Raw genomic sequence first — 144,179 nt, 5'->3', positions numbered from 1 at the left:
ATATTTTTGTGTCCCTCAGTTTGGTCTTCATTCCATATTTGGGCCTGGTAAGTGGTAAGTTAGGACCCCGTACAATTAAGTAATGGTAGAGTAGACTCATTGAATGCTTATGATCTTTCCTGAAATGAGGCTCGTCCATTTTATAGGCCTGCTCCAAAGTTCACTGAAGTAAACAGAAAAACTTCCATTGTCTTCAGTAAGCTTTGGAGCAGGTCTTATACACACTAGGTGCCAAATGAAGCTGCACTACTTCAGACGCAGCACTGATGCACCGTACCCCTTTAAAGGGTGCAGCCTCTTTGCCCTGTACTGTAGGCTTTATTTGCTGGTACATGCAGGGAGGAGGGAAGCATGAGTTCACTTTCTCCCTATCCCACCTCTGCTGAATTTTTCCCTGAGGTTTGTGGGGAAATCATCTTTGCATTAGCCCTTGCACTTCCCTCAGCATAGAGGCTGCCATTCTGTGTGGCCCTTTCCATGGCCATTTGAGAGTAGACAGGGTCTTACTGTCTCTTGCACGGCCTCATAAGAGGAGGGCAAAAACTAGCTTTAAACTAGATGCTGAATGGTTTCCAGAATGGGTTCCTTGTGAAAGGCACAATGTGAAGCCAAATCCCAGAAGGACTGCTAGTGGGTCCTTCTCCCCCAGCATTTCCACACAAAGTCCTAGGTGACAGCTGAAGAACTTGCTCCACAGCCCCCGGGGACAAAGTACATGTGGTCCTCTCGTTGACCAGGAGAGTGCATTCTCTGGCTGTGAAAACTGAAGAGGAAGGGCTCACCTCTGCACCACCAGGAGAGATCCACTTGTCTGGTTAGTACGCAGGCATGGACAGAGAGGCAGTTACATACAGGTGATTGTAAGACACTTCCTCCAACCTGTACCCCAGACCTGATGAGGACAGAGGCTGCTATTGGCTCTATTAGTGCTTCATTCTGGGCTGCCTGCCCTTACGCCTGCCTGTGTGCTCTGAATAGCTCTGAGGTGCTGTGGAGGACGGTTGCCAGTCTGCTACTTGAATGACCTGAGTTTCCATGTTAAAGGGGGAAAATTTGATTCCTGCAGTTGGGATTTGTGTAGTGATAGTTTAGGAAAGGAGTGGTAGTACTTTCTACCTGACCACGCCTTTTACACCTGTCAGGTTAGGTAGAAAAACCCTGGTGCAGGAACTTTACTTTAACACCTACGGTAGGCTCAAATGTCCCATATTTAAAGGCAGGCGCTGGCAATATTTGAAACAGAGGCTGAAGTACTGTTTAACTCAAGAGTCCTGTTTAAAGTGACTCATTTTCAGAACTTCCTCCATAGGCTGAAATGAAGAACTTATTCTGTTAATTTTTTTACTCACTTTTGCTTTTGTGCTCTCTAACTATTCTTAACCAAGTTTATTTCAGCAGAGGCAACCCCCACAAGATTTCCCATGCATTAACTTCACACTGGGTGCCACTTATTCATTACTCTGTTTGTTTTTCTAATCCTTATCACAGTATGCAAAATGTTTCTTTCTTTTTTTTAGGAGAAAATGTTTAGTTGGCTTATGGGTTTTTTGTTGTTTGTGATTATTGCATCTGTCACAAGCAGCTCAGTCAAATAAATGAGTTTGCATTTCTTGCTGCAAGTGGGGAGAAGTCTGTGATCAGACTTATTTCTTGCAAGAGTGAATTCCATAGGTTAACTTCAGCTTCTATGTAAACTGTCTCCCTTTGTTGCAAACATCTCCACTATTATAACCCCAGTGCATAGGATTCTTCCCTTTTTAACAGGTTTTTAAGCTTCCTTTTGGCTACGTCTACACTATTCGTTTTTTGCAGAAGTGGAAATGCAAATGAAGTGTGCATTAGCAAATCTTACGCTCTCATTTGCATATGCGGAAGAGGTTTTTATGGAAAAAATGCAGTGTAAATGGGGCCATTTTTTGGAAAAAAAAAAAACCTTTTGCGCAAGAACCCTTATTCCTATTCACTGTGGGGTTTTTTGTTTTTTTTTCAAAAACCTCTTCCACAAAAAGGATCGGAAGAGAATGTGCAAATGAGAGTGCAAGATTTACTAATGAGCACTTCACTTGCATTTCCTTTTCTGCAAAAAACGAACAGTGTAGAAGTAGCCTTTGGAAGCTCATGACTTTCAAGAACCCACATAGATTTTATGGAACTGAACAAAATCTATGTTTAAAATAAATGACGTGGGAGGGGTCATTTTTTCAGTATGGTGAATCTACCTAAGAAGTCTGAGCATGTGGTTAAATCATTGTTCCTGGCCTTCCGGGTTTGATGCCTGGGTTTGCTACAAAGTTCCTGTGTGACCTAGACTAAGTTACTTAAATGACTCTGCCTCAGTTCCTCATTTGTAAAATAGGGATCAGATTGCTTCTTTTCTCCCTCACTTCCGCTGATCTATTTAGATTGAAAGTTCCTCAGGCGAGGTGTAGTTTCCATACTTGCACAATTCCTATTTGAATGAGTCTCTGATCTTATCTGGGGTCTCTAGGCATTACTGGGATGCTGTTGTTAATAATAAAAGTTTTTCATGTCGGTTTTATGCCAATTATGAGTACATATATTATTTCCTAATTGCCATCCATACAAATTCTATCCTGGAATAGGAACTCAGGTTATGTTCTTTCTAGTTTGCTCATTGTCTCCAGTAATAAAGACTTTGCAGGTCTGATGATAACTCTGCTACACTTATTCAATACCATTGTTTTCAATATGTGTGTTCAGTTACACCCACAGAAGCTCATTGTCTTTATTGGAGCTGGGAAGGAAAAGCTAAGCACATGCACAGGAAACTTAATTAACTGCTCCATTAGAAGTGGATGAGCCAGGGCAGCCACATTAGACTCTCCCATATCTGCATTGGTTTTGCAGTGGTAACTGGTGTTAAAGATGGTAAAAATGTATTTTGGGAAGTAAGGAAGTGAATATTGCTTTGACTGGACAGATTGACAGAACAGATGAGTGTGGAGGCACTTTTAAATCGTTTGTCTACATTTAAACTATAGTGGCACCACTGCAGGAGACCCGTTGTAGCAGGTAAGTGTAGATACTACTTATGCCAACCAAAGGGATTACCGTGCCAAAGTAGGTGATCCGCCCTCCCATGAGGCAGCAGCTAGTTCTGTCACCTCACTCCACTCAGAAGTGTGGATTCTTCACACCTCTGTCTGAAGAAGTTAAACTGATCTAATATTCTAGTGTAAACCACCTCATAGTAATGTTGGGGGGAAAAAATTAACTTAACGCTGACTTTCACTGTACACCAAAGGATTCTCAGGGAGGGAAAGGACTGCTGCTTTCAGACAGCTGTCTTCTCAAACTCACATTCTTTCAGCAGATATGCCCATTTCTAGCTATCTAACAATTAGAAATACAGTAGAACCTCAGAGTTACAAACACCAGAATTACAAACTTACCAGTCAAACCCCAGACCTCATTTGGAACTGAAACTGACCAATCAGGCAGCAAAAGGGACAAAAAACTCCCCCAAAAAACCACCCCCCCCCCCCAAAAAAAATACAGTCTAGTGCCATGAAAAATGTTTAGGACTAAACAATAAAGGGGGAAAATTTAAGAAAATGAGAAGGCAAGGAAATTGTTTCTGTGCTTGTTCATGTGCATTAAGATGATTAAAAGCAGCATTTTTCTTCTGTCTAGTAAATTTTCAAAGTTACACTGGTCTGTGCTCAGTTGTACATTTTGGAAAGAACAACCATATTGTTTTGTTCAGTAGTACGAATATTTCAGTTATAATCTCCATTCCCAGACCCACAGAAAAGCCAGCTGGGAACTACACACAAGAGAGAAGCAGCAAAAAAAAAAAAAAAAAAAAAGGAAGATGGGAACCCTGAGCCTTGGGGCCAGATCAAGGCAAGACCCTGATCTACATGGACATCTAATCTCTTTATTTCATGGTGACAGACCCATACCAGCGTTATATAAGATTTTTTTTTCTGGAAAGCAATTTTTGTTGTATTAAATTTGATTTGGAAGCAGAAAGAATAGCCACACAAAAAAGGATTGGCAGGAATGGTAAAGAATCTATAATTCAATGTCTATTTGTCCACCAACCTAAGCTTAGACTGTTAGCTGTTTGGAGCAGGGATGATTCTTTCTTTTCTGCCTGGAAAGTACCTATTACATACTGGAATTTTTTAAAAATAGCTTTGTGCATCAAACAGCAAGTAACTGGCATATTTTAAAAGTTGCAAGCATTTTCTTAGTCTTTATAGGACAATGTAGCACTTTAAAGACTAACAAGATGGTTTATTAGATGATGAGCTTTCGTGGGCCAGACCCACTTCCTCAGATCAAATAATGGAAGAAAACAGTCACAACCATATATACCAAAGGATACAATTTAAGAAAATGAACACACATGAAAAGGACAAATCACATTACAGAACAGAAGGGGGATGTGGGGGGAGGGGGGGGAGAAGGAAGGTGAATGCCAGTGAGTTAATGATATTAGAGGTGGGGAAGGGGAAATGTCTGTGAGTTAATAGTATTAGAGGTGATAATTGGGGAAGCTATCTTTGTAATGTGTAAGATAGTTGGGGTCTTTGTTAAGTCCGGTGCGGAGGGTGTCGAATTTTAGCATGAATGCCAGTTCAGAGGATTCCCTTTCAAGTGCAGATTTGAATGCCAACTTAAACCTGTCCAACACATTATCAATAAACTACAGCCTATATTGGAACAGGATACCATACTCAAAGAGGCTCTGGGAGACAGACCCATAGTCTCCTATAGACAACCACCTAACCTCAAGATGATTCTTACCAACCACCACAGGACATACCACACTAATACCAACCCTGGTACCTTCCCTTGCAACAAACCCCGTTGCCAGCTTTGTCCACATATTCATTCTGCTGATACCATTATTGGACCTAACCAAGTGAGTTATAAGATCAAGAACACATATTCCTGCGCATCCAGAAATATAATCTATGCTATCATGTGCCGAAAGTGTCCGTCTGCTATGTACATTGGACAAACATCTCAGACACTTCGCCAAAGGATTAATGCCCACAAAACAGATATCAGACAAGATCACAAAGAGAAAACAGTTTCTTGTCATTTCAACCAGAAAGGACACAGTCTCAATGACCTGCTAACCTGCATCCTACTTCAGAAGACATTCAAATCTGCACTTGAAAGGGAATCCTCTGAACTGGCATTCATGCTAAAATTCGACACCCTCCGCACCGGACTTAACAAAGGCTTCTTTGTCGGCGCGGCGCGTCTAGACTGCCCCGATCTGCCGACAAACAGCTGATCGGCAGAGCGGGGCAGCCATTTAAATTTAAATGAAGCCGCGATTATTTTAATCGCGGCTTCATTTCCCTCTGCCGATCTGGCTAATCTACATGCCTCCGTCGACGGAGGCATGTAGTTTAGACGTACCCATAGAAGGCACCAGGTAAGGTAAGGCATGTTGCTATATGACACATTCTATTGAGCTTCTGCTCCTGTACTGTGTCTGTGAGGAAAATGAATGTTACAGTGAGGCCCATAATCAGGGACTCACCAAGTGGCAGCGAGTCCCGCTCGCCAGCTGTGCGGTTCGGCACACTGCGCATGTGCAGACCGCGCTGCGCGGCTGTGCTGGCTTGTAATCTACTCACCATGGGCCATCTTTATGTCATCTGTTGGTTCTGAAGATGATTCACCATTATTTTTCCCTGACCACAAACCAGGAATAACTGCACTTTAGTTATGTTTGGATCTCTGCATTAATGTTTAATACAGGAAGCAGGATATTCGCCGATCATCCCCAGCTTTTCCCCAGCCTTTGCAACATGGCCCATTTTGTTTCCCTGTGACTTCATTATTTGCATTCTTCCATAACTATTAGGGAACAAGCCCTGTTTGACTAGAAAGATCAATGAATGGCAAAATACCAGAGAAATTTCAATACTCAAGTTTTCCTATACATTAATTTTCCTTTACATTTGTAATGAATATATTTTTCATCACTGTGTGTATGGATGTAATCCATGACAGACTGTTACCTGATGTCACCAGGCTGTGTTCAGGCAATCCCTGAGTTATAAACATCTGACTTAAAAACATCCATCCATACAAACAAGAGCTCACTTGTAGCCTTGGAGAACAGGCAGAAAGACACTTATCTCACTTCTCTTTAAACTCTGTTCTAGTTCTAGCCTTCACAGCCTCCTGGAGCAAGGAGTTCCACAGGTTGACTCTGCTTTGTGAAGAACAACTTTGTGTTACTAGTTTGAAGCCTGCTACCCATTCCTTTCCTTTGGTGTCCTCTAGTCCTTCTAGTATGGGAACTAATGAAGAACTTTTCTGTATGCACCCTCTCCACCCCACTCCTGCTTTTAGAGACCTCTATCCTGTCCCCCCTCCTTCTCCTCTTTTCTAAGCTGAAAAGTCCCAGTCTCTTTAGCTTCTTTTCATATGGGACTTGTTCCAAACCCCTCATCATTGTAGTTGCCCTCCCCTCTCCCACCCTCTCTCTTCCCCTCTCCCACCTCCTTTTCCTGGTCTCCCCCACTTTTGTTCAATAAAGACAGATTCCATTTTGGAAGACACGTGTCCTTTATTTTGTACATCAAGAAGAGGGGCTAGGGAGGGGTAAGTGGAAGGAGGTGAGGGAGGAATGGGGCACGAGCCCCCGATGGGGAGGACTGGGCTGGCTCTGCGGGCTTCTGGGGGTAGAAGCTCTCCTGCAGCCCCCCAATTGCCCCCTCTCCCCAGATGGCAGCCTGCGGCAAGTGCAGCCGGTCTGATGGCCGAGTGCTGTGATGTGCCCAGTGTGGGTAGTCCACGCAATCCAAGCCAGGACTGCTCTGCAAGCGGGGCACTCCTGAGAACTGTCTGTCCGGGGTGAGGGTAGGGACCCTTTAAGCACAGCCCTCGGCTAGCCTGAGAAAGCATCTCCACACTCTAATTCCTCCTCTGATGCCCTGCCAGCACTGCTTCCGGCCATCCTTAAGCCCGGTTCAGGGTCCACTTAATGTGGACATGCTAGTTCAAATTAGCAAAATGCTAATTCGAACTAGTTTTTTAGTCTGGATCCGTTAGTTCGAATTAGCTTAGTTTGAATTAACGTTGTAGTGTAGACATACCCTAACAGATTAGTAAGACAGGATTTCCCTTTACAGAAGCCATGTTGACTTTTGTCCAACAAATTATGTTCTTCTACATGCTTCTCAATTTTATTCTTTACTATTGTTTCTACTAATTTGCCCGGTACTGAAGTTAGACTTACCGGTCTGTAATTGTCAGGATCGCCTCTAGAGCCCTTTTTAAATATTGGTGTCATGTTGGCTACCTTCCAGTCATTAGGTACGGAAGCCGATTTAAAGGATAGGTTACAAACCACAGATAATAGCTCAGCAATTTCCCATTTGAGTTCTTTTAGAACCCTTGGATGAATGGCATCCGGTCCCGGAGATTTGTTAACATTAAGTTTTTCTATTTGTTCCAAAACCTCCTCTAAAGACACTGCAATCCGGGACAGTTCCTCAGATTCATCACCCACAAAGGACAGTGCAGATTCAGGAATCTCCCCAACGTCCTCAGCTGTAAAGACTGAAGCAAAGAAATCATTTAGTTTCTTCGCAATGACTTTATCGTCCTTGATTGATCCTTTTCTAGCTCGATCATGTAGGGGACCCTCAGGTTTTTTAGCAGGCTTCCTGCTTCTAATGTACTTAAAAAACATTTTGTTATTTCTTTTTGAGTTTTTGGCTAGCTGTTCCTCAAAATCTTTTTTTGCTTTTCTTATTACATTTTTACACTTGATTTGACAGTGTTTATGTTCTCTTCTATTTATCTCACTAGGACTGGACTTCCACTTCTTAAAAGATACCTTTTTGTCCCTCACTGCTTCTTTTACATGGTGGTTAAGCCGCAGTGACTCTTTTTTAGGTCTCTTGCTATGTTTTTTAATTTGGGGTATACATTTAAGTTGGGCCTCTATTATGGTGTCTTTAAAAAGTTTCCATGCAGCTTTCAGGGATTTGGCTCTAGTCTCTGTGCCTTTTAATTTCTGTTTCACTAACCTCCTCATTTTTGTGTAATTCCCCTTTTTGAAATTAAATGCCAGGATGCTGGACTGCTGAGGTGTTCTTTCCACCACAGGAATGTTGAATGTTATTATATTATGGTCACTATTCCCAAGCGGTCCGGTAACGGTTATATCCTGGACCTGATCCTGCACTCCACTCAGGACTAAACTGAGAATTGCCTCTCCCCTTGTGTGTTCCTGCACCAGCTGCTCCAAGAAGCAGTCATTTAAGCCATTGAGAAATTTTATCTCCACCTCTCTTCCTGAGGTGACATGTATCCAGTCAATATGGGGGTAATTAAAATCCCCCATTATTATAGAGTTCTTTATTTTGGTAGCCTCTCTAATCTCCCTTAGCATTTCAATGTCAGTATCGCTGTCCTGGTCAGGTGGTCGGTAATATATCCCTACTGCTAATTTCTTATTATTGGAGCATGGAATTACTATCCATAGCGATTCTATTGAACATGTTGATTCACTTAATATTTTTATTTCGTTTGATTCTACATTATCTTTCACATACAGTACCACTCCGCCACCCACTCGGCCTGCTCTATCCTTTCTATCTATTTTATATCCCAGTATGATTGTGTCCCACAGATTTTCCTCATTCCACCAGGTTTCAGTGATGTCTATTATGTCCGTCTCCTCATTTAATACGAGATACTCTAGTTCACCCATCTTAGTAATCAGACTCCTAGCATTTGTGTACAAGCACTTTAAAAATTTGCCACTGCTTATTTGTCTGCCCTTCCCTGATGCATTGGATTCCTTTGTATGCGGTTGTTTGTCTGCTCTGGCCCATGGTTTGTCCTCTCCCCTCCTCTCTTTCTGACTACAGATTAGAGACTGTGTTTTAACAGTCTTGTGTTTTCTGAACTGAGTGATAACAATGACTTTGCAAAATGACCAGTGAAAGGGAAAATGACAGAAAGGGGATATTCTGGATTCTGGGCCTTGTGCTCCAGTTTTCAGTTCTCACCAGATGCATTTGATGATCTAATACAAGTTTCATTTTAGCAATCAACCTAAGGACCGGATGTCACAGCACTAACCAAATCTTTCATCCCTATCAAATGTATGGGCTTTTAGGGCCAGGAAAGAAAAAAATGCTTCCTAAAATAAAAAGAGGAAAGGCTGATTGCAGAAACTAACTTCTTGTAAGGGCTCTATCACAATATTTTGTATTTACATGTGCAGAGAGCTTGCAGAATGTTTGGCTTGCTGAAAACAGATAGATATTCTGTGTCTTTCTTTCTTTCTTATTGCCCATTAGAATTTTGGAGCTACATATTAGCATAGGCATAAGAAATTACGCAGACTTAATCTCCCTAGAGCTGAATTCAGTATTTCTCTTTCTTTAGTGAAGAATTATAGCAGTAGTCATGAAATGATGATCCATCAGCTACTGATTCTTTTGGCCTTTGCTGCCTCTAAGCTTAGAGTGTCAAGTTCAAGCTGTATTCCATTTGTCTGTATAATAGTGCCAGAGTTCCTACTTAGGATTTGGTCCCCATTGCACTAAGGGCTATATAAATATAGAGGGTGTGATTGTCTCCTCTGCCAATGAGTAAGAAAGGGGTGAGGATTCTCATAGACTCATAGACTTTAAGGTCAGAAGGGACCATTATGATCATCTAGTCTGACCCCCTGCACAGTGCAGGCCACAGAATCTCAACCACCCCTCTTAGAATAATCCTCTCACCTATATCAAAGATATTGAAGCATTCAAATACTTTGAAGGACCCAACATGCAGAGAGTCCTTCAGCTGTAATCTGTGCCCAATGCTACAGAGGAAGGCGAAAAACCTCCAGGGCCTCTGCCAATCTACCCTGGAGGAAAATTCCTTCCCGACCCCAAATATGGCGATCAGCTAAACCCTGAGCATGTGGGCAAGACTCACCAGCCAGACACCCAGAAAGTTCCCTAGAGCAACTCCTATCATCCCTCCATTGACCTATTTCCAACTGATAATGAATGGTCAATTAGTTACCAAGATCATGTTATTTCATCCAACCATCCCCTTATAGAATCCTAGAACTGGAAGAGACCCCAGAAGGTCGTCAAGTCCAGCCCCCCGCTGTAGGCAGGACCAATCCCATCTAAATCAACCCGGCCAGGGCTTTGTCAAGCCGAGACTTAAATACCTCTAGGGATGGAGACTCCACTACTTCCCTAGGTAACCCATTCCAATGCTTCACTACCCTTCTAGTAAAATAGTTTTTCCTAATATCCAATCTGGACCTCTCCCACCACAACTTGAGACCATTGCTCCTTGTTCTGCCATCTGTCACTACTGAGAACAGCCTCTCTCCAGCCTCTTTGGAACCTCCCTTCAGGAAGTTGAAGGCTGCTATCAAATCCCCCCTCACTCTTCGCTTCTGCAGACTAAACAGACCCAAGTCCCTCAGCATCTCCTCGGAGGTCATATGCTCCGGCCCCCTAATCATTTTGGTTGCCCTCCGCTGGACCCTCTCCAATGCTTCCGCATCCTTTTTGTAGTGGGGGGCCCAGAACTGGACACAATACTCCAGATGTGGCCTCACCAAAGCCGAATAAAGGGGAATAATGACATCTCTGGATCTGCTGGCAATGCTCCTCTTAATGCATCCTAATATGCCATTAGCCTTCTTGGCTACAAGGGCACACTGTTGACTCATATCTAGCTTCTCATCCACTGTAACCCCCAGGTCCTTTTCTGCAGAACTACAACTTAACTGGCTGGTCCCCAGCCTGTAACTATGCTTGGGATTCTTCCGTCCCAAGTGCAGGACTCTACATTTGTCTTTGTTGAATCTCATGAGATTTCTAGTGGCCCAATCCTCCAATTTGTCTAAGTCACTCTGGATCCTATCTCTGCCCTTAAGCGTATCTACCTCTCCCCCCAGCTTAGTGTCATCTGCAAACTTGCTGAGGGTGCAATCTATCCCCTCATCCAGGTCATTAATAAAGATATTGAACAAAACTGGTCCTAGAACCGAACCTTGGGGCACTCCACTAGAAACCGACCGCCATCCTGACATCGAACCGTTGATCACTACCCGCTGGGCCCGGCCTTCTAGCCATCTTTCTATCCATCTTACCGTCCATTTATCCAATCCACATTCTCTTAACTTGCTGGCAAGAATATTGTGGGAGACGGTATCAAAAGCCTTGCTAAAGTCAAGGTATATAACATCCACTGACTTTCCCATGTCCACCGAGCCAGTTACCTCATCATAGAAGCTAATCAGATTGGTCAGGCACGACTTGCCCTTTGTGAATCCATGCTGACTATTCCTGATCACTTTCCTCTCATCCAAGTGTCTCAAAATGGATTCCTTTAGGATCCCTTCCATGATTTTTCCGGGAACCGAGGTAAGACTGACCGGCCTATAGTTCCCTGGATCGTCCTTCTTCCCTTTTTTGAAGATGGGCACTACATTTGCCTTTTTCCAGTCATCTGGGATTTCTCCCGATCTCCACGACTTTTCAAAGATAATGGCCAAAGGCTCCTCAATGACATTTGCCAACTCCCTCAGTACCCTCGGGTGCATTAAGTCTGGACCCATGGATTTGTGTACGTTTTGCTTTTCTAAATAGTTCCTAACCTGTTCTTTACCCACCAAGGGCTGTCCATCTTCTTCCCATCTTGCGTCACTTAGCACAGAAGTCCAGGAGCCGACCTTGTCCGTGAATACAGAGGCAAAGAAAGAATTGAGTACTTCAGCTTTCCCCACATCCTCTGTCACTAGCTTACCTCCTTCATCCATTAGGGACTGCACACCCTCTCTGATCACCTTCTTCTTGTGATGGGAAGCACCAGGGAGCCAATTACTAAGGGCAGGCATGGGCCTTGATGTAACTTAGGGTATGGCTGCACTAGCCACCCTAGTTCGAACTAGGGTTGCTAATGTAGCCATACCCTTAGACAACGTCTCATGAAGCTTTAATTTATTCCTCTGATACGAGGGCCTTAATGGTCAGTTGAGGGTTGCTGTGATGAAGTAGAGCTCTGCCAATTCTGCCCCTAGAATGCCTCTCCTGGTATCTTCAGGCTAAAAAGCCCAGCGGCAATACCACTAGCTCATTTTCTTATTGAGTTGTGAAGAAGGATTTCACAGTAGTCAGTAGACATAACTCCCAGATGCATTTTCTTGATACTGCCACAATTTGTTCTGGTCCAATGGAAACAGTGGTCTGCCAGTCTGTTTGTTTGGTGTTGACTGGAACACACGCACAGCTCCTGAAAATGTAACATGCAACTACAGGTTGGACCTTCTTGGTCCGGCACTGTCAGGACCTGAGCAGTCCCAAACCAGGCGGCTTGCCAGACCAGGGGAGGTCAGTGTTCCCATGTTGGCTGTCCCACTCCCAAGCTTCCAAAACTGGGGCTCCTTCTTGCTGCTACCCGGAGTTCCCCAGGTTCTGCTGCCGGGGCCACCTACATACCACCAGCCTGTTCAGATGCCACAGCCTCGCTACCGTTTGGGATTCCCCAGGGCTCCCTGACCAAGGCTCACCTACTGCTGCCTGCCTCGCTGCTGCTGGGGGTTCTCTGGCCAGGGCTACCTGGCCACCCCAACCTCACTGCACTGGGAATTCCAGGGGTTCCCTGGCTGGGGCTCCCTGGCCACCTGCCCCTGACAACATCGGGGAGTTCTCTGGCTGGGGCCACCCAGCTGCCCAGCCAGCTGCCACTGGGTGTTTCCCGGGATTCCCTGGCTGGTGCTGCCTGGCTGCCACCAGCTCCGCTGCGGGGGCCAGTCCTGCTCCGACCTGGCTTCCCCAGGGCTGCCTGTGCTGCCGCCTGGCCCTGCTGCTGCAAGGGGTTCCCCAGGCGGGGCAGGGACTCCCTATTTGCTGCTTGGCCTGGCTGACACCAGGGGTTCCCTGCCCGGGGTGGGGGCTCCCTGTTCACCACATGGTCCTGCTGAGGCCGGGGGTTCTCTGGCCGGACCAGGGCTCCCCAGGCACCACCTGGCCCAGCCACTGCTGGCCCAGCCAGAGCTTCCCAGCCCTGCATTCTCCTGGCTGGCTTCAGCTCTTTGCCTCTGGGACTCTCTGGTCCAGCAACATCTGCGGCTCTGCCAGACCATGGATGTTGCCGGACCAGAGAGTCCCGATTTTGAAAGTGTAAAAACCTATTGGATGCGCTTTCATTGTTATTGTTATCTGTCTTAGTATAAATAATGTTTATCATGTTTTTAACTCTGCACTCTTGGTTTCATAATTTTTACATAATCAAATTTTTATTTGGAAATTACATTCTGAAGATAAGACATTTTAAATGTTTAGTTACTTTTATGGCTAGGTTTCTTCTATTGACAAGGGGTTGCTTATTCATTGGACCTTTATAATGGTTATTAAACACAAAACCTTCTGCTCTAAAATGTTGGCCGTTACCACTTAAGCTGATGGAGCAAGTACTTTGCCTAAGAGCAGTATCAGGCTATTCTCAATGTGAACCGGTCACTTGCTTGCATTACGTGTACTCTAACATTAAGCTGAACTTAATTGATATTTTGGCGTTGGAGCTTCCCTACTATATATGTGATATGTAGAAGGTCTTCAATTCATTTATGGATAGAAGAATAGTTTATTTTTCTCTGTGTGTTCAAGGAGGATTAACATTTACCATAAACAATGATGAAAATTAAGAATTTTTCTTAACTGGGAACTCAGTTCTTGCATTTTGCAGGTTTTTTTCAACAGAAAATTGGAGGATTTCAGAACATTTAAAAAGTAAATATGAAAAAGGCTAGTTAAAATTAATATCAAATATTGGGGGTTGAAATTAGTATGGCAATATAATAGTCCCATGCAACCCATCTACTGTAGTAGCTCTCTACAGAGCTAAGTAAATTCAAACCAGCTGAAGGTATCATCCAGTATTATTTAAAAAATACCCATTTGTTTATAGAGAATGACAATGGGTCTATTACTTACATGCCTTCCTCCCACGAATGTTCATGAGTGTTAGGACTGTTACATATGTGTGTGTATAATACTATCTACTCACTTCTGTTGCTGCATCTCTTTTGCCTCTAATCCCTGCAGACTCCTCACCCAGCGCTCTTTGAAAAGTCTTTTTCCATCTTTCTTTTTCCTCACTATAGCTTTGGGAGAAGAGACTATCAGTTTGGAATATCATATAATTAATAAAGACATTATCATGAATAGGCCTATGCCAAGGTCTCTATTTGTAACATAAAAATATCCTTGGAACAGTAATCATTCTTCAGCGTAGTTACTGATTGAAAACTAGCTGGTGTATTTTATGCAAAAACTAGAGTATGGGGGCATCCAAGGTGCACGGGGACAAAGGGGCTTGCTAACAGCCCTTTTCAAGGTGTTACTTACTGCCCTCCCAAACACACACACACTATAGCTAGCCAACTCCAGAGACTAGTTTAAGGGAAGATTTGGGGCTAAAACTTTGCCCAGTTCCTGCCATTTTCCAACTGAAGTATCTATTGGAAAACATCTGGAGTGCAATTCTTGAGCTTCCCTCAGCAGTTGGGACTAAGACCCTAGTAACTCTAACGCAGTGGATCTACTGGGCTCCACATGCAGCCCACAAACCTCCTGGCTGCCCCTCCCCCTCCCCCTCCCCCCCGCCCTTCTCTACACACCTCTGATGCACCAGGGCACCAGAGCCCTGCACTTCCTTCCCAGCACTTTTGGAGCATGTGAATCATCTGATTCATGTTCCATCCCCGCTCCTACCCCTCTCTCCCAGATATGGAATATCACGAATCAGCTGTTCACAGCATTCTAGTTCTGGTAAATGGGGGGGAGTAGGCGAGGGGATGAAGCACAAATCAGGCAGTTTGCATACTCCAAGGCTGCGTCTAGACTGGTATGATTTTGCACAATACTTTCAACAGAAAAGTTTTTCCATTAAAAGTATTTGTGCAAGAAAACATCTATACTGGCATGTGCCTTTGCGCAAAAGATTTGCTTTTGTGCAAAAGCATCTATGCCAGTGTAGACGCTCTCTTGCACAAGAAAGCTCAGATGGCCATTTTAGCCATCGGGCTTTCTTATGCAAGAAATGGATGTTACCTGTCTACACTGGCCCTCCTGTGCAAGAATACTTCCACAAGAGGGCTTATCCCTGAGTGGGAGCATCAGAGTATTTGCACAAGAACCACTGATTTTGTACATTACAAAGTCAGTGTTCTTGCGCAAATACTCGTGGCCAGTGTAGAGAGGCGGCAAGATTTTGTGCAAAATCATGCCAGTCTAGACACAGGCCAAAAGTGCTGGGAGGGATGGTGAGGAGCAGGTAAGTGCAGGGCTCTGGTACCCCAGTGTTTGAGAGAGGTGCATGGGGGGGGCGATGGACAAATACAGGGGGTCCACAGGGCCAGAGGTGGAGCCCCAGTGGGCCATAGGCTGCTGCAGACCACTGAGGTGAAGGAGGGCCACTCCTGTGACCCATCCCTCATTCCTGGTTGCCCATTCCTGTTCTAACACTTAGTGAGCGTGCAGAAATCTTTACCTTTCCCCTATGCAGCTGTGATGGAGTAGGTACAATCTTGCCCTGAGTGGTGAACTGGAATGCTGCTAATGTATCACAGTATGTAGATTGCAGTAAAACGTTCCATATAGTGCTGTGAGATGGACTGTGAAGAATAATTATACATATGAAACATTTGAACAAAGGCACACTAGAAAAAATAATAAGTAGGGCTAAGAAACTACTTGACCAAAAGGGGCTGAGAAGGCCTGTAAAAGGACCTCCTCAGGAGGAACTGATTAATACCACATTTTCTCCTATGGGTCAGAGTCAAATTTACACCTTCCTTTAGCTCAAGCTTTCTAGTAAGAACAAATTGAGAAGGACAACAAATATTCAGGGGAACACAGCCTTGCTGCTGAGCTAGCAGGTGTGTTTGAGGTCAACTGAAAATTGATTAGGATTGGTGGAAAAAATATGTCAGGAACAACTATCAGTGTCCTTCAGATCCATACTTTAGTCTCACAGCAATGAGGGGTAGTTAGGCTAGAAGTTTTTGGTGTCAATTTTGACCATTCTCAACCATGGCAACCAAAACACCAGTTATATGTCATTGCTTTTCACTTGCATGATTTTCCAATGCAGCATTTATTTAATCTATGGTTCATGACCTTGCAAAATAGACACGTACTTCTGGCTGCACAGTCTAATATCTTCACGTGGCTTTCAGATGAACAGCTTTGGTACATGCAGTTTGTTCAGAATGAAGCAATGTGTTTGCTCACTGGTTTGAGCAACTGTAATAATATTACATCCATTCAGCATACTTTATATAGAATCATAGATTACTAGGACTGGAAGGGACCTCGAGAGCTCATCGAGTCCAGTCCCCTGCCCTCATGGCAGGACCAAATACTATCTAGACCATCCCTGATACACATTTATCTAACCTACTCTTAAATATCTCCACAGATGGAGATTCCACAACCTCCCTGGGCAATTTATTCCAGTGTTTGACTACCCTGACAGTTAGGAACTTTTTCCTAATGTCCAATCTAAACCTCCCTTGCTGCAGTTTAAGCCCATTGCTTCTTGTTTTATCCTCAGAGGCCAAGATGAACAAGTTTTCTTCCTCCTCCTTATGACACCCTTTTAGATACCTGAAAACTGCTATCATGTCCCCCCTCAATCTTCTCTTTTCCAAACTAAACAAACCCAATTCTTTCAGCCTTCCCTCATAGGTCATGTTCTCTAGACCTTTCATCATTCTTGTTGCTCTTCTCTGGACCCTCTCTAATTTCTCCACATCCTTTTTGAAATGCGGTGCCGAGAACTGGACACAATACTCCAACTGAGGCCTAAACAGTGCAGAGTAGAGTGGAAGAATGACTTCTCGTGTATTGCTCACAACACATCTGTTCATGCATCCCAGAATCATGTTTCCTTTCTTTGCAGCAGCATCACACTGCTGGCTCATGTTCAGCTTGTGGTCCACTATAACCCCTAGATACCCTTCTGCCGTACTCCTTCCTAGACAGTCGCTTCCCATTCTGTATGCGTGAAACTGATTGTTCCTTCCTAAGTGGAGCACTTTGCATTTGTCTTTATTAAACTTCATCCTGTTTACCTCAGACCATTTCTCCAATTTGTCCAGATCATTTTGAATTATGACCCTATCCTCTAGAGCAGTCGCAACCCCTCCCAGCTTGGAATCATCTGCAAACTTAATAAGCGTACTTTCTATGCCAATATCTAAATCGTTGATGAAGGTATTGAAGAGAGCCGGCACCAATACAGATCCCTGTGGAACCCCACTTGTTATGCCTTTCCAGCAGGATTGTGAACCATTAATAACTACTCTCTGAGTACAGTTATCCAGCCAGTTATGTACCCACCTTATAGTAGCCCCATCTAAGTTGTATTTGCCTAATTTATTGATAAGAATATCATGCGAGACCGTATCAAATGCCTTACTAAAGTCTAGGTATACCACATCTACCACTTCTCTCTTATCCACAAGACTCATCCTATCAAAGAAAGCTTTCAAATTGGTTTGACATGAGTTGTTCTTTACAAATCCACGCTGGCTGTTCCCTATCATCTTGCCACCTTCCAATATTGTCTGCTAGTAAAGTGCATGAGTATCAGAGGGGTAGCCGTGTTAGTCTGAATCTGCAAAAGTGGTGAGGAATCCTGTGGCACCTTATAGACTAACTGAAGTGTCGGAGCATAAGCTTTCATGGGCAAAGACCCACTTCGTCAGATGCATGTTGTGGAAATTTCCAGAGGGAGGTATAAATATGCAGGCCAGAATCAGGCTAGACATGACGAGGTGGATCCAATCAGGGAGTATGAGGCCCACTTCTAGTAGCTTATCTGGAGGTGTGAATACCAAGAGAGGAGAAGCTGCTTTTGTAGTTAGCTAGCCATTCACAGTCTTTGTTTAATCCTGAGATGATTGTGTCAAACTTGAAGATGAACTGTAGCTCAGAAGTTTCTCTTTGAAGTCTGGTCTTGAATTATTTTTGCTGCAGGATGGCTACCTTTAGATCTGCAATTGTGTGTTCAGGGAGATTGAAAAAACCCTACAGGGTTTCGTATATTGCCATTCCTAATATCTGATTTGTGTCCATTTATTCTTTTACGTAGGGACTGTCCAGTTTGGCCAATGTATATAGCAGAGGGGCATTGTTGGCACATGATGACGTTTATTACGTTAGTAGATGTACAGGAGAATGAACCAGTGACAGTATGGCTGATCTGGTTAGGTCCTGTGATGGTGTTGCTGGCGTATATATGTGGGCAGAGTTGGCACTGAGGTTTGTTGCATGGATTGGTTCCTGAGTTAGAGTTATTATGGTGCGGTGTATAGTTGCTGGTGAGAATATGCTTCAGGTTGGCGGGTTGTCTGTGGGCGAGGACTGGCCTGACTCCCAAGGCCTGTGAAAGTGAGGGATCATTGTCCAGGATGGGTTGTAGATCACTAATGATATGTTGAAGAGGTTTTAGCTGAGGACTGTAGGTGATGGCCAGTGGTGGTCTGTTGGTTTCTTTCTTGGGCTTGTCCTGTAGCAGGAGGCTTCTGGGTACACGCTTGGCCCTGTTAATCTGTCTCCTCATTTCCTCATGTGGGTATCGTAGTTTACAGAATGCTTGTCAAGTGTAGACTGCTATTTTTAAAGTAGGTCTGATTGAAATCTGGTAAACAATCATTCTGACAAAATGCCTTTTTTATTTACAAAATTAAAATGTGCATAGATTTAAAAAAAATCGGATTCATTTTTGAGGGGAAAAAATAACTCTTAATCTTTTTTTAATTCCCCCATGATTTTTCAGTGGCAAATGAGAAAGGATGCATATAGAAAGGAGGGGAAGGGGAACACTGAGAGACTGAAAATCAATGTTTTAGTTATCATTTTTAATTGAGAAAATGGAAAGATGTCACTTTTTTGACAAAACATTTTTGACCAGTTCTAATTTTAACTGTAAACTAGTGATTTTTCAAACCAGTAGCAATGTTGGCCTGAGGTGTATTAAAGGCCTTTTCCTGATTTGTATCTGTGTTCAAGTATCAGATACTGCTTAGCTATCCTCCCCAGGCTTTAACCTATGGGAGTGGAATTCCCTTTACCCCAGACTTCGCAATCTACTTAGCAACCTCCTTTTTCATTCTACAGAATAAAACATTGTAGCTAGGGAAAGATTTCCTAAAAAGAAAGGCAGTAATGAATGCACCTGTAACATTCATCTCCCGTAAAGAAGAGTTTGTTTTAAGAGCTGCATCAGTGTGCTGCATGTTTTCACAAAAGCCCCTGCAGTTGATGCTGCAGTTGAAACCCTCAGGTTGCCCTCTAACGTGGCCCTGTGAAACATGACATATGCTATACAGGGGTTGTTGGTTTCTCTGAAACTAACTGGGGGCCCAGTTCTTCCATCCTAACTGTCTGAAACAATCCCAGGGCGATCTCTCAGCATGAGTCAGGCTGAAGCCAGTGCACAATGCAGTGACTCACTGAGCGGGGTGTCTTGCTGGGAGCATATGACACCAGCACTCCAGCTTTTGCATTCACTACACTTTGGTCTCCAGATGGGGTATTAAGTCTGGGTTAATACAAAAAAAAGCCCCGAGAGGCCTGGGACCAGAACTGCTCTTTTCTGTGTAAAAGGGCTCGACAACTCAGAACTTGCTCCCCTCCTTGTTGGGTTGCTAATTTCAGTTGGACTTGTTCCTGGAGCTCTTATGACATCATCTTTATTAAAGATTGATCTTTAATTCTTGGAGGGTTGACAAACTTACCTCCATGGTCCAAGACAGTCCAAACATGGTGATCTTCCAGCCAAGCTTCAATAGAAACCTGTTTAATTGGGCTTAGGGTAATGTGTCTGGCTGAGTGCCTGTTGAAATGCTCATTTTAATAATGGTGTAGTATATATTTATAATGCTGTGTCAGGGTGCCTAGAGCTGTTGGCATGTCTTCCTTTATCATAATTTAAATCTAAAAAATAAGGGGGACAAAACTGTGCTCTCATTAATAATTTTTAGTTTGCTGTTAACATTTTTAAATGAGGCTAATTAATGACTAAAACACGTCATCAGTGTGCGTGGAAACTTTTCCAACATTTGAAGTCTTTAAATAAAGTTTGAGTGTCTTCCTTTATATTATCTGACCTGGGAATTTTGCAGTCAAGGGTTTTCTTGCCTATAGATTTTTCTTTTGGGCCTTGTTTGGTGCCAAAGACAGGACTTGTACAGTGTATGGTGCTCTGCAAAATCTAAAACTCTGTTCTGGTGAATCTGGGGGTTGATTAGAGATTAGAAGTTTCCATTCTATAAAAAATTCCAAAATTCTGAAAAATAATCCATTTTTGGAATGACAAGTAGAATTTTCATAATTTCTCGTGGAAGAAAAGATCCTCCAGAAGTTTAAGAAACAAACATTTTCAAACAAAATTGAGCCCCTCTCCTAAATGTTGTGGCTGCTGTCTCAGTCTGGTCTTCCAGGACTGTTATAAACAGGTTGCTCGCTCTCCAGCTCTGGCTTCTAAAGTTCTGTCAATTGTCAAGAAACCTGCTCCTACTCTACCACTGATGGGGCACTATTTTTTTTATTAAACAACGAGGAGCTTTTCAACTACAAAAGCTTATGCCCAAATAAATCTGTTAGTTTTTAAGGTACCGCAGGACTTCTCATTGCTTTTGTATAGACAGACAAAAATGGCTACCCTTCTGACATTTGTCACCATGCAAGTCACTGTGGGTTTTTAAAAACATTTTACTGAGACAAGTCACAACGCTACATCCTACATTACTTATTGAGGATCAGGCTAATATGCAAAGAACCTGACTAAAGACTGGCTTGCTGGCTGGGGAGCCCACCTCTGAGTATGCTAAAACAGGTGAGCAAATTAGTAGATACTTGTTATTGTAGGCACCTCTCTTTGTACCTACTTGATGTGAAAGTTTTTCCATTACAAGGGCAGCACATAATTTACTATACAGGTTGAACCTCTCTAATCCAGAACTCTCTCATCCATCATTTCATGTGTGTGGCCAAGTTTCCTGTGGTCCCATAAAGTTTGTTTACATCCACCTGTCCTATCTCTTAGTGTTCTGTGTTATTATTTAGTTCTAATTTACCCCTAAGTGCCCTCTAGCAGCACAGTAAGCTGTAGAAGTGTTGGTAATGCTGCTAGACAATATTGACATCCTGTGGTCCAAAAAATTCTCTCCTTCAGAATTGGTCAGGTCCCAAGAGTTCCGGACTAGAGAGTACCAAAAAAACATAGGAGAAGTTGCATATTTCCTGTAACATGAAATATCAGTTCCTGATGCTAAGAAATTAATTTGTTCTGTTTAAAATGCAGCTTCATTACTGCAACATTAAGTAAGAAGGTTGGGAATCCCCAGGACACAAATATTTCCCGGACAAAACCATCGCCTCTGCAAGTATGTTCTCCTTTTCGTGCAAGCCCTCCAATACAGCATCTTCCTCACAGCAAATATATAATGGACCCTAACTGGAGTTGATTACCTTTGATACAGACATTTTAAAAATATTCTTTGAGCTCTACAAATCAAATACATAGATTCTTCTCCCAAATAAAGACCCATCATTCAAATCAATCATTTTGTACAAATTCCTCTCATCTTTCCATCTGTGTTTTCTTTTCTGCATCCAGGACTGGCCACAGACTTTGCCCAGATCTGGGCAATGCGGGTGGGGCTCAACTCCAGGCCCTGGTGGGGCTTTGTGAAAGGGGTGGCACTTGGGGCTAGCCTTTTTCGGCCAGGCCTCAGTGCCACCTGAATCTCAATACATAGGGCTCTGGTGGTGATTTAAAGGGCCCAGGGCTATGGCTGCTGTTGCTGCTGCAGTAGTAGCTCAAATCCCTGGGCCCTTTGAAATTGCCAGGCCCTGGTGCAACTTCCCCCTTTGCTCCTCCCTGTTGGTGGCCCTGTCAACATCTGTTCCAATCACAATCATATATATCTTAGAAATTAAATCTTGTTCCAGCTTTCTCCTGGGTCACCTCCTCAAATGTATTTCAAGGTCTTAAAAGGATCATCTTATATCCAGATACCACAGTGAAATGTTTGACTTGTAGATGTTGAAAATATGGACTCTTTATATTATTTACACAGCCCCATATAAACATGCTGTGAGCAGGAATGGAGCATGCCAGTGTCCTGTCCATGCTACAGATTCTGCTCTTCATGTTCAGGCTAAGACTTTGGGAAACCCTGCATGGTGACTGGGGACATCATAGGCTGCATTTAGTTAGGCCGTGATACAGCAAATTTCTTGAGCTCATGGTTAACTTTAGGCATGCAAGTGTCTTTATTGGGACTTACTGAAGTGCTTTGATGGATCCAGCATGAGTCTCTCATAAATAGCAGCCACACCAGGTAACTTCTAATCTGATGCCCTGCCAGAACCGGTTCCAAGCAACCTTAAATGCAATTCACCATTCAGTCTAGGTGAACTCACTATTTCGAAATAGCAAAATGCTATTTTAAACTGCATTTTGTGTGTAGACACGTTATTTTCATAATAAGAAATATTTTGAAATAATTATTTTGAAATTAGTTTGAAATAACACTGTAGTGTAGACAGACCCTTACAGACACAACAGCATTACATGAAAATTCATAGAGCTCTCTGGGGATACAAAATTTGTATCTGCATCTAATCAGTGATCTGCAAACATGGTCCTTGGATATAAAGCCGATATCTGCAGATTTGCAGAGCTCTAAAAATTCTTTATTTCATGGGGAAGGGATAGCTCAGTGGTTTGAGCATTGGCCTGCTAAATGCAGGGTTGTGAGTTCAATCCTTGTAGAAGCCATTTGGGGCAAAAATTCATCAGGGATGGTACTTGGTCCTGCTTTGAAGGCAGGGGACTGGACTTGATGACCTTTCAAGGTCCCTTCCAGTTCTAGGAGATAGGCAATCTCCATTATAATAATCTTATATACATTTCCAGCAACTGTATGCATTTGTCACAGAGCCACAGGAACAGCATTCTCAAGCAGCTCTGGAACAGCGCCTGGGATGACCCCTTCCATGTGTCAACCCCCTCAGGGTCAGATTCTTTCACTGAGCTAAACCTCTTGCCTTCATCACCTCCTGGGATTGAATCTCAGAACCTTCAGCAGCTATCTGCTCCCCTCAGCAAGTCCCCCTGAACTGGATACTCAGGAAGACCTAAACACCCAAGGAAGCAGTGCACCCTGACCTGCCTAACTCTGTAGTGACTCTCAGCCAGCATAGTAAAAACAGAAGGGTTTATTAGACGTTCTTAATTATCACCAAGAATAGAATTCAGAACAAAGTCCATCTTGATCAGACCAAGCCAGATTCCTCTCTGACCCCCTTGAGTTGCAGTCCAGAAGTGTCTTCTCCTTCTAGCAGCCCAAATTTAGCAACCCTACCTCAGTCCTTTGTTCTTGTTCATGGGCAAAACTTGTCACCTCGCCAACCTCCTTAGCCTTCAATTAATTGTGATTATTTTTAATCACAATTTTTTTATTTAATCCTGAGTTAACTGCTATTAATCAACAGTCCTAGTTAAAGTCTATTCAGAGTTGGCCTTTTTTCAGTGGAATCTTTTTTAAATGTTTCTAGTGTAGACAAGGCTGTAATGTTTAGTAATAAGTCACTTGGGTGGGCTATGGAATGCAAGCAAATTTTGGAAGTTGTTTTTAATTAAAACTTTGTTTTGTTTTTTAATAGGATGACTGTGGCGATCTTTGCAAACTGTGTGTTCTTTCTTAAAGTGAAACATTTACCCATTCAGGAAAAGAACAGATTGAGAACGTGCATTAAAGAAAATGGTGGACTAATTTATTTTATGCTAAATCATGAGGTATATTTCTTTTATTTTCTTTTTTGTGTGTGTGCTCTAATGGGAAAATAACAGGTAATATGAACACTGAAAAAGATTAAATGGTGTAGAAAGTGTGTGAATGAGAGAGCCTCCAGGTAAACATTTTAATATAAATAATTCTATTTATCAGTGCAGTTGTAATGCATCTATTATATAATCATTAGGTGTCACATAACAATTAAGAACGATATCCTTCCTGTTCACAAACGGACCAGAATGTCTTTACTTTGTTCTATATCATTTTTATGGCAGTCTTTTTCCAGGAAAAAATTACCAGGCCATTATTTTTCTTATCACCAAGGTATTGCACATTGTGACAGGTCTTGCATTAGGCATTAGCTGAATTTTTGTTTGGGTTATTATAAAATCATAGAAGCGTAGGACTGGAATGAATCTTGAGAGGTCATCTAAGTCAGTCTCCTGCACATAAGGCAGGATTCTGTAATAACTAGATCATTAATGACAGGTATTGATCTAACCTGTTCTTAAAAACATACAATGAGGAAGATTTCATAACCTCCCTAGGCACTCTGACAGGAAATTTTTTCTAATGTCCAACCTAAACCTCCCTTGCTGCAATTAAAGACCATTGCTTCTTGTCCTATCCTCAGAGGTTAAGGAGAACAATTTTTCATCCTCCTCATAACAACATTTTAAGTACTTGAAAACTGTTATCTAGTACTTCTCTCACCTTCTCGCCCCAGTCTTCTTCAGACTAAACAAACTCAATTTTTAATCTTTCCTCGTGGGTCATGTTTGCTAGATCTTTGACCATTTTTGTTGATCTCCTCTGAATTTTTTGTTCAATTTGTCACATCTTTCTTGAAATGTGGCACCCACAACTGGCCACAGTACTCCAGATGAGGCATCATTAGTGCAGAGTAGAGTGGAAGAATTACTTGCTTACCACCTTCCTGTTAATATATCTCAGAATGATGTGAACTTAACTTGCAAAATGGTGACTCATATTTAGCTTGTGATCCACTATAATCCCCAAATACTTTCCACAGTACTCATTTTTATATGGCCATTTCCCATTTTGTACGTGTGCTTTGCATTTGTCCTTAATTTCATCTTATTTACTTTAGACCATTTCTCCAGTTTGTCCAAATCAATTTGAATTTTAATTCTGTACTCCATAGCTGTTGGAACCCTAACTTGGTATCGTCCACAAACGTTATGAGCATACTTTCTATGCTATTATCTAAATCATTTATGAAAATACTAAACAATACTGGACCCAGAACTAATCTTTGCAGGACCCTACTCTCTCTGCCCTGCCAGCCTGGCTGTGAACCACTGATAAATACTCTCTGGGAATAGTTTTCCATCCACTTATGCACCCACCATATAGTAGCTCCATTTAATCTGTATTTGTGCCTTGGCCTTTCTAATTTTGTTCCTACAGACTTGTATAGTTTGTTTTTATTTATCCTTTGTAATTTTACCTAGTTTCCATGTTTTGTAGGGCTCTTTAGCAAAGTTTGGGTGTGACAGCAGATGGATGCCAGAAAGAAGGCAATTATATTGTAGTTTTTTATTTGCAATGCACATTTAAATGCACATTAAATGTACAGTGGAAATAATGCCAGGTACCTGATCCCAGGATGGGCTTAGCACTGAATTCAGTGGGAAATGAAGATAAACAGAACATTATGGATTTAAGACCTGGAAGATGAAGATATTTTTTATGCACAGAAGTAGTGAACCATGCCAAGAGTCCATATTGGTGTGCATCAATTTTGACCTACCTCCTGGGAGAGAAGGTGGTTTGATCTTTATGTGTTTTACTTCTTGTTTTTTTCTGATTGAAACTGCAAATGTGGTTTCTAATTAGGGAAGAAAGATGTTTCAGAGATATGGATGCTTTCCTTAGCTCATACATGACTTCACTGTATGGAGTGTTGAACAAATTGTTTAAACCTTACTATTATTTATACTACTCCATAGGAATGAGTGCCACTTTACAAACATTTAAAAAATAACAGGTCCCAGCTTTCAGGAACTTATTGTTTAAATTATGTATAATAGAAAGAGGTGACAAGGAATTGTTTAAAGGGAAGTATATTAGGAATACAACATACACACATAATCCCTTCCCTTGCAATGCATCAGTTTGATGGCAACTGTTTAAAAGTGCATGTGGGTTTAGAACAAAAAGTGAAGAGTACTGAGTCTAGTTGCAGCAAAAGTATTCAACAGATGAGACAGATCATCTTGTATTGTCAACTCAGAATCTCCCCCAGCACGTTACCACACCTCTATAGTATGGACAGATGGCAACATCTAATCATATCAATTACTTAAGAACCAAAAAATAACTTGTGAAATTTTATCTTAATATGTTGTCTTTTAGAGTTAAGTAATTCACTATTCTTATATTATTTACAAATATGAAATGACTATTGAGTAAACAAACTAAATCTGCAGTAGCTACTTATTTTTGTATCTGCATAATGAGTGTGATTTTTAACCTTGTTTTCAGTGTACCCATGTCATTGTGGATAATGTTGCTTCACTCAGCTCTTATCATCTGAAAACTATCCAGAAGCATCAGCTTCCCATTGTAAGTGCCGATTTCATATGGAAATCAGCTGAAGAAGGAAAACTTTTACAGGCTGATGAATATGAAACTAGTAAATCATTGGAAGGTAGTTCTGACCAAAAGCCAAGCCATTGTGGTAAGTATATTTAGTGACATTTTTTATGGGCTGGTTACTTTGGAAGGGTAGTGTGATGGGGCAGCGGCGCCCTGCACTGGGGACGGTGCCAAATCCCTGTGCGGGGAGCAAGCGACGGAGACGAGACTGGCCACTTCACCGGTGTGTACAGCCAGCGATCACACGGGGGAGGGGGCAGCGAGGGAGAGTAGCGCAAGGGCCGGGGAGGAGAAGCGGACGGAGACCCTGGAGCATTATGTCACCCAGCGCGCCTGGTGTCTGGCCCGGACTCCCTTACGGGAACTTGTCACAGGCAGTTTTCATTTAGAACTAATTTTAAATGGATCAGCAACAATGGTTGTTTGCCAAAAATTGGTATAATAGTAGCTGCAGAAAAGATGCTGGGTATAAAGGACGACAACATATTGGAGTCTTTCCACTGATTTTAATGGGCTTTGGATCAGGCCCTGAAATAGGAATATCTGTATGGGTAAAATAATAAATCCAACCATGACAGTCTTTTTGATGCCACTGAAAAAATATCACTTGTAGTTAGTTAGAAGCCTTACTTTTGTTCAGCACCATAGATTGAGTTATCAGAATACTATGTTCATTTCTAAGACGACACACTTTGAGAAATAATGAAATCTACAGGGCATGCTGTAATAATAGAAGTATGGACTTAATAGTAATGAATATAGAAGAAGGTTTTGAACATACTAAAATACTATAATTAAGGTACAGACTACAGTTCTACTCAGAAAGAAAAATACAAGATGTCCGTTCTGACTGTGAGAGAGATTACTCAAGAATTTGAAAATAAACCAAATAACCTGTTTTAGGTTATTAATCCCCTCATATAGTGTCATAATTTTTTTCCGACTGAGACTTGTTCATTATTTCATAATCATTTTTTAACCCTTCTAAGTAACTTTTATTTCTTTTTGGTTTTTGGTGATAGCAGTATCTCCTAATTAATTGTCATCTCTAAGTTTTGTGTGTTGTTCACCCCCTCTTTAAGTTTGTAGTAAAAATGTCATTTTACTTTTCTGAACAACTTATAATGCAAAATTTAGTATCTCATGGATAAATTAAAGTTACAGATCACTGTGGTCTTGAAAAACAAATACAGGGTTAAGAGTCAGGAGCCACTAAATTCTAATCTTGGCTCTGCCACCAACTCACTGTTGGATCTTGGCCAAATCATTTTACCTCATTGCCTCAGTTTCTCTATTTGTAACCTACTACCGTTTGTCTTAACTACCTGATAGGAGTAATGTGATGATTAATTATTTAGTATCCATACAGTTCTTTGAACATGGAAAGCACTTTGCAGATGCTAAGTAGCATTATTGATTTCTGAGCTATTAATATGTTAAACCTAAGTAAGCCAGGTAGATGGAGTAATGCCAAGGAATGTATTTTGATAACAGATGAAAAGAACCATCTGTCTTCTGAGCATGACATTAAGGAGAAAGAGGATGCCACTGAGAAGAATGAAAACAGTGGCCTGGAGCTCACTACTTTGGAAGTCAGTGAGAGTTCGGTTGGGCCCAATATGGAGAGTGTCAGGTAATCCCTCTGACCAACATAAAAGAAAAAAATGTATTTTACTATTAAGTGTGAAAGGGGGTCAGCTTATGAATTTGCCAGAATGTCATAGATTTTTAAAGCTGACATCTACAAACTAGGTTTACCGATATGGAATAGAATCCAGTAACATAACCCCTTTTCATTGAGTCCAGGGAACATTATCTTACTATGGGTTGAATCTCTATAATCTGGGATTCCCTCGTCCAGCAACATCCCTGGTCCAGCATTGTCAGTGACCCAATGGATACCCCACAGTTGGAGCACTTCATGGGAAAAAAACAGTGACAAACTCCCCCCTCTCCCTTGACCCCCGCTCACTGCTGGCCCCGTATTTAGCAACTCCTTCCCCATTCTCCCAGAGCTTCCAGAGTGCCACAGCTGATTGGCAGTGTTCATGCTCAGGGAGGGAGGGCAAGGAGCAGGGATGAGCATTCTTGGGAGGGAGACGAGGAGTGACTGCAGAGCCCGAAGGCCAGGAGCAGAGCCCTGTAGATGGGAGCAGGAACCTCGGCCAGCAGCAGAGGGGCTGGCATTGACTTCCCCAGGTCTAGCAAATTCCCTGGTTCTGGATAGGTCAGGTCCCAAGGGTGCTGGACCAGGGAGATTCAACCTGTAGTTTAACACTGGGTTCTTTTCAGGTCAACTTGACGCTAATCTTGTTTTGAGAAGTACTGTTCACTTACATATTTGTAACTGATCAACAATGTATTAATTCACCAGAAACACAGTCATATAAATAATCAACACTTGCCCACTCAAAAGCAGACACAACCAGGTGTGTGTATTACAACACAATATGGTCATGCAAGCAATTATCACAGAGCAGAGTTGAGGCTCAGTAGTTATATCAAAGACCAATGCAAATTACCTAGAGTTCTCATTACATTTACTTATGGATCAACAATTCTCAGTCCTTTAGTACCAAGCACATTTATCCCAAGTGCAAAGGTTTGTAAAGCTTTTTCAAGAGTGTGATTACTTCTCTCTGACTAGATTGGTCCAAAAGGGACAAATTTACAGAATTAAAACCAGTTGCTTAAAACAACTTCTTTCAGTCTTTCTTATGCCAATTTGTTGGACTTACAAACGAAGTAAGACTTACCCAGCATTACCTGGGTTTGGGACTGGCCCAGGGCTGGGAGGGGGAGAGGCATGCACCCCACCCTCCAGCTTCATCCTGGTTAGGTCCGGGGTGGGGTGGAGCTGCTCAGGCTACCAGCTGGCACTCGCTGGGGCCAGCCCAAGGTGGCAGGGGTCACGCAGCAGCTGACAGCTGCTTCCCGGGACAGGCTTGGGTGGTAGTGGCCACGCTGCCAGCCAGCGATTGCTCATTAGGGGTGATTACTGCTCCCTTGTGGTCATTGGTGAGTATAACTGTCCCTGCTATCACACCCCTCCCTTTCTCTTTGATGCGAAACAATCTCATTCCATGCACATCCTATTATCCTTGCAAAATCAAACACTAATCTTGATTTAAGTTATGATAAGAGGAAGCTGCATTCCAAATTTGGTAGTCCTAGCTCTTACCATTTAGGAGGAGTTCTTGAACAAACTGACTCACAGATGGACAACAGATTCAAATTTCTAAAATATACAGTAAATAAGATATATTTAAAGTGTAAGGAGAAGGTGGGAGCTGATCACCTATTCATATTGAGCAATGGTACTCAAAGTGCGGTCCACGGACCAAGTGGTCTGCGACTCGAGCTCAGGTCCCCCCCGCCATGCAATGTGGGAAACGGCAGGCTGTCATGGGGGCTTGTCTATGTCCCCATGCCTCAGGCGAGGCTTTCCACCTCACTTCGCTCTTTGTGCTCGCAGCGTGCAGTTGAGCCTGTTGTTCCTGCACACCTCTGGTCACCATGTTGCTGGGCATCGGCCCGGAGATGGGATTCTCAAGCAAGGAGCTGCTAACCCTGCACTTCCCCCTGCACCACACCTGGTGCAACCGGGACCTGCCCGTCCTCTGCGCGCGCTGCAGAGTGCGCCCCCCTCTGCCCATCTATTGGGCTGTGCACTTCGGCAAGGTGCAGCCCAGCCTGTGGAGGGGGCGCTGCCCCCCGGGACCTTAGCACTCACACAGCACCACCGTGCTTTGCATGAGGGTAGGGGGGAAGTGGGAACTGCCACCTGGCTTGGTATGGGGTTGTCTTAGTACCGTCCATAGCCCCCGGAGAGTAGGGTTGCCAGGTGCCCGGTATTTACCTGGACAATCCAGTATTTGCAGGCTCCGTCTGGTAAAGAAATCCAGAAAATACCGGACATGTGAAATGAACAGTATTTCCTGTTTCCCTCGGATGGAAGCCCAGCGGGGACAATTTTCCCCTGCCACATCTGGCGGGGGTGAGGGAGTCGTAGTGAAGGGGGGCAGGAGAGGGCACTTGCCGGGCACCACTCTAAGGGGGCGCCGGGCTGGAGTGGGAGCAAAGTGCACGCTGCTCTGGCCCATGTAACCAGCAGAGACCCAGGAGCTGGCCATGTGGTGCCTCCCTCTACACAATGTGAGCCGAGGCAGCTGGGCCAGGCGGCAGGAGCAACGACTTTAAAAGTAAGATTAACTTACCCAGCCATCCCGTTTCTCCGGTGCCTGGCTCTGCGGGGGGACGGGGATTTGATTGGGGCAGGGTGCTCTCGGTGCTGGGGATGCCTGGCTCAGGGGGAGAGGTGAGTGCACTGCGATGGGGGACGCTGTGGGTGGCCTGGGTCTGAGGCAGGGGTGAATGCATTGGGATGAGGAGTACTAAGGGAGCCTGGCTCTGGGGGAGGGGTGGGTGCATTGGGAGTTAGTGTGTGGCCCCAAACTGGAGGGAGTGGTGCAACTTTTGCTTTTTTCCCCCAGCTCAACAGAATTTTTTCCAGGTGTTATTTTTTGGGGGAGGAGGAGCGGTGTTCGGTATTTTTCGTTAAACCATCTGGCAACCCTACCAGAGAGGGCCAGAGCCTGGACTGTGGGGGCGTGCCCTCAGGGGAATGTGGGACACAGCAGGCTCTCAGGGGGGTTGTCCATGTCTCTCTGACAGAGCCAGCAGCCACCTTGGCATCCTGCTGTCACCTCCTTCCCCTCTAGTCCCTGCTTGTTCAGACATGACACATGGCAGTGGCTGTGTTTAACCTAGTGGCTCCCCATCCATGGTATTCAAAGGTGCAATTAGTAAATTGTCCACAGATGAGAGTGTTCAGTGGGAAGAGAGTGGTTCTAAATGAAACCTGAAAGGTGGTTCCAGTGAGAGGCAGCGGTTCTTGGGGGCTGGCCGAGGAAGACTCAGATGCTCATACAGTTCAGCATGTGAAAAAAGGGAGGGAGACAATGGAGTAATTGGAAACCGTAGGCTAGACGGAGGTTACATGTTTTTATTGAAATCTCCGAAGCTGGAACTCTTATCCTCATGTCCACAAGACAGCTTAAAAACATTTAGGGTATGTCTACACTACAATGTTAGTTCGAACTAACGGATGTTAGTTCGAACTAACATTCATAGCCGCTACACTAGCGCTCCGCTAGTTCGAATTTGAATCGAACTAGCGGAGCGCTTAGTTCGAACTAGGAAAACCTCATTTTACGAGGATTAAGCCTAGTTCGAACTTACTAGTTCGAATTACGGGGTGTGTAGCCCCTTAATTTGAACTAGTGGGAGGCTAGCCCTCCCCAGGTTTCCCTGGTGGCCACTCTGGCCAACACCAGGGAAACTCGTCTGCCCCCCTCCCGGCCCCGGACCCCTTAAAGGGGCATGGGCTGGCTACGGTGCCCGTGCTAGGTGCAAGCCTGCCAGCACCCAGCCAGCAGACCCTGCACCTGACACGGCTCGAGCCAGCCACCCGATGCCCCCCAGCCCACCCCCTCTTCCCGGGATCAGGCTGGCGGCTCCCGGGAGCTTTCCCTGGACCGCAAGAGGCAGGCACCTTCCTGGGCTAGTGCAGACATCATGGACCTTGTCCACGATCTCCGCACTAGGCACAGGAAAGTGGCCGTCTAGGGCAGGAGAGCTGCCAGCCTGGCCACCCAGGAGCAGGTGTGCATGAAAATCAAGGGGGTCCACTGAGACCCCCGACCCTGAGCCCTGAGCTTACAATGGCCGTCCTGGGTCAGACCAAAGGTCCATCTAGCCCAGTAGCCTGTCTGCCGACAGCGGCCAACCCTAGGGACCCTGGAGGGGATGAACCGAAGACAGTGACCAAGCCATTTGTCTCGTGCCATCCCTCTCCAGCCTTCCACAAACTTTGGGCAGGGACACCACTCCTACCCCCTGGCTAAGACTACTCCATGGACCCAACCTCCATGAATTGATCTCACTTCTCTTTAAACTCTGTTCTAGTTGTAGCCTTCACAGCCTCCTGCAGCAAGGAGTTCCGCAGGTTAACTATTTGCTTTCTGAAGAACTTTCTCTTACTAGTTTCAAGCCTGCTACCCATTCCTTTCCTTTGGTGTCTTTTAGTCCTTCTTTAGGGGAACTCATGAAGAACTTTTCTGTATGCACCCTCTCCACCCAACCCCTGCTTTTAGAGACCTCTATCCTGTCCCCCCTCCGTCTCCTCTTTTCTAAGCTGAACAGTCCCAGTCTCTGTAGCCTCTCTTCATCTGGGACCTGTTCCCAACCCCTGATCATGTTAGTTGCCCTCCCCTCTCCCAGCCTTTCTCTTCCCCTCTCCCACCTCCTTTTCCCAGTCTCCCCCAGTTTTGTTCAATAAAGACAGAGTCAATGTTGGAAGAAACGTTATCTTTATTTTGTACATCAATAAGAAGGGGGGCTAGGGAAGGGTAAGTGGAAGGAGGTGAGGGAGGAATGGGGTACGAGTCCCCGATGGGGAGGACTGGGCTGGCTCTGCGGGCTTCTGGGGGTGGAAGCTCTCCTGCAGCCCCCTGATTGCCCCCTCTCCCCAGATGGCAGCCTGCGGCAAGTGCAGCCGGGCTGATGGCCGAGTGGTGTGATGTGCCCAGTGTGGGTACTCCGGGCAATCCAAGCCAGGACTGCTTTGCAAGCGGGGCACCCCTTAGAACTGTGTGTCCGGGGTGGGGGTCGGGTCCCTTTAAGCGCAGCCCTCAGCTAGCCTGAGACAGCATCTCCACGCTCTAAGTCCTCCTCTGATGCCCTGCCGGCACTGCTTCCGGCCATCCTTAAGCCCTGTTCAGAGTCCACTCAATGTGGACTTGCTAGTTCGAATTAGCAAAACGCTAATTCGAACTAGTTTTTAAGTCTAGATGCGCTAGTTCGAATTAGCTTAGTTCGAATTAAGTAATTCGAACTAAGTTAGTTCGAATTAGCACTGTAGTGTAGACGTACCCTAACTCTGGAAATCTGGCAGCAGGCTTGTGCATGGAGGCTTTACACAAACTTCTTGTCTGAAAACAGTTCTGATTTTTCAATGGGCTTTCTTCACCTCTCCTGCCCCTGCCCCCACACACCCTCCAAGTGGGAAGCCAAGCTGGTGCTGCAGGGCTCCCTGCTGCGTGGGGGTGGGTGGGGCTAAGCTCCCTCCTCACCCTGCTGGGGGAATGGCAGCACAGTGACTCGTGAGGCTTTCCCCACTGCAAGGGGGCATGAAGCCAGGTAAGTGTCCCCCCTCATGCCCAGACCCGCGCACCTCAATCCCCCTCACTCTCCTCCCTCCCTCTTCCCAAGACCACACAGACCTAGCTTGCTCCAACACCCTCCCTTGCTCCTGCACCCACCCCGCCTTCTGGCCAGACACCCTCCCTCCTGGCCAGAAACCCTACCCCAGCCTGCTCCTGCACTCTTCCTTGCACCTGCACCCTCACCTCTGGCTAGACACCTACCCCCACCCTACTCCTGCATCCACCATTGCTCCTGCTCCCTCCCCCTGCCCGACATCCTACTCCCAGTCTGCTTCTGCACCCTACCTCCCACCCAGACCTCACAACCCCTCTCCCTTCTGAACCCCACCTCCCTCTCAGATCCCCCCCATGACTATCCCACTCACTGGCAGCCCTGTCCCACACACTGAACCTCTCTTTTTGTCCTCACCCAGAGCCTAAGAGGGTTCATAAAATCTACTAACTCCAGAACCCCAGAAAAGTAAATCTGGCCTATGGGAAGCCCTGAACCTCAGTTCTCCCTGTCCCTTCCCCTTGCCCAGTGGAACTGGAGCACCAGAGGCAGGGCCGGCTTTAGGCCGATTCAGCCGATTCCCTGGAATAGGGCCCCGCGCCTAAGAGGGCCCCGCTTACGGCTGCGCGATGCATGCGCAGTGCCCCCTCCCCGGGGCACACGGTGCATGCGCAGGGCCCCGGGCGCGTGGCGCATGCACAGACCCCGCCCCTGGAATCGGGCCCCACACTTGTTAAAGCCGGCCCTGGCCAGAGGAGTGAGGTGTCTCAATTGGGGGCCACATCAGTGAGGGTTGAAGGTTTTGGGAGTTCTTTTGCTTCTCACTTGTGTGGTCCCCAACTGATTTTTTGGTGGGTTAGTGGCCCCCAACCCAAAAAAGGTTCCCCACCCCTGCCATAAAGAAAACATTGAAATCTTTTGTGTTGAACATAAATTAATATTTTTACTTTATTTAAAATTAGTTTTGATAAACTAACATGAGAAAGTTAAAACGATCGATCTGTTTAATAATTTAAATTAAACTGTTCTTCCTAGCTGCAGCACTAGCAAAATGGTTTGGATGTACAGTAAAACTCCGATAGTCCGGCATCCAACTGTTCGGCACTCCTGATACTCTGGCATCAAAATGCCAAGCGCTCCTGACCAGCTGATTAAAAAGCCTGCTGCTCAGCACATGGCTGGCTGTAACCAGAGGGAGCATAAGATTGGGGGAGGGAGAAAGGGAGTGGGATCGTGTTACAGTATGGAGAAGAGCATTTTGCTTCAGTGAAGGGGAAAGGGGAGGGGAGGAGGAGGAGGATCAGATTACGGCAGGGAGGAGCTGCAAAGAGGAAAGGGGAGGGGAGAGGGAGGGAGATTGTGTCCGGGCCAGCTGTTAAGCCATGCAGCTGTACCAGACCTCTTGATTCTCGGGCAAATCTGATAATCCGGCACCACCTAGGTCCAAAAGGTGCCAGATTATCGGAAGTCTACTGTAATTATGTAATTAACGGTGAGTTTCCATTAGCAACTGGTGGCCCATGTAAAAGTTTATACGGAGCCAGGTGGTCCACGGACCAAAAAATTTGAGAACCACTAATATTGAGGAATGCTAAAATGCAACTGGGTGGTCAAAACCATAGAAGCCATTTAGCAAAATAGTGGGCCAGGCAGTTAAATCAACTTTTAGTGCAACTTTTATGACAGTGATTTTTACTTGTTCAGAATAAGTTTTTTATTTTCCTGAGCTCTGAAAAAATAGACTTACATTGTATAAGTGTGAGGCTGGCACTTAATGTGATGGTGCAACCTTATAAAAATACCGATTTATATGATTTATTTTTAAAAGTTTGACAATTTCAATTATTCTGATTTCAGATTTTATACAGAAAATGATCGAGATACTCCTTATTTTCCACAAGATTTTGAAGTTGCAAAATATGATGTCCTTGAAAAAGTAAGCATCTTTAGTGACATCTCTTATGTTAGTAGAATGCAGTAGGATCAAAAAATGGTTTGCAGTTTTGTATGCATTACTTAATTCTTTACTTTTACAAATTATTATGCCATCATGGTCACAGAAACAAAGAACAATATTGACATACCAATATAAAGTAGTGCCTCTTTCAGTGCCTAACTCTGCTTCAAACAAACTAATTTTTATAGAAACCCACAAGGTAATAATACAGTACAATAATATATCTAGTCTTTGGGCAGTTTATACAGGTAACAAAGGTTTGCTATAAATATATTAAATGTAATTTAAATAGAGTAAGCTTTCATTTAAAAATGCAGAAGACTTTCAGATCTCTGATACTGACTAGAGCTTCTGGATGCTGCAGGAATGAAAATAATAAATAATTGCTATTCATTCCATTAATGCTTTCATAGCAGTAAACCGTGATTGTTCCCTATAACAATGAAAAGTTTGTGGAGGATATTGGAAAGTATGACAACAAACAGCTGAAGAAAACATTAAAGAAAATATGAACTGGAAATGTATTGAAATTAAAATGGTTTTTTTTTTCAGATTAATATTGAGAAAGGCAAAGAATTTGTAGTTATTGAATTGCAGTGTTCACAGGAATCGTGTGAGTTTCCCTTTCGAATATCTGTACACTTCAGCATGTCAGATGGATTTACGGTATGCATGGGTTTTTGCCATTGTTGCAAGTTTGGTTGTTTATTTCAATACTGAGAACACCTATCCCATAGTGCTAGATGCCCTATTAGAATTCTGAAAAAAACCACTTCACCTCTCAGGTACTTAGATTATATCAACATTGTCAACTATTAGGCATTCTTGGAATGTTTTTTTTCTCATTTGTTAGTTTGTCCACAGTTCTTGCCATTCATTCTTTGCTCATATTTAAATTAGGTGTTTAAATTTCAGTTAGTTTTTAAGGCGATCTTTTGGTCAATTTGTTCACAATTAATAACCCTTTTGCCTGTTTGTCTCAGCTGGTACAGGCTGAGCCTCTCTAATCAGGCACTCTCTGATCCAGCAATATCCATGGTCTGTCATGATTTACTTAGCTGAATGTCTACTTATCATGGGTGTGGCCAAGTTTCCTGTAATCCCATAAAGTTTGTTTACAGCCATCAGTTCTGGCTCTCCATGTTCTGTGATGTTATTTCGCTCTAAGTTACTCCTAAATGTCTCTAAGGGTATGTCTACACTACCCCGCTAGTTCGAACTAGCAGGGTAATGTAGGCATACCGCACTTGCAAATGAAGCCCAGGATTTGAATTTCCCGGGCTTCATTTGCATAAGCGGGGAGCCGCCATTTTTAAAACCCTGCTGGTTCGAACCCCGTGCAGCGCGGCTACACGGGGCACGAACTAGGTAGTTCGAACTAGGCTTCCTAGTTCGAACTACCGTTACTCCTCGTGAAATGAGGAGTAACGGTAGTTCGAACTAGGAAGCCTAGTTCGAACTACCTAGTTCGTGCCCCGTGTAGCCGCGCTGCACAGGGTTCAAACCAGCGGAGTTTTAAAAATGGCGGCTCCCCGCTTATGTAAATGAAGCCCGGGAAATTCAAATCCCGGGCTTCATTTGCAAGTGCGGTATGCCTACATTACCCCGCTAGTTCGAACTAGGAGGGTAGTGTAGACATATCCTAAGAGCCTACTAAGCAGTGGAAAAGTTGGTAATGGTGCTAGATAATACTGACCTCTCATGATTCAGATAATTCTCTGGTTTGGCACTTGTCAGGTCCTGCAGGTGCCAGACTAGAGAGGTTCAAACAATAGTGTGGCATACCACAAAACTTCTGTAAGTCTTTTTCTTATGTATTTTGATGTTATTCACAGAGTAAAAAACTGTTCATAAGAACTAAGACTTCTGAAGAAGTAAGAGAAAATTATGAGATTTATGTTAAAGATCTGAAGAACCAAGATTTCCTGTTAAGAGAAACCCTTCCCCTAGGTGCAGATTATTTAGCCTCCACGAAATTACAAGAGGTTAGTATGGTTTATTTGTTTGAATTCTTCTGTTCTTAATGATATATCTTCAGTATCTTCCAACAATTCTTTCTTATTCTAAGCAAAACACTGTGTTGTCTGATACTGCTATGCAGTAACTAATGGAAAATGCCGACTTCATGGTAATCACTGGAGCAAAAAAAGCAAATATTTTAATAATCTCCCTCTGTATACATTAGAAAATCTCTCTATACTTTCTTTCTCACCTTTGGATGTGTGGATTGCACTGGTTTGTATGGCCCTACCTTACTTCTCCAGGTTTTACCTTATTAGAGGAGTGTCTTGGTGATAGGCTTGTACTATTTTTGCCAGAGCTTTTTAAACCAATAGAAATAGTATGTACTCTCAATAAAGACAACAATAACTTTCCTAGTGGAAATGGGATAGATTTAGAGTCAAAATTTTAAAAAAGAACAAGTTAAAAATTATTTAGAAAAGTTAGATGTCTTCAAGTCACCAGGGCCTGATGAAATGCATCCTAGAATACTCAAGGAGCTGATAGAGGAGGTATCTGAGCCTTTAGCTATCATCTTTGAAAAGTCATGGAAGTCGGAAGAGATTCGAGAAGACTGGAAAAGGGCAAATACAGTGCCCATCTATAAAAAGGGAAATAAGAACAATCCAGGAAACTACAGATCAGTCCGTTTAACTTCTGGTGCAAGTAATTAAGGAATTGATCTGCAAATAGCTGGTAGATAATAAGGTGAGATAACAGCCAGCATGGATTTGTAAAGAACAAATCAGGTCAATCCAATCTTTTAGCTTTCTTTGATAGGATAACAAGTCTTGTGGATAAGGGAGAAGCGGTGGATGTGGTATACCTAGACTTTAGTAAAGCATTTGGTATGGTCTCACATGACCTTCCTATTGATAAACTAGGGAAATACAACCTAGATGGGGCTACTATAAGATGGATGCATAAAAACTGTTCCCAGAGAGTAGTTATTAATGGTTCACAATCAAGCTGGAAGGACATAACAAGTTGGTTTTGGCAGGAGGTCTGTTTTGGGACCGGTTCTATTCAATATCTTCATCAACGATTTAGATATTGGCATAGAGAGTACGCTTATTAAATTTGCAGATGATACCAAGCTGGGAGGGGTTGCAAGTGCTTGGAGGATAGGGTCATAATTCAGAATGATCTGGACCACCTAGAGAAATTATCTGAGGTAAATAGGATGAAGTTTTATAAGGACAAATACAAAGTGCTCTATTTAGGAAGGAACAGTCAGTTTCACACATACAGAATGGGAAGTGATTGTCTAGGAAGGAGTACTGCAGACAGGGATCTAGGGGTCATAGTGGACCACAAGCTAAATGTGAGGCAACAGTGTGAGGCTGTTGCAATAAAAGCAAACATGATTCTACCCTGCAATGATTAGGCCTCAGTTGGGCTACATCTACACTGCAGGGTTTTTGCTCAAGAAGTCTTTTGTGGAAGAGTTCTTGTGCAAAAACTTCTTGCTCAAAAGCATGTCCACACCTCAAAAGTGCATCGCAAAAGCGATGTGCTTTTGTGCAAGAGAGCTTCCACACTGTATGGACGTTCTTGTGCAAGAAAGCTCTGATGGCCATTCACAGAATGGCCATCAGAGCACCTGTGCTTTTTCAGATAGGCTCTTTTTGCACAAGAAACCCCTGCATAGCATCCACACGCACCTTTTTGTGCAAGAGTTGTAGCGCAAAAAAGAGTTATGCCTCGTAGAAGGAGCTATACCTTCACTGCAAAAAGCCCTCAGTTCTGTCGATTGACGGTAGATTTTATTCTGCAAAAACGTGCTTGAGGTGTGGACGCTCCATGGGTTTTTGCACAAAAATGGCCATTTATGCGCAAAAACCTTGTGGTGTAGACTTAGCCTTGGAGTACTGGAGTATTCTCCTTGGCCTCTGATGTTAGGACAAAAGCAATGGGCTGAAGTTGCAGCAAGAGAGGTTTAGGTTGGACCTTAGGAAAAACTTCCTTTCGGGGGGTTAAACACTGGAAAAAAATGCCTAGGGAGGTTGTGGAATCTCCATCTCTGGAGATATTTAAGAGTAGGTTGGATAGACATCTATCAGAGATGATCTAGATGGTGCCTGGTCCTGCCGTGAGGACAGGGGGCTGGACTTGATGATCTCTCAAGGTCCCTTCCAGTTCTAGTATTCTATGATGCTATGAGTTTGAATCCTGAACTTACAGGAATCAATTGCATAATAAAGAAAATAGTAGTGACCTGCTGTCCATTATCCATCAACTCTCAACTGAATTGCTCCTGCAGTCATGAAGACTGGGGAAGGCATGGAAGCAATTTTGGGGTAGTCTGCCACAAACAATGGAGGAAAGAAAAGGGGAGCAGAGAACAACTGAGTTAGCTGAAGAATTTGTGTACGACAGAGTCTTCATTTGAGTTTAGGGGATTGATTAGAAAATTTGGTCACAGGAATTGTGGCTGTGGTTCAAGTGGTTTGGGGACTTTTTAAAGGGAAAGGAGAAAGAATCGCAGTGTAGTAGAGATTTTTGTGGACTTTCTTCCAGCAAAGGTGGCAAAATAAACTGGCTGTGTTATATTTAATAATACATCCCATTCATTATCAGACACCCCACCCAACTTTCAAGCAAGAACATGGCCTCACTTTTACCATGCTCCTCATCCAGAAGACTTTATGTAAACAAGTCTCCCCTTTTATCAATGGGCCTAAAGAAGTCATCATAAAAGTTAACATGCATATCATAGAATATTGCGTATAAGAACAGGGAAATCAATGAGAATTTTACCAGTGTGAGAACTGCAGATGCAAGTTTTGTATTTTGCTTTTATTCATTAATATTTGTTTACTACAGCTACTTCTAGAGGAAGCTATAAATTCAAGCACTTTATCCCAAGAAATTAGTGCTTTTGTAGAACTGATCTGGGCAGAAGCACTTGGTCATTTGGACCATTTACTACTTGAGCCAGTAAACAACCTCAGCCTCAATGATGTAAGTTAATTTTGCTGGGAGATGATTACTCTTTGAGAATTAATGTTATGTAAGTATTAATGTAAGTATTTTACTTCAAGCAAGAGTATTTTGCTCTTTGTGCCCTAGGATCAGAACTATACTGGATATAGTTGTATTTAAACACACCTCCATTTCAAAACTAGTATTGTTTTAATTTCAAGTTTGCTTTATATATTTTGCTACAGGAGTTGAGATTACTAGGGAACGCACATTAACACTTTTTAAATGTGGAGAAAAAGCATTGCTAGCTAGGATCCCTTAGCTCTGGAATGCATCTTGCTGGTCAGATAATGCTCAGAGCTGCTGATCTTTGGAGAACAATGTAAGGTGGGAAAGAGATTTGAAGTCTTTTAGGGGTGAAAATTTTCCAATATGCAGACACTGATCAGTACTGTGCATTATTAATAGTGTGTGTGTGCAAGAGAGAGAGACGGAGAGAGACAGACTGCAGCAGGTGCATTTTATAAATCAGTTAATATATAAATTAGACATACCATTTGATGTGGAGATGTCAGAACCTGTCTACTGAGATGATATTTGTTGGGATATGTAAAAATTAATAGGGTCTGTGATGACCCTACATCAGTGGGTAAGGGGTCTAGCCAGAATAGGCAATGCCATTGCCCTTTAAACATGTTTTTCCCCTTTGTCCTGGTAGCCTTGGAAGATGGTTGCACTGAACAGTGTCTTATTTTGTCTTCACACTTGTCCATAAAAACATTTTCAGGGTTGAAGCACTCTCTCCCTCCCTAGAAGCTGCCGATTAAGACAGTATGTAATGCTTATTCAACTAAAAACCAGTTAACAATAAACAGGGGCAGGTATAGTTATTAATATTCATTTTATGGGAGTTAACATTACTAAATAAAGTTTTAGGAAAAGTAGTGATAGACTTGCAATTAACATACTAAAATAGATAAAAGGGATTAATTGGTGCAAAATTGTTGCCTCTCAGATATTGTGTTGACTGTCCAAGGTAAACATGCGTGGGCAATAAAACAGTTCTGTTTACCCCATCTGCTTCTGGATCGCCTGTTTCTTCTCTAACAAATATTCAGTCATTACCACTATAGATAAGATATGAACCACAGTCCTAGAAGTGAAAGGTTTTGAATCCCAGTGTGTCCCTCTGTAAAAATTAATTTGATAATACTAATATATTCTGACTGACTTCACTGCCAGAAACACCATTATGTGCAATTTCCTGAGAAACAGTTGTAAGTTTCTAAAATATAGGAATTTAAAAGCTGCGATTCGGTTAGCATACATTTTCTAATGTTGCCAAAGGGCCATTGTGAAGAAAGGACCAACCTTGGATCAATACTGACATGGAATAGAACTTGGTTATGAAGTCCCTGGACTATCTCAACGCTATTAAACTACAGGATATTGCTTATGGTTTGCCTTTTCCCTGCTATTCTGTGATCTACAGCAGAAAAGATCCAATGGAAATGTATTACAAGTAACAGCCCTATTGAAACTAATTTTAGCTAAGCGAGCAAATCTATTTCCAATTTTATTTCTAATTTGGACACAATGTCAAATGGACAATGGCCCTAGAGTGCAATCTTCAGGCTGTTGTTACAAATACATTTTGCAGTTTGATTTGTGTACTTTGGATAAACTAATGATTTAGAAGTTTCATTAACATTTATAGTTAATCTTCCTGTGGTTTCCAACCATAAACCATCTGTGATAAGTTTTCCATTATTTAATAAAGAATTAGGTTGACCTTGTGAATTTACAATAAACCAAAAGGCATTACCAGCTAATCAAATCCATATTCTTTTTTGTTATCTACTTGGGGAGGTTCTGTTCCCCTTACTTTCTGATTAGTCCTGTTGAAATCAGTATGATTACTCACAGAGTAGCTCAGCATGAGGGTAAAATCAGGTCCTTAGTTTTGATTGCCAAACTCCATTGCAAAAAGTCACTGTACTCATCTCATGTTGCAATAACAAAGAACAAATAAAAATTATAATCTTAGTGTAGAAAGAAATTACTCTCTATTTCTAGTGTTTACCTTTTTCAAGCTTGTTGAACTATTTTGTTAGAATTTAATTTTTAATAATCTCTTCTCTTGAAGGTGAGCAAAGCAGAAGGCATTCTACTCCAAATGAAGAATGCAATGAATGAGGGAACACCAGCAGAGGCACTGAAGGCGATGATGATGGAGTTTTATCGAATTATACGTCACAAAAGTGGAATTGACTATAATATTACAAAAAAACTGTTATCTAGCAAACAGGACCTCTGTCAGGTAACATTTTCAGACTGCTAGTAAGCACTGATATGCCCTGTATAGTGTCACTTAACACTGTCACACTACTAGTGAGTAGGATATTTTTAACTCTAGCAAGGGCTACTAAAATAAAGTCCTATTTTGAATCCAAGTAGCAATGGGGAGCTTATTAGTGGTTCAAAACAACTATCTTTAAAATATGGGTATGTCTACACTACCCTCCTAGTTCGAACTAGGAGGGTAATGTAGGCATACCGCACTTGCAAATGAAGCCCGGGATTTGAATTTCCCGGGCTTCATTTGCATAAACGAGGAGCCGCCATTTTAAATCCCCGCTGGTTCGAACCCCGTGTAGTGCGGCTACACGGGGCTCGAACTAGATAGTTTGGACTAGGTTCCTATTCCGAACTACCGGTACACCTCGTGGAACAAGGATAGGAACCTAGTCCGAACTACCTAGTTCGAACCCCGTGTAGCCGCGCTACACGGGGTTCGAACCAGCGGGGATTTAAAAATGGCAGCTCCCCGCTTATGCAAATGAAGACCGGGAAATTCAAATCCTGGGCTTCATTTGCAAGTGCGGTATGCCTACATTACCCCGCTAGTTCGAACTAGTGGGGTAGTATAGACATACCCTGAGATAGATATATTTATCTTTGACCCTCAGAAAATTTGTGGTACCAGAAATCTCACATCCCATAAATCTTGCCCATGACTGATGATGTGGCAACAATATAATATTTTATAATTTAATGTTGTATAATTAGTTTGTGTGTTAGATTCCCCATCATGATCTCTTGTTATACAGGAGGTCGTACTATATGATCAGTGCCTCATCTAATCTTGGAATCCATGAACTGGTATCAGTAGAATTTGGGTATATGCTACATCTCCAGGCACAAGCTGGTGCTACATTGCTTGGACTCTCCATCCTCAGAGCAACACTTCTCCTTGCTAAGATTTTTCCCATTCCCTATGCTCCAAAACCCAGCTTTGTGCATTGCTTTTAGAGCCATTGTCCTCCTGATTGACCAGTGGTTCTTCTGACAACACAATATACAGTAAAACTCCATTAGTCTGGTATGCAATGCTCGGCACTCCTGATGGTCTGGCACCATCAGGAACCCGGAAGTGCTTGGGGCAGCCAGACAATTGGATCAGTTTTAGCAGCGGCTGACTCGGGGACGCCTGGGACAGAGCAGCTAGGGTGCTGCCAGGTTGGTCTCGCAGCGCTGAGGGGCGGCGCTACCGGACCAACCTATCAGCACCCCAGCTGCTTTGCCACAGGCATCCCCGATTCAACCGTTGCTGAAACTGACCCAGCAGCGGCTGAATCGGGACGCCTGGGGCAGAGCCGGACTATCGGAAGGATCCCCCTCACCCCACCCCAGACCGCTCATAGTCCCCCCCCTTCTGATAGTCCGGCATATCTGATAGTCCGGCACCCCCTGGGTCCTAAAGGTGCCAGATTATCGGAAGTTTATTGTAGCTGCTGAGTGGCAGCCAGGGGGTTGGGACTAGCCCAGAGCAAAGTCAAAATGACAGCCAGCCAACAGAAAGCACTGGCTTGCTAAACTGTTGTGAGATGACCTAATCCATGCCTTGAGTTGGAATTTTATTAAAACAGTTTAACCGCCATATTTTGTTTACATAAGGTGCCATACCTGGTCTCACTCTTGCTAAACATGCTAATCAATAAGTTGAAATATTTTCTGCCTTTGTTCCATTCCAATGTTATTTCACTGTAATTTGTGTGCATGATTTCTGTTTACTATAATTTTCTCTCTTTCCTTATTCAAGATTTTGGTTATTTTCTTTATTAAATGTCACAAGGATAATATTACAGAAAAACCTCACCAAAATGTACAGAATTAGAATATTCTTCATAAACCATTACAATATATTATCCATATATCAGTTATCATTTATATCTTTATGTTTTAGCTAATCAGAGACATGCTTAATGTGTGTGAAACAAGTATGTCAAGCCCTAGCCCACCCTCTCTTGCTAAGTACCGGGCTTTGAGGTGCCAGCTACAAGCTATCAATCCAAACAGTGAAGAATTTTGCAATGTTCAACAACAGGTGTTGAAAAATAATCACAGGTAGGTGATTAATAGTGATAAGATGATCTCAGTAGTATTACAAAAATGAGGGTGGACCATCAGATTTTGTCACAGCAGTGAGATCTTTGGTGTCTGGAACATTCCACACCCTCTAGAGCCAGCAGGCTTATGGAATAGGCAGGGATGGCATTTACACAAGCTAAGAAGCAGGTATAGCATTGAATTCAGGGCTTGAAAGCTCAGGATATCAGCATGTTAGTTGACACTGCATGACTTATGTTGACACTAACAATTCTCTAGCAGTTGTCCCATAGTACCTTGCACTGACTGCTATGAACACAGTTTTGAACTCCACTGCCCCCGAGTCTCAGAGGCCCCTCCTTTAAAATCATGGCATATTTTAATATGTCTTTTCCTACCACTTACCATCCCTCCCTTCTTGTAAGCAACTGACCATTCTGGTTCAGGATCTACTCACTAGATTTGCCAATGCTTGGAGCATGCAGTAGTTATTGGCTCTTCTAGGCCCATGGGGAGAAGAGACTGTGCAGATGCAGTTGTGGAGCAATTGTAGAAACATAAGAAATCGGCCAAAAGTTTGCACAAGAGATGCAGGCAAAGGGTTATGGCAGAGATCAGTAGCAGTGCCACCTGAAAATGAAGGACCTGCAGAAGGCTGGAAGGCCAGTAGTCAATCCAGTACCTACCCTCATATCTGTTGCTTTTACAATGAACTTCATGTCACTTTTGAAAATGGGGCAAACGTCTGGTCTGTAGTTGTGGCTTTAAATCCCCCTTGAGCACTGTAACTATGCTGACTTAACCTCTGGTGTAGATGCAGCTGGGCTGATGGACAAATGTTTCTGTTGTCTGAGCTACTGTCACTCAGGAAGATGGAGTTCCTACAACCGTGAAAAAACCTCTTCTCTCACTATAAACTTCAGCTGCACTAGAGAGTTACAGTAGCGTACATGTGGCATTGTAGCTATGCTGCATAGTTCCCCTTATCTTAACTCCGTAGGTAGCCTCCTGTGGAGCTATAGCCTGGGAGCTATAGCCAAGATACAATACAGTGTATTAGCGACGAGGAGTCCTGTGGCACCTTATAGACTAACTGAAGTGTAGGAGCATAAGCTTTCGTGGGCAAAGACCCACTTCGTCAGATGCATGCATCTGACGAAGTGGGTCTTTGCCCACGAAAGCTTATGCTCCTACACTTCAGTTAGTCTATAAGGTGCCACAGGACTCCTCGTCGCTTTTGCAGATTCAGACTAACACGGCTACCCCTCTGATACTTAATACAGTGTATTGGAGCATTATGTGAAACAGGAGCCATTCATCTGTACCAAGCCTGGATTTCCCAGGACCTGAAATGATACCCAAAGAAGCAAATTTTTAAAAAAAATGTTGCTAAATTCCTCTCTGCTTGGGTTACTGAGGGAATTCAGCTCCTATTCCTACTACTCTGAATTTGTTATTTAAATATCTTTAAGAAAGGATCCCATCAAAATTGTTTTGTAAGTGAATGTGTATTTTATATGCAGCTGAGCTTCTAGCAGGACTGCTTGGGACTGAGCTTGCAGGCCCTGATCCAGAAAGATACCTTTTAAGCCTTACTCAGTGTGCCACAACTTTCAGCAGCCATTGGTGCTATATACAGTCCCAAAAGATAAATGTCAGTAGCTGCTGGAAGTTGTAGTGTAATGCAGCTACAGTCTGTGAAGACCACAAGCTAGAAAGCTCTTCCCCATAGGTCACCTGGATGGTTGACTCCAAAAGGACAATAAACGAGTAGGCCTAATAAGTGGAAACTTCAAAATCTGTTTTTGTTAATATTTTGGAAAACAAATCTTCTGCATTTTTCACATTCCTACTACAGTTTGAACTCTATGAAACATAAATACATTTTATAGAAAAGAGGGAAAACTATTATGAGATTATAGGCAATCACCAGTTGGATAGCTCTTATAGAATTACGATTTGTATTCCTGTTTGTCTTAACTGTTTAAACATTTGCAGCATGTTTTTAATAAATGCTCCTTTGTATTGAGTCTTGTTCTTGTAATTATGAAAGAAAAACAAATGAAGACTAGTCATTTGTTGACGTACAAATTAGTTCTTCACCTTTTATCTATTAATTGAATTTTGAACAACTTTCTAACTCACATGACTTTAAAATTTTCAATTTTTTGCAGTGACTGTCCAGTGAAAGTTCTAAAAATATATAGAGTTGGCAGAATAAGTGAAACAGCAGAGTTTCTGAGCAATCTTGGGAACATTCAGTCCTTATTCCATGCATCATCTGTGCGCAACTTTGTTGGAATTCTCTCACGGTAAGAACTGCAGTATTTTTTCCTTAACGTTTTCCATCATCTTTTTACTTTTTTGTTTAATATTTTGAGGTTATAAAGGACTCATTTTTCTGACACTAAGCAAATGCTTGGTTTAATCTTTCAACAATGTCATTTATACAGGTATATCATAGTTGAAAAAATCTTTTTTTTAAGAGATAAATTAGAAAGCTGTACTTTTTTTTGGAAAAGGACTAGTATGGATAGAAGTGGTCAGATATTGTGGTAGTAAACATAATTTAAATATCTGGTGTCAGAGCTCTTCCCCGCTCTCGCACTCAGAGTGCAGAAAGCGGGGGCCCACAGGAGACCTTAAAAATACCTTGCCTCTATAGGCTTCTGCTTAAAAGCTCCCCAAAGCCACAGATTCCCTGGCCTTAGGAGGCATGCTGCCACCACCAAATGACCCCTTTCTTCTTGAACCCAGGAAGGAAGCAGTTGGACTCCTTCCAGGGGGGTATCCCCGACCTCTTTTAGCACAAGAGAGCTGGAAAAAAGAGAAAACAAACTGCAGTCTCTGGTAGATGATCTCTCAGTCTTAGGCAGACACACGCCTGTTTCCTTCCAAGACACAAGAATCAAATCATCACCTTAAAAAAAGTGATTTTATTAACAAAAACAAAAAGATATACTTGATAAAACATACTTGTTTGTTAGGTGTTACAAAGCAACTAAGAAAAGAGCAAATTAAAACAAAGAGAAAAACCTAAGTTTAACCCTTTCGTCACTGGGTGCTGGACAACACCACTCATATCCATCACTCCTGAGTAGCAAAATAACTTAATTTGTTTTCAGTGTGTTCTATTTCAGTTCAATCATTACCCTGACAAAGTATGTAGAGAAATAGTGGAAAGAGTAATAAATGTGAATAAATATTTCTCCTTCTAGTGAGCATTATATTGCTGACCTCCATCCTCCATTTTAGATGTTATTTTTTAAAATATGTGTGTATGTACTATTAAGCACACAAAACAAACTTCTGCTGCTGTAACCAATTACTTACCATGCACATTGTTTATTTTCATCCTGTGTGTTGGATGTAATTAAGGATTAGATCCATCAAACATTTGCAGCCGAAAGTAGTAGCAGTACTAACAAATTCTATGGGTCTGCTCACAGTAGTAAGTACTGAGTTAATTAGTGAGTGTTCATGTAATTATCCTTTGTGATTGCAGCTCTTGATAACAAGAATCTGTTAACTCTATTTCCATGTAGAGGGCCATGCACATCTATGATACTGTGTCAAGGTTGTTCCCCATTCTGGCTCTTTGAGTGCAGAAGACAGGGGCTTGCAAGAGACTTTAACATACCCTGCCACTAAAAGTTTCTGTTTAAAATCTCCCCATGGTCGCAGATTCCCTGGTCTTGGATTGCAAACATCCCTTTGAGAACCCAGGAAGACACATTTGGGAATTTCTTTCTGTGAGTTACTCTTAAGCTCTTTAACCCTTGCTCTTGAGAGTGCTTTAAAAAACAAACAAACAAAAACCGCAATTCTCTTAATAGCTGACCTTGCAGTCTTAGGCATGCGCACACAGAGCCTCTTGCCTCCTAGGACACAGGAATCAGATCATGGTCTTAAAAAGTAATTTTTATTAACAAAACAAACCATACTTTCTGAAACATTATTTGGTTGCTAGGTGTTACAGAGCAACTGGAGAAAAAAGATTAAAATACAGATAATTACTTCCATGGGATTCAGTTTGGAGAGTGAAGTGAAAGTGGGAATTGCATGTGCTCATCACAAAAAAGTCCAACAAAACTGAAAATAACCTAATAGTGACTGACTAAACATTCTCTGTTCTATTCACATATCTATTGTTCCAAGATTTAGTCCTTCCTATGGTATGGATATCTCTGTATATTCCTATTTATTACTCTGCCAATCTTTATGTCATTAGGAATTATATATTTACTTCCAGATCACTGATTAAAATATTGAACAACATCAGGCCTACCTAGCCTAGCCAATCCATGAGGAACTCAAGTAGAAACATTCCCATTTGATGATGATTCTCCATTGACAACTGCTCTCTGAGTTCTGTTAGTTAGCCAGTTCTTAATCTATTTAAGACGTGTTTTGCTGATATTATATAGTGCTATTTTTTTCACAAGAATGTCATGCAGTACTAAGTCAAATGTCTTACAAAAGTCTAATGATATTACATCTATTCAGTTACCTATATCAACCAAGTTTGTAATCTCATCAAAAACTGAAATTTGGTTTGTTTGACAAGACCTACTTTCCATAAAAGAAGACTAAAGTTAGGGATCAGATTTCCCTTTTACTCCTGAATACTCTACCTTTTATGCCCACCCTTGTTGTGCTTAGGTAATGTATGTGTTTGTGATATGTATATGAGGTTACACACAGTAGTTTATAGAAAAGTAGCACTATTTTAGATAAACCAGACAAATCTTATGTGCTGGTTTCATGTTAATGTGGATGTTTGCCAGTGATCATTGTTCTTTTTTTTCACTTTGTAACATGCTGTTCTTATGTGCTAGAATTAGAAAAGTAAGGAATACATACTGTAATATTCCCTTGATGAACTTCACCCATGGTTTACCCCTGTTGTAACTAATCCAATAATGTCTCTGTTTTACTGAACATTTTCCAGAACTCCCTTTTCTTGGTTTCTGTAAATTGTATTTTGTCTTGTTTATGAGTTACTCAGGATGTATTAATCATGGGACTATATGTCAACATCCTTCTACCTTCATTAATTGTAATGCTATTTCTTTTCTAGAGGTCTCCTTTTACCAAAGATAGTGGTTGAAAATCATGGCTTGGAAAGAACTGATATTGGGAACTTAGGGAGTGGCATTTATTTCAGTGACTCCATCAGGTCTGAAATACTTAATTATAATATTGTGATTTTTTGACTCTTAAAGAAATTTACATTTCTTTTTGTAATGTTTTAATTTAATTTTAAGATAATTTTAATGTTGAAAGTTATTCCTTTCCATTTTTATTGACATTTCTATTGAAACTTAAAATAAGAAATGCATATTAATGTAAACTGTCCAAACTGTCTGTGCCTGTATATATGATTTTTCTTTAACTATAGTACAAGTATTAAGTATTCTTCACCAAGTGAAATGGATGGAACACGACTATTGGCTGTTTGTAATGTAGCACTTGGAACCTGTTTGGACTTGTATAAAAAAGATGTGACATTAACTAGTGCGCCATCAGGATATGACAGTGTTCATGGAGTCCGTAAAACAGAAAACATCTATTCAGATTTTGAGGTACTGAAATCAGATCCAGCCCAAAAAAGGGCATTGACATTCTTTAAAACTCTTGGATTTATTGTGCCAATGTTACATAAGAGGACAGAGGGAGACTGAGCACCTAGGTAGTATTTACCATTCCACCACTGAATGGTTATGTGGGAAATGGTCAAATCATTTAATCACTTTTATCTCCATTTCCTCATCTGCATAAAGTGCATATAATACCTGTATCACAGGTTGTTAAAAATGTGTAAAAAAACCATTTGAGCTATGGCATGAAGGGCTTTATTTAAATTAAACCTATTAGTGTTATTTCCTATTACAGTGGAATTTTCCTAAAAATAAGCAGAGAGAGATTTTTATATTGAACTTGTTTCTAATGAAGTGGGGTGAAAATCTTGAACTACTTCACTACCTTTCAGCACTTTCATGTCTCATATACCACATGCACAATAGGTTTTGGATGTTGAACATAATTAGGCGTTGTCTATACTAGCTGAAAACCATATTCTACCAAGGCTGCAGCATTACTAGACTAATCCCTTCAGTAATGCATTGCTTCACTTATAGTGAATTTCATTCCACTTTGCATATTTCTTATGTATCAAATAGATGCTAAATGCTACATTCCAAGGAAATTATTTCCCCTGCATCCTATAATAACCACTTTCACATAGTGCAAGGAAAGGGCAAGGAGGGTCCTGGCTCCCAGGTGCTCTGCACTGAGAGTAGAGAATGGTTGCCAAGTATGCAGTTCTTCCAGCCCATCTGGGCTATTTATACAGTCATGGGGGCACAGAGAGGATTAGCCCCAAACACCGATACCCGCAACTGCTATTTTGCTGCTCTGTTACTGCTGGCCATTGCACTCAGGAGATTCCTGATTTGCCCTGCCTGATGTCCTGCCAAGATGTCCTGCTCTGCACTCAGGGTCTCATGTCTCAGCCCCAGATGACATTTGTAGCAGGCATGGAAGATGCTGTTATTCCTTAGTCCCACAACCTGCTGCTTTCCTTCCCCAATCTGTTGGTGGCCACTGAGACTCCTGGCACTAAGAGCAGAAGTTATTTTGTCAAGAAGCTATGCTCACTCACTGAAACTTTGTGTGTCTGGTGTCACAGTTCAGGGCATCTGCACCTCTATTTCCTCGCATGGTTCAGCAAGCACCCTGGACCCTCAGGCTCACAGCTTTTGCTACTCTTGTATGAAGACACGTCTCACTATCTTCTACCTCTGGTATTTCCAGGCCAGACAGTTCCCCTCCTTCTCTGTGTAACTCACAGCACAGATAGTCTGCCCAGACAGACCTGTTTCTCTTCTCTTTGTAGATGGATAATAGTTATGGTTAAAGGTTTGTCATGGTTATTTTTAGTAAAAGTCACAGACTTTTGTGGGCAATAAACAAAAGTTAATGGGAGCTGTGACCTGTCTGTGACTTTTAATAACTGGGTAGAGAGAGAGCATGAGGAGGGAGGGAGAATAACAGCTGAACCCCAATGGATGGGGAGTGACAGCCCCACCACCATGGGGATCACAGCTCCAGCTTCAGTCCCTCCTGTTGCCATAGGGTAGTGAGGGAGAGCATGCAGTTGTGGCCTCATCTCTTACCAAAACCACAGGAAAGGGGCGCACAGCAACAGCTCAAGCTTTGGCATCAAATGAAATCATGTGTGGAGCACAGCCCAGCTCTGACCCGCCTAAAGCCTCAGGGAACTGGGGGACACACACACACTCCCAATTCCGGCCCCAGCTGAAGCTGTGAGAAGGGTAGGTGCACTGCCTTGGCTCCTGCCACAGCTGTGAGAGGGGCACACAGCCCCAGCATCAGCTGAAGCCATAGGTTGGGGAGCACAGCTCCAGCTCTGTCATAGACAACTGAAGCCGAAGTCACAGAAGTCAGGTAAAGTCATGGAATCCATGACTACATCATATCATTAATAATAGTGTTATAGGTATAACTTACCACACAGTTCTTTCCAGCCATGCCTACTTTATGCTCAAGGAAAAAATATTTTGGAGAAAACATTTAAAGCAATAAAAGTACATGCATGCTAATGAGTTTACCGAATCTTACCCCACCCAAGAGGTTTATGGAGGTCACAAATTCATTAATTTCACCTCAGAACAAGCATACAGCCTTTTGAGGTCTCACCAGGCCAAATTCTTCTAGGTCAGTGCACTCTATTCTTCTAGGTCGGTACAGGATCCTGCTTGATTGGTGTATCAGAAAGAAGGCTCTGAATGCATTTAAACTTAGGTTTTTTGTCTAAAAGTTTTTTCTTGGTGAGTCTCATGAAAATCCAGTTTGGACCAATGTATGCATATGTCCCTGGGGGACTTCAAAGGCTGAGAACAGAGAAAGTTCATTAGCATCCTCCATTGTTAGAGAAGGTACATTTAATGTCACAACATCACATACACAATTGCATTTGCTTTTTAATAGGTCTGCTATGAAAATTTAATTTTCATTCAGTAAAACTTATTTTAATTCTATAAGGTTTGTTTGGGCTATTGTCATTCTGTCACATATGGAGTATAGAAAACAACTATGAAAGAGTGTTCCACTATCTTATTAAAGTATAAAATAAATATAACCCCTGCTTCATATTGTTTAAACTATAAAGTTAGGAATAAGTGCAATACTGTGCAAACTAATAGGCATAATTGTTGTCTATGCAGCCATAGAAAGAAAACTGATAATTTTACTTGGCATTCTTTTGAGGAACAATTGTGTTTTAAATAATTTTTAAGAGAGATTGGACACCTGTGGCTTTTCCCCAAGTAGAGGATGCCATGAAAGAAAGCATAAACTGGTGAGTGAGCCAAGAAGACAAAGGCTATGTCTACATTGCAGAGTTTTTCGGTATCCCGGAAAATCTCTGCCGCATCGAGGGAACACGTCTGCTCTTCCAAAAAAATTTTCGGAAGAGCAGACACACTTTTTCGGCATCCTTGTAAACCTTGTTTTATGACAGAGGTTTTTTTTCCTACATTTATCCCAGTGTCAATGGGACAAATGTCAGAAAAGCCTCTTCTGAAAAAAAAAGTGGAAAAAGCTACGCAAATTGTGGTTCGCAATTTGCATAGATTTTTCCAGAAGAACAGTGCAGTGTAGACATAGTCAAAAGGAGCTGTCAGTAGTGAAATTTGAGCAAAGAGAAAAGAACAGAGATGTAGTGCTTTGAAAACAGTAAAGCAGTAGTACTAACACCATATGGTGATATTATGGATCATAGCTGAGATGTCACATAAGATCTGTTCTTAAATCAGTTTGCAGACTTTGTAGGAATACCTGTAGCTTTTATTATATTTGTAAAATAATTCTCTTTGCTTGTAATAGGATGATGAATTTGTCGTATACAAAACCTGTCAGGTTAAAATGAGATACATTGTTAAGTTTTGCCTTGTTGGAGACCAAGTAAAGCAGTTTCAGCCTGGAATTGAGACAGAATTAGAGAAAGATCGGCCGGTGACCTCGCATTGTCATTTACAACTCAAAGGTGAACAATGTTTCTTGTTTGTGACCATATTTAAATCATGAATGTTCTAGATATTAATCAGTGATTCTTGAATAATATAGATCAAATATATTTTAATATAATTAAAAATTATTTTTAATTGATTTACAGCTCTTACCAATATTAGTCAAGAACGTATGGTAACTTGGAAACATCTGTTTAACAAATTTTCTCTGGGAATAAATATTTATGCTGATTTTCTCCTTCTGACAAAATGTTTTTCAGAAGGCCTAGCATAAGACATCAGACGCTCTTAAAGAATTCACATTTTATTCCCCAAAAGCTAAACAAATATCTTATGAAAGACCTATCATCAACTCATGATCCTTCAGAGAGCCCTTATTGCAGAATGTCATGGAGAGACTCGGTCATGCCCTTAAGTCCCCCTTCTCTGCCTCTGTCTCCTCCCGTCCCCTTGACCTGCCCCTCCTGATCGGGCGTGTGTTTGTGAACCGCGTTGGCTCAGTGGTTACCCCGAGCAGGGTGTAAGGGGGGCCCAGGCCCACCCTCTCTCTAGGCCCCAGACCAGGGCTCTAAGGTGAGGGAAAATATCCGCTTTCCTCCCACCTGGCTGATGGGGCTACGTGCCACAACTCATCAGCCTGCTGGCACCTTACTTACGCCCACCCTGGGCTGCTTCCTCATCCCCGCTCACCCGAGCGTCCCACTCGTCTTTTCCCCTGGGGCCGGACACTTTTCATCCATGCCCTCCGCTGACCTCCCTATAATGCCAAGGGCACCGCCCCTTTCTCTTCGGGGCTCGGCCGTGCCCTTCCCCAGTACGCCTGCGCTGGTGTCTTTTGAGTCTGCTCCTCCCCCGCCTCTGCGGGCCCTGCCTCCGGTGCCTTCTCCAGCGCCGGCGTCCACTTGTGCTGGCATCTCCCCCGGCGGACCAGCTGGAGCGCCAGCCCAGCTGCTGACTACGCAGCACGCTCCAGCTGCTGCCGCAGTCTCCCCTGCTAAGCCACCGTCCCCGCAGCGGGCTTCAGCTGCCCCTGCAGACTCCCCAGCGGTGGGGAAAGCTGGTTTATCTCTCCCGGCCCCCGGGGGGAGCCTGGCATAATGCGGGGTTGCGTCACCCCATCACACAGAACAATAACATTGTGTATATTCTTAACAGACACTGGGTATTATTTTTAATCCACATATTCTGAATTCGTTGTAAACATGAGCCAAATGGACATTGGTTTGTGGGATTATGTTTTTACTTCTATCACTATACTAACCTTTCTTAATTTTTTTTTATATTTAGACTATGCATTACCAAGCTTAAATCTTTTGAATCCTATAAAAACTGGTCTTCAGGACACATCTGGAAACCCAGTCCCTCTTGAAGATATTCATATCAAGGGGAGAATAATGGACTTCATAGCACAGGTACAGTGCACTGCTTATTGTAAGCTAAGCTTTTCAGCAACTGACTACGGAGAAGTAATTCCAATTTTTATGTACCATTTGAGTCGCTTTTAGAAAAACAGACAACTCAATATATATGTCTTGGTTTCTGATAGTTCCACTCCAATTCATCTGATGAAGTGGGTTTTACCCATGAAAACTCATGATTCTATATATTTTGATTAGTCTCTGAGGGTATGTCTACACTACCCTCCTAGTTCGAACTAGGAGGGTAATGTAGGCATACCGCACTTGCAAATGAAGCCCGGGATTTGAATTTACCGGGCTTCATTTGCATAAGCAGGGAGCCGCCATTTTTAAAACCCCGCTGGTTCGAACCCCATGCAGCGCGGCTACATGGGGCACGAACTAGGTAGTTCGAACTAGGCTTCCTAGTTCGAACTACCGTTACTCCTCATTTCACGACATCCATGATCAAAACAATGGATCCAGGAGACTACACCCAGCAGAGAACCATAGACCATATCCACTCATAGATCATATCCACTGCTCCAAGGAATCTAAGGAGTCAGTGAACGCTGTCTAGAGGAACTCTGCCCAGATGTATAAACAGACAAAGCACTGGAAAAAGGCCCCATATTCACAGAGATTTCACTATCCAGGTGCTACCTCAGGATATTGGATGTGCCACTAAGTGGTTGGTGAGAAAGTCTCAGGACTTATGGAGACATAGGCAGGGAGTGCAAAGAGAAACAGGTGTGGACAGAAAGTCAGTTGGAATCGCTGGCACTGAAGTCTGAAATTCTCTATTTACAGAACAGATACTGTTCCTGAAGAGACAGCACAGGTAAAGAATCAATGTCAGTAAAGCTTTAGCCGGGTTGGACCATCTGTCTCCCTGCCTACTCAGTACTTTAGTCACATTTGAAGTTGCCAATAGTTTTTCATTGGTGGTTTTTGTGGTACGGACCCCTATCCTGTAGACTGGGGTAGGCAAATATCAGCCCACGAGCTGGATCCGGTCTGCCATAGTTAGCCCTTGGTGAGCCCTCACACCACCATATTTACCTGGGCCTCCGCAGGTACGGGGAAGCATAGCTCCCATTGGCTGCAGATAGCCATTCCCGTCCTATCGGAGCTACAATCACCCATACCTGCAGAGGTGTAGGTAAATATAACAGCAATCTGCCGCCATTTTACTGCCCATCCTTACTGTAGATTCTAGATTGGTGATATTTGTGAAGTTAGGATTTACAAATAGCCATCAAATGGCAATGATTTTTGTTTACTCTTGACTTGAAGATTGAATTGGTGAGTTAGAGATGAAAGACTTTATATTCTATGACCAGTTTCTTGAACCGTTTATTCCTCTACCCACCAGAAAATTTGCTACAATCACTATATATGTGTGTATTTGTGTACAAATAGGTCTTCAGAAAGATAAATCAAGTTGTGCTGTCTCCTAGCAACACTTTTTTAGTGTGAAACATAATAGAACATTTATTCTGTTAAATTGAAAATAGCTTCAGGGGTAGCTGAGTTAGTCTGTACAGGTAAACTGAAAAAACAACAAATAGTCCGGTAGCACTTTATAGACTAACAAAACATGTGGTATCATGAGCTTTCGTGGGCACAGCCCACTTCTTCAGATGACTGGAGTGTTGGATGTCTAGGACCAAAATAAATAGGGGAGGTGGGAGGGGGTGGAAGAAGGGAAAATTGGGGATGGGGGGGATAAGAAAAGGCAGTGGGTAAAATATATATCAAGGGAAAGCGAGTCTATAAGCACCTAAAGACTAGATAGTCAAAGGGGGCAGATAAGAACCATTAATTAGCAAACAATAAAGAGTCAGAAACACTTAAAAACTGATGAAACATAGATGGTATCTTGAGATTCTTCAAAGACAAGGAACCATTGTCACTCTCATTGTTTGATAGGTAGGAAATGACCTAACCATCCAGTATCTTTGTTTAATATTCAATTCTCATACCTCTGGATTAAACAAAGATACTGGATGGTTAGGTCATTACCTACCTATCAAACAATGAGGGCTTTTTTATCGTGATTTTTTTTATCTAATAGAGAAATGCATCTCTTTTAAAATCCTGTTTCAGATAGTAGTGTTTCAGACTTACATCAATCAGAATGATAATCCCATTGAGGCAAAATATGTCTTCCCTTTGGATGACACAGCGGCTGTATGTGGATTTGAGGCTTTCATCAATGGGAAACATATTGTTGGAGAGGTAAGATGATTTAATATTTCATTCTTCTATAGTGCCTTCAACCCGAAGATGTCAAAATATTAATGAGTAAAGACACTCATAAGTATTAATACTCTCACTCTGATTTTATACCATTGTCACTTAACTATATTTCAAATTGATTGTGTCCCATTTATAAATTGGTTAACTGAAACAAGTTAATCAACTATGAATAGACTGATTTTGGAGCAATCTTTTGCAGGTTAAAGAAAAGGAACAAGCACATAAAGAATACAGAGAAGCAGTCAGTCGAGGTGATGGAGCTTATTTGATGGACAAAGATGCCCCTGTATGTTGAATGTTGTAGTTTATTAAGCATTTTAGAAACCCCAAATTGATCACATTGTAAATTGGTTAACGAAGTCAGAGCCCAAACAAAGCAAGTTTGTGACACAGATCCCAACTCCACAAATACATATGTACTTCCCCTTAGGCACATAAGTAGTCCTATTGGAATCTTTGCAGAATTGCATCTTTAATGGAAGGGATTTTTGTGTGTGTTTTGATTGTTTGCTTTTAAATAATAGAATTCAATAGATGGAAATGACTTTTAGTCTGCACTTTTGGTCATTTCAGGAAATGAGATAAAAGTATCTGCTGTACCTCCTACAGAAACTAGATTTTGCCAACTCTCAGTAAAATCCTCTTTTTAATAAGATGTTTGAAGTCTCTGTAAAATATCAATTTATAAATAGTTACTATTGATGAGTGTTGTCCTGACAATATTTTTTGTTAAAGCAGCATAACTTCTTGGCCTTTATCGTCCTAATTAGCTTTCTTCAACTGCTTCTCTGAAGAAACATAGAAAACTAGTGGGGGGTTTTCTGTACATGACCAAACAAATGAAATATTTATTGCTTTGGAAAATATATAATTGTAATATGCAGATTAAAGCGAGCATCTCTTTTCTAGGATGTTTTTACTGTGAGTGTTGGAAACTTACCACCTAAAAGTACGGTTCTTATCAAAATCACCTACATCACTGAACTTAGCTTTCAGAATGGCTGTATTACCTTTCAAATGCCTACTGCTGTGGCACCTTGGCAACAAGACAAAGCATTGAATGAAAACACACAGGTTTGTGTATTTAAAATATCAATTTACAGTAGCATTTTCTCAGTTTGGAGCAGAAGTGCTCCTAAAGGGGAGTGATTCTACAAGAGGTTTGAGGGGAGCTGCAATCTCCCTTTCTTACCTTCTTATGTAAATCTTACCTGGCTGCTCATTTAAAAGAATTGAGTCCAACCTTTATGGTTACAGCAGGATCCTACAAAAATCTGAACCAAACCAATACCAAATCAGTGTAGTGATGCCTGCCTGAATCTGCTCATAACCAAAGCTCATAACCAAAGTTGACAGGATGTGCAACCTGGGTATTATGACAAGCCTACCCATATTGTTAGATGGAAAGTGGACCTGGCCACATGGGATGAAGGCTTTGCATGGGGAAAGGGTCCCAGTATGGAAAAGGTTGAGAACCATTGGTTCAGAACATGAATAAATGCAGCAGTGTTAGTAATTAAGGTCTCAGTCTTATAGGCTGGCTATTTTATATATGTGGCCCTCTGTACTCTATTGAGTTCAGTGATGTTCCATGTTGTCCCCAGAGAACAGTTTGCAAAAAGGGACAAATGACTTAGTATATTTCCCCTCTTTTAAAGATCATCAAGCTTATTCTTCTTCTCATATGTATATATAATTCCCATAAACTCTCAGGCTACGTCTAGATTGCATCCCTTTTTCGTAAAAGGGATGCAAATTAGATGTATCGCAATTGCTAATGAAGCGGGGATTTAAATCTCCCCCGCTTCATTAGCATAAAAATGGCTGCCGCTTTTTTTCGGCACGGAGCTTTGCCGGAAAAAAGCGCCAGTCTAGACGTGGATCTTTCGGAAAATAAAGCCTTTTCCAAAAGATTCCTTATCCCTTATTTTAAGAGGGATGAGGGATCTTTTGGAAAAGGCTTTATTTTCCGAAAGATCCGCGTCCAGACTGGCGCTTTTTTCCGGCAAAGCTCCGTGCCAAAAAAAAGCGGCAGCCATTTTTATGCTAATGAAGCGGGGGAGATTTAAATCCCTGCTTGATTAGCAATTGCGATACGTCTAATTTGCATCCCTTTTATGAAAAAGGGATGCAATCTAGATGTAGCCTCAGAGGAAAAAGCTGATCACTGAAAATGAAAGATTCTGAGAACTCCTGCTGTGTGCTATGCTCTAGTTGCTGCTTTTCTTATAAAACCAAGAATGGCACTCACATCTCTGTATTTCGTAACAATGATACATTTAAAGCTTTTTTATTTTGTATAGGATACAGTAAAGAAGGTCGGTGTTAAACGAATAGGAACAAAAAAGGGGTAAGTAACATTTAAGAGACTATGATTCAGTTTTTTCCTTATTTTTATTACCAAAAATAACAAAAGGCGAAGCAGCTTTAAAAAATTATTTTTCACCATTTATGTGAGGTTTATGCAACTTTGTCCAGGTTGGATGTTGAAAAGGCATTTTGCCTTCAATTCAAAATTGCTGCTCTATTTGGGTTGCAGGCACTACAGGGAAATAATGTTTAGGTAAACTCTACCTCCACCCCGTTTCGTTTAATATTTGTGATTGTTTGTTTCCTGATAACATTTGTATTAATACCAGGTTTTATAAAAACTTTGCATCACAAAACCTAATCCTTTGGGTCTGCACTACCTAAAAGGGTACTTTTTAAAATTAAGCTTATTTTTAGGGTTTTTTAATTTTCATTAACATTTTTAATAATGTATTAAAATTATATTTCAGATTGTGAATTTTTTTCTGATAACATAATTCTTCTTGAGACATTCATAAATATAGTTCTTCATGTAATGCCTCTACCTATAGCTACTCTCCCCTATTCATGAGCTATTGTACCAGTAGAAGCAGTAAGATCTTTAGGGGGTGCTTGTATTACCCAAGAAGCTGAATGTTCAGTGCTGGAAACTATATAAGGCCCTACCCATGTGAATATGTGCGCACAGTGCTTTGGCAAAAAGAGCTAATCATAGAGTCATACGATTGGAAGGTACCTTGATAGGTCATCTATTCCAGTCTTCTGCACTGAGGCAGGACTAAGTATTATCTAGACCACCGCACTGGGTGTTTGCCTATTGTGTTTTTGTTTTTTAAACCTCCAGTGACAAAGATTCCACAACTCTCTTGTAATTTGTTCCAGGGTTTCAAACTTGTTCCAGCATTTTTCAAACTTGGATCACAGGGCTGCCAGGGTAAGCTGCTGGCAGGCCCATGCCACTTTGTGTACTTAATGTGTCCATAGCAATGGAGCGTTGCAGCTCCCATTGACTGCAGTTCACTGTTTCCAGTCAAGGGAAGGAGTGAGGCTCCGTGGCTATGGACACATGAAGTAAACAAAGTGGCGCAGGCCCGCCAGTGGCTTACCCTGGGAGCCCCACAACCCAAATTTGAAAAACACTTGGCTGACCTAAATTTCCTTTGTTGCTATTGTAACTCACTTACACCACTTACAGTGAGAGAGAAGAACAAGGGAGTTCTATAGCCTAAGCTGAGAGCCAGCTGGCTTTTTAGCTCAAACAATAGAGGTGCCTACACTAAGCTCCAGAGATCCCAGGTTCACATCTGCCCACTGGCAGTTACACTATGTAAGCCCATTACTTCCTGTTCTGCCCTCAGTAGTTAAAGGAAATAATTTACCGCCTTACTCTTTTTTAAGAACCTGTTACATACTATAAGACAGTTATTATAGTCCTCCCCCTCAGTTGTCTCTTCCCAAACTAAGCAACCCCATTTTTTTCAATCTTTCCTCAAAGATTATGTTTCCTAGAACTTTAATAATTTTTGTTGACATAATACTACAGTTGCGAGGCCTTATCAGTGCTTGAGAAGACTGAAAGAATTACTTTCTGTGCCTTGCTTACCACACTCCTGCTAATACATCCCAGAATGATATTCACTTATTTTCAAGAGTTTGTGACCCACTGTGACTCCCAGATCTCTTTCTGCAGTACTTCTTCCTGGGGTATGTCTACACTTGCACCCTCTTTCAAGAGAGGGATGCAAATGAAGACATTTGAAATTTCAAATGAAGCCGAGATTTAAATATCCCATGCTTCATTTGCATAATCATGTTATGGCGCTATTTCGAAATAAAAAACACTGTTTAGACATAAAATGAGGTTTACCAGTTATTTTGGAAGAAGGGTTTTCTCCCAAAATAACCACGTCTAAACAGCGTTTTTTATTTTGAAATAGCGCCATAATGCAATTATGCAAATGAAGCGTGGGATATTTAAATCCCGTCTTTATTTGCAATTTCAAATCTCTACACTTGCATCCCTCTCTCGAAAGAGGGTGCAAGTCTAGACATACCCCTAGGTAGTTATTTCCCATTTTGTATTTGTACAATTGATTATTCTTTCCCAAGTGTCGTACTTCGCATTTTTCTTTATTTAATTACATTCTGTTTCTTTCAGACCATTTTTCCAATTTGGCTAGTATAATCTGTGGATTTATAAAGAGGGGATTAGTAAACAGGAGTAGAATGGCAATGTTACCTGTGCATTTGGCATCAGTGACATTAGGTCTGCAGGGTGTGTGCCTCACTGGGGAGGTCTGGGCAGGGCTAGTGCTAGGACTCGAAACTGTGACAGCAGTGCACGGTGCCAGCAGGAGGAGGCCACAGCCAGGCTTACAGATATTGAGCTGGGGTCAGCAGGGGCAGGAAGAACTTGAGCACTGGCAGGGTCCTCCTCTGCCCCATGAGCTTATCCTACAGCATATGTGCTCAGGTGCCTGCTGAGTGATAAGGTGCGGTGTAGATAGACGGGTCCCATCCCTCCTCCTCAGGGCACCAGATCCCTTCTACCCTCTACCCACTTTCTAGGGCAATTCCTTCCTGAGCCCCACTGCTTCCTGTCCCCCTCTCCCAGGCTCTCCAACCCTCCAACCCTCAACCCCCCATTATTGCCTGCCCACCTGAAAGCTAGGCATGCCCACTGTTCCTGCTCTAGCTATGTCACAGGTTTAGATCGATGATCATGATGGTCCCTTCTGACCTTCAAGTCTAGGTAATACTCTGCTTATTACCTTTACCCTAAGAGCTAAAAAGGTTAGGAAACAGACTGGTATGTTCCTGATGGAGGAAACATGGCATAAATGCCAAATATCATCTGCTCCAGAAGTGCTTTGAGTGTCAATTGTTTTTTCTTTTTTTAGTGGATTCTGTGTGGTCATGTCTATTGAAATGCCATACAGTATTGAACGCATTCATAGTTGGACACACAAACTTAAAATAAAGGTAAGACATTTTCCTGCAATCATTTTTCTTTTTTAGGGCTTAAAATAAGACACAGAATATCTTACTGCCCCTGTATAAAACTATGGTATGCCCACATCTTGAATACTGTGTACAGATATGGTGGTCTCACCTCAAAAAAGATATTTTGGCCTTGGAAAGGGTTCAGAAAAGGGCAACTAAAATTATTAGGGGTTTGGAACAGGTCCCATATGAAGAGAGGTTAAAGTGACTGGGACTTTTCAGTTTAGAAGAGAGGAGACTGAGGGGGGATATGATAGAGGTATATAAAATCATGAGTGGTGTGGAGAGGCCGTTAAAGAAAAGTTATTTATTAGTTCCCATAATAGAAGAACTAGAGGGTACCAAATGAAATTAATGGGTACCAGGTTTAAAACTAATAAAAGAAAGTTCTTCACAAGCGTGTAATCAACCTGTGGAACTCCTTGCCAGAGGAAGCTGTGAAAGCTAGGACTATAACAGAGTTTAAAGAGAAGCTAGATAATTTCATGGAGGTTAGGTCCATAAAAGGCTATTAGCCAGGGGATAGAAATGGTGTCCCTGGCCTCTGTTTGTCAGAGGCTGGAGAAGGATGGCAGGAGATAAATTGCTTGATCGCTGTCTTCGGTCCACCCTTTCTGGGACACCTGGTAGTGGCCACTGTTGGCAGACAGGTTACTAGGCTAGATGGACTTTTGGTCTGACCCAGTACGGCTGTTCTTATGTTATCATACTTCATATTACATCTTCAAGCCTGAGTTTTTCTTAAGAATATACAGCTGTACACTGTTAAAAGGTATTTTGGCAGAAACTTGTAAATGTCTGTTTTTTACCTCTAGAAAACAGACTGCAAAGCTGTTATCAAGACAGTGGAAAACAGTTCCTTGGACATCAGCGGTTTCTCTCTAGAAATTTGGATTTCTCAAGTATATCTACCCAGAATGTGGGTAGAGAAGCATCCGGACAAAGAGAGTGAAGTACTACTGCTACTTCTACTATACACTATCAACTAATAGCTTGGCTAATTTCTGCCATGATTTTACCACTCCTATGAGTCCTATTGAATTTAGTGGAGAGTAAGATAGACCAGAATTTGGCTTGATATGGCTAATTTTGGGAAGAATTTAAAGAAATATAAGTCATCAATGTTAAAGAGAGAAAAAAGTTTGTGGGAAATCATTTCTGCATTACTATCATTAATATGCACTCTGTGCCATACTTGAAGTAATATCTTTTTTATAAGAAATTCATTTTGTACAGTCTTATTGAGCTATGTGACCCTTTCCTTTAAGTTTGCTTTCACATTGTATTTAGCAAGTGTTACACTGTTCCTGCTCTTTAACTTTAAAGTACACTTTAAAACATTAGAAAGCAGATGCATTGGAAAAAAAATTCATTAGCTAAGTTTTCTTTTGTACAGTGTTAAAGTACGTGCCCAATATGCTTAAATATGCTTTATTTAACAGCAATACATTATCTCCTTAGCTGTTAATTTGAAACATTTTCTTGTTGGTCTTTAGAAATATATAAATAAAAGATTTCTACTTAGATTTAAAACTGAAGAAGGTTATGTATTTCACATTGCACAGAACATAAAGGCACCCATATTTACCAAGTTCAATGTGCAAAAGTACTACAAGATGAAGGGTGAAATCCTAGTCCTTTGAAAGCAATGTCAAAACTCCCGTTGACTTTCAGTGGGGCCAGGATTTCACCCCAGATGTCTTGAGGAGCGAGGAAGGAACTAAAATGTGCAAATATTGTATTTGCATCTTTGTGACTTATGCATAAAAATTAGTAATAGCTCCTATCAGGACGTAATTCCATTGACATGGTATTTTCATAATTTTGCCTTTGATGTCAGTTGAACTTGCCACAAAATCTTTCTTACCCCCAATTGTGCAAACATGCAGACACAAGATTTAATGTACTCAAAGGAGTGGTCCCTTTGGATTGTATTTGCTAGACTGGGGCCTAGTGTAATAAAAATCCTAAAAGTTCTAAGCACAAATTATACCACAGACAATTTACTAGTACTATTTCTGATTATCCCTGTTTCTGTCTGAAGACAATTTGACTAGTTGTGTAGTTATATATATTTCAGAGAAATGTGATTACACTATTGGCACTGAAACTCCTATAGTCCTATTGCAGCAGTACTCCTGTATTCTTTGCAGGAGTTAAAATGAAGTGATAGTTGTTGGGTGAATTTGAAAATATGTAGATTCAATGAGTGGGTAGCCTTAAAGAAAAATATTTTTAGGAAAAAATAACAAAATATAGGTACCAGTTAAAGCAAAGCATCTTTCTTAGTTTCATCATTAGACAGATATAGTAGGTATATGGGGCAAAATGCATCTCCAGAGCTGTCAGATGACACCTTATATGCCTTTTACAAATGTCAACATCCAGAGGAAAGCTAGTATTCAGGATCATGGCACAGAAGCTGTAGCAGAAATCAGTGACCAAAGGGTCATTGTGTACTAAATGTACAGGTGATAACTGCAACACATTGCATAGGTTCTATTTTAAGGGAGTTGACCTATGCAATAGAAAGTTTGGAAATTAAAATATTAATTCACCCATAAGAATGATATCTGAAATCCTGGTTTATCAAAAAGCATTTAAAAACAAAGTATTTTACTAATACCACTAATGAACTCGCGTGTTTCTTTTCTTATTCTGTAAGAGTAGACAGTGCAGGTTTTTGAGCTTTTTAAATAATCATAAGTTCAAGGCATTTTACTTCTAAATTCATTTATTTTTAAAATTCCAGGACTTCTCATGAAGTGATGATGGTATTGATGATTTAAAAAAAATAAGTCTGTATCTTATTTCAGAAAAGCAATTCCATTCTGATTGCAGAAAAGTAAAATAGAGGGGAACAGAAACTTCCCAATAAATTTCTTACCGACAAGGGATGAGCTAAGGATACAGGACAAGGAGAGCCAATCTCATCAAGATTTAACAAAAAACAAAAAACACTTGCTAACCTCTAGACCAGTGGCTTACAACCTTTTTTCATTTGTGTACCTCTAAAAATTTCAGATGGAGGTGCAGATTCCTTTGGAAATTTTAGACTTAGTCTCACACTGAAAACCACTGCTCTAGACATCTGGCTTTATTACATTCAGATGCCAAAATGATGGGTGACCTTAGGAAAACCTACATACATATAGTGATCTTCGTAAAATGTTTAGATCCCTTTAGGTGCTATATAAATAATAGTGGTCCACTATGTTGATGATCAAGCTTTTCTTTCTTTAGGCATGCATGCTTGTATTTCAGCCAAAGTTTGAAACAAACTTTACCGGAACCCAGTTGTCCAAAGAAATTATTATCTGTCTAGATTGCTCCAACTCCATGGAAGGTTCAACACTGCAACAAGCAAAGCATATTGCTGTCCATGCTCTACAAATGTCTTGTTTTACACAGAGAGTGAATGTTATCAGATTTGGCACAAGTAAGTTTTGTTGTTGTTGTTGGATGTATACTTTTTTATTACTTTCTTGTCATCCTTATCTTTATGCTTATCTTTTTATTAAACAAGCAGTAATACATTAAACTAGAAACCTTATGGTCTCTATAATTGGTAGTAGCATGGAATAATTTTATTATAGTATTTCTAATAGCAAAATTGTAACCATTCACTGCCACTATGTTGCCATTCCTAGTTAATGAAATATAACTCAGTGTTTAAAGGAAGATTTTTATCATCAGTTTTCATTCCACAGATTTCACAGAATTTTCTTCATTTTCAAAGAATATCACAAGTGATCTTGCATCAGTAAAGGAGTTTATTATAGTAAGTAAAATTGTTTTTCTGTGTGCTACTGAGAGTTTCTTTGCCCTCAGGGATTCCATGTAATGTTTGCCATCATATGTTGCTGTTCTGCGACTTTAATTAAGGCCACCTTCTACATTTCTTCCATGGGTTAGTCTCCGTAATATCCAAGAGCTCATTTACCCTGGTAACAGGTGCATAATTTCTGTTGTATGTCCTGTTCTAGTTCAGTGAAAGTTTAAGGTGGCCCATGGTAGGTGTTAGTCATAGGACTTTGAAATTTGGAGATGGGAGAGTAATACCGGGTCATCCAGCTGATCTCCTTTAATGCAGCATTATTCTCTATTCACTATTATCTTGTCCAGTTGGATTTTAAATGACTTAAGTGATGGAGCTTCCACTTTTTCCCTTGGAAAACTTCTCTGCCATGTAATAAATCTGACTACCAGAAATCTTTGCCCTCTGATGACTTTATAGCAGGACAGGGAATGGTACAGACATCCATGAGAACCTCCCTGATCTAACAGCACCATCTTTCCAGCACCGAAGACAGTACTTGAAGATACCAGTGCACTTGGTCATTCCAATGAAAGACAAAATTCAATTGACACTGTCTTGGAAGGAGGAAGATGAGATTGTAAACACTGGAGTGCAGGGATTGTCTTTCTGCTCGGTGTGTGTACAGTTGCTAGCACAGTGAGGTTTTAGTCCATGACTGGGACTCCTAGGCACTGTCACAGTACAAATAATAATAATTAGAGAAGGGCAGAAAGCAAACTCAGAATTAAGAAGTATACTTGTGTAACCCCCTTTTTCCTCCCTGGGTTACTTAGGAGCAGGTCACACTCACAGGTGTGCCTGGGTGCCTGATGGTTTTAACCCAAAAGAAGATCCTGAGCACTCCAGTGGTGATGGTGTTTAGTTGGGGAAAGTCCCATCCACCCTTTGCTACAGTCCCTTGCTCAAAATGAACATACAATGGTGGTGCCTCAACCTGGCTGGCCTTGTACACACTTACTGGTGTGCCTTGAGAGCCTCCAGGAATATACTCATTCCAGCTATAATCTGGATCTAATTCCAGAACAACAACTACAAATCATATACATCTAATAGATTACATTAGAATGAACTACCTTTACTTAACTTAAAGAAACAGGATTTAACAAATTAACAGTGAATAACATCAATTAACAAAGTACACAGAAGTAAAAGGAACTTATCTAGCTGTCAATATTTATCCCACCCCAGTGAGCACACTCCTGGACTCAGAGTCCCAGACTCTTGCTTGCGTGGGCACGCTTGAAGAACTGCAGCTGTAGTGGAGATCCTCTGTAGAAAGTGTGTATGAGGATCTAAGCTAGGCAGCAGCTCTGTCCCAGGCAGCACTTTTCCCAAAAAGGCCCAATTACTTACAGCCTCGTGCTGTGCCTATCAGAAGCAGCCTGCTAGATTCCAGTTCCAAAAGCCTCTAGTCCCAGTCTGTAGCTGCACTCTAACAGCCCCTGGACTGGATCAAACTCCTCCACAGCAGCCTGGCACCTCTTCTCTTCCAAAATCCAAGGGCAGAGTCCCAGACTGCTAGGCCTCTCTTCTCATGCACATGGAGAGACCCAGATCTCCCACACAAGAGTCACTTCCTTCCTGTTTTTCCCAAGGGCTCATGGGAATTGTAGTCTGTGAGGCTGGATTGCAGCACACAGGGTCTTTCCAGAAAATAAGCAGAGGCACCTTTAGTAAGGGGACTACACTTGGAAACCAGGAGAAATTTACCATAAGAAGAGAATCTTAACTCTTTGCTATAGTTTATTTTGGGGAAAGTTTGAAATAAAACTCAGATTTTCAGAATTTTTTTTTCCTTTTCAGTCTGCTACACCTACAATGGGAAATACTGATTTATGGAAAACCTTACATTATTTAAGTTTGTTGTATCCTTCTCAAGGAGAGCGTAATATTCTTCTTATCTCCGATGGGCACATTCAGAATGAGAGCATGACCTTTCAAATTGTGAAAAAGAATGTCATACACAGCCGGTTATTTACATGTGGTGTTGGGTGAGTACAAAATGAATTAAGAATTGCACTGTGTTATGCTTCAGACTTAAGTCGCTGATCATTTTAGTTGAAGTGAGATATCAATGCATTGAGGATCATCTGGTTTGCCGAATGTGCAGTCTATCATGTACAGCTAGATAGAATGCAAAAAAGTGAATGCCACATTCTACAGTTAAAATACAAAAAAATCCAGGAAATTCAAATTTGAAATTCCTTCAGTGTAATTTACTTTGCACATATGTAGTTTTATCTGTTCCTCTCATTTTTCTGAAATGTGTACTTTAAATATATTCCTGTTAAATATAAAAACATGCCTTAGAATGGGGAAACAATTAATATTGCTGAAACCTTAACTTTAAAAATTTCCTGACTCCATAATTTTAATAGTGCAGTAATGTAATTTTCTGTATTGATTTTTTTTTAATAAAGATTTTAAAAGAAGTTATTGTGCTTACTAAAATAAGCACTTAATAGGTTCTAATTAGGCTTTGACTAGATTAGGATGTAATAATGTATTAAAAGATATTAACTAATATGTTCTTACTAATATGTTGCAAAACCCATTTCCGGATAGAATTGCTCGACAATCTGAAACGAAATACCAGTAGCTTTCAATGGAAGTAAGGCATCTATCTCATGTAAGCCCCTTTGAAAATCCTTGCATCGAAGATCTCATGTCTCTTATGCAGAAACTCAAGAATGCATTTTCCTTAAAACCCTGTGAACATGTACTTCATCCCTCACTTCACTATTTCCTGTGGGAAATCAATGAGTTGGTTTTTGTGTGCATATGTGTGATCTGTGCTAAAAGAATGCTTAATTTTCAGAGCTAAGACATGGGCTTTAAACCTGTGCACTGGGGATGAGCATGGGAAATTTTGCTGCTCTTGTTGGCATTTACTCTTGATATCATTAGAACAGTTGATGGAGCCTTTGGCAAGATGGAGGCTCTGTTGCATCTTGTCAGTTTTGAGCTTTGTTTAATGTAGGTGTGAATGAAGGAGGGGAATTTAGAGATATTGCAAAACTTGCTGCACTATTTAAAAAATTAAAATATTTGGAATCAATTTCATATTATCAGTTTTTACTTAAAAACCAAAAAATCTTTTAAAAATGTGGTTAGTTCCACAGCAAATCATCACATCCTGAGAACTTTGTCTCAATATGGTGCTGGAGCATATGAATATTTTGATCCAAAATCGAAGTATAACTGGCTAAAAAAGGTAAGTGTTATCAATCCTAGATATATTTTTCTTGAATTGTACACTATTAGCATCTGATTTGGGTGGAATGCTTTGAGACCCTCAATGTTTTAATTTGGGAGTAGCATCTTCTTGGGCTTGTGGGACCTTGCTATTTCAAACAGAAGGATCCTTGGTGTTTTAACTAAAGGAGAGCTGCTTTTTAGTGGGGAATGAGGTCTTTGTGTCTCAAAGATCAGTTCCGCCTTCTGAGAAATGTTGGGCTCCACCTGAAAAGCAATTCCCTTTAACTTTTAGATAACACACTGATTTCAGATCAAGGGCCTCACACACAGGTTGTTGAAACATCTTCTCATCTTTCTTCCTCTTCTCATTTGAAAAATACAAGTTCACCTGGATAAAAAGTGGTACTTCTCTATTGTAGGTTATGTACACTCGGTCCTATGTGCTGGGTCACATATGGTGAGAAGAATGGGAAAAAGACAGTACAGTAATTCCTCATTTAACATTATAGATATGTTTCAGAAAATGATCGTGTTAAGTGAAAACGTGTTATGCGGGGTCAATTTTCCCATTGAAAATAATGGAAAAGGTGGGGGTTGCGTTTCAAGTGGTGGTGTCTGTTGGGATCAGGACATAAGGTTGGAGGAGAAACGGGACTGGGTTACAGCAAGGAGGGGAGGTGTTTGGCTCTGGAGAAGGGAAGAGGAGGAGAGGGGAGGGAGATTGGGTTGGGAGTATGCCCCTGTGACAGGTCTGCTGGGACCCGCACTGCATCCGGTGAGGGGAGGATGCCGGGGAATGGCGTGGCGAGTGGCGAACCCTCCGTCACTTTGCAAGGAGGCGGGGGAAGCCTGCACAGCCGCCGGCAATGGGCCGGCTAGGGAAATCGTGTTGTTCCGGGGATGGTCGTGTAATTCAAAAAACATTCCCTAAAAAAAAAAAATCATGCTCTCGTGAAAACGTGTTAAGTTGGCATGTGTTAAATGAGGAATTACGGTATAGCAGCCAGTTGGATCTTGTGTTTATGACCTTGTCTATAAAACATGGCAGTATGATCTAGTGTCTGGAGTCAATAAAACAGCCCTTTCATTCAGGGCAGGATTGCCTAATAATCAGAGTGAATAAAAGCACCCACTTCTGGGGTACCGTGTGGCCTATTGATTTGTTGGGGGAAATGGAGTACTATCTAGGGGTCTGTGGTGCCCAGGAGAGGCTGACTGGGGGCCTCCCTGAGTCCCTGGTGGTGGGGGAAGTGCTCACCACTGAGTCAGCAGGGATCCTCCCAAAACACACTGAATGGTTCCCTGGTTTACTCATTGGAGAAACGTCTAAATCCACTGGGCTGCTCCCTATTCTTTCTCCCTCAGCAGTGCTCCACAGTTCCCATGGGTTTCTCAAAGGGCATAGCTCCTGCCAGTGCGGTCTCTACTCAGGACGCATCAGGCAGCGTGGAGTCTGTAGCTTTGCATGCTGTGGCTCTGTAGTCGGGGCCTGTAGGAACTCCCTGAACACAGCCTGCAGTCTGTGTCCTCCTGCTTCAGCAACCTGCCTGGCCTGAGTTGGCGGGGTACTTCCTTTTATACTCTGCCTCCAGGCTGAGCATGCCCTGCAGAGATTTGAGGGGGTGGGACTTCCTCAGCCAGCAAAGCACAGTTAACTTTTTTGGGCCTGGGGCAGGGTAGGTACATCAGATGACATTCTCCCTTTAGGAACTTGCTGAAACTATCTCAGTAGTTTATGATCAGGGCTCGCCAAGCGGCGGCGAGCCCCGCTCGCCAGCTGCTCAGTTCTGCGCTCTGTGCACGCGCGGATCACTCTGCGCTGGCTCTTCCGGGGTGTACTCTACTCACCACAGGTGAGTAGATGACATTGTTTGTCGAGCCCTGTTTATGATGATGAGGCAATGTTGGCTGCTACTCCTTGGGTGACCTCTGGTGGAAAGCTGCAGCGGTGTTCTCTTTCAGGCAGAAACTTGTCAGTTTTCACCACTGAGTCTTCTTGTTTTTGTCATAATTTACATTTTAAGGGAAGAAGAGATGGTATTTGGTGGGAATGAGAGCCAAGTTTCAGTTTTGTTCCTTGTTTACAACATTGACAGAATAAGATAAAGAGAAAAAAATGATTAATTTTATTTTATTTCTCTGCTTTTAATGTCAGATTCTGTTGTATTCTTCTTGATTAGTATTTGGTCTACATTTAAAAATTAGGTTGACATAGCTTCAGCATGCAGGCATATGAAGAATCCATGCCCCTGAGCACTGCAGCTATGCCATCCTAAATCCCTGGTGTAGACATAGCTAGGCCAACAGAAAAATGTCTGTCAGCCTAACTACTATGACTCAGGAAAGTGCAGAAACAAGAACACCACTTCTTGTGATATTTTCCCTATTAGAACATGGGTGGGCAAATACAGTTCGTGGGCTGGATCTAGTACACAAGGGTTAGCCACTAGTGAGCCACCACCACTATATTTACCTTCAGAGCCACAGTTACAGGCAATCACAGCTGCCGTTGGCTGTAGGTCAACATTCCCAGCCAATGGGAGAGGGGGAACAGTGTCCCAGTCTGCGCTGCTTCCCTCCACCCCCATTGACCAGGAGCGCAGCTCCTATTGGCCATGGATCACCGATCACCCTTATCTTTGGCCATGGAGATAAATACAGTGGTAGAGACCTACCAGGGGCTAACCCTGGTGAACCGTCACTGTGTTGTTTGCCACCCCTGTATTAGAGTAACATATTTAACTCATTAACATCTCTGTACACAGATAGAAAGCCAAACATCCAGAATATATTCTCCAGGATGCAGTTCTGTCTCTATTAAATGGCAACAGTTTGACTCAAATGCACCAGAGCCATTGCAAGCTCCTACTCAAATACAGTCTTTGTTTAACAATGAAAGACTTCTTGTCTATGGATTTATCCCACATTGTACTCAGGTAAGGAATGATACAAAGAAGCATGGTCTTTTGGGGGTGAGTAAAAAATTAATACATAATAGATTATAATGCTTCCTAATCTTGATTGCTGAGATAAATTTTGTGTGACTTTCTGGCTTAAAAATATTATTTAAAAGCCATCACTGTGCCTGGCCTTGTAAGAAATATGGAGAAAAAAGGTGGTCCCTGCCTCCAGGAACATACAATCTTACCTACAGTCTGTACTAGGAGAATAACCAATTCCGGACAATGATCTTCCTAAATACTTACATGGCCTCCGTTACCAGAGTATCTGAGTGCAACACAGTCTTTAACATAGTTATCTTCACAACACCCCTATAATGCAGAGAAGTAAAATTATGACCATTTTATGACGTAAATGACCTAGAAAGTCTTTTCTGGAGGAGGGATTTGAACCCAGGTCTCTTAATTTTTAAGCTAGTACCATAACTCAGTGGGTTTCAAACTTTTTTCTCATGACCTAGTTGAATAAAATTATTGATGCCTTTTACCCAGCATAATTATATCTTTTAACTAGAGTTCCAGCTTCATGGCAGGACTGCAGGGATGATGGTTTTGGGTTGACGGAGGGTGCAGCGGGATGAAGGCTTTGCCTAGGGGTGGGGCCAGAGATGAGGGGATTGGGGTGCCGGATAGGGGGTAGGGCAGAGGGGTTCAGTACTGCATGTGGGTAGGGACTCTGGGATGGGGCATAAGGGTGGGGTGCAAGGGGTGTGGGCTCTGTCTGGGGGTGAAGGCTATGGGATGGTGCTGGAGATGAGGTGTTTTGGATTCAGGAAGGGTTTCTGGGTTTGGGGGGGGCTCAGGTTGGGGACAGTGATTGTTGGGGTTTAAACTCCCGGTCAATGATGCAGTGGGATGGTAAGGCAAGGCTTCTTGCCTGTTCTTCCACAGCGGACTGCACTGCACCCTGGAAGTGGCCAGCAGCAGGACCAGCTCCACAGGCTGCCCCCATCCCAGGCTCTGGCTCCACACTCCCATTGGCCGATTCCTAGTATGTCTCCTGGCATTGCTGAGCAAAAATGGACAGAGCTCATTTTAGGCTTGTTTTGAAAGGGGATTGGCTTCGTTTCTTGGCTTGTTTTGCTTTTTTATCTTGTGAGAGTTGACTACTCACCTCCACCTAGGAGCTGGACCCTCTGCTGACTCCTTCCATGGCACAGTGTGGTCCAGGACAGGCAGGAAGCTGGCCTTAGTACCCCCGCTTGTCACCCTGTTACTTTACAGAAAGGTGACCCAATGCCTGTCTTTCCACAACCCAGTACTGGATCTGGACTCGTACTTTGAAAATCACCATTCTAGGGCATAGCATCCAGGAAGCCAACCCCCAAAAGGGAGCAAAATTCCAAATAAATCTGTCTTTCTCTGTGTAAAAGTTTTACACAGTGAAAGTTCATTCAGGTGAGCCCCCTTTATCAAAGAAAGAAGGATGAGTACGCTGGTTGTTCCCCTCAGGTAACATTATTTACACTGGGCTTGATAGTAAACAAAAGTGTCTTTATTAAGTACAAACAGTAGGATTTCATAGAATCATAAAACACTAGAACTGGAAGGGATCTCGAGAGATCATCAAGTCCCAAGCACCATCTAGATCATCCCTGACAGGTGTCTGTTTAACCTGCTCTTAAATATGTCTGGTGATGGAGATTCCACAGCCCTCCTAAGCAATTTATTGCAGTATTTAACCACCTTGACAGGAACTTTTTCCTAATGTCCAACCTAAACCTCCCTTGCTGCAATTTAAGCCCATTGCTTCTTGTCCTCTCATAAGAGGCCAAGGAGAACAAATTTTCTCCCTCCTCCTTTTAACACCCTTTTAGATACTTGAAAACTGCTATCACGTCTCCTCTCAGTCTTCTCTTTTCTAAAATAAACAAGCCCAGTTTTTTCAGTCTTCTCTTATAGCTCATGTTTTCTAGACCTTTAATCATTCTTGTTGCTCTTCTCTGGACTTTCTCCAATTTCTCCACATCTTTCTTGAAATGTGGTGCCCAGAACTGGATACAATACACCAACTGAGGCCTAATCAGTGCAGAGTAGAGTGGAAGAATGACTTTTCATGTCTTGCTGACAACACTTCTGTTAATGCATCCCAGAATCATGTTTGCTTTGTTTGCAACAATGTCACACTGTCAGCCAGTGGTCAGGGCAATGTGTGTGTGTGTGTGTGTGTGTGTGTGTGTGTGTGTGTGTGTGTGTGTGTGTGTGTGTGTATGTTACACCCGAGTCTTCAACTGCTGGGATGCAAGGTCCCGTTGCAGCGGGCAGCCTAGGAAAGGCTGACGGCCACCCCGGAAAGTTTAACATCTGTGTCTTTGACCGCTAGGACTGGGGTCCCTTCGCGGCGGGCAGCCAACAGGCTGACAGACGCCCCAGAGTTTGCAGGGAGAGCTTATTACACCCATGTCTTTAGCTGCTAGGACCCAGGTCCCGTCACAGCGGGCAGCCTAGGGAAGGCTGACGGATGCCCCTATGGATCTGTCCCCTGGAGACGACACGATCCAAATGCCCAGCTCTGCCTGCGTCTGCTCCCTATGACCGGCTGGAGTTCTTTTAAATTGTGCTTGGTTCTGTTGCAGCAACTGAAGGAGTCAGGTTAAAGCTTAAACAGTTACAGGTTTATTAAAGAAGCTTATAAATCATATGGTTACAATGGCTATTGCTCTATTTCTTAACTGCTAGCAAATATAGATCTTAAAAAATGGTTACAAAGAAAATAAAGATAGCTTTGTTTGATAGGATATCAGATTGGTTTGACATGATTTGTTCTTTACAAATCCATGCTGGCTGTTTCCTATCATCTTATTATGTTTCAGATATTTGCAGATCAATTCCTTAATTATTTGCTCCATTATCTTCCCTGGCACAGAAGTTAAACTGACTGGCACGGAAGTTAATGTGACTGTAGTATCCTGGGTTGTTCTGATTTCCCTTTTTATAGATGGGTACCATATTTGCCCTTTTTCAGTCCTCTGGAATCTCTCCCAACTTCCTTGATTTTTCAAAGATGTAAGCTCAAGGCTCAGATGCATCCTAGAGTTGATAGAGGAGGTATTTCATCAGGCCCTGGTGACTTGAAGGCATCTAACTTTTTAAAGTAATGTAAAACTTCTTTTTTATTTTAACTTCTAAACCTACCCCATTTCCACTAGCAAACTGAAACAAAGACGTCATTAAGAACCTCTGCCATTTCCAAGTTTCCTGTTATTGTTTCTCCCTCTTCACTGAGGAATGGGCTTACCCTGTCCTTGGTCTTCCTATTGCTTCTAATATATTTGTAGAATGTCTTCTTGTTACCCTTTATGTCTCTAGCTAGATTTAGCTCATTTTGTGCCTTTGCCTTTCTAATCTTGCCCCTGCATACCAGTGTTGTTTGCTTATATTCATCCTTTATAATTTAACCTGGTTTCCACTTTTTATTACTCCTTTTTATTTTTAGATCATGTAAGTTCTCCTGGTTGATCCAAGGCGGTCTCCTGCCATACTTTCTATCTTTCCTATGCAGTGGAATAGCTTGCTTTTGGGCCCTTAATAATGTCCCTTTAAAAAACTGCCAGATCTCTTCAGTTGTTTTTCTTCTTAGTCTTGCTTCTCATGGGACCTTACCTATCAGCCTCCGAGTTTACTATAATCTGCCTTCCTAAAATCCATTGTCTCTATTTTGCTGTTCTCCATTCTACCATGCCTTAGAATCATGAGCTCTGTGATTTCATTTTCACTTTCACCCAAGCTGCCTTCCACTTTCACATTTTCAACCAGTTCCTCCCTATTTGTTAAAATCAATCAAGAACAGCTTCCTCCCAGTAGCTTTCTCAACATTCTGAAATAAAAAATTGTCTCCAATGCAGTCCAAGAACTTTTAAGTGGTTGCAAGTGAAAACAGACAGATCAAAGTAAATTACAGAATTTTAATGAAAATAAATCACATAGCTAATTCTCATATACTGAAACTTACTGCAAACAGTTTCTCACCCTAAAAGCTGTTCTTATTTCAGGTAAGCCTTCAAGTCAAAGATGATCTTTTACTCTGTCTTGGGTCTCCAGTTGTCTTTGTTCCCAAGCCAGCCGAAGACAAAGGGAATGATAGCTTCTCATTGCTTAAATTGACTTTCCCCTGGACACTTATCCTTTGTTCTCCAGTCCCCCTTCCATGGAAAATTGTCTGGTTAAAATGGAATTCTAGTACCAGGTGGTATGATCACAAGTCTTACCTGTCCAATCACCCTTGGACTTATAGGACAATTTGTTCACAAATCATTGGCTACGTCTAGACTGGCATGATTTTCCGGAAATGCTTTTAACGGAAAAGTTTTCCGTTAAAAGCATTTTCAGAACAGAGCGTCTAGATTGGCATGGATGCTTTTCCGCAAAAGCACTCGACGCGCAATCTCGACGCGCTTTTCTGCAAAAAAGCCCCAATTGCCATTTTCGCAATCAGGGCTTTTTTGCGGAAAACAAATCTGAGCTGTCTATGCTGGCCCTTTTGCACAAAAGTTTTGCACAAAAGGACTTTTGCCTGAACGGGAGCAGCATAGTATTTCTGCAAGAAGCACTGATTTCTTACAGTAAGAAGTCAGTGCTTTTGCGGAAATTCAAGCAGCCAGTGTAGACAGCTGGCAAGTTTTTCCGGAAAAGTGGCTGATTTTCCAGAAAAACTGGCCAGTCTAGACACAGCCATCAAGTTGACCACTCAATCGTTAAGGCTTCCGAATCACCATTAGCACATTTAAAATGATAAACAATCTCATACTTCATAGTTCTAATTGTACATACAAGAATGATACATGCACCAAAATAAGCTATACAGATCCAGCAGATTATAACATTAAAATGTATAGATTACATGAGGTATTTTGTCCAAAGCATCTTCAAATTCTGCATATTTACATTCACAAGCCAGTTTCCTAAAGCATGGGGATGGGAAGTGTCACACTCTCAAGCCCCCTTCTAGCACACACACAGGTAGGGACACTCCCACCTGTCGAATCATGCAATAAGCTTAGGAGGACTCGGATCAAGGAATTGCCCAGCACTCAGGTGCGTACACTCTCTGGAATGTAAACTCAAAATTATATTGTCCTACATTGTATAGAGATCTATGCAACATACCCCCCTCATGAAATTTGCCCCTACCTTCGATGTGAAGGAAGATATGCACAACTTCCCTTTCCCCCAATTATGAATTGCACAAACTGGGTTTAGAATAGCCCAAAAGCACATTTATTCACTACAAAAGGTGAATTTTAAGTGATTATAAGGCAGAAGTGGACAAAATGCAACCTGTGGGTGAGATCCAGCCCACCAAATATTTGGATTCGTCCCACTATGAGCCTCCAGGCTGCTAATGTCCTGCAACCCAGTGGAGCACTCAAACAAGCTGCCTGCCTACTGCGGTCCCACAAGCTGCTCAAAGTGGCTGTGTGCTAGGGAAGGCATGTCTCTGTGCATTGCTTGGCTGGGGAGAGGCAGTTCTGGACAATGGGAGCTGCAGAGGCAGTGCTTGTGGACACAGGCAGCATGCAAAGACACGCTGTCCCATTTGCCCCCAGCCAAGGGGTATGCAGAGACATGTTTTCCCAGCAGCTGGCCCTAGGACACTGCCTCCTCCTTGCACCTAAACATTCTCCCAGACCCTGCACTCCCTCTTGCCCTGCCCCAGGTTACAACCCCCTTCTGCATCCAAACTCCCTCCCAGGCCCCACAACCTTCTCCAATAATATTGCAGAAAAGTGTGGCCCATGACCACTTACAAATTCTTGGAATGGTGCCCCCTCAGAAATTATTGCACACTCCTGTTAAAAGGGCTAGTAAACTCAACCAAACAGATTACTGAGCAAATAAAACAAAACATGCAAATGAGGCTGTATACATTAAAGAAATTAGCTACAAATATTAATTTCTCATCCTAAATGTCATTTCATGTAGATTGCAGAGTTTCTTGAAGGTAAACTGCATGGCTTGCAGCTTAAATCTCCAGGTATCTGCTTTGCAGGTTGATCTTTCGTGGCTGGGTTCCGCCCTGTTCTCCCTGCCCCCTAGCTTAGTTCTTTTGTTTCTTTAGGTGTTTTTAGCAGTCTTCCTGCTTGGGCAGGATGGCAATGGAGAAGAACCAAGATTAACTCACTCCCCAGCCTTAAATAGAATGTACATATCATGGAAATCTTTTGTTTGCTAGTTTGATTCCCCCACCTTCCAGGGAAAGAATATCTGCATCAGGTGACATGATCACATGACCTTGCAATGTCAAAGCAGCATCCCAAGAAAATTCTCAGGAAGGAGAGCGATTAGTATAATCACAGTCCTATTGTCCTTGCTATTGGCCCATCGAGGCTGAATGCCTACCGTCTGGTGGATGTTCCAAAGGTGCAAGCACTTGTAATCGACACAGGGTCCATATACCTAATTCCATTTAAAGAAGTGATATATGCATACAAATAGGATAATCACATTGAGTAAAATAATCTTTCCAATGAGATCTCACATGACCCATCTTGCATAAAACATATTATTTAAGCCATATTCATATAATAATATTTTCATGAAGAGTAGGGGGTGTAATGGCACATAATCTTCTCAGCAAAGATGGCATATGTGATATCCATGTAATTATGATTAAATACGTTCAGGATTCAATTTTTGTGACTCTTCTCTCTAGATTCTTGTGTGTATCATGGAATATATTTATAAAGATATGCATCTGATCACTCACATCTCAAATTTTATTCGCATTTCTGGAAACTTGAGCATCACTGCAGAAATGCTGATAGCAAAGAATAGTAGGGAAAAATCAGAGGAATATTTTTCTTATTTCTTTCAGGCCACTTTAAATGCACTAATAAATGACCAAGAATTGCAAGCAATGATCTCAACCACTGAATTACAGAAGACAACAGGAACAGTGAGTCAGGCCAACGTTATTTATACAGATCGTTTTACATGTTGCTTTAAAACCGCACATACCCCTGTCTTCAACATTTTTGCTTCTGCTGTTTTAATAAAGAACCTTAGCCTCATATGAAAGAAGCTTTTAAAAAGGCAACTGACCCATGTGGGATAAATGAGCCAATTTCCTCCATGCTTGCTGACCCAGACTGACTTAGAAAGTATAAAGTTACCTGTGCGAGAGGTGGTTCTTCTCATTTTAGGAATTTGTTGGGGCTGCCTCGGTAGTTTCAGATGTTGGTGTGATGTTTACTGGGGATGATGCAGCAGCATTTGCTTTGCATTTTGGAAAAATTCTAAGAGCCGAGGCTTGGGCTACACTACACAATTCGGTGGATATAAGCTGTCTTGAGTCAACCTGATTATGTTTGTACACACTAAAGAAGGGATGGGCAAAATTTTTTGACCAGAGATCACTTCAGAAATTTTTTAAGTGGCTCCAGGCCCGCCCCAGAAGGGGAGGGGCCTCAGGCAGAAGGGGCAGGGCCAGAACACTTCAATGCTTCCATGTCTACAGACTCTGATTGGTCTAGGGGTGGGGAAGTGCATGAAATCTTTGCCCCTGCCCCTGCCCCTCCCAGAGAGACCCGCCAGCTGTTCTGAACAGCTGGTGGTTCCCTCTGGGCACCTGCCCCCCTGGCAGTGGGAGGAGACTTTGTGTGCTTCTTCTCATGCCCCCTGGTCAATCATGGCTTGGGGGCAGGGGGAACATGCGAAGTCTGCCCCCGCCCTGCAAGAGAAAGCCTTGCTAAGAGTCACCTGCCAACTGAGCAGCAACTGGCAGTTGATTCTAAGTGCTGAGCCCCTTGCTGGGTGGGAGGAGACTTCGCACGCTCCCCCGCCTCCATGCCAATCACAGCTTGCGGGCGAGAGGAGCACGCAAAATCTCCTCCCACCCTGCCCCCATCCTGCAAGGAGCATGTGGTGCTTTTAAGCACTGTGCACTCTTTGCAGGGCATGGGCAGGGTGAGAGAAGACGTTGTGTTCTTCCCCCTGCTCCCACGCCCTGATTGGCCTGAGGGTGGGGGGGGGCACAAAGTCTCTCGCTCCCTGCCCTCCAGCACGTGGCACTTAGTCAACCTCTAGGGTTGACTCTAAGCATCATGTCCTCCCTAGTCCCGAGGCCCTGATTGGCCTGGGCACAGGAGAGTGGCAGGACCTCCTCAGGCCAGATCAACCTGCTTGGTGGGCCAGATTTGGCCCAAGAAGGCCCTTTTACCCTGCACTATAGCCTTGTTCCACCAATATAAGTGCCCTACTACAATGACATAGTTCCGCTCCACAAGAGACATAAGGCTTACGTCAGTGTAGCTCCAGCAATGGGGAAGCTGGTGACGCACCTCCAGTGTCTGTAGACATTGTGTTACTAGCATCGGCTGTTGGCTGTCTTTTCAGTTTCAGGCCGGGGGGGGGAGGGGGGAGGAGGCTGTGCTAGAACTGTGAAATTGACAGAAAAGCTGGATAGCTAAAGCCTGGTTCCCCCACTGGGCTGTGCCCACGAGGGTCTCTGCTTAGGGATGTGAGAAGCCGGGTGAGGAGGAAAAGAGCTGAGAGCCTAGGAGGGATAGCTGGGTTCCTCATGGGGAGCTGTACAGAGCTGAGAGTCCTGGCTTTCAGTGCCTCCTCCCCACTACCCCTCTTCATTCAGAGGAAGTTCTAATACGTCAAATGGAAATTTTTAAATGCAAGTTTTTAGATTGGTGATCATTTGAACTTGTCTTTTTTTCCTTAATGTAGCTGCTCCACAAACTCACAGCAAGAGCCCTCATTAGGGACTATGAAAACGGGATACTTCATGAAAATGAAACAGAACATGAGGTTTGTCATTCTGAAGATAGGAATATGAACTAGGAATCTCTGTTTTATTTCAGTTTATGTTTAAAACGAGAACAGTTAAAGGGATTCAGTGAGAAGAGATGGGAAGAGAAGAAGTGGAGAGAATCTTTGACTTGGGAATGGAAATTAGAAGGTTACAATATGAATATCATGGGTTTTAAGGCCAGAATGGACTATTATGAGCATTTAATATGATGCTCAAGTGATAGATAACCCATCACATCCCTAGATGAATTCTACTTAGTGTCTGTTAAAGAGTTGTCCACTGTCAGAAATCTTTTACCTGTGTAGATACTTGTAGACAGTGATCAAGTCACTTCTTAACCTTCTCTTGGATAAGCCAAACAGACTGAATTTCTTAAGTCTCTCACTGGAAGGTATGTTTTCTACACCTCAGATCATTCTTGGAGCTGTTTTCTGAACACCTTCCAATTTTTCAACATTCAGTTAAACATCCGGTTATAGACATAAGACATGATCCTGTAAATCTTTACTTGTATGGGTGAAGGCCTGATCCTGCAAACTGTACTCATCTGAGTAGTCCCACTAGGTAGTTCGGACTAGGCTTCCTAGGCTTCCACGAGGAGTAACGGTAGTTCGGAATAGGAAGCCTAGTTCGAACTACCTAGTCCGTGCCGCGTGTAGCTGCGCGGCACGGAGTCCGCACTAGCGGACATTTAAAAATGGCGGCGCCCGGCAATATGCAAATGAAGCCCGGGAAATTCAAATCCCGGGCTTCATTTGCAACTCCGGTTGCCTACATTACCACCCTAGTTCGAACTAGGGTGGTAGTGTAGACATACCCTATGTGAGAAAAGTTTGCAAGAGTCAGTACCAAGCTCTGGAGTCAGAGTGGTGGAAAAACATAGTACATGTTGAACCTCCCAGATCCAGGACTCTGTGGTCCAGCAACCTCTGTGGTCTGGCAGGACCAGGGGGTGTTACTGGACCAAATAGCCATGAAGCAACACCGGGGTTGAGGAGCCCCGCTGTGCCAGGCAGCATCTGGGGAACCCCCACCCTGGCTCGGAACCCCTGGCATTAATGAATCCAGGTGGTGGCTGGGGAACCCTAATCCCAACCAGGGAATTCCCAGAGTCAGGGGGCCAGGTGGCGGCTGTGAGCTCCTCCTCGAGCTGGGGAACCCCCAGCATTAGCAGTGCCACGTGCCCAGGTGGCTTCATCCAGGAACCCTGGGAAACCCCCAGTGGCAGCAGGGCTGGGAAGACCAGGCAGCCTCCACCAGGAAGCCCTGGTTGAAGTGGATCTGGTGGAGGCGAGCAGGCTGGAATCCCCAGCGGCAGTGGGGCAGCCCCAGCAGTGGGGCAAGGTGGCTGGACGGCCCTGGCTGGGGAACCCAGAGGGCAGCAGGGTTGGTGTGGCAATGGGACTGGCAGCAGCCAAGTGGTCCTCACTGGTAACCCCAAGAAACTCTGGGGAAGCAAGTGAGCAGCAAGGAGGGGAGCCATGCTGGGCTAGCTTTAGTGGGGCCAGTGGCAGGGCAGTGAGCCACAGGGAGAGGAGCACAGGAGCAGGGCAGCCAGCAGGGGAGCACTGACCACCTCTGGTCTGGCAAACTCCCTGGTCCGGGACAGCTCTCGTCCCAAGGGTGCTGGACCAGGGAGGTGCAACTTGTAGTGGTACTTTTCAACATGCTGCCCACAAAATAATGCCTATGTGAGTCTGTGTAATGTTGCATCACAGTAAATCAGGCAGGTGTTTAAAATTGTTTAGAGCTCCACTGGTCTCCTGAGATTGTCTCCCCTGTTCCCCATCACTAGGACTTGAATATGCCCGTATGCTCTTCTAGGCAAATTGGAGTTGACTGGGAGGAATAAATAAGTGATGGTATCTTCCAAATATCATCATCTTGAGGCATCAAAGTGAGACAGTTATTTCACAGATTGTAAATTTTGCACATTTGTGACTCTCCCATACTACTTCCTTACAAATAGTTAACTATATTGGCATTTAAATTATCATCATTGGGCATTTGAGGTAACACCTCACTCAAGTGAGTGGGTAAGAGGCCAGTAGCTCTGAAAACTTACAGGCCAATCTCACCTTTCAGAGCTAGGTCCATGCTCTGTATAGCAACAGAAATCTCCATACCAATTACACCCAGGTCACATTTTTGAGGTTTTCTTCATAGTCATAACAGTAGAGGTCCATGGTTTGAGGAGGCAAGCTCTGCCCAGCCCTACCTCTTCTGTGCCCACCAGAGCCCCGCCCCTCCCCAGTGTGGCCACTGCTGGCCCCTGCCCAGCTCTGCCTACTAATGTGGCTGCTGGCCTTTACCCTCTGCCCCAGGATCGCACCCCCAAACCAAGTTAGCACACCCCAGCCTTCCCTGGCCCTGGAGCTTCAAAGAGCTGGCTGGTGGTGCAGCCTCACCTCCCCCAGCCCTGGAGCTCCAGAAAGCTGTCAAGCAGCACGGCTCCAGCCTGCCCCAGTGCTCCGGAGAGCCTGACCCCAGATCTCTGGTGGGCAGTACTGCCTCAGCCTCCCTTGGCCCCAGAGTACTAGAGAGGAGTGCCGTGAGTCTGCCAGTGAGACCCCTAAGCAGGAAGCCAATCCCTCCACTGAGACACCAATCCTGATACCCAGCAACTAGAGTGGCCCCAGCACTGGGAGGACAGGCAGTTTAGCCCCCAGCCTGCCTACCCCAGCCTCTGCACTGCAACAGCAGGCTGACGGAGGGGATCGGGGGAGCTCTGATGAAGCACAGGCAGGGCCAGGTGAGGCAGTTTGGGGCTAGAGGCTTACTTTATTTTAATTAAATGAAAGTTGAGATTCTGGCAAACAAGGCTGTTTTTTTCAGAGAGGTCCCAGCGTGTTGCAATCTGCCTGTGATACGGGATGTTTCTGAGCCCGTGAGCATTTCCATTCCTGACTTGATACAAATGGTGCCCCATAGATTCAAGACATCGTGCTTTATTGGGAAGAGGGAAAGTTGTGCTGCTGATCTGCTGCCCTTTAGGTTTCAGTAATGCCTGTCACTGATCTAGGATCTGATAGTCATATGCCTGCACTGGAAGGAGATGGAAGCCCAAGACCATAGTAGCTAGTTTATACAGCCCTGACTGACTTCTGACTTAGGCCATTCCAGTGCCATTTTTCTTTAAGAATTACCATTTCCAGTTTCCTCTTCCACAGTACAAGTGAATAAATTGCAAGTAGCTCAGGGTATGTCCACACTAGATCGTTAGTTCGAGCTAGGTAGGGTAATGAGGGCAAGCGGAGTTACAAATGAAGCCCGGGATTTAAATATCCTGGGCTTCATTTGCATGTTTCCGGGCATCACCATTTTTAAATCCCCCTTAGTCTGAACTCCGTGCCCACAGCCCACAGAGTAGGTAGTTCGAATTAAAAATCCTAATTGGAACTACTGTTACTCCTCATGGAATGAGCCCCTCTCCCTTCAGAACTTCTAAATAGGAAGCAGGGAATAAGGCATACAAACAGAAACATATAAGCCTTCTGTAGAAATAGTTGTGAGCTGAGCTTAATTATATGCCTGTATCCAGAGGGCATCAGAACATATTGAGTATATTCAGTTTTGACACTAGTATTTATTTTAGTTAATATCATTGTTTTCACATGAATGCTTTCTTTTTAAACATATCTTGTTAATATATAACACTCTAGATGAAGAAACATACTTTGAAAGTCCTGATTATTAATCTCAGCATGGAGAACTCCATCATAACCCAGTTTACAAGTTTTGTGGCAGTAGAGAAAAGGGTATGTGTTTCTATTGAATTATCCCATTCAGTTTGTGTCTCTCTAAAATGTCTTTAGAAAATAACTGAAAAGAAAAACAAATACTGTAATTCTTGTAAGAACTGTTAAAGCATACATTGCTTAATATTATCACAGTGAACAATTCTGGTTCTTTTTCAGAAGAACTAAAATTATTATTTTTGCAAAAGCTTATGTTGTTTGGTGCTTTTTGAATTAAGCTTTTTGACTTTCCTTATGAAGCTTCTTTTATAGCATATGTCATTGGAATACCTAGGCAACCAAACAAAATCCGTGTCTGTCCCACCCACTACCCTCCCTTGAACCAACACATAATCTATGTTTATTTTGGAGATATTTGCTTTTTTAATGATTTAGAAGCTGCAGATTTCTTTTTGTATCTGTGTACACATGTGGCAGAATTCAGAACTATGCAAGTATTCTCACTTTTAGACTGTATCTGTAGGCACAACTCCTATAAAGTCACCATCTTGTGTCCAGAATGAGCTTTTTGATCTAGCAGAATGGTTTTACCAAGTAGTACTGCAATTGTAATTGAAAGAAACTGTTTGGGCCCTGAGGAGCAAGGGCTGTGTTTTCCCATAAGTCTGTACAGCAACTAACATATTAGGCATTTTTATAATATAAGTAATACTGATAGTTGTTATAATTATTATTTATTATATATGAATACTAAAGAAAATAATCAATTGCCTATTATAGAATAATTATCTGAATGTCATGGAGAAAGCACTGAATAAACTGGGATAATTTAAGGAATTGAAGATATGTCCATGTTTTGCACAATTGCACTTCTACTTCATTTACAACAAAAAATAGGCTGGTGCAGATTTTGTTCATAGAAATAAATACTGTTTTGTTTGTGCTCTTTAAGAATGTTACATTAGGTAGATGTCATAGCATGTATAATATCTCTGCAATGCTATACAGTAGTTACTGGTGGAATTGTTGTCCCTTTCTTAGAAATGTCACTCCTTAAGCAGGCAAAGTTTTACTGTTAAGCTCTGTGCAGCTGTGACAGGGCTGGCCAGCCCCGCACTGAACAAGGGGGTGGAGAGCTCACCTATTGGGTAGAAAACGCCCCTCCCCTGCAGCCCTGCTGAGCATGCTCACAATGCAGCCCAGGTATAAAAGGCAGCAGGGCTGCTCAGTTGGGGTGGGCCGCTGGAGAAGAAGGAGATCCTCTCCAGACATAGGAGCCCCAGCCATTGCAACTGGAACAAGAGGCGCCAAACCAGTTACCCCCTGCCGCTGTTGTCTCCCCGATGAGCTAGACTGCAATGCCAGCTGCACTGTGCAGCCTCCCTAGAAGCTGTCGCTGCCCCAGCCACTGCTGTCTCCCAAGCCATGCCTGCCAACTGTGCTGCTGTAGCCAGACCTGCATCCACAGGTGGGACCGCTGTCGGCCTGGGTGAAGGGGTAGGAAGCAACCCACGGCGGGGATCAGGAAAGGCCCCAGCGGGCTCGGCAAGTTTCGGGGAGAACTCCCCACTGAGCCAGTGGTGGGAACCACCCACCACTGATAGGGCCCTCGGTTGGGGCCTGGTGGAAGGGAGGGCCCGAGCCCCCCTATCCCTTCCTCCCAGATCCCGGACGACAAGGGGATACCATAAAGGGCTAGGCCGCGGGGCCTGTATTCAAAGGACTAGGCCGCGGGGCCTGTATTCAAAGGACTAGGCCGCGGGGCCAGCAGTTAAAGGACCAGGCCTTAGGGTTGAAGGGGGTGGAGCTGGTGACCCCACCACAGCAGCACTCTATGTACTACCTCCTCTGCACTTGGCCGCTACTTCCCTAGCAGGAGACTAGTCAGAGCTTTCACTCTTCTGGCAGTTCTAGTCACTGACTTTCAGAAAATATAATCATCTCTGTTGATACTGTCTAGTAATGATCTTTATATAATACAGTTTTTAAAAACAAAGTGCCGTTCCACTAAGGCGCTGATTATTGTGAAATATCATAAATGATAGTTAAACTTAAACAGTATAAGATAGGTAGTATAAAAATCAAATAACATGTTAACTACATACTGGTTCCAAAAAGTTGTAAAAAATCTTTACCAAATACGTAATAAAGCACATCATGTATCTTGTACATAAATCAGAAAAAAAGAAATGTAAACATCATCTTCGTATGTTAGGATTCTGTACATTCATCTACCACAATCCAGACTTCTACATTACACTCTCATCGAAAAAATATTTTATTGTTGTATTGTATTATTTTATTATTTTTTATTTTTTATGTTTTATTTTCGTAATCTACAACATATTGATTTGCTTGGTTGATCTTAACCATTAGCTTGTATAAAGGAGTTGTGATGGGGAAGTGACAAATGAGTAACAGCTGACATCAAAAATTTTAAGGTGTCTGATCGATCTGCTTACTTGAAAGCAAAATAGAGGCTAATTTCTGAACTAAGTTACAGAAGATGTTTCTCCGAATACATCAAAGTGCATTGCCAATGTAGTGTGGAAGTCCATTTACTACCATCGTGTGTTATGATACAACAACCCTTAATACAGTCAGGGCATTATAATGTTACTTTTACTGTGTTTGTATATACCGAGCAATTTTCATACACTTAGGGTTGCCAGGTGTCCAGTTTTCGCTGCCTCTGTCCGGTAAAAAAACCCAGAAAATACCGGACATGTAAAATGTCTGGTATTTTCTGTTTTTCTCAGACAGAAGGCCAGTGGGGATATTCTTCTCCTGCCACGTCTGGCAGGATAGAAGGAGCAGGGAGTGTGGCGATTTAAAGGTGCAGTGACCTTTTTTTTTTTTTTTGCTTACAACTATTTTTTTCCCGCCATGTTTGGTATTTTTTTTTAAAGTATCTGGCAACCTTACATATACTGAATGCACCTCCTTTGTATAGTCCTCACCGATTTTACCCCTCATTTAACTCTCAGCCTTACATTGTTTGACAGAGAAGGAATCTCTGGCATAACAAGCATCACTTTTAAAGATCATAATACAATTAAAAACCGCTCTCTAATCTGTAATTCTGTTACATTTCAATGTAGGATATTACTGAAGTTCAGCACTCTGGTGTTCCAAACATTCCCGAACTTATAGCTAAGGAAGATACAGACTTTTTACCCTACATGGACTGGGAGCCTAAGACATCTGAGCATGGACTCCAGTCTCTAACCAGAGCAGTGGGATTCAGCAGATGTGAATCAGTAAATGAGCTTTATGTGTTCCTGTTTTTTTTTTTTTATTCTGGATGCAATTAATTATATAAATTTGTGTTTTCCAACCAGTTATACTTCTAATAGTAACTCCATGTTATATTTCCCTAGGCCACCACTGCGACTTTCCTGTCTGGCCAGCTGGGGGAAGGAGGGGATAGCACTGACAATGCACAGGAATTAAGAGTCGCGCTCTTTTCATCAGCAGCCTCCCACAGTCCCAAGAGAGACACTGCAGTGCTTAATCTCTTTGACTGGCGAGCTGAGACCAGGATTCACTGTTTGGAGCATGAGCAGGTATGTGAGATTCAAACATCTGAAATTCAAACATCTACGATGGGTGCTGCTGTGAATTAAAAAAAAAAGGCAAATTAATTTTCACTGATCCTTAGCTCTGGATGACCAATCTGATTTAATTTTTTCTCCCCCGTCTCAACTAGCTGGTGCCCCCTCATTGGATTCTTTTTCTAACAAAACACAGGTGGCAGTATAGAGCTGGAAACTGAGGGAATGTAAGTAGGAGGACTTCTCACTCCTCTTCTGCTAGCAGACTCAGCCCTTGACCCCCAACTGAGGCCAGGCCTACACTACAGGGGAAGGTCAAATCAAGATACACAACTCCAGCTATATTAATCACATAGCAACTGATGGTGACGTACCTTGTTTTGAGTTTCTGTGGTATCCCCGCAGAGGAGGAATTTCTGGCATAGCAAGCATCACTTTTAAAGATCACAGTAAAATTAAAGACCAGTCTCTAGTTTGGAATTCTGTTGCATTTCAATGTAGAATGTTAATGACGTTCAGCATCTTGGTGTTCCAAACATTATGGAACCTATGGCGCCAGAACACTTAGACTTTTTATCTCACATGGACTGCGAGCCTAAGACACCTGGGCTTGAATACATGTCTTCTAACAGAGCCACGGGATTTGGTAAATGTGACTCGATAAATGTGCTTAGCATGTTTTTATTGTGAACGTTTTTTGCATTTTCCCCGGTTGTGGTAGTAGATGGCATATAACTGGTGTGGCCACACTTTGACTCATGAGCCACATGTGGCTCTTTAACCATTGAAGTGTGCTTTGTAGAGCACCCCAACGCCACACCATTCTTCACCTACCAGACAGTGGAGAGGATTAAGACCACTACCTTACTGCAAGGTAATACAGTGGGGATTCTCCCAAGAGTGTGGGTGGGTGGTCTTCGGGCTTCAGCTCTGCAGGGCATGCCTACCAGGGCGCAGGGCTTCAACAGGAACAGGGCTGAAACCCCAAAGCTCCCAGCAGGTGTGCGCTGGCTCTCATAGTCCTGAAGATTGTTGCATGTGACTCAGAGGTCCAATAAGTTTGGCAACCCCTTGTATAGAAGGTAACAGTTGATAGTTGTTTATAAAGTCTGCTGCATTTCTTATTATTCTGGATACAATTAATTGCACAAATGTTTGTGTGAAATGCAATAAATCAGCAGACTCTCCCAAAGCAAGGCAAGGTACATGAAAGGTGTTGTGGCACCAGGCCCCATTACAGCAGTGATCTGTGAGAGAGAAGAGGATGCTAGTCACTCTTTAACTCTCTGGATAAATTCTTCCCTGTCTGTCTAGTCCAAGGACTTGATTTCATTTGAGTATTCATATAGTGGTACTTCTGTCAGTTGTATTGCGCTGACTGAAGTACCAGTAACTGTCCAGAGTAGTTACCTTGAATCAGGTTGAGGCTTGTCCTTGCATCCATACAAAGGCTGCTTAAGCCAATTTAATTGTGGCATATTATATGTGCCTCAGCAAGTAAACCTCCTTAGTTTGCTGGCAGAGTCCTGCTCTTGTACATCCATTGTGCCTCACCCCACAAAATACTGTTACCCCTTTTTTAACCCAAACAGCTAGTCAAAGTTTGAGGTTCTGGGGATATTCCCACTGGAGGGGGTAGAAACTAATGAAAGGGATTGGTATGTTCTTTGGTGCAGTCTTGCTTATTAACAAGGAATGTATAAGGTTGTGTGTGTGTCAAAGCAGGAGGAACCAGAAAACAAAAAATAGTTTGTTTATAATCCCAAACTTTTTGGAGACTGTTACTGACTAAAGGTCTCTCTCTCTCTCACTTTTTGCAGGGTCTTCATAGGCTACTTCTTGGCTCTCTTGCTTTTTGCCTCTTTCGGTGTGAACACAACCTATAATTAACTTCGAGGAGTCCTGTGGCACCTTGTAGAGTAACTGAAGTGTAGGAGCATAAGCTTTCGTGGGCAAAGACCCACTTCGTCAGATGCATTCAGACTAACACGGCTACCCCTCTGATATAATTAACTTGATTGTAAAAATATATTAAGCATGATCCTCCCTTCCATCTCCACATAAGACAAAAGCAATTGTGAATCCATTCAGGGACCATACATACCAGAACAATTCTCCCATTAACCCCTGGGTCCAAATCTCCTGGATGGATTTTTGTCATAGGTTGGGGGGACTACGTAATCCTGACAGTCATGTTAATTGTAGGGTCTATTCGCACCCAATTTCAAAGATATTTTAACTCAGCCTGGTTTCACCCAACTCTTGCAATACCTTCCTTTCTACCCTGCTCTGCACACCCTCAGCCAAAATCCCACTATGAATAAGATCCTGTAGAATTCATGATTTCATGGATTGCATGGAAATTGTGAAATTAGTCTAATACCTCACTATTAAAAATGTGCACCATATTTCTAGTCTGAATTTGCCTGGCTTCATGTGCAAGGAAAGAAGTTACTTGTTTAATTGACCAGAAGAATAGGCTTTATGTTGGGTTTCATGGTGATTAGATTGATATTATATCTAATGGGGTGGAAATGTTCAATTACAAAAAAAAATTGATTTCAACTCCAGAACTATTTTGTTTTCTTATAATTTTATTTGACAGTTTCCTTCTCAGGCAGGTTTATCTGACCGTTTTCTAACTAGAGTTGAAGAACAACTGCAACATCTCCAATGTCAAAGTGACGAAGTGTCAGTTCGCTTGGTTAAACCGGGCATCTCACCAGATTCCACTAGAATGAGCTTTAACGGGGCTGCTAACGTTGAATACAGTGCTGGGGCCACTGAAGTTGGACTGTTTGGGTCTGTCTCTAAGCCACAACCAGAATTCAGCCCACATAGTCAAAAATCACTTTCAAAAATCAGCATTCCCCAGTCTCCAGTTTTTGGAGATTTTCATCAACATCTACTGACTCCTAATCGTCGTCCTCCTCTTCCTCTTCCTCCTCCTCTTCCTCCCAAATTAATTCCGGGTCTTCGTTTACATTCATTGTGCTCATTTACTCCTTCAAGCCTGAAGAAGGCAAATTTTGAAGCTCAAGGTACTGCTGAAGTTCTTGCTCTTAAATTAGCTGGTGAAGCAGAATCACCAATACTGCACACTGCACCAAAGAGTGGAGCACAACTTAGAAGTCTGAATTCTGCTTTGCATTTCTCTGCTATTGAAAATGCAGCCAAAACAAGGAGGAGTTGCTCTCCATTTCACTGGACTTCTGCATCTACAGATACTGAAAAAAAAGAGGTAAATTCTTCTTTTATAGTGATATTTTGGAGATTTAATTTAACTTTTAATGGAGTTATATAAACTTATATCTTGCTTCTGCCCCACCCCTTATTCATATTGATTAATTATACTTTACTTCAATAGTAGTCCCATATATTTCAATGGAATTACTTGTGTGATTAAATACTATTTAATATGAATATGGCAGAATTGGGTTCTTAGTGAATATTTCTATTTTGTAAAGGATCTTGGCATAAGAGCATGCAAAAAAAAACAGCTTAGTAAAATAGTACCTCAGATGAAGATTCAACAAAGTCCACCAAGTGCTGTAACCTGGACGATGATTTTTGAGCTCCAAAATCAGGTACAGTGAATTTCTTTCTATATTGCTTTACTTAAAAGCAAGTTATAAAGAATAACTTTTAAAAAAATTGTTTTTATTACAAACAGCATACTTGTCATAGACTCATATAAGATTAGGGTTGGATGAGACCTCAGGAGGTCATCTAGTCCAACCACCTGCTCAAAACAGGACCAACCCTAAGTCATCCAAGACAGGGTTTTGTCAAGCCTGGCATTAAAAACCTCTAATGATGGAGATTACCTCTCTAGGGAACCCATTCCAGTGCTCTACCACCCTGTTAGTGAAACACTTTTTCCTAATATCCAACCTAGACCTTCCCCACTGCAACTTGAGACCATTGCTTCTCTTTCTGTCATCTGACACCACTGAGAACAGCCTCTCTCCATCCTCTTTGGAACCCCCTTCAGGCAATTGAAGGCTGCTATGAAATCTCCCCCCCTCCCCCCGCCGCCCCACATACACACACACACACACACACTCTTCTCTTCTGCAGACTAAGCCCATTTCCCTCAGCCTCTCCTCATAAGTCATGTGCTCCAGCTCCTAATCATTTTTGTTGTCCTCCACTGGATTCTCCAGTTTGTCCATATCCTTTCTGTAGTGGGGGACCTAAAACTGGACTCAGTACTCTAGATGTTGCCTCACCAGTGCCAAATGGAGGAATAATCACTTCCCTCAGCCTGCTGACAAAGGTCCTACAGTGCAGCCCAATATGCCATTAGCCTTTTTTGCAATAAAGGCACACTATTGCCTCATATATAGCTTCTCATCTATTATAGTTCCCAAGACCTTTTCTGAAGAACTGCCCCTTATCTAGTTAGTCCCAGCCTGCAGCGATCCATGGGATTCTTTCATCCTAAATTCGGGATTCTGCACTTGTCTTTGTTGAACCTCATCAGATTTCTTTTGGCCCAATCTTCCAGTTTGTTTAGGTCACTATGGACCTGATCCCTGCCTAGTGTCTTCCACAAACTTGCTCAACATGTAATCCATCCCATTATTCAGATCATTAATGAAGATGTTGAACAAAACTGGTCCCAGGACCAACTCCTTCTTTCCTTTTTTAAAGATGGGCACTATATTTGCCTTGCGCCAATCATCTGGGACTTCTCCCAATCACCATGAGTTTTCAAGGATAATGGCCAAGGACTCTGCAATAACATAAACCAACTCTCTCAGCACCCTTGGATGCTTTAGATCAAGGCCCCTTGGATTCGTGCTTGTCCAGCTTTTCTCAATAGACCTTAATGTCTTCTTTCACCACTGAAGGCTGCTCACCTCCTTCCCACAGGCTACGTCTAGACTGACCCCTTTTGCACAAGAAAATATGCAAATGAGGCAAAGTGGTGAATATCGCTGCACCTCATTTGCATACTTAATGAGCCGCCATTTTGTGCAAGGGGCTTTTGGGCAAAAAGGAGCCGTCTATACAGTTCCTTTTTGTGCAAAATGCCCCTCTTGTGCAAGAGCCATTCTGCCTGAAAATACTTCCCCACTCCTAGGCCAATCAGGGTCTGTGATGGGGAGCACAGAAGTATCCTGACCTTCATCCCTTCCACCAGAGGCCCCGCCCCTTCTGGGGCGGCCTGGGGCCACTTCAAAAATTTGTGAAGTGTCCCCCTATCTAAAATTATTGCCCACCCCTGAGCTAAGCTGACTCTTCCCCAACAAATTGTGTTCATCTGTGGGTCTGTAATTCTGTTCTTTACTATAATTTCAGCCAGATTGCCTGGTACTGAATTAGTCCTGCAATTGGCCTGCAATTGACAAGACAGCCTATGGAGCCTTTTTTTTAAAAAGGCATTACATAGCTATCCTCTAATCATCTGGTACAGTGTCTGCTTTTAGGTGATAATTTATACACCACAGTTAGTAGTTTTGCAATGTCATTTTTTTCGTTCCTTAAGAACTCTTGGATGAACACAATTTGGTCCTGGAACTTATCACTAGAGCTGTCAATTAACCACAATTAACATAAGTGATTAACATAAAACAAGTTAACCACATTATTTAAAATTGTGATTAATCAGTTTTAATCACACTGTTAATAATAGAATACCAATTGCAATTTATTATAAATATCTGTGGATGTTTTCTACATTTTCAAATATTGATTTCAATCACAACACAGAATACAACATTTACAGTGCTCACTGTATATTATTTTTATTACAAATATTTGCACTGTGAAAAAGATAAACCAAAGAAATAGTATTTTTAATCCACCACACACAAATTCTATAGTGCAATTTCTTTATTTTGCAAGTAAAATTTACAAATGTGGAGTTATTTTTGTAACATAACTGTGCTTAAAAACAACAATATAAAACTTTAGAATGTTCAAGTCCACTCAGTTCTACTTCTTGTTCCACCAATTGTTAAGACAAACAATTTTGTTTACATTTACAGGAGATAATGGTTCTTATTTACAATGTCACCTGAATGTGAGAACAGATATTTGCATAACACTGTTGTAGCTGGTGGTGTAAGGTATTTACATGTCAGCTACACCAAACATTTGTATGAACCTCATGCTTTGATCTATAGATTCTAAACGTTTTACATTGTTTTGTTTTGGAGTGCAATTATGTTAATAAATCTAAATTTAAAAGTTTCAGGTTCATGATAAAGGGATTGCACTATAGTACTTATAGTAGATACATTTAAAAATACCATTTCTTTGGTTTATTTTTACAGTGTAAAAATTTGTAATGATGATAATGTAAAGTGAGCACTGTACACTTTGTAGACTTTGTTGTGATTGAAATCAATATATTAGAAAATGTAGAAAACATTCAAAATATTTATAATAAATTTAAAATGTATTCTATTATTGTTTAGCAGTGTAATTAAAATTGCAATTAACCACAATTTTTTTTTAATCTCATGGTTAACTGCAACTATTTTAAAATAATTTGACATCACTACTTATTACTGTTTAATTTAGCAATTTGTTCCAAACCCCCTCTATCAGCACCTCAGTCTGGGACAGTTTTGTCAGATTTGTCACCATAAGAGAATTGCTTAGGTGTGAGAATCTCCTTCCTGCAGTGAAAAACGATGTACTTGTAATGTACTTACAAAAATCTTGCGGTTAATGCTTGTCTTTTGGTAATTGCTCTTTAAATTAATTTATGGCCTGCCTAATTATGTTTTTACAGTGGACTTGTCAGAGTTTCTGTTCCTTTTTGGTTTCCTCAGTAGAATTTTATTTCCGATTTTAAAGGGATATCTTTTTGCTTCTAAACTGCCTCTGTTTTTTGCCAGGGTGACATTTTTTGGTCCTGACCTATTGTGTCATTCCTATATAATTTATACCCTGGTATTAGCATGTGCTCCTTTGCACCTGTTGCTTTTCTCTTAGCCCTTAATTTTAAAACTCCTCCCCCCTTTTTATTTTTACATGCCAGCAAACTGGTTCCTTATTGGTTTAGATGGAACCGTTTTTCCTGTATAAGGTTCACCTTTCCCAAAGCCCTCCTCCAAACACCAGAATTTCATCCATGCATTGAGACCCAGCAATTCTGCCTAACTGGGTCTGTACATAGAACTGGAAGCATTTCAGAGAATGCTACCATCAAGCTCTTACCTAGTAGCCTAAACTTGGCCTCCAAGATTTCTCACTTAACTTTGCTTGTGTCATTGGTACTTACTTGTACCACAACCACCATCTCATCCTCAGCACAGCACATAAGTCTGTTTTGATGTCTTGAGAGATCCACACACTTTGCACCTGGCAGGCAAGTCACCATGAAGTTCTCCCAGTCATCACAAACCCAACTATTAATATTTCTAATAGCTGCATCTAGACTGGCATAATTTTGCACAAATACTTTTAACGGAAAAGTTTTTCCATTAAAAGTATTTGCGCAAGAGAGCGTCTATACCGGCATGTGCCTTTGCGCAAAAGATTTGCTTTTGCGCAAAAGCATCCGTGCCAGTGTAGACGCTCTCTTGCGCAAGAAAACTCCGATGGCCATTTTAGCCATCGGGCTTTCTCGCGCAAGAAATTAACTTGTCTGTCTACACTGGCCCTCTTGCGCAAGAATACTTGCACAAGAGGGCTTATCCCTGAGCAGGAGTGTCGGAGTATTTGTGCAAGAGCCACTGATTTTGTACATTACAAAGTCAGTGTTCTTGCGCAAATACTCGCGGCCAGTGTAGACAGCCAAGTTAATTTCTTGTGCAAGAAAGCCCACTTGAGCTGCAATACTCACTCTCTCTAAATTCTTGCAACACTATACTATATATATAATTTGCTGCAGGATTGCTAAACCTGAGTTTTCATTAAAGAAAAAAAGTTTAGCACGATGTAATTTAATGTGATAGCTTATCTAACACCTTGCCTCCGTATTAATGTTACTTTGTGTTTATCTTATTATGTCTTTAAATCAGATATTTCAATTCAAACACAATGGATTAGATAAAGCAAAATAAACCAAGTTTATTAATTGCAAGGAGATTTTAAGCCAGTACAAGTAATGAGACATAAGAGTCAGAAATACAAGAAAAATAGAGATAAAACCCAACTGGTACCTATTTTAATTATGTTAAATACAAAGGCAAGTTTTCTCACAATATGCTTTCAGCAGTCTTACTAACCAGAATTCGTAGGTCAGGACCACTTCTACCAGAGTCCAATGAATGCTTCCTTTGTTCCTTCATGTGCTATTAGTCTGAAGGGCTGGGAGAGGGGAGTTGTGGGCTGCATATCCCCCCTTTTTATAGTATCTGTTCCCCTCTTAAAAAACATTTCCAACTGGTATCAAGAAACAAAACTTCTATGGGGAAGGAAGTTTCCTGCTTCTTTTTCCTCACAGGTTTGAGCTTTTTTGCTTCCCTTCCTGCTTCATGACTCTGTTTGCTGCTTAAATTCAATAAAGAACAGCTCACATTCCTTTGTTTGAGAGATACCTGTGTGCCAGCTTCTGCTTGAGTAGGCCTGTGGTTTGGAACATCTGTTAATAACATCATACAAGGAACTCTTATAGCTTTACATATAATGTTGCCACGCATATTTTACTAGGACAGTATTGACTAGCAAATTATAAATTTTTAAATTATACCTTTTAAGACATGCTTTGTACAAAAATTATTACAATTTTGTAGACAGAAAGATACATTCTGTCACACTGTCTCTTCCTAATAACTGAAGTCTCCTCTCCTGGAGGACTATCCTCAGTGCAAGAGGATAACATGACATCATCTGAAAGGAGGATTCCAACTATGGGATCATTTCCCTCCACTTTGGTTTAATGTTCTCCTTCCTCAAGATTTTCATCCTCCTCAACAGCATAGAGGCTGTCAGATGGGGAGAGGAACTGCTCTTCTGTGCCCTGGAAAATCTCCTCTAAATGCCTCTCTGACTTTCTTAGCTCATCCTTTTAATCCCACTCTAGTCTTGAGAGACTGTACTTGATCACTGAGGGCCATGAACTACTTGCACTGAATGCACATAAATGCCACCTGCTCACAAGGCAGGTAATTATACATGCTACATTCAGTACAGTAAACTGCATAGCCCACACGTTGATGCTGGACTTCTGGCTGAATTGTTTTTACACTTGTAGGACTTTTTGAAGCAGAGAGAGGGGAGCAGTGTTGATTGGACTACACTCAGAGAACATTTATTAGGTGTATCTGGCTTTTACACTCCTTTTCTAAACTCCCTCATAAAATTCTCATTTGCTGCTCCTGTTTGCTAGCTTCTCTGTGTGTTATAACAGCCTTCACCAGTATTATCTTTTGCAGTTGTACTTCACTTTGGGATCAAATCCAATGAGTTTCAATATTATATTTAGAGAGAGCTGCAACACTCACTCACTCTAAATTCTTGCAACACTATACTATATATAAAAATTGTTTTAGGATTGCTAAACCTGAGTTTTCATTAAAGAAAAAAGGTTTAGCACAATGTAATTTAATGTGATAGCTAATCTAATACCTTGCCTCCCTATTAATGTTACTCTGTGTTTATCTTATTATGTCTTTAAATCAGATATTTATTCATCTGAATTACCTTAATTGTTTCCACAAGTAACTATGGGCACAAAATTTCACTTCCAGTTTTTTGTTCTTATAGAGTTGAAAGAACAAAAATGCAGTTTCAGTTCAGGCCAGGTTAAACATTTTGCCTATAGAACATTTAACATTGGAGAATCACTATTTTCAAAATAATGGAACATATTCTTTATCAGATTTTATTTTATGATCATTATACTTACCAACTGGGACACATTTTGATTTGAATGTGAAAGTACAAAGCTTTGTGTTTGGCTTGTTTTCAGAGTTGCAATTTGTCTCGTATGTGTCTCTTTCCTACTTATTGGAATTATCCAGTCTTGTGCCAGATAAAACAGAATGAGATTTAATAAATTTAGCATTGTATTTCACAATCAGACAGCAAATTTACTAATTTCACCAAGGCTATCATTTTCTCCCTGGGAGTGAATCCTTTTCTGCTGAGTTCAGATGGGGAAGTATTCAATTTTGAGCATTATTTTTAGGGTGATTTTCAAAGTATTCATTTTAAAACTTTTTACAGTTTAATATTTTCTCTTTTGTTCAGTTTGTATCTACCTATCTGTACACAAAGAGCTTGCTGCTGGTGCTGCCGCTGCTGCCCTACTTCCCTCTGAAACACAGTGTTCCCCCATCTTGTGCTTTCTGCTCCCCTGCCTCAACCTCGCCATCCCACAACAGGTTCACTTCCCAGTCAGAGATCCTCATTCATTATTCTAACCCACACATATAATTGCAAATAACGTACATTACTGTTGCTGGGATAAATAATGGAAAGAAGCTAAAGATTTGAATTGCATTCATCTTATTGGCTTCTTTAGTACTCCATTGCTGTAGGAGTGGTCAAATAATTTATTCCAGAGATTCTCTGGAATTTATTCCAGAGATTCTCGAACTGTGGTACAGATGTCACTGGGAGTATGCAAACTGTGGCCAAGTGGTATGTGGATTGGGTAAATTATGGGCTTCCAAAAAGAATCCACTTTAGTAACATTGACTAAAATTATGATGTCAATACATCATGCATTTGAATTTTAGATCTTAAAGTCTGAGGATCACTGACTAATTCACTACAATAACAACACTACAATTCACACAGTTGATTATATTTTTTGGATAAGTCCTTTGAACATTTTACTGTAATTACTTTCCTCGCTGTACTTTTCTATTTCTAATGAAATATTTGCAATGTCTGGAATGTTTTAGGAAGACCATTACAGTGGTTTTTTTTGGTTTATTTCACAGGATGGCTTTTGGAATCTCAGCCCAGAACTTGGGGTTCTTTTGGATCTTGATGTGGATTATTTAATCAATAATTTCCTTCCAAAAAAAGGCATTTGGTCCCTAGGTAAATCGGTTGTTTTCTCATTCGTTAAAAGTGACTAGACTATAGTTCAGGTTTTTTTCCAAATGTAGTAACCATATATGTGAAGTTATATTAATGTATATTTTCCATATTACTAACAATGGTTTAAGATTGGCTCATCCCAGATGTTAAATAGACACTCTCAATTTGACATTTTCTGAAGTAACTAATGTTTAAAAATTCAAGTTTCTGCTAAAGTGCCCTTTCAACAGTCTGTTCAGGCTGCTGTGTGCCTCTCCTATGAAGACTCCATATTTTGAGCAGCAGTGGAGGTTCTTTTTGTCCCAATTATTACACAAGCCAGATGAAGCAATTCTGAAATAGTTAATCAGACTCAAATGTTCCCACTTTGCATCCTCATAAGGGGAAAGAGGGTAAAATGGTGCCTGACTGAGTCAATCCCTCCCATTGGCATCTTGTTGGACCCAGAACTATGCAGGGGAGACTCCCCTGTGTTCGGGAGGCAGTAGGACCTGGGTAATGTCTCCCCTCCATCAGCACTCTCCAATATGTGGGCTTGGAAGTAAGCAGCAGAGGAGCAAGCCAGGGTCTGCAGCTATTACTGACAGAAGCATACAAAGCAGGGACCTTTGTTCCTTGTAGAACTTTCTGTAGATTTGACTAGATTTTTCTCTCACCTGTGCTGAACGGCTGATTAAGTCACAGTCTCTTCAGCTTAGTTTTACTTCAAACTTGTTGCCCCTCTTACCCTCTTCTTCCCTGTCCTATCTCCCTCATCCTCTTCTCTTAGTGTTTCTTTCCATTTAGCTGACCTCCCCCTTTCTCTTCCCTGCAGAAAATAGAACTAGCTTGACACTTTCTGCCGTCATATTGTTCACTCTGTTTGTTCATGTATCCTTTGCTCCACATCATTGTTTGTGTTGTCTATTAGATTGTAAGCTCTTTGAGACAGGGATTGTCTTTTGTGTTCTATCTGTAGAGTGTTTAGCACAGGGGTGGGCAATAATTTTTGGCCAGGAGCCACTTCAAAAATTTTTGAAGTGGTCCTGGGCCACCCTGGAAAGGGTGGGGCATAATCCAGAAGGGGCGGGGCCAGAATGCTTCCTGGCTTCCTCACCCCCAGATCATAATTGGTCTGGGGGTGAAGGACCCCCTTTGCCCCCCCCTTCCCACTAGGCACCTATGCCCCTGGCAGGGTGGGAAGAGGCTTCATACACTCCCCCGCCCCCAGGCACTGATTGGCCAGGTGGTGGGGGAGCATGCAAAGCCTCCTCCCATCCTACCCCCACCGTGCAAGGAGCACATAGCACTTCAAAGTGCCATGTGCAGTTTGCAGGGCGGGAGGAGAAGTCACATGCTACCCCATCCCCAAGTCCTGATTGGCCTGGGGGCAGGGAAGCTGTGCAAAGCTTCCCTCGCCCTGCTCCTGCCCTGTGCAAGCATAGGGCACTTTGAAGTGCCATGTGCTCCTTGCAGGGCGGGGTGGAGGGTCAAGGAAACTTCACACAGCTCCCCTACCCCCAGGCCAATCAGGACTTCGGGGTGGGGGAGCGTGGACGTCTCCTCCTGCCCTGTGAGCAGTGCGCAGCACTTTGAAGCGCTGTGTGTTGCTCACAGGGAAGGAGGAAGCTTCATGTGCTCCCCCTCCCCCAGTCCCTAATTGGCCTGAGAGTAGGGGAGCAGCAGGGCTTCCGTGGGCCGGATCAACTCTCTTGGAGGGCCGGATGTGGCCTGCAGAGGCTCTTTTGCCCACCCCTGGTTTAGCACAATGGGATCCTGGTCCATGGCTGGGGCTCCTGGGACTACAGTAATACAAGTAATAAATAAACATGCATTCTGTGTCATCTTCCATCCCACACATACATTCCAAATTATACTGATGTGCTGCTTTTCCCCACCCCTTCCCATTATGCTGGTTACATCTTTTGTGTACAAATTTCCTTCTTCCTTTTCAGCTGCTGCTCTGTGCTGCTGGCAGGCATAAAATGAACATGAATACTAGGGGATAGTGCTTAAAAGGTGCGGGGAGGGGATGCAAACTGATCAAAAATAAATATTTGGCTGCAGTGCGCACTTTAATCACAGTCTTACCAGACTGCTGCTCCAGTGCTCCATCAGAAATTAGAATTCCCTTTGGAGCTTGCAAAAAGAACCAAGTGAGACATGATGGAAGAACCGCCTCCCCCCGCCCAAACTGCACAAGTTCAGCAGCACACTGCCAGCCCTTTGAGTTCTGACTTCAGTTCAGGAGTGAACCATATGTCTGTGAAACTAGTTTTAAAAAACCATGGATTCATGCATGCATTGGGTGATGAAACAGAATTAAACAGCATTAGGATAACTAATTTTTGTGTGCATGACTATCACTTTGCCGGCAAGTACTACAAAATATTGAATATTAACTTTCTTTTTTGACAAGTAACAATTCTACTATGAATTATGCCTATTTCTCTCCTTTTTAGGTCCTAAAGGAAGAGAAGTATTACAAATGATTGCTACACTTTTGGTGCTGCAGTTCATACGTTATAAACAGCAACTGGAAGGGATAACTTTCAAATCTCTAATGAAACTGGACGATTCACCCACTTCAAGGTGTGCATGCATGCATTAAATACTTAATTTATTAATGTTAATTGCTTAACATTTTAACATGTACAAAATGAATACAGGCTGTGCTAAACCTGGGCTCTGGTCCAGCAGCATTTGTGGTTTGGCAGGACTATGGATGTTGTTGAACCACAGAACCTAGGAACAGGGAGGTCTGGTGGCAGGGCTGGGCCAGCAACTTGGATGGGAGCCCTGTGATGGGGGAAGATGTCCCAGTGTAGAGCTCCGGCCCTGGCAGTAGCAGGGCCAGCAGGAGATGGGGAGCTCTGGTCTCAATAGCAGCAAGGCTACCAGTGGCTGGGGAGCTCTGATCTTGGCAGGCAGGGACTTCTATCCCCAGTGGAATCAGGGCAGGTGGCAGCTGGGAAATTCTGGCCCCAAGAAGCCCCACTGAGGCAGCGGCAGTGGAGCTGGTGCTGAAGTCCAGTGGTAGTGGGGCCAGGGCCAGAGCCGAAGTCCAGGGGCACTAGGGCCAGGAGAAACAGCCATCAGTAGGGAAGGGCATCTCACAAAACTAAGTGATTGGGCAACAAAATGGCAAATGAAGTTTAATGTGGGTAAGTGTAAAGTAATGCATGTAGGAAAAAAAAAACTATACATATAGTATGATGGGGGCTAATTTGGCTATGGGTATGTCTACACTACCGTCCTAGTTCGAACTAGGAGGGTAATGTAGGCATACCGCACTTGCAAATGAAGCCCGGGATTTGAATTTCCCGGGCTTCATTTGTATAAGCCGGGCGCCGCCATTTTTAAATCCCAGCTCGTTCGAACCCCGTGCCGCGCGGCTACACGCGGCACGGACTAGGTAGTTCGGACTAGGCTTCCTAGTCCGAACTACCGTTACTCCTCGTGGAATGAGGAGTAACGGTAGTTCGGACCTAGTCCGAACTACCTAGTCCGTGCCTAGTGTAGCCGCGCGGCACGGGGTTCGAACGAGCCGGGATTTAAAAATGGCGGTGCCCGGCTTATGCAAATGAAGCCCGGGAAATTCAAATCCCGGGCTTCATTTGCAAGTGCGGTCTGCCTACATTACCCTCCTAGTTCGAACGAGGAGGGTAGTGTAGACATACCCTATGACAAATCAGGAAAGAGATCTTGGAGTTATCGTGGATAGTTCTCTGAAAACGTCCATACAGTGTGCAGCGGCGGTCAAAAAGGCAAATAGAATGTTAGGAATTATTAAGAAAGGGATAGAAAATAAGACACAGAATATCTTACTGCCCCTGTATAAAACTATGGTACTCCCACATCTTGAGTACTGTGTACAGATATGGTCTCCTCACCTCAAAAAAGATATTTTGGCCTTGGAAAGGGTTCAGAAAAGGGCAACTAAAATAATTAGAGGTTTGGAGAAGGTCCCATTTGAAGAGAGGCTAAAGCAACTGGGACTTTTCAGTTTGGAAAAGAGGAGACTGAGGGGGGATATGATAGAAGTATATAAAATCATGAGTGGTATGAAGAGAGTGGATAAAGAAAACTTATTCATTAGTTCCCATAATATAAGGACTAGAGGACACCAAATGAAATTAATGGGTAGCAGGTTTAAAACTAATAAGCGAAAGTTCTTCTTCATACAGTGCATAGTCAACTTGTGGAACTCCTTGCCAGAGGAGGCTGTGAAGGCTAGAACTATAACAGAATTTAAAGAGAAGCTAGATAAAGTCATGGAGGTTAGGTCCATAAAAGGCTATTAGCCAGGGGATACATGGTATCCCTGGCCTCTGTTTGTCAGAGGCTGGAGATGGATGGCACGAGACAAATCTCTTGATCATTGTCTTTGGTCCACCCCCTCCGGGGCACTTGGTGCTGGCCATTGTCGGCAGACAGGCTACTGGGCTAGATGGACCTTTGGTCTGGCCCAGTACGGTCATTCTTATGTTCTTATGTTAACAAGTGGACTCACAAATGGACAGATAGACAGACAGACAAACATTTCTAAAATATATAGTAAGATTTCATGCCACAAAGGTCCCTGGAGTAGCTAGTGCACATTAGAGACTCTGGCACTTGTATACCTTAATTTGTATTAATGCTAATGCTTGAATTAAGCTAAGGTGCACAAAGGCACCCAGTGCGAATTAAGCGTGTTAACTCATGGAGTTTGTGCAAAGAAAATAGTGCACTTAAAATTCACACCCTATTTTATTCTGGACTAACACCCCCATGAAGACAGGCCCAAATATTTGTGGTGAGTTTGACCTTCTATCTCTTTCTGTATGACAATGCTTCCTGGAAAGATGAAGAAAGCAACTCAGGCTAGACTTTGTTTTTTTTCTTGAAATCCCTGCCTCAAGTTATAATAAAGAGATCTTTTGTTAATGATTGGGTTGGAGCAATTTTTTAAAATATTTTTTCCACCAAGTGATACGTTGGCAAGGACAAGATTTTCTTCTAGTATCCTTTTGTGCATTTGATTGTATTTGGTTTGTAAAACAGCTGCAATAGCTGCTTGGTCAAGTCACTATGCTCATATTTCAATATGATCACATTTTATTTCTATATACAGTGCTATTCACTGGGCTTTTGCTTCAGTAAAAAAAGCAGTGGAATGGGTAAGAAGAGTTGACAGACAATTTCCAGCCATCTGCCATCGACTTGAACTTGGGAAGGATTGGGACTCTGCCACAAAGAAGTTGTTGGGTATTGAGTTAATCAACACCAACTTTCCTCAAATATTTAATCATAGGAGACTTACATAAGGTTAAGAAAAGCATTAACTGCTTTACTCATTTTGCAATTATTAGACAAATTATGGGATTTCACTGCATTAACAGAGGCAATTTTCATTTTATATTGTACCTGTATAACTACTGAGTAGTTTTAATATCCAGGAAATTAACCAAAATGTGGAAATGTGGGGTCTTGTTTTATATTATTATCAATAAGGAAAGAGTGTGATTTTAAATTTAAATAGAGTGTTTTGGTAAGAGTAAACATACAATACACTTCACTGTTTAAAACTCCAGTATCTGGCTTCTATGATAATTTTAATTGAAATTCACCATTTTGTAGTACTAATGCTTTTACAATATGTTTAATATGAACTTGATTTCCTCTATAAATTTTATCCAATTCTTTGGATCAGTACATGTAAAAATCTGTAATGTAATAGAGGAATTACTCAGCAAGGAAATACTTAAATACACTGATGTTGATAAGTGTAAGGAACTGAATAATAAAAAGCAAATAAACATTGTTTATTACATTTCAGAGTTTTCACTCAGGTAGTTAGATAATTAGTTCAATTGAGTATCTCACTGAAATGCAGCCACTAGTAACTGCATATCTGTGATAATGATTAGGGCAGGGCCGACTTATCCATTAGGCACAGTAGGCATAGTGTCCAGGGCCCAAGGATACTTTTAGGGGCCCACGAAAATGTTTTAATTTCTTTTAAAATCAGAAGGAAAAAAATGAACTTTTAGGGCCCACGAAAATCTATTAAATTTTGCCTAAAACAGAAAAAAAAAGTTGAAGTATTTAAAGTTATATCAAAAATAATTTTTAATATTGATATTATTATGGTGGGAGGGGCCCACGAAGGCAAAAGTGCCTAGGGCCCACAAGTCATAATGGGGCCCTGGATTAGGGGCATAGGCCCCTTGCATGTCAGCAGTCTGAATCATTAGATGCCCAACTGCTTCTGGACATTCTTTCTAACACAGACATTGCCACTTTTACCTGTCTTTGGGATCTTGTAGCTGGATTTCTGCAATGTGTTTTAAATTGAACTGAATTTTAGATAATGAGGAAAATGCTGCAAATGCAAACAATGGTTATCTGCTTTTTCAGAGAGACAATACAATATTAAAAATCACACTCTGGTTTGAAAAAGTTTTATCTACTATACAGTTTTTACAATAAACACCTAATGATGACTACTCACTAAAAGTCATTTTAAAAAGAATATTTTTCTAGCTTTCTTTTCAGTTTGTTGAACAGCTTTTTCCACATAGGTTCCTTTGTTTGTGTTGGTCTTTTACACAAGGGGGAGGGGGAGAGAGAGAGAGAGAGAGAGAGAGAGAGAGAGAGAGAGAGAGACACACACACACACTCTAAAAAAAAAAAAAAAGGAAATGTGTATTGCATAGTCCTGATTGTTTGTTTGCCATTGGAGTCACTTGAGTATGAGTAATTTTACCAGATGTGCCATACTTAGCATAGGCAATATGGTCACCCTAGCTCTGAGTTACTACAGATAATTATTTCCCAGGTTTTTGACTAGTGAGTGTTGCCAAAATATCATTGTTTGATTAACCCCATATTTGGGATTGGGAAAGAATTTTCAATGGGCCAGATTTGCAGAGACCTTGGGGATTGGGTGGGCAAGGTTGCCTTCCTTTGCGGCATGGGGCATGGGTCACTTGCTGGTTTCAACTTGTGTAAATGGTGGATTCTTCATAACGTGGCATCTTTAAATCACGATTTGAGGACTTCAGTTACTCAGCCAGAAACTGGGGGTCTATTGTAGAGTAAGGAGGATACACGTACTTCTGGAAGGGAAAATCTTTAGATTAACCTCAATTGTATGGAGTAGACTTTGCTATTAAGGGCAAGCTCGTAAGGTGCCTCTCTGAGCTGCCAGTAGGTGCCTCTCTGAGCTGCCATCAATGAATGGCTTATGACACTCCGAATGAGGCTCACCAAAAACCAACAGGTAACTATTGTGGGTGCTTATGTGCCAACAATGGACGCCGATGAAGATGTAAAGGAAGATTTCTACTCTCAGCTGGAAACCATTTTATCAGAACTTGTGGTTCAAGGATCAGCCTTATCAGCCACCTGAGGGTCCATAACTCCCATGGAAGATGATCATACTCGGCAATGAGTGATCACCCATCATCATCATTACAGAATTGGATGGATGTTGTTCTGTGGCCTGCAATGTCCAGGAAGTCAAACCAGATGATCATGATGGTCCCTAATGTTCTTAAAGTCTGAGTCAATGAAACTTCCTTTTGACTTCCTCTTGAACTCCTGATCTCAGCTCTAGCCCCTGACTCTGAGTACTGGTCTCTGACTGCCACTGCTTTGACTCCTATGCATGACTGCTAAAGCTATGAGTCTAGGGCGTGGCTACACTGCAGGGCTTAGCTCAAAATAAGCTACACAAATTGAGCTACATCAATTGCATATCTTATTTAGAAATAGCTTATTTCTACACTGCACTTATTTTAAAATAAAGCACTCTTCCTCCAACTTTCCTTATTCCTCATACAATGAGGCTGTGTCTAGACTGGCCAGTTTTTCTGGAAAATCAGCCGCTTTTCCAGAAAAACTTGCCAGCTGTCTACACTGGCCGCTTGAATTTCCACAAAAGCACTGACGATCTCATGTAAGATTGTCAGTGTTTTTGTGGAAATACTATGCTGCTCCCATTCAGGCAAAAGTCCTTTTGCGCAAAACTTTTGCACAAAAGGGTCAGTGTAGACAGCTCAGCTTTGTTTTCCACAAAATAGCCCCGATTGTGAAAATGGCGATTGGGGCTTTTTTGCGGAAAAGCGCGTCTAGATTGGCACGGACGCTTTTCCACAAAAAGTGCTTTTGCAGAAAAGCATCCGTGCCAATCTAGACCCTCTTTTCCAAAAATGCTTTTAACGGAAAACTTTTCCGTTAAAGGGATTTCCGGAAAATCATGCCAGTCTAGACGTAGTCGCAGGGTTACAGAAGTCGGTGTAAGAAGTCCTCCAGGTTGACAGTATTTTGACACTATTTCAAAATAACTGCCTGCTGTGGAGACACCGACTAAGTTATTTTGGAATAGCGCTTGTTGTTTCCAAATAATGTTGCAGTGTAGATGTACCCTAAGAGGGCTTTATTTGGGGAAGGGTGGTATTGTTATGCCAACAGAAAAACTCTTGGGTGTGTCAGATGCCTATAAGCTAGGGGGCTATGCTGACACAGCTATTTCAACACAGGCTCTGTAGTGTAGATGCACTCCTCATGTCCAGGAATTTGGAAATATACTGTTCTCAGGACTTTCAGGGTTTGGTTTGTTAGCCTCTTTGCCTCATTCTGGGGGGCTGTCCCTGGTGTGTCTCTAGCAGTCTGCTGACTGGAGTTCCTTTCTCCTGCCTGCTCACTCCTTTTTAGCAGCCCTACCAGTCTGCTTTCCAGGCTTTTGAGCCTCCCAGCTGCTGTTAACTTGCCAATCAGGAGTGGCTGTTAGTGCCTGCATTAATTCTTTGGTGTCTGAGCTAGTGTGCAGGAACATACACCCAATGGCAGATTCCCTTTGAAACTCCTCCTCCAGCTGAAGCAGGTTCTTCAGGAGCAGTAGGGCTGGATCCCAGCAGGTCAGGACAGCTTTCTAACCCCTCCTGACCCAGTGTGGGGTTGGTTCTACAGCCCATCAGAGGTACCCTAATAGGTGCAACCCTGCAAAGCCTTGGGCACCTGATGATGGGATTAGATGGATTGGAGCTGGCACATCCCCAGGGACATGATGTCCTCCTGTCTCAAGAGAACAAAGGCATGTCTGACTTGGATGCCCCTAGGAATCAGGGAGGATTCATGTCAATTGGTAACCTAGGAGGGAATCATCTTCCTCTCTAGTGACCTCCAGTGCCAGACCCCTCCCACACAATTGTAGGAGGAGCTCCTACCTCCATTCCCCCTGTCTCCCTATGACAGCAGTTCCTTAGCAGCTTCTCGTTGTAAGATTTCTCTGGTTTTGGTGGCCAATCTCAGAGGATTTGGTGAGTTTCAGCAGGGCTCACATTACCCACTGGGAGCCAGACTCAGATGGGAGGAGTATCATTTCTTCAGGGGTCCCACTGCCTGTCTTCTGTCAGTGTCACTTTTCTATTGGGTCCCATTTCCCAGCTGGATTTCCTTACTTCTTACATAGCAGCAGTTATTAAGAGCCAGTAATTCCCAACACCCCCCACAACCTCCTTGGCCAACTGGCTGATTTCCTTGGTTCTTATGGATGGACAATCACAGATAAGACACCAAGTTCCCTAGTTTTGGGGAACTGTGCTGAGTTCTAATGGAAGGGAAAGACAGGAGCTCCATCAGCATTCTACTGTCAGCTGACAGTCTCCCCTGGGCCAGGAATCTTTCTCTCCCAAGTCCCTCTGCTGGAGACATTGGGGGAGAGGAGCTGGAGCTAAACACTCAGCTCCTTCTACCTCCAAGGGATCCTGGAGCAAAGGGATGTGAGCAGGGCCTTCCATGAGGACTTGCATCCCCAGCTGCTCCAGGATGGAACCCAAGGGATCCAAGAAGGGACCCAAGGCCAGGCATGAACCTGACTGGAGCAGGGGTTAGACCATGGTCCCCTTAAAGTCTCAGAATCTCCACTGAACCATGAGAAGATGAACTTGCCTCAAGTCTCATTCCCTTTTCTGACTCTGCCTTCTTAAGGGGAACACTCCTATTTGTGGCTGGGAAATGCACGTCTGGGGAAGGCAAGGCCCCAGCCCCACCTCCAGCCCCACCCCTTCTTCTGAGGCCCCCACCTCTCCTTTGCCCCCATGGGAAGTCAGGGCAGCACTCCATGAGTGTGCTCCCCCTCCCAACTATGGGGAGAGGAAGGGGAGCAGGCAGGTGCGCGGCATGGCTCTGGCATAGCCCCAGCCTCCCCAGCCCCAGAGAGGGAGGAAGGCACGTGGCATGGCCCCAGCCTCCCCAGCCCCAGAGGAGGTCAGAGGACGCGTGGCATGGACCCAGCCTCCCCAGCCCCAGAGGTCAGAGGACGCGTGGCATGGACCCAGCCTCCCCAGCTCCAGAGGAGGATGGCGCCACATGACCTGGCCCATCCCTGCCTCTCCAGCCCTGGAGCATAGGGAGGGCAGGCTCTGGGGGCAGCAACACTCTGCCCAGAATGCCTTCTGCAGGCGCTCTGGGGGCAGAGTGTGGGCGGGACTATGCCTGCAGTTTGGGAAGGCAGAGCTTTCCTCTGCCTTACATATCTCATGCCCATGAACGCTCCCAACCCCAAACCCCTGCAACTGCAGGTTCTACAGCCGATTGGAGTCATCCTGCCTATGCCTGGCATCAGGAAGCTGGGATCAGAAGTCACATGTCAAATTCAGGTTGGGGAATGGTAAATCAAAATGGGCTCTGCTGCTCCTTACAGCCTTGGCTTTCTCCTGGAACACTCTGGACCTGATGCAGAAGTTGACACTCTGGGGGAAGGAGGCAGATGAGTATGCTGTGCAAATGAGCCCATTCCCATCCCTGGGTCTGGGACATTATGCTCAGGGTGGAATATCTGTCTGATTAATTGATCATGGTGCTTGAGAAAGGGATTGTCACAATTTGTCTTTGTCTCTCTAGACTGGGACAGTGTTCAGTGTCTGGGCTGGTTCCATCCTTTCTGAACTTCTGTTCCATTAACAGCTTTCATCAGGATGGAGACAGACCCCCTTGCCTCTCACTGGCTTGCCCTTGGTCAACTGTGAGGAGAATTCCCACCTCAATTTCAGTGCCAGTAGCTGAGAAGAGCTGATTCCCTTAGGGCCCTTCTGGTTCACTAGGAAGAAGTTTGTGACTCTTCTATGAGCACCAGCTCCTAGATCTCATGGCAAGCACAGGGAAGATTGGCTAGAAGTGGGGGATTTGAGACTGCCACTGCCAAAACTAGCCAGGGCCCTGACTTGAAGTTCCATCTCCTTCCCCTGTCCCTGAAGAAGGAAGGGCCCAACATAGCACTTCCCTGACTGCCCTGACCAAGGATGGCCAATAGGGAAAGCAGGCTAGGAGGACATATTAGAAAAATGTATTTCCAGGTTCTCATTTTCAGAACTGTTCAGTGCTAAAGTAAAACTGATCCTGACCATGCTCACCGCCAAGATGTATTGGAGCCTGTCTGTGTCTGGGGACAGTTGGTTAATTAGGAAAATTTCTCTATCCTGTCAATAGCTTCCTGCTCATCCAATAAGCAGTAAAACTCTGAAAAGTGGGAGGCTGAGAAGTCTCAGGAGATATCCCAGATGTCCCAGGTCACCATCAGGAAGAATCAATCTTAAAGCAATTCCAGACCCATCTCTTTGTGAAGGCCTCGGGCCTCGGCACGGGGTTCGAACTAGCCGGGCTTCATTTGCTACTTCGAAATAGGAGGGTAGTGTAGACATACCCCATGACAGCCGCGCACTTCCTGAGCAGTTGGAGCTGACTTCTACTCCCCCCCGCCAACCCAATTCCCCCTCCCTTCCCCTCGCCCAGAGCCAGGCACTCCCCCCCTGCTCTAACATAAGGCTTGGAGCCGGAGCCACCGCTGCTACCGGCACACATGTCTCCCTCCAAGTCCTGAGGTGCATGCACTGAGTGGCCAACTTTGAGCATGCTCTTGCTGGGATGCCATGCACAGGAGAGGGGAGGGGCTGTGAGCAGAGCGGCGGTCTGTGAGCACAGGCTGGCTGGGATGCTGAGTGCAGAGGGCTGGATGTGAGCACGCACTGACTGGGACGCCATGTGCGGGAGGAGAGGGGGGCTTTGAGCAGAGCGGTGGGCTATGAGCACACATTGGAACATGGCTCAGAGCAGCCCACCCATGGGCAGCCTTGTGCAGAGCATCCAGCCTGAGCAGTAACATCAGGAGCCACAATTTTTTAATCAAAGAGTTGCATGCGGGGGCCACCCCGGCTTAAGATAAGAAAGAAAAAGATTATTTTAACAGAATTGTTTTGACCGTTGCAGATATCTAAAACTCTGGTCTTAATTATTTGTTTTTAAATCCTGTGTTACTAATTAATACATGGTAAATTGTATTGCATTAAGACCAGATCTTTGCTATGCGATAGAGTTCTGGCTCTTATGAGTTAGAAGTAGCAAGTGATACTGTTTTGTAGGATAAAACCTTCTTTGCAAGCTCTTTGAAACATGCATCTCTGTGTTAGAAAGGATGATGATACATGTACTCCAGAGTCTTAGAGGGGTAGCACTGCTAGTCTGTAACTAAAAACACTTAAAAACAATGGTCCTGTAACACCTTAAAGACTAACAAAAATATATAAGTAGTATCATGAACTTTCCTGAGCACAGTCCACTTCTTCAGCCATGGGTAGTGTTAATTTTCTTTTCATTTGATTTCATATTAAATAATCATAAGTATTGCTCCTTGTTAATTTTCCCTTGTTTTAATATATTTTCTTCCACACTTATGGACCACTTAAAATATATATTTATATCTATGATTTGTGTACGTACAGGTGGGTACACATCCACATACTACCTCAATATTGGTGTTGCACCCAAGAAATTTCACCCTGTCCAAAAGAAAATTCAACCCACCCAAGGATGGAAACTCTTACATGGAACATTCTACCATCCCTGGCAGTGAGGCTGGTAGCAGTAAGCCCTTCTAAATAGTAGGAATTGAAAGGGCTTGCAGCTACGGTCCCCCACTAATGTGATGCCTGAGAGCTGCAAGGAAGGCCTCGCAATCCCTTTCAACTCCTATTTAAAAGTTCTGCCCCTTATATCCGAGGCCCTGCCACTTCCAAAGCGGTCCATGACCACTTCAAAAAAATTTGAAGTGGCCCCCATTCAAAAATTATTGCTCACCTCTGATCTACAGCAACAATTCCTATCATCACTGTATTAAGTCTGCACTGAAACAGAGTTGTAGCACTCCTGCTATGCTACTATAGCAATTTTAGATACTCCTCGGGCAATTGTGCACCACCACACAAGTGCAGAATTAATGCCTCCCCAATTTTCCTCTTGCAGCTTAATTGCTTCTCATGGGGAGGCAAAGGGAAGCTGCAATTACACATTTCACCCACAAGGGACTGATGTGCCAGAAGAGAGAGCAGTTAACTAACTTAGGGTATGTCTACACTACAAAGTTAATTCGAACTAACAGACGTTAGTTCGAATTAACTTTGATAGGCGCTACACTAGCAAATCGCTAGTTTGAACTTAATTCGAACTAGCGGAGCGCTTAATTCGAACTAGGTAAACCTCATTCCACGAGGACTAACGCCTAGTTCAAATTAAGTAGTTCAAATTAAGGACTGTGTAGCCACTTAATTCGAACTAGTGGGAGGCTAGCCCTCCCCAGCTTTCCCTGGTGGCCACTCTGGGCACCACCAGGAAAACTCTTCTGCCCCCCTCCTGGCCCCGGAGCCCTTAAAGGGACATGGGCTGGCTACGGTGCCCGTGCCAGGTGCAAGCCTGCCAGCACCCAGCCAGCACACCCTGCACTTGGCACGGCACGAATCAGCCACCCGCTGCCACCCAGCCCTCCGCCTCTTCCCGGGACCAGGCTGGCGGCTCCCGGGAGCCTGCCCAGGTCCGCAAGAGGCGCCCGCCTGGTCTAGTACAGACATCGTGGACTTGGTGTCCTCTAGTCCTTCTATTATGGGAACTAATGAAGAACTTTTCTTTATGCACCCTCTCCACACCACTCATGCTTTTATAGACCTCTATCATATCCCCCCTCAGTCTCCTCTTTTCTAAGCTGAGAAGTCCCAGTCTCTTTAGCCTCTCTTCATATGGGACCTGTTCCAAACCCCTGATCATTTTAGTTGCCCTCCCCTCATAGACTCATAGACTCATAGACTTTAAGGTCAGAAGGGACCATTATGATCATCTAGTCTGACCCCCTGCACAGTGCAGGCCACAGAATCTCGCCCACCCCTCTTAGAATAATCCTCTCACCTATATCTCAGATATTGAAGCCTTCAAATACTTTGAAGGCCCCAACATGCAGAGAGTCCTTCAGCTGTGATCTGTGCCCAATGCTACAGAGGAAGGCGAAAAACCTCCAGGGCCTCTGCCAATCTACCCTGGAGGAAAATTCCTTCCTGACCCCAAATATGGCGATCAGCTAAACCCTGAGCATGTGGGCAAGACTCACCAGCCAGACACCCAGAAAGTTCCCTATAATGAATGGTCAATTAGTTACCAAGATCATGTTATTTCATCCAACCATCCCCTTATCATAGAATCATAGAACTGGAAGAGACCTCAGAAGGTCGTCAAGTCAAGCCCTCCGCTCTAGGCAGGACCAATCCCATCTAAATCAACCCGGCCAGGGCTTTGTCAAGCCGAGACTTAAACACCTCTAGGGATGGAGACTCCACTACTTCCCTAGGTAACCCATTCCAATGCTTCACTACCCTCCTAGTAAAATAGTTTTTCCTAATATCCAATCTGGACCTCTCCCACCACAACTTGAGACCATTGCTCCTTGTTCTGCCATCTGTTACTACTGAGAACAGCCTCTCTCCATCCTCTTTGGAACCTCCCTTCAGGAAGTTGAAGGCTGCTATCAAGTCCCCCCTCACTCTTCGCTTCTGCAGACTAAACAGACCCAAGTCCCTCAGCCTCTCCTCGTAGGTCATATGCTCCAGACCCCTAATCATTTTGGCTGCCCTCCGCTGGACCCTCTCCAATGCGTCCGCATCCTTTTTGTAGTGGGGGGCCCAGAACTGGACACAGTACTCCAGATGTGGCCTCACCAAAGCCGAATAAAGGGGAATAATGACATCTCTGGATCTGCTGGCAATGCTCCTCTTAATGCAACCTAATATGCCATTAGCCTTTTTGGCTACAAGGGAACACTGTTGACTCATATCCAGCTTCTTATCCACTGTAACCCCCAGGTCCTTTTCTGCAGAACTACTACTTAACTGGTTGGTCCCCAGCTTGTAACTATGCTTTGGATTCTTCCGTCTTGTTGAACCTCATCAGATTTCTTGTGGCCCAATCCTCCAATTTGTCTAAGTCACTCTGGACCCTATCTCTGCCCTCAAGCGTATCTACTTCTCCCCCTAGCTTAATATCATCTGCAAACTTGCCGAGGGTGCAATCCATCCCCTCATCCAGGTCATTAATAAAGATATTGAACAAAACCGGTCCTAGAACCAAACCTTGGGGCACTCCGCTAGAAACCGACCGCCATCCTGACATCGAACCGTTGATCACTACCCGCTGGGCCCGGCCTTCTAGCCATCTTTCTATCCATCTTACCGTCCATTTATCCAATCCACATTCCCTTAACTTGCTGGCAAGAATATTGTGGGAGAAGGTATCAAAAGCCTTGCTAAAGTCAAGTATATCACATCCACTGACTTTCCCACGTCCACAGAGCCAGTTACCTCATCATAGAAGCTAATCAGATTGGTCAGGCATGACTTGCCCTTTGTGAATCCATGCTGACTATTCCTAATCAGTTTCCTCTCTTCCAAGTATCTCAAAATGGATTCCTTAAGGATCCCTTCCATGATTTTTCCAGGAACCGAGGTAAGACTGACCGGCCTATAGTTCCCTGGATCGTCCTTCTTCCCTTTTTTGAAGATGGGCACTACATTTGCCTTTTTCCAATCATCCGGGATTTCTCCCGACCTCCACGACTTTTCAAAGATAATGGCCAAAGGCTCCTCAATGACATTTGCCAACTCCTTCGGTACCCTCGGATGCATTAAGTCTGGACCCATGGATTTGTGTACGTTTAGTTTTTCTAAATAGTTCCTAACCTGTTCTTTACCCACCAAGGGCTGTCCATCTTCATCCCATCTTGTGTCATTTAGCGCATTAGTCCGGGAGCCCACCTTGTCCGTGAATACAGAGGCAAAGAAAGCATTGAGTACTTCTGCTTTCCCCACATCATCTGTCACTAGGTTACCTCCTTCATCCAGTAGGGGCCGCACACCCTGTCTGATCACTTTCTTATTATTAACATGCCTGTAGAAACCTTTCTTGTTATCCTTCACATCCGTAGCCAATCGCAATTCCATTTCCGCTTTCGCCTTCCTGATAACCCCCCGGCATTCTTGAGCTATACATTTATAGCTCTCCCTGATCATTTGTCCAAGTTTCCACTTTTTGTAAGCTTCCTTTTTGTGCTTAAGTTTACCAAGGATTTCCCCTGTAAGCCAATCCGGTCTCCTACCATGTTTGCCTCTCTTGCTACGTGTCGGGATGGTTACTTTCTGTGCCTTCAATAAGGCTTCTTTAAAATACTGCCAGCTGTCCTGGACTCCTTTCCCCTTCATGTTAGCATCCCAGGGGATTCTGCCCATCAGGTCTCTGAGGGAGTCAAAATCTGCTTTTTTGAAGTCCAAGGTGTGTATTTTACTACTCTCTTTTCTTCCTTTGGTCAGGATCCTGAAATCTACCATCTCATTATCACTGCCTCCAAGGTTGTCACCCACCTCTACTTCCCCTATTAGTTCCTCCCTGTTTGTGAGCAGACGGTCAAGCTGCGCATGGCCCCTGGTTGGATCCTTTAGCACTTGTGTCAAGAAGTTATCCCCAATATTGTCCAAAAACTTCCTGAATTGCCTGTGTACTGCCATATTGGTTTCCCAACAGATGTCAGGGTGATTAAAGTCCCCCACAAGAACCAGGGCCTGAGATCTGGAAGCTTCTCTCAGGTGTCCGAAGAAAGCCTCATCTACCTCATCCACCTGATTCGGTGGCTTGTAGCAGACACCAACCACAACATCACTGCTGTTGTTTGCTCCTCTAAACTTAACCCATAGACTCTCAACAGGTTTTTCTCCCTCTTTATACTGGAGTTCAGAGCAGTCATAGTGCTCTCTTACATATAGTGCAACTCCTCCTTTTCTTCCCTGGATAGGGCCAAGGAGGAGGGGGACTCAGGGCTGGGAGTGGTGCGTGGTGCAGCTGGAAGTGCCACCTCAGGTCTCAGGACCTCGGCAACCTCGGGAGGTGGGTGGGTCCTGGGACAACAGGAGAAGCAGGAGCAGGGAGGGCAGTGGGAGCAGCGGGGACAGGGACAGGGACAGGAGCTGGGTGTGCCATCATTTCATATATGGTAGCACACATGTTTTGGCTCTGCTGCACCATCTGAGCCCATATTTGGGTCCCATCTAGACTGCAAGCCTCTTTCGAAAGAGTTTTTGCATTAAAGTATTTGTGCAAGAGAGCGTCTACACTGGCATGTACTTTTGTGCAAGAGATGTGCTTTTGCGCAAAAGCATCCGTGCCGGTGTAGACGCTCTCTTGCGCAAGAAAGCTCCGATGGCCATTTTAGCCATCGAGATTTCTTGCACAAGAAATTCATGTTGCCTGTCTACACTGGCCTCTTGCGCAAGAACACTTCTTCAAGAGGGCTTATTCCTGAGCAGGCGCATCATAGTTCTTGCGCAAGAACTCGCGGCCAGTGTAGACAGGCGGCAAGTTTTTGCGCAAAATCTCGCAAATGTAGACACGGCCCCTGAGCGTCCTCCTGGTCCTTCTGGGCCAGGATCCGTTGCATGCCTTGGAGGATGACCACGTGCTGTCTCATCAGGTCCCCCTGGACCCTCCTGCACTTGTGGCTCCCCCAGGGTCAGGCGGCTGCCTCAGCTGGCGGTGATCGCCCATTAGTGACACTAGTCCGGCTGTGGAGAATAAAGAGGAAGAGGCGGTCAGTCATCCATGCAGACACTGTCCCTGAGTCCGTGCCCTCCTCTGTGAGCTGAGAACAAGAGTCCTCAGGCTAGAGGGCAGGGATGTTCCAGGAGCAAGGCTATGTGTGGCCTGGACATCGGCCCTGCCTCACAGAGGCCCTGAGGTGCCCAGGGGACCATGCTTCTTGCTCCCCCCCATCCTCATCCCACAGACAGGCAGGGCAAGGGAAGTGGTCGGCCACAGTGGGATGCCATGGGCAGGAGAGGGGCCTGGAGCAGTCTGCTCTTCCATGGGGGCTGCACGCACACCTGCCAGCGCTGTCCGTGGAAGTGGGTGGTGCCTCAAGTGTGCAGGCATTCCCGTGCGTCGTGTGCGGCACTCCTAAGTCTGTGTGCAGCCATGTGTATGCACTTGTCCCCAGCCTGCTTCCAGCAGTGGTTAGTGGTGGGAGGGCATCTCCCCCAGGGGTCAGATGTGTGTGTGGCCTCCCCAGAGCCCGTGAACAGGACCCTGGGGACAGGGCCGGATGGAGGCATGGGTGAGCCGGGCAGCTGCCCAAGGCGCCAACCGATGAGGGGCGCCTGATGGCAGCTGTAAGGGGTGCATGGCGCAAGTTCTTACAGCTGCCATTAGGAGCCACGTGCCCGGATCCCGCAGCGCCGGCCCCGCGGCGCTGGCCAACAGCACCCTTCCACCCATGGCTGCGGGGCCCTGCACGGCCCGGCGTGCGTGCCAGCAGCGCTGGCCGGACCAGGCTGGGCAGCGCATGTGCTGTGCACCCTGGGGGCGGCCCCGGGCTGCGCGCCAGTGGCTGTGACCAGCTCGCGCATGCGCCGAGCACCCTGGGGGGCAGGCCCACGCATGCACCCTGCGCCTGGGGGTGGCGCCGCATGCCTGGGCCCAGGGTGCCAAAGGGCTCGGGCCAGCCCTGCCTGGAGGTGCTTTGGGGCTGCCTCCTGGGGCTGCATGTTGCAGACTGGCACTGCATGTAGTTCCACGTGCACGGAGCGTAGCACAATATCCAGGCCAAGATGACCAAGCGACGATTGCATCCCATCCCCTCTGCGCCCGCCTTCCCTGCCCTGTGTGTGTGAAAAACAGAGCACTCACCTGATGATTCCTCAGACAATGCGTTTAAGACATCCAGGCCCTGGGGTACGGGCTTGAGGGTGAGGGTGACTGTGCTGGCCGTCTCCTCCTCCTCCTCCAGCTCGTCGTTGGATTCCTCCTCCTCCTGGCCTGGGAGCCCTTGGTTGGCAAGGATGAGCATCTCCAGCCCCAAGTCCACCACCAGGGGTGAGGAAGGGGCTGAACCACCTCCCAGGATGTGGTGGAGCTCAGCGTAGTAGGGCTAGGAGTGGGGTCCTGCCCTAGAGAGAGAGCTGTGCTCCCTTGCCCTCGCATAGCCCTGGCAGAGCTCCTTCACTTTGCTCCATACTTGTATGAGGTTCTGGAAGTGGTGGCCTCTTGTGGCCAGAGCCTCGGCCATCCGACCGTATATGTCGGCGTTGTGCCACTGGGAGCCGAGATCCTGCAGGGTCTCCTGCTCACCCCACACCTACAGGAAGGCCAGGATCTCTGCCCCGGACCACGATGGCACAAACCTCTTTGGCCTCTGGCTGAGCTCTCTGGGCCAGCCCCCTGCCACAAGTGTTGTCCCAGGTGCCTGCAGCTTTAAGAGCTGGCCGGAGACAGGGACTATAGAGTTCTGATTAGTTTGGACGGGGTGGCCACCAGGGCACCTGTGCTATTTCCTGGAGGCCTCTTCTTTCAAAAGAACTCCCTCTTCTGCTCTTTCAGACAAAGACGTCTTCCTCGTGAAAGAACCCCTCCGTTCTTTCAACTTTTTGTCAAAAGAATGCAATAGCAGTATGGCTGCAAGTCTTTTTTTCTGGACTAACGGCAGTTATTCTGGAAAAACACTGCAGTGCAGACATACCCTAAGAGCCTAAATACCTCTGAGGTTCTGGGCATAAGGCCCTTAGACTTGGTGTCTGCCCTTTAGGTCTGAATAGGGTTTCCTGCCCCGCAGGTATACTAAGAAAGACTCCCTCAGGGTATGTCTACACTACAATGCTAGTTCGAACTAACATTCATAGCCGCTACACTAGCGCTCCGCTAGTTCGAATTTGAATCGAACTAGCGGAGCGCTTAGTTCGAACTAGGAAAACCTCATTTTACGAGGATTAAGCCTAGTTCGAATTTACTAGTTCGAATTAAGGGCTGTGTAGCCCCTTAATTCGAACTAGTGGGAGGCTAGCCGTCCCCAGCTTTCCCTGGTGGCCACTCTGGGCACCACCAGGGAAACTCTTCTGCCCCCCTCCCGGCCCCGGCCCCTTTAAAGGGGCACAGGCTGGCTACGGTGCCCGTGCCAGGTGCAAGCCTGCCAGCACCCAGCTGGAAGACCCTGCACCTGGCATGGCACAGAGCCACCCACCCGATGTCCCCCAGCCCACCCCCTCTTCCCGGGACCAGGCTGGCGGCTCCCGGGACCTTGCCCGGGACCGCAAGAGGCGGGCACCTTCCTGGGCTAGTGCGGACATTGTGGATCTCGTCCACGATCTCCCCACTAGGCACAGGAAAGTGGCCAGCTAGGGCAGGAGAGCTGCCAGCCTGGCCACCCAGGAGCAGGTGTGCATGATAATCAAGGGGGTCCACTGAGACCCCCGACCCTGAGCTCTGAGCTTACAATGGCCATCCTGGGTCAGACCAAAGGTCCATCTAGCCCAGTAGCCTGTCTGCCAACAGCGGCCAACCCTAGGGACCCTGGAGGGGATGGACCGAAGACAGTGACCAAGCCATTTGTCTCGTGCCATCCCTCTCCAGTCTTCCACAAACTTTGGGCAGGGACACCACTCCTACCCCCTGGCTAAGACTACTCCATGGACCCAACCTCCATGACTTGACCTCACTTCCCTTTAAACTCTGTTCTAATTGTAGCCGTCACAGCCTCCTGCAGCAAGGAGTTCCACAGGTTAACTCTTTGCTTTGTCAAGAACAACTTTCTCTTACTAATTTCAAGCCTGTTACCCATTCCTTTCCTTTGGTGTCCTCTAGTCCTTCTTTATGGGAACTCATGAAGAACTTTTCTGAATGCACCCTCTCCACCCAACCCCTGCTTTTAGAGACCTCCATCCTGTCCCCGCTCCATCTGCTCTTTTCTAAGCTGAACAGTCCCAGTCTCTGTAGCCTCTCTTCATCTGGGACCTGTTCCCAACCCCTGATCATGTTAGTTGCCCTCCCCTCTCCCACCTCCTTTTCCCAGTCTCCCCCAGTTTTGTTCAATAAAGACGGAGTCCATGTTGGAAGAAACGTTATCTTTATTTTGTACATCAATAAGAAGGGGGGCTAGGGAGGGGTAAGTGGAAGGAGGTGAGGGAGGAATGGGGTACGAGCCCCCGATGGGGAGGACTGGGCTGGCTCTGCGGACTTCTGGAGGTGGAAGCTCTCCTGCAGCCCCCCAATTGCTCCCTCTCCCCAGATGGCAGCCTGCGGCAAGTGCAGCCAGTCTGATGGCCGAGTGGTGTGATGTGCCCAGTGTGGGCACTCCGGGCACTCCAAGCCAGGACTGGTTTTCAAGCAGGGCACCCCTGAGAACTGTCTGTCCGGGGTGGGGGTCGGGTCCCTTTAAGCGCAGCCCTCGGCTAGCCTGAGACAGCAGCTCCACGCTCTAAGTCCTCCTCTGATGCCCTGCCGGCACTGCTTCCGGCCATCCTGAAGCCCTGTTCAGGGTCCACTCAATATGGACATGCTAGTTCGAATTAGCAAAATGCTAATTCGAACTAGTTTTTAGGTCTAGATGCGTTAGTTCGAATTAGCGCTGTAGTGTAGACGGACCCTCACTCCCTCACTCCCACCTAATTCTCCACTTGAGTCATTTTCTCCTGTTTTTTGTCTTGTTGCTGAAACTTTCAATTTTCTCTTTTTTTAAAAAAAAAATATTGTTCTGAGTTTCCCCTGCCACTCTTTTGTGCTACTGTTCTGTCAGCTGACGTGGCTACCATTGCATTGAGTCAGCTTAGGGTTATCATCGTTCCTGAGCAGAGGGATGGGACACCATCGCTGTGAATGGCGTCCAGTCCATCCAGTTGGGAACAATGGTAAGCGTAATTGTCAGCTCTTCCTAGTCTTGCCTGTTTACAAGAGATGCTTCATTAAATGATGCAACACAGGAGGCAGTTTGTATTGGCCCATGCGAGCTGTCCAGGCCCCACAGTGGATGTCTCAACCATCTGATGGATGGGACCCATGGTGCCCAGGGAATTATCTGGGGAAATCTAGCACAGGGCGGTCAGAGGGGGTCATGCCCCTAAGCACACACCACAGTGGTGGGAACTGGAACAACCAACAGCCTACTGTGCTCCACCATCTCCCAGCTGGGTTGCTCTACTTCACTATGGTGGTGGCCGGGAAGCAGAGTGTCCTGGCCCTAGTCTCAGTACCCAGTGGGGTGAAGCAGGAGTGGGATTTGGGGGAAGGGATAGAGAGGGCTTGGGGCTCTCAAGTTTTCCAATAAGGGCTGCTGCTAATGCAGCAGCAGCCAGAGCCCAAGACCCTATAAATTGCTGCTGGAGCACCACACACTTTGGGTAGCTCGGAGGCAGGGAGCGCCACACCCCTTATGTGCATATTGGACTGCTCTCTGTAACAGAGCAGCATTCACCTCTCTTGAGTACCCCTTCTGGCTAAGCACATGTGCCTGCACTCTCTTGTCTGACTTCGGTGACACAGTCTCTGGCCGAGTCTCACTCATTGTGTGTGCTCATCAAAACCCCTTCCAGGGTACACATCTAATCGGTGCCTATCTTGGTTAGCTCTCTTATGTCCTTTCAAGTTTGTTCCCCACTCAAAGAGAGTGGTGTCCCCAGAGCTACCCCACCAAAATACAGCATTTTTGCCCTTACCTCAGGGCTTTCTTTCAAAGTCCCATCACAGTCCAGCACTCGCCAATAGCTCTTCACAAGGAGCTGTCTGCAGTGCTGCCACTCTCTCAGGCAGCCTGTCTCCTGGTTCTGCATACCTTGTGGCCTCCAGAGACACTGACTGATACTGGTCTTTCAGCTGCTTTTATAGGACTTTCCTGGCCCTGATTGGTTGCTTCTCCCACAGCCACTCCAGTCTGCCTGGAGGACTTTTCTATTGTCTCTCTAGGCAGGGTATGGTCGGACCATAGGGCCTCCGGGAGGGGATCCCAAGGTCAGGTCAATTGCATCACGTTCCCTTTGTCTGTAAAAATGTTTATGGATGAAGGGACCTTGAGAGGTCATCGAATCCAGGCCCCTACCCTCATGGAAAGACCAAATACTGTCTAGACCATCCCTGATAGACATTCATTTAACCTACTCTTATATATCTCCAGAGATGGGGATTCCACAACCTCCCTGGGCAATTTCTTCCAGGCTGTGTCTAGACTGCATCCTTTTTCCGTAAAAGGGATGCAAATTAGACACATCGCAATTGCAAATGAAGCGGGGATTTAAATCCCCCCTGCTTCATTTGCATAAACATGGCTGCCGCTTTTTTCTGGCTCGGAGCTTTGTCGGAAAAAGCGCCAGTCTAGACGGGGATCTTTCGGAAAATAAAGCCTTTTCCGAAAGATCCCTTATTCCTTTTTTTAAGAGGTATAACGGATCTTTTGGAAAAGGCTTTATTTTCCGAAAGATCCGCATCTAGACTGGCACTTTTTTCCAGCAAAGCTCCGAGCCGGAAAAAAGCGGCAGCCATGTTTATGCAAATGAAGTGGGGGGGATTTAAATCCCCACTTCATTTGCAATTGTGATGTGTCTAATTTGCATCCCTTTTACCGAAAAAGGATGCATTCTAGACACAGCCCTAGTGTTTGACTACCCTGATAGTTAGGAACTTTTTCCTAATGTCCAACCTAAATCTCCCTTGCTGCAGTTTAAGCCCATTGCTTAATCATTCTTGTTGCTCTTCTCTGGACCCTCTCCAGTTTCTCCACATCTTTCTTGAAATATGGTGCCCAGAACTGGACACAATACTCCAACTGAGGCCTAACCAGCGCAGAGTAGAGCGGAAGAATGACTTCTCATGTCTTGCTGACAACAAGCAGTATAAGAACCTCTATAGAGTAGTGAAGGAAAAAAGAGCCTCTTCCCAGGATTATCCCTGTCCCTGTCCCTGTCCCTGTCCCTACAGATAGAATCATAGAATCATGCGGAGTATAATTTGATGTATTTCTACAACAGGGAATATAAATAACAAACCCACACCACTAGGTGGAGGCAGATATTTTGAGGAGTTTGTGAGAAAACTTTCAAAAAAGAGAAGTAATATTGGAATTCTGCTTTAAGTCATTTGGCTCACATCTCAGTAGAGTGATCTGTACAGTGCTGGATCTTTAATTTTTTTCCATGAAAGAACCTGGTTAAAATCTTTTAAATAAATCATGTTATTTCCACTCTCCTATTTGTCTGTGCTCTAATAGGGATAGAAAAAAATATAATTATTTGCTAATAATGGCTTATATTTGAATCAGGAGAGAGTTAGTAAAATTATTTAAAAAAGAAAATCTCTCTAGAAATGCATATTGTTGTTGCATCAAATTCTGCCGTCCTTGCTCAGATCCTCCCAGGTATTGAGATTCCTGGCTCCCATTGGTTTCAATGGAAATTAGTCTAAATACCTTTGAGGATCTGGGCCTCATACCCTACTCTGACAAAACTTAGGTTGAATTAGAGTCAGTGAAACACTGAGCGGGATTAAGGTGTGCATCTTACTGCACATTGTACAAAAGCTTCTTGCTATCAGTCTATTTTTTGCAGTACAGCTGCTCCCCGAGTTGCGAATGGTCGAGTTACGACCGTTCGCACTTACGACCAAAGCTCCCATGGAGCAGTCGTAAAGGCGGTCCCTGAGTTACGAATGTGACCCACGCTTACAAACAGCGCGGTCACGTGTAACTCAATGGGGTCCAAGTTACAAACTGATCGAGTTACAGCCAAGTGTTTGGTCTGTAACTCGGAGAGAGGCTGTAATGTTTTTTCTGTATTCACCAGTTTTGTTTTCTTGCCTCCTTGGACATGTTGGACTTTGTACATAATGGTGAATAAATGGTATATTTATCATCCTCTCTGATTGTAATGTGTTTTGAGTGATGGCAAATTGTCAAGCCATATTCAGTACAGGCTGATCAATTGATACTCATTAGTGAGATAAGCCTGTGAATTGTAAGCCCAGGACTTGCTAAGGGCAGGATCCCACTACTAATTGCTGCAGGACAGTGTGCGTTGCTGCAGAACTCTTAGTTGTGTATGTGCACATGACTTGTTTTTGTAAAAATCTGGCCCTGGGGCAAATAAACTAACATTCAACCAACGATTCAGCTTTTTATCTTGTAAAATACAACCAACTGATAAGTAAAATACAACCAATTAATAAGGAAAGTTTCCTTTTGAGGATATACTATTGCACCAAGATCTGAATTAAGGTTATATGCTAACTTATGAGCTCCCTGACGTCTGCACGGTGTTTGTGATGACTTTGCCACACACATTGGTGTCCTTAATCTGTTCTGTGGTCCTGGGGTTCTTTGTCACATGCACAAACATTATTCCTATTGCTGATCCACCCATAGTGGACTGATATTGGATGCCTTGCCCTCATGTGAACAGATACAACGAACAAGCATTGTTACAGTTACCTGTACATGATGCGGTGTTTTTGAAAGGCCTGAACTTATGGAGCAGGTGTAGACAGTGAGGGATGCGTAAAACTAGCAGAGACAGGAAGTCTCTCTGTGCTGACCATGCCCTTAGATTCTTGAGGAAGTGGCCTCCTGTGCATGTATTAAATATGGAGTACTCTTGAACTGTACTGCTGTACACTTTCTATCTAGCGCAGTTGTATAAGACCCCAGTTTGCACAATGGTATGGAACTGGGGCTTAGCCACGACAGACCCTGAATCAGGGAGAAAGTTTCCTAAATATGTAGTATTATTACACTAGTTTCATGTTGGTACCTGGTCAAAGTAGGCTTATCTTCTTGCTTAATTATCTTCTCTGTTGTGCTGTGAATAAATATTACTTAATGACAGTTAAGGACCATCTTATTCTGAGTTTGTACAGGTCCTAAGGCAATGAGATTCTGGCCTATGACTGGGACTATGAGGCAGTACCGCAATACAAATAATCACATGCTGATCTACAGAAATATTTTTCTGCCTTGGACATCCCCACTAACGTGAGAGATCCAGATGGATCAGTTACTGAAAATGGAAGCATGTGAACTTGACAGCTTCAGTTTGAGTCCCCTTGTTTCCTGCACTGAGTGTTTTTTCTGCTCTTTTTTGACTTCCTCAGTCATGGCATACTGTTGCAGGAAGGAGGTTTGCTGGGAAGAGATGGGGTGGATCTGACCACAAAAGGGAAGGACATCTTAATGCAGTGACTCACCAATCTTATTAGAAGGACTTTAAACTAAGTTGAGTAGGGGCAGGTGACAAAAGGCAACTAGGTTCAAAAGGTATCTTTAATAGAGGACTAGTTCTTTGGGGAGAATCAGATATGGAAAATTAGAGTAGAATTACAGGAGCAACAAGAGGGAAATCCCTGGGGGGAATTTGAAACCACTTTGAGAAAGTCCGTGAAACCACTTTGAGAAAGTTGCTAACCGGCCGCGCCGGTGTGTTTATTTACCAGCAGTGAGGCCACGGAGCCTTGCAGGTCCCTTTGGCTCTGGTTAGCCAGTCATAGCAAAAGGAGCTGTGGCTGCTGCTTCCCATGGCTCCCTTTGGCTGCAAACAGCAAATCGGATCCAATGGGAGCCACGAGGCTTTGTGGCTGCGGCACCAGTAAATAAACACACCAGTAGCCAGTTAGCAGTTTTCTCAAAGTGGTTTCATGGACCATTTTGAGTATCACTGCTTTAGACGTCTGCTCACAAATTCAAGGAATAACAGGACTAAGCAGTCAGAATTGGGAGTACTAATAGACAAGTCATAACTGAGCTTAAGTGGCATCTCAGATACTTGATGGGATAAATCTCATAAGTGCAGTATTGGCATAGAGGGGTACATCTTGTTCAGGAAGAGCATGTAGGAATAAAAGGGCGGTGGTGGTGTATTGTACACTTGTTCTGAGTTCCAGAAAGAGGCAAGAGGCAGACCAGTTGAAAGTCTCTGGGTAAAGACGAAGTGGGGAAAACACATCCAAACCAGGAGGAGGAGGGAGATGAGGCATTTCTAGAACAAATAAAACAAATATCCAGAACACAGGCCCTAATAGTAATGAGGGACTTTACCTACCTAGACATCAGTGGGAAAAGTAATATGGGAAAACACAAAATATCCAATAAGTTCTTGGAATGTCATGGGGACAATGCTTTGTTTCAGAAACTGAAGGAAGTAACCCAGGGCATAGGCATTTAAGAATTGATTCTGACCAACAGGGAGGAGATGGTTGTGAACCTGTAGGTAGAGGCCTATTTGGGTGAAAGTGATTATGAATAAGGCTGTGAATCATTCATGGAGGTCACAGAAATCATGAAACAAAAAACAGGACTATGTAGCACTTTAAAGACTAACAAGATGGTTTATTAGGTGATGAGCTTCCGTGGGCCAGACCCACTTCCTCAGATCAAATAGTGGAAGAAAATTGACACAACCATATATACCAAAGGATACAATCAAAAAAATGTACACATATGAAAAGGACAAATCAAATTTCATGTGTTCATTTTTTTGATTGTATCCTTTGGTATATATGGTTGTGCCAATTTTCTTCCACTATTTGATCTGAGGAAGTGGGTCTGGCCCAAGAAAGCTCATCATCTAGTAAACCATCTTGTTAGTCTTTAAAGTTCTACATAGTCCTGGTTTTTGTTTCAGCTACACGAGACTAACACGGCTACATTTCTGTCACAGAAATCATGGATTCTGGGACTTTCTGGGACCTTTGTGATTTCCACAGTAGTTGGCGTGGTACATCTCAGGGCATCCCTGGGGCCAGATGCTGTGCTGGAGCATTGGTTGGAGAGCAGTCAGGGTACCCTGGGCAGTTCCCCCACCTGGAGTGGAAGTAGTAGTGGCACCCCAGCCTGCTCTCAGAGCAGTGGAGTCTGCTGGAGCGCTGCCTATCCTCAGCACCTAAAATTTATTTAGGGCCATTTTTAGTAAAAGTCATGGACAGGTGACAGGTCATCTTAACCATAGTTCTCTCCAGCACAGTGACAGAGTCCCTGTGTGCCTACCTGGTCATCAACAGTTTATGGAATTTGCTTTGGTCACAAGGATGTCACAATAGTGCTTGTGTAATTTCAACTGGAAGTTCTGGTTGACAGACTGAGAGGCCATCTATCTCTCAGTACTGGAGCTAGTTGGAGAAAGGATTGAGAGAAGGTGTTGAGGAAAGACCAAACCATGAATACATTTGTGAGTGAACAGGAGGTAATTGATAGAGGTAAGGGTCACTATTGTATTTTTTATATCCAACCTGTATCCACACATACACATTCAAGAGCATGGGTGCATAGAAATGTGTAATATTCTCCATTTATATGACCAGATCATTAGCTGCTGTAAATCCAGTGAGCCTCTGCTGACTTCCCTTTTAATTGACTTGAGTTGAAGGACTGGCCTACAGCCTCTGAACCTGGAAACTTTCCTGACAATCTGTGTCACTCTTGGATGTTATGGGGAAGGTCTTCTTTCCTTTCTCCAGTTGTTTTATGTTTAATATGGGTCCTTATTTTATGGCTTCTGCATCCTTGGAGCCAAAATCTAGTGGTGCAAAGCATCAGAGATGGGAGAAATTAGAAGAGAAAACACAGAAGGACTTCTCTTCTAGCTGACTGTGTCTAGACTACAAAGTTCTATCACTTTTCTTCTGAAAGAGGCTTTTCTGACAGTTGGCCCATCTACACTGGGCCAAATGTCAGAAAAAAAGCCTCTTTCAGAACATCCCTTCTTCCTCGTAGAACGAGGTTTACTGAGATGCTGAAAAAACATGTCTGCTTTTCCAATATTTTTTTGGAAAAGCAGACACATTCCTTGGACGTGGCAGAGCTTTTCTGGGATATCTCTGGTATCCTGGACAAACTCTGCAGTCTAGATGTACCTGCTGTCTACTTAAGATATTAAGTGGATAGCTAGCATATTAAATGGAGGATAACCAAGCATTTCTTAGCAACACTAGTGCTCTTAATCCTACACCATTACTATTGCAACTGTATGGGCAATGTAAGTTACAGTTCTGATTCCATCTGCATCTGGGTGTTGGAATCGAAGGGTAAGGATGGGTAATCGCCTAATCTTGAGCAATCTTTCATGGGAAGGGTAAATTCTGATCAATTCCTCCTCCATGCCTTGGAATGCTGTTACAATGGAGACAGATAAATATGGCATTTCAGATTTCTTGTTAAATATTAAGTCTCCAGGAGAATTTCTGCTGAGACACACATAGGAGATAAAATCCTGATTTTATTAATACATCAACTATTTCACAGTTTCATAGAGTTTAAGGGTGGTAGGTCATTAGATCATGTACTTTAATCTTCTGTATGTCACAAACCATTACGTTTCACCTAGCAACCCTATGCTGAAACCAAAACTTGTCTTGGACTAAAAATTGTCACTCTTGAAGGGTATGTCAACACAGCAGACAGGATACTGGGCTAGATGGACCTTTGGTCTGACCCAGTACGGCCGTTCTTATGTTCTTATGTTGTGCATTGGGGGAAAATCTTTTAGGGTCTCTAGAGGCAACTGGACAAATACCTAGTCCGTGTGTCTTCTCTGCAAGTATTTAAATTACCATAAAATAAAACTGAAGCCTTTTTTTCAAAACAGAGTGCATAAAGTTTGACTTCTAAATTCATACAGTGGGGTCTTTAAAAAGTGGCTTGATTTTCAAGAGATACTGAACCCCTAGAAGTTCTTTGCACTATCCATAGGTAATTCTGGGTGCTCAGCACTTTTGGAAATGACACCCTGGCTTAGCAAAACACTTCAGCATGCACGTGTTTAACTTTAGATTTATTTGTTGGCATTGAGTTAGGCATGTGATTGAATCAGGATGTAGGCGTGTTAATATGGATTTAGGAGTTTTAGTTTAGGCACCCAGTTTTAAAAATCTTGGCTATAAATTATTCTGTGTGCTAGCAAAATGCCTAAATTAATAGTAAAGGTGGAAAAGATGATTTTATGTGGGGATCTTATTTAAAAGGAGCAGCTTTTCCTTATTATAATCCGTCCCCCCACAATAGTTCTGCAAACAGACATGGTCACCATGAGGGAAGAAAAGGATTTGCATGACTCCCAGGTCCACTTATCACCATGTCTGGTCTCCTACAGAGTCTTTACTAGATAGTGAATTAAAGACACAAGCACCGAATCCCAATATCAATGATAACCAGCAGAATCCTTTCCTTTAATTTCAGTTGTTTACAGCGAGGTTGTTTTACTCCTGGACCATATGGACAATCAAGATAAGGCCACTATTGCCCTTCAGATTGTCAAGATTGCTGAGACCAAACTGGCTGTCGTTGTGACTGTTCTGCTAGAAAAACTTCAGCAGGATGAGGTAGGGCAGTTTCATCAAATCACATCTGTTTTCCATGTTTCCACTCCAAATTCTGTTTGACTTCATGGAAGTAATTCAATACAGAACTTGGCTCAGCCCACCTTCAGTGTAATCAGTATTTACCCTTCTGTCTTCATGCAAAACTCATCATGCAAAATTCTGTTACAGGTCAGGATGATATAATAAAGAGACACTCAGAGGAGCACTGTCCTTTTGTACACACTGGAGTACATGGGCTGTATATTATAAAAGTGCACTGTAGGGGTATCTATAATCTCTTATAGCAGTATTTTGTCCTCCTTTAGCATCTTCATCCAAAAACCTCAAAGCACTTACCTACTTACTCATGAATTAGGTTTTACAGCACCTTTGGGAGAGTGATAAACTTCCCTATTTACTGATGGGCTGTGTCATGGGGAATTAAATAACTTGCTCAACACCACATAGTGAGTTAGTAGAAGAATGGTGAATAAAACCCATGTGAACTGACTCTCTGCTCTAAATCCAAGACAACACTTCTTAATTATAATGACATATGATTGGGATATAGCTTTGAAGGGTTCTTAAATAATCCAAACCCCTTTTTCCTTTATTAATACTCGCATCCAGCAAAGTCCATTTCTCTATTAAGGGTCAACACAGAAGGCATTTTAGTTTCAAGTACCAGGAAGCCAAGACAAGCAGTTCATTTCTGACTCGCTTGAATAGTGTGGGGCTCATGTATTCATAAGTTATCAATTATGATTTTCAATTGAAAATCCTCCTTACATTTAAAAATGAATGGAAAGAGGCAGAGCCTCTCCCCACTAGAGCAGTGATAGCAGTTTGCAGCTGCATCCTTTAAAAGCACAACCACTGGAATGTGTAGCCAACCATTGGCTTTGAACATTCCAAAGTGCTTTATGACCTTAGCAGGCAGTTCACACCTTCAGCTGCCTGAATTCAGAGTTATAGACTCACAGGAGACAGATGTGAAAGGCTTGTTGGATCATCCAATTTCCCAGCTGTGCCTTTTTCTTTTTTTGGGGCCAAACCAATTTTAAAAGCTCCTAGTGACTGGGTTTCCACCAGCAGTATCTGTGGGTCAATCCTGCTCATTCCCTCCCACTGATTGTTCTTACTAAGCCCATTTGATAGCAAAGCGAGACTTGGTTGTTCTAATAATATTTACCAATTGATTACGTATTGTGTAGGATATGTAACATGCCCAATACCCTATCTGGAGTACATCTTGTCACTCAGGATGTTGCTGCTATGTGCATAGTTGACAGTTGTATGGCTGCATCTGTAATTTGTGGTTATCAGAAACAGAAGTACCTGTACAAGATTGCTTGCCATGTGTTCTTGACATGGTCTCAGGTACCACGCTTCATCTGCATTGTTATGCAAAACATTCCTTCCTCTCACAGCTTCTCCCATGACCTTGCCTGCATGTTTATGTTCACCAGACTTGAGACAGGCCTGGGTTTTGCTTGTTAGAGATCCGCACGTGTTAAAGGGAGACATGGCCATTTACTGTCAAGGCAGGCTCCCCTACACGCACCCAACCTCACCCTGATGCATGAGGTCAGATCCCATAGAGGTTGCAGGTCTCTATTTAAAAGTCAGTTCTGCTGGCCTCCCTGCACTTTTTAAAATTTTCTCCTGAATTACTTCCAAGCTTTTTGATCTTTTCTGGGGAATGTGGTGCCAAAAAAGTGAAATAAGCCAGAAGCAGTCACACCTCAGATGAACAATGAGAAACTTCCTGCTTTATGACAAGATTCCTGTATGTAACAAACCCAGCCCAGATGGCTGTCTTTTTTTTTCACTGTCACTCCAGGTCACTTGTTGTTTCCCACTTTTCTCCCTCTCATTATGTCAGTTATATTGACCCCCTCTCTAGGTGCGCTAGTTTGCAGTTCTCTGAAATCAGTCTTGTTCTGCTCAGGTTTCTAATTTCTCTGTGCCCCTCTTTATTATTTCTCTGTCACAACTCATACCTACAACTCCTCCATATTTAGTATCATCTGTGAATTTCAACTTTGATGGACCCCATAAAAGAGACCTTCAAGTGTGCTACTGTCAATGTAGAGGTAACTCCTGAGCTAATTTTCCCTAAAAGCTGCAGAAGATTTACTGCAGGAGTTGGGTATTTTATAATTGTATTTACAAATTCTGCCTGGAGTGGATAAAAAAGGGCAAGATGCTAATAATAATAACAACAACAATAACAATAATCATCATAATAATAACAACAATAATAAACAAAATTAGATAAGGGGGCAGTGCAGGGCCCTTATTCTGATTAAAAAATTTGTGAATTGCTCAGCTTCTTCTGAAGTGCTGCTAGCTGGGGTGATTGTGGAGGGCATAGCAAGTTTTACACAAATGAAGACAAGGGGTTACTTGAGTGAGTATGCAGGCTGTGGAATCAGTGTGCTCTAGTGGAGAGGACTCCAGATAGTGAATCAGAAGACCTGAATTATTTTCCTGGCTATTGATCTGCTCTTTTAGCCTGGGCTAGTTGTTTCATGTTTAGATTGTAAACTCTTTTGGGCAGAAGCTTATTAGCGTAAGTGTTACTATATTGCGTTACTATATTAGCTTATAGCATTACTATATTGTCATCAAGGAAACATTTTCCCCAATTGTTCTTTTATGTTTTGTCCCCAGAAAAACAGAGTAGACATTTACTGTATCCTGGAGAAAGTATTACAGCAGGATGCCCAGGTCCTAGAGAGAAGGCTACTGAGCAAAATAATAACACTTGCCTCAAACCACATGAGAGAGACTCAGGTAAGTTAGACTAACGGAAGTGTTGGAGCATAAGCTTTTGTGGTCAAAGACCCACTTTACTGCTTTTGCAGATTCAGACTAACACGGCTACCCCTCTGATACTCAGGTAAGTTAGTTTTCCCTATATGCTAATGACAGGAATGAAAGCTTAAACTAATTAAAACATTTTTTGTAAACTATATACTGAAACTCCAGGATTAATGACTGCTAGGGGCCCATAGATCCCCACACCATCCTCCAGAAATCCCAGGTCCTAAGCAGCATGTGACTAGTTTCATCTTGTTCAAGTTACACATGTGCTTAAGTGCTTTGTAAGGTCAGGATATTGTGACATATATCAGATGCAGAGAGGCCTACCGTTTCTTAACAAGCAAGTTTTTTGTGAAGTCTACTAGGGATTTCATTATTGATACTGATTTTCTGTGGAAGGTGCTCTGATACTATGGTGTTAAGCAGCAGGATGAAACCTTAAAACAGAATCTAAGCTATTTCCAAAAGAAGCAGTATTTGGATTTAGGGTATAGTTTATTCAGGAAAATTCTCTGAATATCTTGAAGCTGCCCACCTCCTCTGAGGGAAAAATATCATGTCACTATGACAGCCAATCATCCACCACAAATAGCTAATAGCGAATAGTCTAAGCAGCTTGCAAACAACTGAAAGGCTGACAAGTGTTTAGCCAAACGATTCAATGATTATTTATGACTAATGATTCTGTTCACAGAAAGTTGGGTGGAAAACAGAAATAAAAACTTGATTCATTTGAGCAGCATTGGCTGGTATAGTTGGCTTTAATCACTTCAGTCTCTCTCTTTTTGTATTTTTTAAGGAAGCAACAAATGAACTAAAAGTGGCAGCGAGCAACACATTAGTGGCTCTGGCACGCTGCTATTTCAATGAGGTGATGTATGAGCTTCAATGTCATCTGAAACCACTGGAGCTGTCTGACGAGTTCACTTTGATTACACTGGACAACCTATCATCAGCCTATCGTATGTCAACTTCCATCTTTTGTTTCAAAGTTATTGTCTTCCATTTAAGGACAGAGGTTCACGCTCTGTACAGCTACACAAAGTGCTATTTGGGGGGCATGAGATGAACTGCTGTGGCTGGTTCTAGTTGCTAGACCATGAGCTATCCACACCAAGGTGCAAGCTCTTATGCCCCATTTGAAGTTCTTAAAGGACAGGATTGAGGAAAATCAGGTCTAGTGGAGCTCTTCTCCATTCCATTTCTCATCCCTCCCCAGTGCTCTCTCTCCTACTCTGGGAGAGGATTGGGCATCCAGCACAGCTGCACATTGGTGGAGAATGCTCCTCCTCAGGGTAAATCCCCCACTGATTTTTTACTGCTGCTTATCATTTGTGTACGCAGCACAAAATGACCTAGGAGCCCATAGCATCCGACCCAGCGGTGTTTCTAAATGCGATAGTAAGAAGGCAGATAACAGTCAATTGTCTGTCTTCCTTTTCTTCTGGTCCTTCTTTTCAGCACTCAAGTGCATTCCTTTTGTGGGAATGACCCTGTACGGCATGAGCTCCATGCGGATGTTAGTCGACGAGAGCAGGCTGAGGCAAGCATTTTGTGGTGGTAAGTGCCAGCACTTATTGTAGATGTCCAAAATGGATATTTAGGGGCCTTGGTACAGAGTTAAGTGACTGATCGTTTACAAACAGGCTCTGAACTGGATTGTACCAGGGGCTGAGTCCTCATGCTCCTGTGGCACTCAGTGGAGTTGAGAGTGCTCCTTACTTTGCTGGAGGTGCTGAGCATTTGTAAGTTTAGGCACTTTATGACTTGTGGATATTTTAAAAATAAACAAAAGCTGATGCTGCCCATGTGCCAGGAAACTCCTGGGGGAGAATGTGCAGGCAACAGATTGAATTACATTTAAAAATTTCCCGTTTTCCACCCCTCCACCCATTCCTCCTCTTTATTTTCTTAATTATCATCTCCTTTCACCCTCTTTCTCTGTCCTCTGGTCTTCTCCACTTCTCTCTTCCTTTGCTTTTTAGTTGATGCTCAAGTAAGGCCACGTCTACACTATGCAGAAGATCAATGCTGCTGCAGTTGATCACCAGGGTCCAAATTAGCAGGTCTAGTGAAGACCCACTAATTCGAACTGAGTGGGTGCTCCCGTTGGCACCGGTAGTCCTGCTTCTCATGAGGAATAACACTCCTGTCAACCTTCCACTGTGTGGACAGTCTGAAAACACTATTTAAGATACATCAACTCCAGCTACATAATTAACATAGCTGGAGTTGCGTACCTTAAGTCAACTTTCCCCTTTAGTGTAGATCAGGCCTAAGGGCCTAATCCTGCACCTTTGAGATAAATGGGAATTTTGCCATCAGCGTCATAGAACATGGGATTGAGCCTTAATTTTCCTTTCAAGGGCAGGGGGTGCATCTAATTTTAGGGCAAAATGCTGTCAAATCTCAGTATAGCTAATAGGAGTTAGGGGCACTGAACATCTTTCAGACAAACTGTAACCCAATAGGAAATCATACAGTTTTAGGGCTAAATAAGCAATAACTGCAGAGGACATGAATCATTCAGAAAACAGCTGGTCAAAATATTTTGGTTTTTTTATTATATGTTTCATATTTGTTTCCAATTTGATGGAATATTAAACTGAAAAATGTCAATGACAGTTTTAATCAGGATGTGTTCAGTGTTTTTGTGCAGCTAAAAAGGTGGCTGAAATTTGTTGATTTTTGAAACATGTGAATGATCTTTGTAATTTGAAATTTTGAAAAAAACAAGAGTAAACACTTTTAATTTAATTTAAACTACCTTTTCAATCAGCTCTAATTAAGAGGTAACAAGGGAGAAAAAATATGTTTTCAAATGATGGGAATTAAAAAGAGATGGAGAGAGGCAAAAGAGAAGAAAGCCTTTTGAGAAACAAGAAATGGAAAGGAGGGAAGAGAAATAATTCAAAACTGTTATTGGATTTCATCAGCTGTTCCTGAATTGGGCATGGAATTGTAATAAACTACAAGCCTGGGTGTCTTCACTGATGAAGCAACGTATCCTTATTACTATTGCATCCTTTTCATATTGCCTGTCTTTTTTCCTTCCATGCAGTTCTGGAAAAATGGTCAAGGGCAGTAAATGTATATTTTAGTAACTGGGAAAAGTGCCCATTTCCCAGAATGGGTAAATCTCAATTCTGTGATCAAATTCTTCCCCTCTATCGTCATGTGACAAGCAAATGGACCACATGTAAAGATTTGGAGGTGAGAATTGTAGGTTTTCTAAACCTTTATGAGAAATTGTATTGTTAAATTCTCTGTGTATGGCATTCTTTGTGATGATGGAGTTCAATGGCAGGTTCTTTGGGATAGAACAGAGTATGATGTAAAACATTTAAAAAAGATTATAATGTCACAAGCTCATGGAAATTCTGTCTGTACATAGTGTACATAGATTCCAGTTTTGTCACCTGACATGCAGATGAATACAGGAGAATGGGCTAAATTCATTCCTGGCAGATGTCTATTCAGTTCCAGTAGAGTTACAGCAGGAATGAGTTGGTTTAGTGTGCATACTAATCTGGGGAAATATCCCACTTGGGAAAGTTGTGAGGTGCACTAGAATATAATTCTGAAACCAACATCATAGCTGTGTCTAGACTGGAAAAACTTGCCAGCTGTGTACACTGGCTGCTTGAATTTCCGGAAAAGCACTGACGATCTCATGTAAGATCGTCAGTGGTTTTCCGGAAAGATTATGCTGCTCCCGTTCAGGCAAAAGTCCTTTTCCGAAAGACTTTTGCGCAAAAGGGCCAGGGTAGACAGCACAGTAGTGTTTTCCCCCAAAAAAGCCCCGATCGTGAAAATGGCGATTGGGGCTTTTTTGCGGAAAAGCGTGTCTAGATTGGCCACGGACGCTTTTCCGCAAAAAGTGCTTTTGCGGAAAAGCATCCTGCCAATCTAGACGTGCTTTTCCGAAAATGCTTTTAACAGAAAACTTTTCCGTTAAAAGCATTTTCAGAAAATCATGCCAGTGTAGACGTAGCCCATGAGTCTTAATTCTTTACCAGGAAATATTGAGATAGGGCTGTTTCAACAGTGGAAAAGGGAAATTGTGTCTCTTTGTAGCTCAAGCAGGCCATCATCAAAGCCCTTGGTCCCATGATGAGCCTCCTCCTGCATAAAGAAGAGTATCAAGATCAGGTGTTCGAACAGATCCCATGGCTCCTTGAGCAATATAAAGAGGATGTTAATGTTTTTCATGCCACCAAGGTGAGATACTTATTAAAATAACTATCAATGTGTGCGCATAGGTGAACTGCACTAGCTGCTACCAGTGGCGTTTCCTGGTCTACATAGTGACTTGTTAGATAATAGATAAACACACAAGTCTTGATTTTATAGACATGGTGACCTTCCTGAGAAGCAGTAACTCTGAAAAATATTTTGGGAAACTTGGTGAATACTCAGCTGAACATGACCTACAAATGCGATGCTGTGGCCAAAAAAGCTGAAGTGATACTGGGATGCATACATGGGGAAATCTCAAGGAGGAATACAGTGGGAAATGCAAAGTTCATTTCCACACTAGAACTGACCAACAGATATTGGTAGATACCCCTGATACCGGCTTCCTGTGAGAAGAGTGCCTTCCACACCCTGCCTGGCTTATAGCAATTCAGCAGGATGCCATTTGGGCTGCACAGAGCCTCAGCCACTTTTCAGCAGCTCATGAACCAAATATTGCAAACATATATGCAATATACAGCCGTGTGCATTAAGAATATTGTCATCCACAGCACCAGCTGGGGGGAACACCTCTGACATCTTAGCAAGGTATTATAAGCCCCAATAGATGCAGGACTCACTGTGAATCCAGCCAAGTGCCATCTTAGTGAACACAGTAGGAAGGGGAAAACTATAGCTCCTTGATAAATAAGGTCTAAGGCTTGTGTGACTGCCCCACCTCCATGACAAAGAAACAGGTGCCACAATACTTCAGACACAGTGGCTGCTTAGTACCCAACTTCATCACACTGGGCACCCTATTATTGGACCTGATGAAGAACACCCAATCACAGAAAGTCCAGTAATCAGAAGACTGTGAGGAAGCCTTCCAGGCCCTGTGAAAGCAGCTGAACCAAGAGCTGGTCCTATCCCATCCAACTTCACAAAGCCTTCTATCCTTCAAATGGAGGTCTCGGAGGTAGGACCAGGAGTGGTACTATCTCAAGAAGTAGGTGGGAAGGAGCACCAGATCCTTTCTCTCAGCTGCAAGCTGTTCTCCTGAGAGACCTGCTGCCCTACTATAGCAAGGGAGGCCCTGGCCATCAAGTGGGTGATCTACACCCTGGGGGTATGTCTACACTACAAAGTTAATTCGAACTAACGGATGTTAGTTCGAATTAACTTTGATAGGCGCTACACTAGTGCTCCGCTAGTTCGAACTTAATTCGAACTAGCGGCGCACTTAGTTCGAACCAGGTAAATCTCATTGTACGAGGACTAAGCCTAGTTCGAATTTACTAGTTCGAATTAAGGGGTGTGTAGCCCCTTAATTCGAACTAGTGGGAGGCTAGCCCTCCCCAGCTTTCCCTGGTGGCCACTCTGGCCAACACCAGGGAAACTCGTCTGCCCCCCTCCCGGCCCCGGACCCCTGAAAGGGGAACGGGCTGGCTACGGTGCCTGTGCCAGGTGCAAGCCTGCCAGCACCCAGCTAGCAGACCCTGCACCTGGCACGGCTCGAGCCAGCCACCCGCTGCCACCCAGCCCTCTCCCTCTTCCCAGGCTGGCGGCTCTCGGGAGCCTGCCCAGGACCGCAAGAGGCGGGCACCCGCCTGGTTTAGTGCGGATATCGTGGACCTCGTCCACGACCTCCGCACTAGGCACAGGAAAGTGGCCGTCTAGGGCACGAGAGCTGCCAGCCTGGCCACCCAGGAGCAGGTGTGCATGAAAATCAAGGTGGTCCACTGAGACCCCCGACCCTGACCCTGAGCTTACAATGGCCATACTGGGTCATACCAAAGGTCCATCTAGCCCAGTAGCCTGTCTGCCAACAGCAGCCAACCCTAGGGACCCTGGAGGGGATGGACCGAAGACAGTGACCAAGCCATTTGTCTCGTGCCATCCCTCTCCAGCCTTCCACAAACCTTGGGCAGGGACACCACTCCTACCCCCTGGCTAATAGCACTCCATGGACCCACCCTCCATCACTTGTTCCAAACCTCTGATCATTGTAGTTGCCCTCCCCTCTCCCACCCTCTCTCTTCCCCTCTCCCACCCCCTTTTCCCAGTCTCCCCGAGTTTTGTTCAATAAAGAGAGATTCTATTTTTGACCACAAGTACATCAGGAAGGGGGGCTAGGGAGGGGTAAGTGGAAGGAGGTGAGGGAGGAATGGGGTACGAGCTCCCGATGGGCTGGCTCTGCGGGCTTCTGGGGGTGGACGCTCTCCTGCAGCCCCCCAATTGCTCCCTCTCCCCAGATGGCAGCCTGCGGCAAGTACAGCCGGGCTGATGGCCGAGTGCTGTAATGTGCCCAGTGTGGGCACTCAGGGCTCTCCAAGCCAGGACTGCTTTGCAAGCGGGGAACTGTCTGTCCGGGGTGGGGGTTGGGTCCCTTTAAGCACAGCCCTCAGCTTGCCTGAGGCAGTAGCTCCATGCTCTAAGTCGTCATCTGATGCCCTTCCGGCACTGCTTCCGGCCATCCTTAACCCCCGTTCAGGGTCCACTTAATGTGGACATGCTAGTTCGAATTAGCAAAACGCTAATTCGAACTAGTTTTTTAGTCTGGGATATTATGTACTGGGGAAGCCCTTTCAACTGGTCACCAACCACGCACCCCTCAGATGGATTAATAACATGAAGGACACCAGTGCCTGAATCATGAGGTAGTACTTCCCGCTCCAACCCTATGACTTCTGTATGTTACACTGGGCCAGGGAAGGCTTATGCAAACACAGACTTCTCCCAAGTGGAAGGAGACGATGAAGAGGAAGGTCCACCAATGGACACCCTTTTAACGGGGAGTGTTTGTGACAGAGGATACCCACCATGCATGGTTCAGCGGGAGCTAATCATGATCTGTGGGCTATGCCCCTTCATACTTGCTGGGAATGCTCCAACTGGAACCAGGAAACCAGGATATAAAAGGGAGCAGCTCAGTTCTGTCTAGGCTGACAGCTGAAGGGAGCAGAGGTGCTTTGCAGGCTTTTGTGGAGGGACTGACAGTGCCCTAGGATGCAGAAACCAGCCAGCCTGTGGTTCCAGTTGACCCCCCTCCCCTCCCCACAACCATCCAATGCCACAGATGGAGGAGAGACCACGGAGTTACTGAGATGACCTGCTGCAGAAGAATGGTTGGAAGTAATCTATGTGAACTAAGCATTATTGAGTTGAGGTATTAGACTTTGACTCTGCATGTTTTGGAAGAAACCCCATTGAGCTGCAAGACAAGGCCCTAGGCTGGGACCCTGTGGAGTAGGTAGAGCCTGGTGAAGAAGGGCTGGCCACTAGGCAACACTGGTTTGCCCCAAAGAGTAGTTGAGCACTAGGTTGAACGGTCGTACCTAGAAGGGCTTGGGTCGTTGAGCTGAAGAGCCTCATCAAAGGGCTGCTGCACTGACCCTGACTATTAGGCAATGCTGCTCTAAGAACCAGGCCTGCTATGGTGGTTGGGGAGACTAGGCCACTTGGGCTGCCTTAGTTCTTTAAGTCCTCCACAACCTGATACCATCCAAACAGGGTGGACCTACCCTGTGACAGGTGACTTAATTACAGTCTATAATATCTGCATGGGGAAATCTATGTAATGACCTAGCAGAGAAAGGCATGACATGATCCAGTGGCTACAAACTGAAACAGGATACATTCAGATGGGAAATAAGGTCTACCTTTTCAGTGGTGGGATATTAGGCATTCAAACCATTTTCCAAGAGTCAAGGTGATCATTTTAAAATCAAGATTGGATTTTTTTCTGAAAGTTCTGCTTTAGGAATTATTTTGGCAATTTCTAAGGCCTGTGTCATACAGAAGGCCTGACTAGTTGATGACAATCATCCCTTTTGGCCTTGGAATCTATGAATTCCATGAACCTGCTTCAGTCATTGAATATTGCTCCTTTGTATGCCCACCTTCTAACTTTCACCCTCTGTTGTAGAGTCTGAGGCAGCTCTTGGAAGTCTCTGGTGAATATAAGATCCTTCTACCTAAAAGGAAATTTCAAGCCATCTGCAGTGCTCTGCACAACCGGGTGAGGGGAACTTCTTCTTGTATCACTTGAGCTTAAGCACAGCAGATCTGAAGCATATTAACAATAAACATCTTTTGAATGCTAGTGAAGAGCCCGGAGACCTTCTTATGCCTTATTGGTTTCTGCTGGCTTAAGAATAAGCAGATAGTGGTCTCATTTTATTAGCTAAAATCCAGCTCAGTTTGTAAAGCAATTTTAGCATAAGCCAGTTATTAGAGGGAGTTAGAGTTATATAGTAAAAACTGATCCCATCCAAATGGGGAGGACCTAGCCTGTGACAGGGTGACTTAATTGCAGTCTATAATATCTATGTGGGGAAACATATGTAATAATCTAGCAGAGAAAGGCATAACGTGAGCCAATAACTAGAAAATGAAGCTGGACAAATTCAGACTGCAAATAAGGCCTACATTTTTATGGTGGAATAATTAACCATTTGAACCAGTTACCAAGGATCAAGTCTTGATTCAATTAGCTCTGCTGCTAAAAACACTTTGAAAGCAGGAACTTCTGTTATCCAATGCATCGGTCATTGTTTCTGATTCTTGTTGTGCAGTCAGTACCATTTATTTTGGGTTCAGAGCCCTATTTGGAAAGGTAGGAAGTGAGTGCTTAGAAATTAATTGAGCATCTTCTTTTCAGTTGCTTGTTCTGATTAGTTTTCCTTTGATCACTTCTCTTCTTCCCACAGATCTGTTCTCCAACTCAGCAGCTCATCATGGAAAATCAAATGGAGCTGTGCTATTGTATCCTACTGCTAGGTAGGGGAAGAGACTCCAAATTACACAGTAGTTTCCTTGTAACTTCCTTCTTTTGTAGATGTGGTAAGAATGAGCTTTCAGTTGTTAGTGAGGATGTGATTTCTTCCTTTGCAGCCCGTTCTTCTCCTGATGACCTCATAGCTTTTCTGCACTCGCAGCTGAAGATTAAGAATGAGACTGTTCGTGTGGCATCCCTGAATCTGCTCACAGCTATTATTGGTGCTGACTGTAAGTAACACAGGAGAAACTGTGACTGCTGCGATCATCGCCATCGTGCTGGGGGTTGAGTTGGGGACATCCAGAGCTAAAAGCATGAGCTGCTATAGGTTGCTCTAAAGAACCAAGGCTTTGCAGGCATGGTAGGGCTATAACATACTCATGATCTCTGCAAATGGGGCACAGAGGATCTGTAACACAGGGGCGGATATAGGGCAGGGCGAGCGGGGTGGCCGCCCCGGGTCCCGCGCTTCAAAAAGCCCCGCGCACGCGCCGTGGTGCCACCGCGCATGCACATGACGTCACTGTGCATGCGCCGTGGCAAAGGGGGGGCCCCGCGGCATTATGCTGCCCGGAGCCCCGCAAAATGGTCATCTGCTCCTGCTGTAACACATAGAGTCATATAGTCATAGATTATTAGAACTGGAAGGGACCTTGAGAGGTCATCAAGTCCAGTCCCCTGCCCTCATGGCAGGACCAAGCACTGTCTAGATCATCCCTGATAGGTGTCTATCCAATCTGCTCTTAAATACTCCAGTGGTGGAGATTCCACAACTTCCCTTGGCAATTTTTCACAGTGTTTAACCAAACTAACAGTTGGGACGTTTTTCCTAATGTCCAACCTAAACCTCCCTTGCTGCAATTTAAGCCCATTGTTTCTTGTCCTATCATCAGAGGCCAAAGAGAACAATTTTTCTCCCTTCTCCTTGCGACACCCTTTTAGCTGCATGCTCACCAGAGGGTTGGAAATTCACTAAAGGGACCCAGTGCTTCTCTAAGTTACTCCCATGTGGTCACACAGAAATCAACAGGGTTAATTAAGTGCTGAATGTAGCCTAAGATATTTTCAAGGTTCAAATACAAATGTAATCTTGTGGCGGATGCATGTTAATAATAATGAGATAAAAACAAAATAGTACTCCTGACTGAATAAGTATTAGACACTCTAGAATAGATTCCGAATTCTGCTATACTGGTGGTAAACACAGACTAACTTCACTGACCTCCATTTGTCTAACTCTCTTACAATATTTCCATCAGGATAGTATGATGGTGCTATTTACAGAAGTGGAAATACTTCAGACTTAGACTGGTGTAACTGAGATCAGAGCCTGGTCCTATATTTTCCCCGCTGATTCTGTATATGAGTGAAGCTTGGTAGTACTCTTAAATAGGGCCCAGGACACATTCTAATGTGGAGCATGAGTGTTTGGAACAAAGATATACTATACTGCACACTTCTCCTTATCTTTCAGTGCCTGAGACAAGAGTTAGAAAGTTTCTGATTGTGAAGGCAGTGCAATCTGCTCTCAGTGATCAGAGTGCTAAGGTAAGATTGTGTGTGGAATAGTGGTATTGCTGTTAATATCTGGGAAGTATTTCACTCAGTGGAGAGTCTGGCAATGAGACACATTTTTAGGCTGAGATTATTAATAGGGTTTCAATTAATCACAGTTAACTAAAAATTAATGGGATTAAAAATTGAAATTTATGAAATATTTTTGTGGTTTTTTACATTTTCAAATATATTGATTTCAATTACAACACAATGACAAGTGTGTACTATGCACTTTATATTATTTTTATAACAAACATTTGCATTGTAAAAATGACAAAAGAAATACTATTTTTCAATTCATCTCATACAAGTGATGTAGAGCAATCTCTTTAGCGTGAAAATGCAACTTACAAATGTAGATATTTTTTGTTAACTGTAACAAAACAATGTAAAACTTTAGAGTCTACAAGTCCATTCAGACCTACTTCTTGTTCAGCCAGACACTAAGACAAACAAGTTTGTTTACATTTATAGGAGAAAATGCT

General features: G+C 43.4%; 2 protein-coding genes across 2 annotated transcripts; both read left to right on the top strand.

Annotated features, from left to right (window-relative positions):
- Positions 1–23,693: 23,693 nt before the first annotated feature.
- LOC149525866 (protein mono-ADP-ribosyltransferase PARP4-like) lies at positions 23,694–106,428 on the top strand. Its single transcript, XM_089775611.1, has 35 exons — positions 23,694–23,850; positions 26,357–26,552; positions 27,965–28,103; positions 35,546–35,624; positions 36,198–36,311; positions 37,481–37,630; positions 40,473–40,610; positions 42,718–42,891; positions 44,818–44,978; positions 47,135–47,272; positions 50,041–50,139; positions 50,362–50,545; positions 53,871–54,030; positions 55,301–55,425; positions 57,520–57,651; positions 57,872–57,958; positions 58,582–58,746; positions 59,976–60,022; positions 62,883–62,964; positions 63,801–63,938; positions 66,229–66,424; positions 66,696–66,766; positions 68,609–68,796; positions 69,920–70,019; positions 72,769–72,939; positions 79,778–79,858; positions 81,640–81,720; positions 85,387–85,482; positions 88,524–88,682; positions 88,803–88,988; positions 91,582–92,217; positions 92,444–92,563; positions 99,830–99,932; positions 102,374–102,503; positions 105,028–106,428. The coding sequence occupies exons 1-35, from the start codon at positions 23,719–23,721 to the stop codon at positions 105,218–105,220; spliced, it is 5,151 nt and encodes a 1,716-aa protein (XP_089631737.1). The 5' UTR covers positions 23,694–23,718; the 3' UTR covers positions 105,221–106,428.
- Positions 106,429–137,089: 30,661 nt separating this feature from the next.
- Positions 137,090–142,848, top strand: LOC142824866 (maestro heat-like repeat-containing protein family member 2B). Its single transcript, XM_089776458.1, has 4 exons — positions 137,090–137,402; positions 141,286–141,378; positions 142,070–142,139; positions 142,254–142,848. Exons 1-4 carry the CDS (start codon positions 137,292–137,294, stop codon positions 142,373–142,375), a joined length of 396 nt encoding a protein of 131 aa, XP_089632584.1. The 5' UTR covers positions 137,090–137,291; the 3' UTR covers positions 142,376–142,848.
- The last annotated feature ends 1,331 nt before the right edge of the window (positions 142,849–144,179 follow it).

This window comes from Pelodiscus sinensis, chromosome 1 (genome assembly GCF_052426305.1).
Source record: "Pelodiscus sinensis isolate ZL-2025 chromosome 1, ASM5242630v1, whole genome shotgun sequence".
NCBI classification, from domain to species: Eukaryota; Metazoa; Chordata; order Testudines; family Trionychidae; genus Pelodiscus; species Pelodiscus sinensis.
Note: the sequence above shows the minus strand (reverse complement) of the source record. Positions and strands in the feature narration are given on the sequence as shown.

Bases quoted from the DNA above. Each gene is read 5' to 3' on its own strand.
- LOC142824866 (XM_089776458.1), top strand. From the start codon at position 137,292: ATGATGAGCCTCCTCCTGCATAAAGAAGAGTATCAAGATCAGGTGTTC. The intron at 137,403-141,285 runs GTGAGATACTTA...CCTCTGTTGTAG, and splicing joins ATGTTTTTCATGCCACCAAG to AGTCTGAGGCAGCTCTTGGA. The intron at 142,140-142,253 runs GTAGGGGAAGAG...CTTCCTTTGCAG, and splicing joins CTATTGTATCCTACTGCTAG to CCCGTTCTTCTCCTGATGAC.
- LOC149525866 (XM_089775611.1), top strand. From the start codon at position 23,719: ATGACTGTGGCGATCTTTGCAAACTGTGTGTTCTTTCTTAAAGTGAAA. The intron at 50,140-50,361 runs GTCTGAAATACT...CTTTAACTATAG, and splicing joins TATTTCAGTGACTCCATCAG to TACAAGTATTAAGTATTCTT. The intron at 57,959-58,581 runs GTATGTTGAATG...TCTCTTTTCTAG, and splicing joins TGATGGACAAAGATGCCCCT to GATGTTTTTACTGTGAGTGT.